The sequence below is a fragment of the Xenopus laevis genome, chromosome 8S (assembly GCF_017654675.1).
Source record: "Xenopus laevis strain J_2021 chromosome 8S, Xenopus_laevis_v10.1, whole genome shotgun sequence".
Lineage (NCBI taxonomy): Eukaryota > Metazoa > Chordata > Amphibia > Anura > Pipidae > Xenopus > Xenopus laevis.
The window spans coordinates 26263770-26389445 of NC_054386.1; the positions used below are offsets into that span (position 1 = coordinate 26263770).

At 45.0% G+C, this 125676-nt stretch overlaps 8 protein-coding genes and 3 pseudogenes across 14 annotated transcripts; 6 read left to right on the forward strand and 5 right to left on the reverse strand.

Moving 5' to 3' along the window:
• Positions 1-2537: 2537 nt before the first annotated feature.
• On the forward strand, positions 2538-3764 carry LOC121397768 (annotated as a pseudogene).
• Positions 3765-38431: 34667 nt separating this feature from the next.
• LOC108700493 (extracellular calcium-sensing receptor) lies at positions 38432-45730 on the reverse strand. Its single transcript, XM_041575215.1, has 7 exons — positions 45682-45730; positions 42418-42637; positions 42073-42229; positions 40455-41285; positions 40065-40310; positions 39587-39710; positions 38432-39330 (listed from the first exon to the last, which is right to left on the reverse strand). Exons 1-7 carry the CDS (start codon positions 45728-45730, stop codon positions 38432-38434), a joined length of 2526 nt encoding a protein of 841 aa, XP_041431149.1.
• A 169-nt stretch (positions 45731-45899) lies between these two features.
• Positions 45900-46880, forward strand: LOC108700494 (olfactory receptor-like protein DTMT). Its single transcript, XM_018233702.2, has one exon. It carries the CDS (start codon positions 45900-45902, stop codon positions 46878-46880), a length of 981 nt encoding a protein of 326 aa, XP_018089191.1.
• Positions 46881-47231: 351 nt separating this feature from the next.
• Positions 47232-50823, reverse strand: LOC121397781 (annotated as a pseudogene).
• A 16385-nt stretch (positions 50824-67208) lies between these two features.
• On the forward strand, positions 67209-69170 carry LOC108700636 (endonuclease domain-containing 1 protein). Its single transcript, XM_041575216.1, has 2 exons — positions 67209-67366; positions 68624-69170. The coding sequence occupies exons 1-2, from the start codon at positions 67209-67211 to the stop codon at positions 69168-69170; spliced, it is 705 nt and encodes a 234-aa protein (XP_041431150.1).
• Positions 69171-70401: 1231 nt separating this feature from the next.
• Positions 70402-79547, forward strand: cdk16.S (cyclin-dependent kinase 16 S homeolog). Of its 4 annotated transcripts, none has more exons than XM_018232471.2 (17): positions 70402-70558; positions 71144-71279; positions 73487-73645; positions 74147-74277; positions 74516-74641; positions 74735-74791; positions 74997-75111; positions 75264-75358; positions 75658-75720; positions 76045-76168; positions 76263-76383; positions 76584-76681; positions 77012-77117; positions 77200-77242; positions 77367-77457; positions 77574-77645; positions 78624-79547. In XM_018232471.2, the coding sequence occupies exons 2-17, from the start codon at positions 71153-71155 to the stop codon at positions 78662-78664; spliced, it is 1569 nt and encodes a 522-aa protein (XP_018087960.1). In that variant the 5' UTR covers positions 70402-70558; positions 71144-71152; the 3' UTR covers positions 78665-79547. The 4 variants fall into 4 exon arrangements, with proteins under 4 accessions (XP_018087960.1, XP_018087962.1, XP_018087961.1 ...); XM_018232472.2 differs by having other exon boundaries at positions 70414-70558; positions 71147-71279; XM_018232473.2 differs by lacking the exon at positions 73487-73645.
• A 189-nt stretch (positions 79548-79736) lies between these two features.
• tmem111.S (transmembrane protein 111 S homeolog) lies at positions 79737-81590 on the reverse strand. The gene is made up of 8 exons (NM_001086769.1): positions 81429-81590; positions 80996-81053; positions 80626-80719; positions 80444-80548; positions 80286-80367; positions 80137-80216; positions 79960-80042; positions 79737-79889 (listed from the first exon to the last, which is right to left on the reverse strand). The coding sequence occupies exons 1-8, from the start codon at positions 81581-81583 to the stop codon at positions 79788-79790; spliced, it is 759 nt and encodes a 252-aa protein (NP_001080238.1). The 5' UTR covers positions 81584-81590; the 3' UTR covers positions 79737-79787.
• Positions 81591-81685: 95 nt separating this feature from the next.
• LOC108699851 (protein UXT-like) lies at positions 81686-84791 on the forward strand. Its single transcript, XM_018232474.2, has 6 exons — positions 81686-81824; positions 82268-82349; positions 83478-83545; positions 83630-83737; positions 83952-84015; positions 84598-84791. The coding sequence occupies exons 1-6, from the start codon at positions 81754-81756 to the stop codon at positions 84646-84648; spliced, it is 444 nt and encodes a 147-aa protein (XP_018087963.1). The 5' UTR covers positions 81686-81753; the 3' UTR covers positions 84649-84791.
• Positions 84792-86350: 1559 nt separating this feature from the next.
• On the forward strand, positions 86351-92442 carry elk1.S (ELK1, member of ETS oncogene family S homeolog). 4 transcript variants are annotated; one of them, XM_018231801.2, is made up of 6 exons: positions 86351-87103; positions 87253-87461; positions 87629-88060; positions 88599-88994; positions 89586-89687; positions 89775-92442. In XM_018231801.2, the coding sequence occupies exons 2-6, from the start codon at positions 87255-87257 to the stop codon at positions 89871-89873; spliced, it is 1236 nt and encodes a 411-aa protein (XP_018087290.1). In that variant the 5' UTR covers positions 86351-87103; positions 87253-87254; the 3' UTR covers positions 89874-92442.
• A 9730-nt stretch (positions 92443-102172) lies between these two features.
• On the reverse strand, positions 102173-104982 carry LOC108700495 (annotated as a pseudogene).
• Positions 104983-119530: 14548 nt separating this feature from the next.
• Positions 119531-122100, reverse strand: vgll4l.S (vestigial like family member 4 likeS homeolog). The gene is made up of 5 exons (XM_018232475.2): positions 121947-122100; positions 121224-121362; positions 120840-121074; positions 120276-120372; positions 119531-120058 (listed from the first exon to the last, which is right to left on the reverse strand). The coding sequence occupies exons 1-5, from the start codon at positions 122011-122013 to the stop codon at positions 119841-119843; spliced, it is 756 nt and encodes a 251-aa protein (XP_018087964.1). The 5' UTR covers positions 122014-122100; the 3' UTR covers positions 119531-119840.
• Positions 122101-125676: the final 3576 nt, after the last annotated feature.

Here is a 125676-nt window from a genome sequence, read left to right on the forward strand (position 1 = left end):
TGTGATGCTGTGGTGCAGAAATAGTGCCACCTAGTGGGGATATGATATATTTTGTAAGGGAGTAGAATGCTCAGCAGGAGGAGTCCATAAATGAAAGGGTTACTTATTATAACTGCTCCAAAACTCTGGGGGGGGGGGGCAATGCCATGGTCACAAGCAGAACATGTCATGTAACACTGGAGCCAGAGGAGCTTGGGGCAGAAGTTATCCCGAGCATACCTCTTAACATTTTGGAAGTAAAAAGAAGGACAAAATGTTTTGGACCACGCCCCTTTCTGTGGCCACACCCTCTAATTACCATGTTCATTTTACAAAATTTGGCAGGTTATGAAAGTTTGAAAATATTTCTCCTTATCTAAACTGTTTTTTTTTCAAAATTGTTACAAAGTATCTTATTTGCACCTATTCACTGTTCTGTGCTCTCTGCTAAAAGCCAATTAAGTGAGAAACTTTGTTTCTTTTTCTGGCTGTTTAGTGCAGAGAAAATAGGGACTTTCCAGTACAAATGAGGGACTGCAGGTTGAGCTGTCAAAAGAGGGCCTGTCCCTCTGAAAAAGGGACAGTTGGGAGGTATGCCCCGAGTAGTTGCACATTTTTTCTGAGCCTGATAGGCTGAAGGTGGCAGGAAGCCTATAAAAAGAGATGGAGATGGCAAGGCTGCAGGATCGAATGCATGCTTGCAATTAAATCCAAGATGTTGGAGGCTGGTGCTTAGAGGCGCAGTCTCTGGGCAGGTAAATTACTGGGAGGCATGTCTGGCTCTGTGGGTTTGGCTGGGGTGCAGCCTGGGTACGGGACAAAGGGCACTAGAAATGTGTGGCACTTTGCTTATCAAAAACCAGGCCATTGTCTCTAACAGCAGCGCTCTGCTTCATTCAGAACTACAAGTCCCACAATCTCTGCAGGCAAAGGATGTTGGAAGCTGTAGTCCAAAAGTACCAAAGCTGCACAGCTCCTGGCCTCAGGGACAGGTTACAGCCCTAGACTATATTTTCTATATAAATATATATATTATAATCCTCTGTGATTAGACTTGCCCGCCCCCCCTTTAATCCCATGTCCTGCAAGTCTAATTGTAAATCAGGGTAGATGCACGCTGCAGTGCATTGTGTGCCGCCATGAAGCACGCATTTGGGTGAAGCCAACAAACACCCTGGCACTGATGTGTAACTAGTGTGTGTGTGTGGGGGGGGGGGGGGGGTAAGTGGCACAAACTGCATTTGATGAGCACTCAGGATATGTGATCACTTATCTGGACACCCATTATCCAGAAAGATCAAATTACAGGAAGACTTTTCCCACAGAATTCTTATCTAAGAAATCTCATTTTAAGCAATGATTTCCTTTTTCCATGTGATAATAATACAGAACTGTTTGTGCTTGATCCCAGCTGAACTGCACAAATCCATGCTGGGGGCTAAATCATCCCATCAGTTTTATTTTGTTATGTATTGACTGTTAATATAAGGCCAGTAGATGGCGCTGTTACAAGCATCTGCCTCTATCTGTTCTTTCTCCCAATTCAGCCATGCTTTCCTCCTTAGTAAAGTTTGTTTTACTCCCAGCTGCTGTGAACATTTTCTGTACTACTACAGGGTCCAGAATATAATACTGGTGAAGAGGATGGGATGTACCGCATAAAAATGTCTACAACAACAAGATCCCAGTGAGTAAAAGGGAACTTAAGACACTTTATTATTCCCATAATGGTATTCCTGGGCCACATAGAGGAGTTTGACATTGCCAGGCCATCCTCCTAGGATTCCTATGCAGAGAGACTGCAATTCTTTCTAGAAGTAAATTAAGTGACAGACCCTTCACAGAAACAGTTCTGCTGAGTGTCATAGGCTCAAAGACTTACGAGATTGTTCGAATCTCTGGTATCCCCCACTAAACCCGGTGACTGCTCATTTGAGGAAATTATTAAGCAGCTTAAAAATCATTTTGCACCCACAACATCTGAAACTGTTAAGAGGTTCCACTTTAACAGACTCAGCCAGCAGCCAGATGAGAGTATTGCTGCTTGTATAGCACAGCTGTGCAGCTCTGCAGAAAACTGCAATTTTGGCAACAGCTTGGAATCCTTGCTAAGGGAGCGTCTTGTGTGTGGGGTCAGGGATGCAGCACTGCAAAGAAAGCTTCTAGCAAAGCACAACCTTTGCTTTGGCCCACGAGGAAGCACTTACTTATGAGGCTGCCTCTGCACATTCCAAGGAGATACAGGCCTCTTCCAGTTCAGTTATTGCACCAGAGCTGCAAGAAGTGTATAAAATGCCTGATGTTAAACTACAACCGGCATCAGCACAGGTATGAGATCCAGTAAAAGTAAAGTGCCACAGTTGTGGGGGAGGTCACCTGCGTGGAAACTGTCATTTCCAAAATGCTGTTTGTTATAAATGCAAGCGCCGCAGCCACATACAGAAAGTCTGCCGCCAAGTTGATAATTCACAGAGACACAAGCAAGCCAGAGCAACTCCATCTGGGGATGCAACCCATCTAGTAAAAATCCAAAATGACACTACTGAGAAGGAAGCAGAAGCAGATATTTATGTCTCAGAAATTATAAATAGTGTTGAAAATGAGCCAATACACAAAAAGCAATTCACTGATGTAATACTGCAAGGATCTAAATGTAGAATGTAGGTAGATACAGGCTGCGTCTATTGCTTCATTTCAGAGGAAACCTTCCATGCATTATGGCCCACCTATTTTACCATGTGAAGTTAGACTTGTGGATTACAATAAAAAGCCTGTGGATGTTGTGGGCGCCTGCTTTGTTAAAGTCCACTATAGAAAAGACAGAGGAAAACTATGCCTCATTATTACAAAAGGACACAGAGCAAGCTTATTAGGAGTAGAATGGTTTGAGCCCCTAGGAATTCAATTAACTGGAGTAAATTATGCAACAACAGACTCTTTGCAAAGTGTCCTCAAAGACTTTAGCAGTGTATTTGAAGAAGGGCTTGGCAAATTTAAGGGATCACCAATATCATTCCTGCTGGATCCCAAAGTTGTCCCAATACACATGAAGCCACAACTTGTACCATTTGCTCTCCGTCCAAAAATAGATGCAGAAATAGCTTGGTGCAACAACAGCGTTAATTACAGTAACCCGCCCAACTTGGGCCACCCCAATAGTGCCTGTACTGAAGCCAAATGGAGGATATGTGCTGACTATAAATGTACAATCAACAAGGCATTACAGGAACATCCATATCAAAATTCCTGCTGTCAATCAGATTCTCAGCACAGGAGCATTTAAAGCTACACGGTTGCAATTTGGAGTTTGCATTGCACCAGGTGTGTTCCAGAAATTGACGGTTGACCAATTTTCCAGCCTTCCAGGGGTGGTGCCATATTTTGATGATGTCCTCATTGGAGCAGACTCTATGGAATCATTAACTGAAAGGGTAAGAGCAGTATTACAGCGATTTGCAGATGCTGGGTTAAAACTTAACAAAGAAAAATGTGTTTTAGGAGTACCAAGTATTGATTTCCTAGGATACAAAGTTGATGCAAATGGGATACATCCGACAGATGCAAAAGTAAAAGCCATTCATGAAGCTCCAGTTCCCAAAAATAAACAGGAGCTGCAAGCATTTCTTGGCCTATTACATTTCTACCATTCCTTCTTGAAGGCAAAGCTGCTGTGGTTGAGACACTGCACAGACTACTGGACAAAAATGCTACCTGGAAGTGGTCAGCCCTGCATGAGCAGTCGTTCAAGGATGCCAAGAGACTCTTATCATCAGACAGTGTGCTAGTACATTATGATTTACATAAACCTCTTAACCTCACATGTGATGCTTCTCCTTATGGAATAGGGGCTGTTTTAAGTCATTCTGTAAGTGGTGGATGTGAGGCTTCCATTGCATTCTATCCACGGACCATGAGTACCACAGAGAGGAATCATGCTTAGATTGATAAGGAAGCTTTAGCCATTGTGGCAGGGGTAAAGTAATTCCACGAGTGTTTGTATAGCAGAAGTTTTGCTATTATTACTGATCACAAGCCATTATTGGGTCTTAAAAATAATGGGCCTTCTGCACAGATACTTTCTCCACTCATGCTGAGATGGTGTTTATTGCTAAATTCATATGACTATGAGTTGCAGTACCGCCCAGGAAAAGAAATAAGTAATGCAGATGCTTTAAGACATTTACCTGTATACACTCCTGATTTTCAAGTACCGTCCTTGTCTGAGGTCCTCATGCTAGAGTCATTACCTAGTCCCCCTCTACAGGCATCAGATATTGCCTGCATGACAGCTAACGACCCAGTATTGTCTCAAGTGTTGAACTGGATATGGAGGTGGCCAAAAATAAGTTTAAAGGAAAAGTTCTCACCTTTTGAGAAATGCCAACACGAACTCTCTGCATACAAAGGTTGCCTTTTGTGAGGAAATAGAGTGGTAATTTCCAAAGCAGGGCAAAACCATGTTCTGAAAGCCCTACACGAGAGTCGCCCAGGCATTGTAAATATGAAAGCCCTTGCTAGAAGTTATGTCTGGTGGCCTAAAAGGGATGAATGTGTCGAAAAATAGGTAAAAAGTTGTATTCCTTGCCAGACCAACCGCCATGCCCCTGCTAAGGCCTGGGTACATCCATGGGAGACGACGCAGAGCCCATGGTCTCAGCTTCATATTGATTTTGCAGGGACTTATGAAGGTCAGACATTCTTCCTTGTGGTTGATTCCTTTTCCAAATGGCTGGAAGTTGTTCGAGTGGCATCTGCAACCACCCATGCAGTCATTCAAGTGTTGCGGAAGTTGTTTGCCACACATGGACTCCCAGACACTATTGTATCTTATAACGGAGCACAGTTTACATCATCAGACTTCAGAGCATTTATGGAAAGTAACCTTATTCGTCATGTTACAACAGCACCATTCCATCCATCCTCAAATGGACAAGCTGAGCAAATGGTCCAGACTACAAAGGATGCATTAAAAAGGATAATTGATGGTGACTGGAATTATAGACTGGCAAAATTTTTGTTGCAGTAGCACATAACCCCTTCTGCTAGCACTGCAGAACTTTTGATGAACCGCCGGCTTAAAACCTGTTTAGACAGACTGTATCCTGACTTGGCTTCTGATGTACAAAATAAACCGGAAGATAAATTCCATAAAAATGCACAGGCCTCCACAGTGAGGATGTTTGAAGCAGGCAATAGTGTGTATGCCAGAAATTATGCACTTGGACCAAAATGGATACCAGCAGTCATCGTTGAAGCCACAGGCCCTGTCTCTTACAAGGTTAAGAATGCGGATACCTGTGTTATTCAAAGACATGTTGATCAGCTGCAGAGCAGACTAGGGGACAATGCTTGTCCTAACACAGAGGGTAACCATGGCCAGTTTGGATTGCATGGTGACTTAACTCCTCTAGCTTTTCCAGAGGAAGAAATTCCTGCAGCTGAACAGACAGTAGATGTACCTGAGGGGGTACCCACAGATACTAAGATCAATCCACAAGAAGAGGTTATCAGTGTCCCAATGGAGCTGCCCAAAAGGGTTGTTCAAAGGCCCCACCACCTAGAGGATTATGTTATCTAGGAGGGGTGTTATGTATTGACTGTTAATGTAAGGCCAGTAGATGGCGCTATTACATGTTAAACAGAGATGTGTCAGTCTGCTCTGCTGATAATTGTTTCCCAAACATCTGCCTCTCTATCTGTTTTTTCTCCCAACTTGTTGGCAGTTCAGCCATGCTTTCCTCCTTAGTAAAGTTTGTTCTACTCCCAGCTGCTGTGAACGTTTTCTGTACTACTACAGGGTCCAGAATATAATATATTTCATGTTTAAATTGCTTTTAGCTGACTGAAAAAGAAAAGGTCATTTTTTTCCTATTCATAAAGAGGTTCAATACCTAGTCCAAGTAGAGAGGACTAAGTTATTTAGGAGAATTCCAGTGGAAAAAAGATTGGAGAAATCCTATCCTTTCGCAAGTGACATAACAGCTTTTTTATATCATTTATAAGAGAACACAGAGATCTATCATTACTTAGACGACCTACTCCTTGTGGCAAGAGATGCGTATACTCTACAAACCAATCTCAGAAAGAAGTTTTGGCTAAGAAATGTGCAAAAGAGTCAGATGTTCCTTCTCAGAGGATGATATATTTGGGAGCCCAAATAGATACTCTTTTTGGCATGATTTCTCTTCCAGTTCAGAAGATACATAATTTTGTCTACCAGGTGACTCAGAGAAGCCGGCTTGTTCACGTCAGCCAGGAAGTTCATGAGCCTCCTGGGTCTCTTGACCTCAACTAAAGGTCTAGTCAAATGGGCCAAATTGAGGATGAGACCTATCCAGCTGTCTTTTCTGAGCCAATGGAACGCAGTGACTCAGAACTGGTCAGAAAAAAATTCAGATTACCCGGGACTGCAGGAAACATTAAGACTTTATTCAGGGAAACAACCCCAATTATGGAATGGGTTCAAAGGCACCTTCAGAATTTGACTGCTCAATATGTTCAGTGAGCCCAAAAAGAGGATGCGGATTTCCTCAGTTGGCATCTCCTACTCTTAGGAGAGTGGCAGTTGAACCAGAGGATCTTTGTGTGCATAATTTCCGTTTGGAATCGTCCACAGGTGGATTTGATGGTGACAGAATTGAACTCCAAACTACCAAAACACTTCTCCAGAGCTCCTTGTGAGGGCACGGCAGCTGTGGATGCCTTATCTCAGAGTTGGGAGGGCCTATTTGCATATGTTTTCCCTCTGGCCCCAATAATCCTGAAAGTCTTGAGCAAAATCCAAATAACCAAGATGGAAGTCATCGCTATCTGCCAGATTGGTGAGGAGACCCTGGTATCCACTTCTAAAGAGCCTTCTGGTGGCAGACCCATTGCCACTTCCACTATCCAAGAATCTTCTTCTTCAGGCAGATGGAAGCATCTGAAGCCAGATAGCCTTAAACTAATGTCCTAGATGTTGAGAGGAGGATCCTGAAGGAATATGAGTGCTCAGATTCAGTTATTAATACACTCATCAGAGCCAGAAAAATTAATACAGTGGAACCACAGACACCATCTTGAAAAGTGTTTGTGACACTCTGAGCAGCTGTTGAGAAGCTAAGCATCACAAATTATCAAGCAGAAAAATTAGCTTGGCCTGTAATGTAAACTCATGCTACAGGGCTGATTATTACATTCTGATGTTAGTTGCACTGGCTTCTGTGCTGCCATGTATTAATTATCTGTATTAATTACTAATCAGCCTTATATTGTGACATTTATATTCTATGTGTACTGTATATTGTGAGTGGGTCCCTAAGATCAGTAAGTGACAGCAGCACAGAGCATGTGCAGTTACTGGGGCATCTTTGTAGACCTTTGGATCTTTACTGCTAAAAGGTAGTGATGGGCGAATTTGCGTCTCGTTTTTGACGCCGGCGCCCGTTTTTTTCGGAAATTTTTTTTTTGATGCCGGCGAATTTTTGTCGCGAATTTTCGCGGGCGTTTCGCTAATTTATTCGCTGGCAGCGAATCGCGCAAATTCACCGCGAATTTGCGCCTGACGAATAAATTCGCCCATCACTACTAAAAGGCTGTGGTTGCCTTCGCTGGTACAGAAACCTAATGTACAACATGCCTACCCTACTTCTTTAGTTAGGCTTTAGTTCTCCTTTAAGTACACTTGTCAGCCATTTTAGAAAGGAGATGGTTCAATCACCCACTAAGATCTGAGAGATTCTTCAAAACAGTTCTCAGAATTAGACCTCCTGTCAAGGCTGTTCATCCAACCTGGGATCTCCCATTAGTTTTAAAATCTCTTGTGGCTCCACCTTTTGAGGTGTCTCTGTGGGCTGTCAACGTTAAAAACCTTTTTTTCTGGTAGCTCTCACATCAGCTCGGCGGATTAGTGAACTCAAGGCTCTCTCTGTGGAACCTCCCTATATTGTCTTTCATGATAAGAAAGTCTTTTAGACCGATTCTCAGTTTCCTTCCAAAATTTCATATAAACGAGCCCATTGATTTACCTGTATTTGAGCCGCCTCCATTTTCTCATGAAGATTTATCTGCATTACATGTTAAAATGTTTAGAGTTTTACAATAAAAGAACAGAGGATATCAGAAAATCCAGAATGCTATTCATTATTCCAGAAGGAAGAAGAAAGGGAATTGTGGTGGTTCCTGAGCACAACAAAGTCATAGCGGAGTTCGTGGTTTCAGAGATGGACAATGCCACTGCCCCCTTCATCACTTTCATCTGCAATTTTTTTTAGATTCAGCGGATTTTTCGCCCGGCGAATTGATGACGTAGTTTTGCAAATTAATTCACTTGCGAATTCGTATCTGCGGAATTTATTAGCCCATCACTAATCATGGGGCTTATTGGATAAATGTGTAGAGATGAAGGGGGAGCAAAGTGTCCATTTAATCATATACAATAGCCAGGTGATCTCTATGGTGGTTCAAGGTTCCCTAAGGCTTCCACAGCCATTTTATTGGTTAGTTACTTCATCTCCCTCATCCTACTGCCACAAGGCTTCCCTGTATGTGGGCCCTCATGATGAATTAGTTGCCAACATTTTGGTCCCCTGCAGAAAGCACAGTGGAACAGTGCTAGAAGCAGCGCAATAGTTTGGGGTCAGCATGCTAAATTCCAATGATAGTGACAGACTGTCCAGTAGGGGGCGCCACTGAATGCAAAGCAAATCCTGCAGAGACGCTCTGGCTCCATGTGACTCCAAACAAGGGCACAAGAATAGCAACTGTTGCTTCTGTGTAATTGTATGGACAGCAGCAAGAAAATCCACACCCAGGCACTCTAATTGTGCTGTGTCCTCCTGCACATGGAAGTGAGTAGAGTGTGCAGAGTTCAGTTTAGAGAACCCCCTCGACTTTATATCCGCCCCTCCATTGGCTGGGGTAGACACGGGAGAGGGAACCCTATGTCTATCAAGTAGCAGCCTTGGCATTGGGCACATGGCTGAGCTCTAATAGGCAATGGATACATAAATGTGGAGGTCCCATGTGGGTCTTGTTTCCCAGCCTGTTATAAGCGGAACATGATTAAACGTTACAGTAACTGATAATGAGGCCCAGGGGGAGAATCCGCTGCCTCTCACTGTAAACATGTTCATCAAGAAATTCCTCTAGCGTGACTAGGGTCCCCTGGGGCCCCCCCATTGTTATAAGGGCCTGATCTGTGTCAGGGGACTGATTCATTTATAATGATAACAATCTATGGCACCGAGGCCTGCCAAGCTTTAACCTTCTACTCTCGCTGCACCCAGTCTGTGTCCCCTCATCACACACAGAGCACAGGCAGCACAGAACAGGCAGAGTAACATCCAGTCTGTCCCTGGTACTGAATAAGCACAGGTTGTGGGTGGGGTACCAGTGATTAGTAGTAGGGCTCTCATGAAAAGAACCAAAAGCACATGAGCACAAAAGAAGGAGTTTAATTTCAAACAAACAACGAGATGTTCTGAAGTTCTTGCTGAAATGGGAAAAAGTACCAGGTCGTTGCCCAGGAGAGAAAAGATCTGACCAGCAAGTTCCACATCTCCCTGCTGCACAATGGGCGAATCCTGCTGCAAGATTTCCGGGATATGAGCTGCACAGAGAGCACTGGGGTCACCTATTTGGAGACAGACAAGTGTACCCCAGACCTCCTCTGTGAGTTTGAGGTGTTTCATGATGGTGAGAAAGTGATCCTCAAAGTTTACAATGGGCTCTTTGTGTGCCGACACTTCCATCATCATGGCGACTACATTGAGCCCAGCCGCCATAGTATAGAGGAATGCTGCCAGTTCCGCACATGGATGGGGGTTTCATACCCCCCCGCTGTCATTTGATATCTCGCTGGTAGCGCCAGGGTCTCCAAACTGAGCTACCGCCCACAGGACCACAGAGACAACTCATTGGGAAAGAACTTGCGGTCTGAACTACACATCTTACACCACCTTTTCTCTCCAGGCTTTCCAAGTCACCTTCACTTACAATGGCCCTTTCCAGAAGATGGCCTCCATCCAGCGGTCGATAGTGGAGTTAATGGAGCACCACCGTGGTGGTTCCTGAGCACAACAAAGTCACAGCGTAGTTGGTGATTTCAAAGATGGACAACGCCACTGCCCCCTTCACCACTTTCATTCCGCATGACCATATTGATGGGCCAACCTTAGAACTGACAGAGAAAGGCGTGTGGAAGGGGCTTGTGTACAGGGCCGCCATCAGGGGGTACAAGTGTACCGGGCCAGGGCCTGAAGGGGGTCCCGGCAGTGCTGCACTTTTCAAAAGAGTCGGGCCCCTTAAAGGAGAGTGATAATCCCGGGCCCCGGAGCGCTCTGGCCTGTCCCCAATGGCGCGAAAAAAATTTAGCTGGCGCACTGCGCCGTCTGCAAGGAAGCTCGCGGCGTGGGCACCGCAACAAGGGGGGGGGTCGAGGGAGGCCCTGGACGGCAGGCCTTGTGGGCCCCCCGTGCCCTCCAGTATGTCCCTGTCCACCTGATATTCTCCTGCTCTTCTGCCTGTTCTTCCGCCTGCTATTCCTTCTGCTCTTCCTCCTGTTCTTCCTCTTCCACCTGCTCTTCCTCCTGTTCTTCCTCCTGCTCTTCCGCCTGCTCTTCCTCCTCTTCTTCCTCCTGCTCTTCCTCCTGTTCTTCCTCCTGCACTTCTGCCTGCTCTTCCTCCTGCTCTTCCTGTCAGGGGGCCTAGTGGCTCCCAAAGGGAGTAGTCCGGACCAAGGAGGAAGCCAGGAACAAGAGTCCAAGATCGTGGTATCCGAGGGGTTAAACAAGAGAATAGTCAAAGTCCAGGCAAAGTTTCTGGAGGCAGGCAGATCAGGTTCAAAGTCAGAGTTTCAGGCAGGGATCAGGATAACAATAGCAAAAACACACCCAGGTTCTACAGCACAAGAAACCTAAAATTGGGCAGGGTTTCAGTGTCCAGGGCGCACTTTTATGACAAAATCCCGGCACCTGTGATGACATCATCATGCAGCGATGCTGCACCCATGTGTTCAATATGGGCGCCGCCATCTTGGATTTTTATTGCGACTGCCGGGAAGGTGAGTGGCAGTCCTGACAGTACCACCTTCCCCACGGGGGGCCACTGGACCACAAAGTCTTGGCTTCTGGGGAAACTGTTTGTAGAACTCCCTTACCAAACGAGGGGCATGAACATCAGAGTGTTTCTCCCAAGAGCATTCTTCTGGACCGAAGCCCTTTCCAACTAATGAGGAATTGAAGAGAACCTCTGGAGATTCTGGAGTCTATGATCTTTTCCACCTCGTACTCTTGTTGACCATCCACAGAGATAGCAGAAGGGGGAGACTGATCAGCAGAGAAGCAATTGGAAATTGCTGGCTTCACCAGAGAAACATGAAACACGTTGGGAATTTGCATCTCAGGGGGAAGCTGAAGTCTAACGGCCACAGGATTGATGATTTCCATGATGGAGAATGGACCAACACATTTTGGACCCAAAGGGAGAAGGTGCTTTCAAACTAATGTTTCTCGTGGATAACCTCACCTTGTCACCAACTTTGTATGGAGGAGAGGGCTTGCGTCTCCAATCAGCAGAAGTCTTGTGCACAAGAGCACTCTTCTCTAAACTCAATTTGGTTGCAGCCCAGATAGCAGACATATGGGCTGCGTGGTCATCTGCAGCAGGGACATCAGACAATACAAAGTATGTTGACGATACACAGTCATAAAAGAAGACCTTCCAGTGGAAGTGTGGGATGCATTGTTATGAGCAAATTCCGCCCATGTAGGAGATCTCAGGAATTGCTCTAATGCTTGGTTAACACGTTCGGCAGCTCCATTCGTCTGTGGATGGTAAGCCGAGGAAAACTGGAAAGCGATACCCAAGTCTTTACATAAGGAACGCCAAAACTTAGCTGTGAACTGAGACCCCCTGTCAGAAACTATCTCAGCCGGGAAGCCATGCAAACGAAAAATAAATTGGATGAGCTGGGATAATTCCACTGCTGAGGGGAGTTTTCGTAAAGGGATGAAATGTGCCATCTTGCTAAAGCGGTCAATCACAACCCAGATCACAGTGTTCCCTCTTGCAGGTGAAAGTTCGACAATGAAGTCCATTGCTAAGTGTGTCCATGGACGAGAGGGTATAGGTAAAGGTTGTAATAACCCACTAGGATGAGTATGGCTAGCCTTGGAAGTGGCACATATTGTACAGGCAGCAACAAAGTCTTTAACGTCTTTACGGATAGTTGGCCACCAAACTAGACGTTGTAGCAACTCAAGAGTCTTTTCAGAACCAGGATGTCCAGGTTGTCTGGAACAATGAGTCTGTTGTAGGATGGGCAGACGAAGCTCAGAGGGTACAAATGCCATCCCAATGGGAGTATCAGCAGGAGCAGAAGACTGGCCAGCCAAGATTTGTTCAGTAAATTGAGGAAACAGAGATGCAATAATCTTGACAAGAGGAACAATTGGTTCTTGCCTTTCAGAACAATGATCAGCCGGGGAGAAGCTTCGGGAAAGAGCATCAGCTTTTCGATTCTTGGAGCCAGGGTGATCAGTCAGGTTAAAGTTGAAGCGAGAAAAGAAGAGAGCCCATCTTGCCTGTCAAGGATTCAGTCTCTTGAGAGATTGTATGAACTCTAAATTCTTATGGTCAGTATAGATCATGACTGGGAACGAAGATCCTTCAAGGAGGTGACACCACTCCTCGAGAGCAAGCTTGAATGCCAAGAGTTCACGATTCCCCACATCGTAATTCTGCGTAAACTTTTTGGAGAAATAGGCACAAGGGTGTAGTTTCCCATCGGCAGAATGTCTTTGAGACAGGATAGCGCCAGCTCCAACCTCAGAGGCATCCACCTTAATGAAAAAGGATTACAGAGGACCGAGGCAGAAGTAAAGGCATCCTTCAGGGACTGAAATGCTTCTATAGCTGATGGGGGCCATGAGTTGGGTTTACCCCCTTTTCGGATAAGGGAAAGGATAGGTGCAATGCGAGAGGAGAACCCCTTAATAAACTGTCAATAATAATTGGCAAATCCAATGAATCTCTGAATCGCCTTGGTACTCAGCGGAAGGGGCCACTGCTGAATTGCGGACACTTTGGCGGGATCCATCTCGAAACCCTCTGGGGAGATGATGTAACCTAGGAAAGGGATCTTGGATACCTCAAAGACACATTTCTAGCTTGGCAAAGAGAGAGTTCTTCTTCAGACGAGAGAGTACCTCCTTTACCTGGGAGTGATGGCCTACTAGGTCCTTGGAGAAGATCAGGATGTCATCTAGGTACACGACCACAGATTTACCCAAGAGATCCCGGAAGATGTCGTTCACGAGTTCCTGGAAGACAGCGGGGGCATTACAGAGGCCAAAGGGCATCACGAGATATTCATAGTGCCCATCTCGAGTGTTGAATGCCGTCTTCCATTCATCTCCTTCTCAAATGCGAATGAGGTTATATGTCTTGCGTGGATCCAACTTAGTGAAGACCTTTGCCCCTTTTAATTGGTCAAATAGTTCTGCAATCAGAGGCAAAGGGTACCGATTCTTGACAGTAATTTTATTATGTCCACGGTAATGTATACAAGGACACAGACAACCATCCTTCTTCTCCACGAAGAAGAAACCAGCCCCTGCAGGAGAGGTAGAGGGACGAATAAACCCCCGCTGGAGATTTTCTTGCATATAGTCTTTCATGGCGGTAGTCTCCGCTGGAGAGAGAGGATAGGTGCGACCTCTAGGGGGCATGGTTCCAGGAAGAAGGTCAACTGGACAGTCGTAATGTCGATGAGGAGGGAGGAATTCTGAAGACTTTTTTCAGAAGACATCAGAGAACTCCTTGTAGAAGGAGGGCAGCGTTTTCAAAACTGTCGTAGCGATATTCACCCTCTGGAGGGGTTTAGCAGGAAGACAGTGCTGTGGACAGAATGGACTCCAACGACAGATCTGCCCAGAGGACCAATCAATGATGGGGTTATGCAAACGCAGCCTCGGAGGACCCAAGACAACTGGAACAGAAGGGCAGGAAATAATCAGGAATAACTTTTCTTTATGTAAAGTCCCAACCTGCACAGGTAATTCCCCAGTCGTCATGGAGATAAACTCGGATGCTAGAGGCCTGTCATCAATAGCAGCAACTCAAAGGGGAGTAGACAATGGATACAGGGGAACATCCATATATTTAGCAAAGAGAGCATCCATGAAATTCCCGGCAGCCCCAGAATCAATGAAAGCAGAGCCGACAATAGTCTTAGTGGTCAGACAAATCTGTGAAGGCAGAAGGAACCGGTGAGAATTCTCTTGGGAACTTGGGGTAACACCTCCCACATAAGTCTTTCCAAGATTACCTTGAAGGAGAGGGCCCTTAGGCTTTACAGGACAACAGTTGGCAAAGTGAGACTGACCACCACAAAACGCCAAACGCCTCCATAACTTCTCCTGCTCTTCCGATCTGCATAGGTTCCTCTGGGGGAATCACAGAAGGCTGCTGGGTAGAAGGAGGCAGCAGAGGTCTTTGTAAGTGGGGAGCCAATGTAGGTTGGAATCTCTTGACTCTATCAGCTTGATGCTCTCTTTGATGAGTGTCCACCTTGACAGCCAAAGCAATAAGGTCTTCTACTTGTGTGGGAAATTCACGGGAGACCAGGTCGTCTTTTAGGCAGATAGAGAGGCCATTGTAGAATGCAGCATGATAGGCATCATTGTTCCAACTAGTCTCGGCAGCAAGCGTACAGAATTCGATAGCATATTCCGCCACGCTGCGATTCCCCTGGCGAATCTGGAACAAGCGGGAATATGCGGTCGCAACTCGACCGGGAGCATCAAACACCATCCGGAATTCTTAGAGGAAAGCCTTGGCATCATCAATTAAAGGAGACTCTTTCTCCCAGTGCGGAGATGCCCATTGAAGCGCTTTTCCAGCCAGATGAGTGATTACAAATCTCCCTTTAGCTCGCTTGGAGTCGAATTCAAAGGGTTGCAGGGCAAACCGGATCTGGCACTGGTTCAAAAAACCACGACACAGGCTTGGGGATCTCCACTGTAGAGAGGCGGTGCCGGAATACGTGGACCAGTAGTGGAAGACTGCAGCAACTGGAACTGGCGCTGATGTTGTTGGCGTTAGAATGGATAATTTTTCCGAAATCACCTCCGTGCTTCATACGCCTCCATGCGAGTGTGCAGACCACGAAAGGCCCTACTATCAGGCTGAGCTTCCTCAGTGGGATCCATGGCCCAATTATAATGTCAGGGGGCCTAGCGGCTCCCAAAGGGAGTAGTCCGGACCAAGGAGGAAGTCAGGAACAAGAGTCCAAGATCGTGGTATCCAAGGGGTTAAACAAGAGAATAGTCAAAGTCCAGGCAAAGTTTCAGGAGGCAGGCAGATCAAGGTTCAAAGTCAAAGTTTCAGGCAGGAATCAGGAAAGCAATAGCAGAAACACACCCAAGTTCTATAGCACAAGAAACCTATAATTGGGCAGGGTTTCAGTGTCCAGGGCACCCTTTTATGACAAAATCCAGGCACCAGTGATGACGTCATCATGCAGCGACGCTGCACCCCTGTGTTTAACATGGGCGCCGCCATCTTGGACTTTTATTGCGACCGCCGGGAAGGTGACGTCGGGTGCTTCTGGCAGTCCTGACACTTCCTCCTGCTCTTCCGTCTGTTCTTCCACCTGCTATTCCTTTTGCTCTTCCCCCTGCTCTTCCTCCTGTTCTTCCACCTGCTCTTCCCCCTGCTCTTCCACCTGCTCTTCCTCCTGTTCTTCCTCCTGCTCTTCCACCTGCTCTTCCTCCTGTTCTTCCTCCTGCTCTTCTGCCTGTTCTTCTGCCTGCTATTCCTCTTGCTCTTCCACCTGTTCTTCCTCCTGTTCTTCCTCCTGCTCTTCCGTCCTACTCTTCCTCCTGTTCTTCCTCCTGCTCTGTCGCCTGCTCTTCCTCCTGCTCTTCCGCCTGCTCTTCCTCCGGCTCTTCTGTCTGTTGTTCTGCCTGCTATTCCTCTTGCTCTTCCGCCTGTTCTACCTCCTGCTCTTCCGCCTGCTCCTCCTCTGGCTCTTCCGCCTGCTCTTCTACCTGCTCTTCTTCCTGTTCTTCCTCCTGTTCTTTCTCCTGCTCTTCTGCCTGTTCTTCCGCCTGCTATTCCTCTTGCTCTTCCACCTGCTCTTCCGCCTGTTCTTCCTCATTCATTGGGCACTGCCACTGTTATATCCTTGTGCCCAAAATGAAGTGGCAAACTTGTAGCTTATTGCTGCATAAGTTTAACACTTACAACAGGCCTGGTGCAGGTTCTGCATTCTGGGCAAGGGTTTTGACAAATTTGGCAGGGGTGTGGCTAGGGGAGTGGGCGGGATCTGTGGTGGGGCTTGGGGGCTGGGGTGGGGCTTGGGGCCCAGGGGTCCCTGGTTGTGTATGACGATATCACTCTGGAAACCAAGCAGGAGCCAGAGGGGCATGATGGAATTCCTGCAAGATCTTGTAGTCATGGGCTATTGGATAAATGTCTAGAGACCAGGGGGGGCAAAGTATCCATTTAATATATACCTCATCCTACCAGGGCCGGGCCAAGGTAGTTTGGCACCCTAGACAAGGGCTTCAAACAGCGCCCCCCCATTCAGCATTACCATTTCCCACCTTACCAATACGTTTTTTTTAATACAGAAAGCTTACAACACATTAAATCACATTTTAACATAACCTCAACAAGCCATAAATATTGCCCCCATCTGTACCTGTGCCAGCAGCCATTGCCCATGAGCCATCAATATTGCCCCCAAGATTGCCCCAAGGCCCAAGCCCTCCATCTGTACCTGTGCCAGCAGAAGCTGTGCATTGAGTCCTGCAGAAAGCCCAGTTCTAGTAGCGGCGCAATAGTTTGGGGTCAGCATGAGAAATTCCAATGATGGTTATAGACTGTCCAGTTGTGGGCGCCACTAAATGCCCAGCAGAGACGCTCTGGCTCCATGTGACACCAAGCAAGGGCACAAGAATAGCAACTGTTACTTCTGGGTAATTGTATGGACATCAGCAAGAAAAGCCACACCCAGACAGGGGTACTCTAATGGCGCCCCCTGCACTGACATGGAAGTGAGCAGAGGCAAATGGGAATGTGCCTTGTGTGTAATTGTGGGTGTCACATGTCACAGAAAGGAAATGACTGAATAAACAGGAAATGTGCATTTAATTCTGTACTAAATGTGTATTTGTGCCATTCAGCCCAGAGAACCCCCTCGGCTTTACATCTGCCCCCCCATTGGCTGGGGTTGACACCCTATGCCCATCAAGTAGCAGCCTTGGCATTGGGCATATGGCTGAGCTCTAATAGGCAATGGATACATTAATATGTCGGTCCCATGTGGGTCTTGTTTCTCAGCCTGTTATTAGCGGAACATGATGAAATGTTACAGTAACTGATAATGAGGCTCAGGGGGAGAATCCGCTGCCTCTCACTGTAAATATGTTTCATCAAGAACTTCCTCTAGCGTGACCAGGGTCCCCGGGGCCTCCCAGTGTTATTAGAGTTTATTATTCATTTATAATGATAACAATCTATGGCACCCAGGCCTGCCAAGCTTTAACCTTCTACTCTTGCTGCACCCAGTCTTTGCCCCCTCATCACACACAGAGCACAGGCAGCACAGAACAGGCAGAGGAACATCCAGTCTGTCCCTGGTACTGAATATGCACAGGGTGGGTCTCCCTAAACACTGACTCTCATGAACAGAACCGAAATCACATTCTTTCCCAAATAATTGGCCAGATATTGGCCAGGCTGGGACATCCCATTGCATGAAGAAACAATATGTTGTTCATATTGTTGCCACCTTTTCTGGACAAAAATACCGGCCTTCCTATATTCTTGCCATTTTTTCCTATTAATAACATTGGCATCAAGCATCATTCATACCAGCCAGGGCTGGTAAAATACCGGCCAGATGGCAACCCTAGTTGTACAAGAAGCTAAAACTCAGTGGGGCAATTCCAATAACATGCTCTTGCGGTGGCCTTGCTGCATTGCATAGGATGGGATTTGGGGGTAGGGCACTTGCATTTGAGATATGGGTGCTAATCCCCCCATTGGAATATCACTTACTGGGATGAACCATTTACACCCCCCCAAACACACAGGAACTTTTCCTGTGAAATCCACTGCTTAGAAGTCAGTCCCTTAGGCAGAGCCCCCCATAGCTCATATGTACCCAACTCTCATACATATCTAGAAGGGCGAATGGACTTTCTACCCAAATATATAAGCCTTACACTGGGTGTAGGGTTGCTACCTTTTCTGGAAAGAAATACCGGTCTTCCTATATATTTAGCTTTTTTCCCTATTAATAACATTGGGATCAACCATCATTTTTACCGGCCAGGCCAGTAAAATACCGGCCAGGTGGCAACCCTAACTCGGTGCCCCCCTAACCCAACAAAAAACAAGTAAGCATGAACTTGTCACAAAACCGCAACCCCCTTAAAAACCCAGCCCTCTTCCTTTGTTCCTACCTGGGGGCTAGCTGGGAAGGGGTGGGGGAGGTTAAAAAATGCTGCACCTTAAGGGGGGAAGGGGGCCTTGCCTAACCTCATTCAGTCCTAAACAGGCTTCATTCCCCCTATGTACCCAATTCTCATACATATCTGGAAGGGCGAATGGACTTTCTACCCAAATATATTAGCCTTACACTGGGTGCCCCCCTAACCCAGCTGCTATTCCAAGCACCCCATGTGAACATGCCCACAATTTGTAACTTGTATCTGTATATAAAATGTAAATAATGAGTGCAAGAAATAAAAAGGGGTTAACAATATATATATATAAGGGCAGCCAAGTTTGGGAGTTTTACTTTGAAAGCAGCTAGTAAGTTGCAGGTAAAACGTATTCGTCCCTTTTATAAAAATGTATAATTAAACCATAGAATTCTTAATGAATCAGATGAAAATTGAGCGTAGGACTGGCCAGATATGGGATGACTTTGACGTAGTTGGCCAGCTTAAATATATTGCAATATATGGACAAACAATCCCTGTTTTGTTTAAAGGGTAAGGCATTTTTCAGTAGCAGTATGCACAAAATGTCTCTGTCTTAAATATATTGATAATGGGTTGAGTGCAGAGGAATCTTGTATTTGTCTATATGTATTTTGTGGTCACACCCTCATTGCACCCCCGCCTAATGTTTTTAAAAACTAGTGGTGAGCACAACTTTCCCTTGTTTGTTATAGTTCTACAAGAGCAGTGACCAGCTCCATGTTGTAGCTCCCACCCCCTCCAACTATAGTCAGGTGATCCCACTGGTGTCTAATAAAAGGGCAGCCAAGTTTGGGAGTTTTACTTTGAAAGCAGCTAGTAAGTTGCAGGTAAAACGTATTCGTCCCTTTTATAAAATGTATAATTAAACCATAGAATTCTTAATGAATCAGATGAAAATTGAGCGTAGGACTGGCCAGATATGGGATGACTTTGACGTAGTTGGCCAGCTTAAATATATTGCAATATATGGACAAACAATCCCTGTTTTGTTTAAAGGGTAAGGCATTTTTCAGTAGCAGTATGCACAAAATGTCTCTGTCTTAAATATATTGATAATGGGTTGAGTGCAGAGGAATCTTGTATTTGTCTATATGTATTTTGTGGTCACACCCTCATTGCACCCCCGCCTAATGTTTTTAAAAACTAGTGGTGATATTACTGCTGCAGGAACATTGTGGGGGATACACCAACCAACCCTGTTTGTTATTGTCTACGTTTCCTGACTTTATTCAGCACATTTTGGCACTACTGTACGTGTCTTGGCCTTACTCCACACTCTGAGTACTTTGCTCTGTGCCCCTACGCCTACCATCTGTTTTGTAAATATTTAAAAGGTGACCGACCTTCTTGTTCTACCCCTCCCCTTTTTCTACAATATGTGACAAACTAGATGGACTCTGTTTTACCCACCGCCTAACAGCTATGTCTACATGATGTGATATTTTTGTACGTCTTTTCAGTGGGGGTTGCCGATCTCACTGCTATTGTGGGCTTTTCCTGTGTTACGTCACGGCTTTCACTCCCTGTTAACCATACTATGGAAAAATTCTTGGGTACAACTCCCACCATGCCGCCAAAAACAGCTAAAGCCAAGCCAAAAGAGAACAAAAAAGATGCTCCTTCCATCTCTACTGATGTGGACCCCTCCACTCCCCCCTCCACTTTACAGAACCAAACTCAAGAACTTCTCTCCGCTTTGGGACCTTTACTAGACCAAAAACTTGAGGGTCTTAAAGAATCGGTGTCGGAGGTCCTACACCAGCTTACGTCCCATTCTCAACGGATGACAGAAGTTGAACAACGGGTCTCTGACTTGGAGGATAGCCTAGAAAAGGCCCAGACAACCCTGGACACGCAACAACGTGAAATTGTGATACTGGCGGAGAAAGTTGACGACTTGGAGAACAGGAGTCGGAGGAACAACTTGCGACTGGTGGGAGTCCCGGAAACTGTAAAGGGCTCCGACTTGGAACTTTTACTGACTGTCAAGTTGCCAGAATTGCTACATATGGAACAGTCACTTCTTCCCTACCAGATTGAACGTTTTCATCGGATCGGGCCTCCCCCCACGAAAGATGTTACTAGACCTAGACAGGTCATATTTAAGCTTCTAAACTACGCAGACAAAATGAACATCCTTGCTGCCTATAGAAAGATGAAGATCCTTTCTTATGATAGCCACAAACTGCTCTTATTTCAAGATTTTTCCGCCTCAGTGGCAGCTAAACGTAAAGAATTTAGCCCTCTCTGCAGACTACTTTTCTCGTCAGGACACAAATAATTAACAAGGCTGATGGTCGGCCAACCTTTTTTGAGGACCCTGTCCAAGCCATGTCCTACTACAAGCAGCTTTCCCCAGTAGCTGGACCGCAAACTCAAGACACTTGACCGCTTTTTCAACGACTGCTTCGGTCCTACTGGAACTGTTGGGTTTGATCTCTTTCTGGTATTTGTGGTATCCCTGCTTATAGCAGTTTTTCTGATAAGATATATCTTGTTTTTTCAATTTTTGAATTGTGAAAGACATTATTACGTAGTTTTCTTTTTCAGTCTTTTCAATGGGTATTTGATATGTTGACTGTATGTTACGGTTATCACGTACTTTAGTTTTTATTTGTATATTGTTATTTTGGTTTTGCTTACTGACTTCACATTATGCTCTGACTTCTGATAGCAGATCTTGTTATTTTTGGGATCTTTTTTTCTTTAAGCCCCATATTTTTGGGATGTGGTCTGCTCGCTGGGACAGACTCTTCCCTACCCACAACTGCCGCTCTTTCATACTTCACCATAAGGCTGGTATAGGATAAATTATTATGGCTGACACACCTATGCCCTCGCCAGACCTTCTGCAAACGATTTCACACTTAAAAGTGGTTTCGTGGAATGTAGACGGGCTTAATACTACTATGAAAAGACGTAAGGTGCTAGACCGATTACGCAGAGAAAAAGCTGATATTATGTTACTACAAGAGACTCATTGGAAGTCTCAAGATAAAATACCTCTTCGGGCACACTGGCTCCAACCAGTTTTGGCAGCATCCTATAGAACTAAATCTAGGGGGGTTGCGATTTTGCTGAACAAATCTACACACTGTTCAGTTCTGAGAACCTATGGTGACAAGAGGGGTCGATACTTGATAGCCGATATTGAGATTCACAATGTACAATATACTATTGTTAACATTTACGCTCCTAACACCGATAATAAATTTTTTTTTACAGATGTTCTACAGAAGCTTGACTCCTGGGGGGCGACCAACCTTATCCTGGGCGGCGATGCCAATGTACTTTGGGACTCCTACATGGATAAATCCGGTAAACCTACCCCACACAACGACATGAAGGCCAAACCTTTACACACTCTATGTGAACTCTTACACCTCTATGACTCTTATCGCCATTTGCACCCCACCACCAAAGACTACACCTTTTACTCAGGTGTCCATGGAACTCATTCTAGGATAGATTACATCTTTGTCTCACAGACGCTGCTGCCTCTCCTAAATACAGCTGCAATATCCCCCATAGATATCTCCGATCATGCTCTGATTTCGATACACCTTAAATTGTCACAACCACTGCTGCGCTCCTCTAATTGGAGATTTCCGGCATATTTAAAATCTAATGAAGACTTTGCCCTCTTTTTAAAATCTTGCTGGGCTAATTATATCGATGATAATATTGAACATTGGGATGATTCTTCTCTGCTTTGGGCTGCATCGAAACCTGTCTTGAGGGGGCATATTATTTCTTACTTGATTAGGAAAAGAAAGCTTTATTCTGATAAATACGCCCTTTTACAGAGACAATTAACCCAACATTATAGCGCCTTTAAGTTGTCTAATCTCCCCGAGGACAAAAACAAATACAAAGAAACCAGGCAATTGTTTGATACTTTATTGACAGAAAACGCACATAATTCAATGTCCCACACAGCCAATCTCTTTTATAGATGGGGTAACAAATCTGGGAGTCTTTTGGCGAAAATAGCGAGAAAGCCGAAGGCAAACTACTTTATCCCAAAACTGAAATCCCCACAAGGCTGGACTACAGACCCCACCAAAATTAAAGACATTATGACGTCTTACTTTAAGGACTTTTATAAGGCCCCTTCCGATGACCCCTCTGATGGTCTCAGGTTTCTGCAAGAAGCTGACCTCCAGAAATTGTCAGTCCATCACAGGGAAATCCTTGATGCCCCTATTACACAGGAGGAAATTGTGGAAACAATTAAACACCTAAACACTAATAAAACACCGGGCCCAGATGGTCTCTCAGCGGAATATTACAAATTATTAGTGAATGAAGTTTCCCCTATCCTGACAAAACTATATAATGCTACTTTGCGGGGCTCGCCATTGTGGAGTGAAGCTAATATAGCTCGAATCATTCTGATCCCAAAAGAAGGGAAGGACCCAACTAACTGTACTTCCTATAGGCCGATCTCTCTGCTTAACCAGGATCTGAAAATACTAACTAAAATCATGGCTGACAGGTTACAACTGATCCTACCCATCATACTTACCAAAAACCAAGTAGGCTTCCTTAAACATAGACAACCAGTAAAGTCCATTCGACAAATTCTTTCGGTTGTATATCATTGTAACCTAGATAAAAGGAAACAAGGTATGTTATTAAATTTGGATGCAGACAAAGCCTTCGATAGGATCTCACATGCCCATATTAAACGGTTGTTAAAATTCCAACACTTCGGCATACATATGCTTAACCTTTTTAATAATTTATATTCAGACCCCCGTACCTTTGTTACAGTTAACAATTCCAACTCAGATAGATTTACAGTTTGTAGGGGGACAAGACAGGGATGCCCACTTTCTCCTCTCCTTTTCAATTTGGCATTGGACCCTCTCTTACATCATTTTTTGAAAGATCCGCGATTACCCGGGATATTGATTAACCACACCCAGTTAAAAGTCATCGCTTTTGCGGATGATATAATGCTTTTCATACTGACTCCGGCCTTGGAGATTCCGCATCTGCTTTCTATTATTCACAGATTTGGTCAAATAGCGGGCTTTCAAATTAACGTAGACAAATCTGAAGCATTAATGCTTCATGACTCGCCGAAACAAAATTGGCTCTCAGATTTCCCCTTTAAAAAGGCCGCTCATTACATAACATACTTGGGTATTAAAATACCAAAACATCATAATGCCACTTACCAATTGAATATTCGAGCTATTATTGATAAGATACACCAAGAAATTGTCCAATGGAAACATATAAGTCTAACCTTTCTAGGTAGAATTCATTTTATTAAAATGATTCTTTTTCCACAACTTTTGTATCCTATACAAATGCTGCCGTATAGCATCAAGAATTCTGACTTGATACGCTTACAGAAAATGCTTCGGGCATTTATTTGGCAGAACAAACGATCTCGCATTAGTCTGTACAAATTATATTTACCCAAAGAGCTAGGGGGGGTCAACTTGCCAAATATTAAAGAATATAATGACGCTGCATTGCTAAGATTTGCCGGGGACTGGCTCACTACGATAGATCTAGACGGCTCCCACTCTGGCGGACTGACTTTAAATTTTCTCCTACATTCCCCGCCCTCGGCCATCCCGCAATCTTTAAAGGATAATCCGCTTTTTGCGGACACCCATAAAACGTGGCGTTCTCTTAGACTTAAATACGAACTTTCTCAAAGACACTCGCCATATCTTACTTGGCTGGGCAACACGGATTTTCCTATAGGCATTTCGAACCCGATCTTACAGGCCTGGAAAAGGGAAGGTTTATATATGATTCGTGACTTAGTCAAAAACAATTTGGACTTGTTATCCCTGTCAGATTTCGCTGAAAAATTTCCGTTTACCAAATCCTTTCCCTTTCTCAGTATACAGCTGTTACATTTTGCTAAAACTGCTATTCATGATATAAGGCATAGGGGCTTTAATAACGCACTAGACACTCTTTGGAAAGACCAAAGTACATATCGTTCTACCTCTCAAATCTATAGTGTCACTCGCACTAATATAGATATAGATAAGGAAGGGGGCTCTTTGCTTAAATGGACACTCTCCATACCGCAACTTAACCCCTCAGACGTTTTGAAGCTCCATGTCCGAATGATGAAACAGCTTCCATCCAGCCGATATCAAGAAATGGCAATACAAATCCTCCACAACTCCTATCTAACCCCCGAAAGGCGCTATAAAATGGGTAGTCTCCCCTCAGACAGTTGTATTCGATGTCAAGGCCCCAAAGCGGATCTCTTACACATGTTTTGGTCTTGCCCTAAAATTTCTGACTTTTGGACGCAAATGACTAATACATTGATTCACCCTACTTTAGAATGGGCACTATTTAGCTCGGTGAAATCTTTCAATACCTTCACTAAAGAGGAGAACCATTTGGCGACCCGATTGGCAGCGGCGTCTCGAAAGGCAATCTTACATCAATGGCTCTCTGCGGACAGCCCGTCCCTTTTATTGACCAAACAAAAACTACATTACATTTTTCACATGGACTGGCTCGAGGCCATGACCAAGAAAGAACGACAGGTAGACAAATTCTTCTCTATTTGGGGCGCATATATCAATAGCCTTCCATCTCCACTAAAATATTTGACTACGTATACCTTTCAACACACTACTTGGTACGATTTAGAAACGCTTAGGGATAATCCACTATTACGTGACACTTTTCAGTACATTCAGACCACTCTCTGTGGTAATACGGCTGTTCCAACTTCGCCCCCCAGGACTCGGCAAACCAACCGGCTTTTAGCCTCTTATCTGCGGTAATTGACCTTGACCTAAGGAAATGTTTGGATTTTGTTTCTATTTTCTTATCTTTTATTTACCTTTCTCTATCAGAGCATATATTCCCTGCATGTTAGTTTGTTTTTTCTTTTCTTTTGGTTTGTCACTGATTCTTCGTTGATGTTTATGATATGCATACATGTATCTATTTGTTACTCTGCTCATTAACATGGGCCTCTGGTAGGCCCGAATGTTTTCATGCTTATACATGTTTAACTTGCAATAAAAACAATTTGAAAAAAAAAAAAACTAGTGGTGAGCACAACTTTCCCTTGTTTGTTATAGTTCTACAAGAGCAGTGACCAGCTCCATGTTGTAGCTCCCACCCCCTCCAACTATAGTCAGGTGATCCCACTGGTGTCTAATAAAAGGGCAGCCAAGTTTGGGAGTTTTACTTTGAAAGCAGCTAGTAAGTTGCAGGTAAAACGTATTCGTCCCTTTTATAAAATGTATAATTAAACCATAGAATTCTTAATGAATCAGATGAAAATTGAGCGTAGGACTGGCCAGATATGGGATGACTTTGACGTAGTTGGCCAGCTTAAATATATTGCAATATATGGACAAACAATCCCTGTTTTGTTTAAAGGGTAAGGCATTTTTCAGTAGCAGTATGCACAAATGTCTCTGTCTTAAATATATTGATAATGGGTTGAGTGCAGAGGAATCTTGTATTTGTCTATATATATATATATATATATATATATATATATATATATATATATATATATATATATATATATATATATATATATATATATATATATATATATATATATATATATATATCATACCTCCCAACTGTCCCTTTTTCAGAAGGATAGCCCCTTTTTTGACAGCTCAACCTGCAGTCCCTCATTTGTACTGGAAAGTCCCTATTTTCTCTGCACTGAACAGCCAGAAAAAGAAACAACGTTTCTCCCTTAATTGGCTTTTAGCAGAGAGCTCAGAACAGCTAACAGGTGCAAATAAGATACTTTGTAACATATTTGAGACACAAAAAAAAAGTTTAGATAAGGAGAAATATTTTCAAACTTTCATAACCTGCCAAATTTTGTAAAATTAACATGGTAATTAGGGAGTGTGGCCACAGAAAGTGGCGTGGTCCAAAAGATTTGCTGTTCTACATGCAAAAAATTTTTTGTCCCTCCTTTTTACTTCCAAAATGTTGAGAGGTATGTATATTTATATATATATATATATATATACACACAGTATGTATCTGTTGGCCTGTCCCTGTTATAGCCTTCCCCGGCCCCATTATCTGCCCATCTCCATGTCACCCCCCCACGCTGCTCTCACATACAGACAGGACCGCCATCAGAAATCGCAGGGCCCCATACAACAAAATTTCATGGGCCCCCTGGGCTGCACCCACTGTAAGCCCCACCTACAGGTCCGCCCCCCACCCCACAGGTCCGCCCCCCACCACACAGTAAAAAAAATATTGGTGGCTAGGGTTCCCACATGTTAATAAAAAAATAAAAAGATATTGGTGGTCAGGGCCCCCCATAAAAAAACATTTGTGGCCAGGGCCCCCTCATTAAAAAATATGAGAAAAAAAAATTGGTGGCCAGGGCCCCCTACCCCACATTATGAGAAAATTGGTGGCCAGGGCCCCTTAATCGTCCATGCCTTCCCGAAGTCAGCAGCTCTCAGAAAGATGGGGGCCGGCTAATCAAGTAAGTGTGGCATGGCTGGGCCCCCCTTACCCTAGGGGCCCCCTACAACTCTCCCCCATGTCCCCCCCTGATAGCTGCCCTGCATACAGACACAAAGGCTCAGGCCTAATTGTATTCATGAGTCGGGCAGGACATTCCTCTGAAGCAGAGCCTGGGAGTCACAATCCAATGGCAAATCTACCCTCCCTCCAATTCATCCTGCAAGCAGGGAATTCCTTGCCATTGTCACGCAAATAAGAGACTCTTCCTGAGTGTGGTGCTAGTTTTGCAGGTAAAGGGGTGCCAGCCCTCACATGAACAAGTTCTGTGCCGACATCACACTAGCATGATGGTTCTGTGCCTTCTTATTTCTGCATGGCACCCCTTTTCTCAGATCTATTGCCCTTCAAGTTTATTGCCTGGGAACACAAGGGCATTTTATCTGTGGTGGGGCTTGGGGGCTGGGGTGGGGCTTGGGCCCAGGGGTCCCCGAAACATTTTATGGGAATCTGCCTGAATGGAAGCAATTGCACATGATTTGCAACCAGTACGTCCCTTGGAACAAACTACTTCAGGATGTGCTTGTGCCATTAGGCTGGGCACTGGGTTACCCTGTATTGGCAGTGACAGAGCCAGAGCAACTGTTTCATATTGGGGATCATGCTCTGGGCAGTTTCTTCATACAAGAACCCACTGAGAAGCACCAGTACCACAGCCCACCCATATGATACTCTGACTGATCCGCAGGGGCCAATAGAATGGAATAAAAACGTAATCAGTTGTGACCCCCTCCCAGCCCAAGCTGCGCTCATGTCTTTGCACAGAAAGGTGCCTGAGCCTTGGACACCTGAATTCTCTATACTCTATAGCAATCTATAAACCAAGCAGATAGGAGGATGCTTTGCCCATTTGTTCCAGGCACAGGGGATCCAGGAGACCAATGTGCACCCAAATGGTACAGTCCAATGAGGAAGGGAGATGTGCCAAATCTTGGGGTCTTGTCTTGTTCCTAACACACAGGCCACACAGACAGATACAAACCAATTTTGCAGGTCCGGGTTGAGATTCTGGCATATCAAGCAAACAGAGGCCCAGCCAGTGGGATGGTTTCACAGTCCAAACAATGGGCCGGGCCACATTCACCGCAAGGTATGGTGCCCAGAAAGGTCACACGTGCCCAAAGCATGGTTTTGAGTTTGTGACTCTCCCATAGACTGTAGCAATACATAGGCACATGTGGGATGTAGAGTGAACAATGCACCCAGTATTGTAAGAGAGAACCCCCCCCAATACTGGGACACCTCAGGCCTCTCACATAACAAATAAGAGACCACTCAGCTCCCAGGGTGTAAATATCCCCATTGTTTGGAGGAGGCTCTTGGAATGGAAGTTTCCTCCATTGAAATCTCCATTTTAATGGGACATTTGGTTCCAAGGGGTCTCTTTAATCACCCCCATCCACAGTGAAACAAAAGACATGACACTTACATCTTAATTATTCAGCCTTTGGCCCATGACCTTGATTGGCTCCTCGTTTTCTGAGGTGGAGTTTTGAAATTATAAGAAATTGGAGGGCTAAGATAGTCACATTCAGGTCAGAATCAATTCAGGTAAGAATGGGGGGGGGTAGTAGTCTTGTGTCTGCTAACGCTCTTCTTCCTAATGCTTCATTCTACAGCAGGGCCGTCCAACTGCCCCCCATCTGTGGCCCCCACATGCTTTGTCTGCTTACCATATGTAAGATTTAATAGGTATCACTACATAGAGTAACTGGCCCCTGCATTGTTCACACTTGTGACACCTCTATTGTTTATATCCTAAAGCCCTGTACTGTTCACATCTGAGACACAGACTGAAACTGCCCACATTGTTCACCTGTTCACACCTTATTCAAAATGCTAATGGGGCAACAGCACTGTGTCACTATGTAGTACATATTAGAATAATAGCTTTCCCTGTCTCCTGCTCTGCTCTGCCTTCCCTCCCTGTGTGTGCCATTCTTTGCTTGTCCAGTGCTGCTTGTGTGTGCCATTCTCTGCTTGCCCAGTGCTGCTTGTGTGTGCCATTCTCTGCTTGCCCAGTGCTGCTTGTGTGTGCCATTCTCTGCTTGCCCAGTGCTGCTTGTGTATGCCATTCTCTGCTTGCCCCAGTGCTGCTTGTGTGTGCAATTCTCTGCTTGCCCAGTGCTGCTTGTGTGTGCCATTCTTTGCTTGCCCAGTGCTGCTTGTGTGTGCCCTTCTATGCTTGCCCAGTGCTGCTTGTGTGTGCCATTCTCTGCTTGCCCAGTGCTGCTTGTGTGTGTCATTCTCTGCTTACTCAGTGCTGCTTGTGTGTGCCATTCTCTGCTTGCCCAGTGCTGTTTGTGTGTGTCATTCTCTGCTTGCTCAGTGCTGCTTGTGTGTGCCATTCTCTGTTTGCCCAGTGCTTGCCCTACACTACCTGTGGGATGTAAGCCTGTTAGGGGTTTGTTCTTGGGGTTTGTTAGCATTTGGAAATTGTTGTTCAGGGCCCCTAAGGTGTTTAATCATGTGTTGCAAATTCCCTCTCATTCCCCCCATTCCCTTTCGTTCTCCCCATTCCCTCTCGTTCTCCTCATTCCCTCTCATTCCCCCATTCCCTCTCATTCCCCCCATTCTCTTTCATTCCCCCCATTCTCTCTAATTCCCCCCCCATTCTCTCTAATTCCCTCCATTCCCTCTCATTCCCCCCATTCCCTCTTATTGTCTCATTCCCATTGGCTCCTTCCCTCCCTGTTCATTTCCTCTTGTTTTCAGCCTTCGGATGTCATTTCCACTGCTTATTGTGTCAGTAGAGGGAGATGGGGGAGCAAGTCTCCTTGTCAGCCCACTAGCCAGACTGAGGCCCTCTCTTGTTACCAAGTGGGAGTAAGTGCTTTCTAGTTTGGTTATTGGGCTGACAAACTATCTACTGGCTGGTTAACTAGTGCCCTGTGTGATAGCCCGCACAATTGCCCCCTGTGAGACCCTGTCCAAGTGTCCTGTCCTGTGTTCACATATCGGCCAAACTGGGGCGCTGCCACTGTAGCTTGGGGTAAGTGCTCTCTAGTTCGGTTGCTGTGTGTGCAGGAATAGCATGTGAGGGGCATCAGGGCATAGGTAGTATGGGTGGTACAGGGATGGGTATAGAGGCATCAGGGCATGGGTGTTAAGAGTGGCACAGGGATTGTGCTGGGAATATCTGTAGACCTCCCTCTGATGAGCCAAACTAGAGCGCTGCCTTGTTCCATGCCAAGAAAGTGTTTTTTGTTTGGCTGATTGGGGCACCAGGGTCAATGCACCCCCCACATGGCACCAGTCTCACCCCCATGGCACTTTTGCTGCCAGTCTGTGGGTGCGGTACTTTAAGCAAAGCACATTCCTGGGATACAAATATGGGGAAAGGTGGTTGGTGGATGTCCCAAGCACACGACCCTTGCTGGGCTCACAGCAGCCAAACAGAAGCTCTGTCTTGTCGTCTCTATGAGAAAGTGCTTCTTGTTCGGCTGTTTTGGGAACCGGGAAATCGTCTGGATCCCCCAAGAATCGTCAAATTGATGCACAATATGGACCTCACATTCTCCTCCTGTTAGCAGAACCAACAATGTTCCAACAGCACAGGGAAAGGGGTGTTCCCCTCACTTTACTTGTCCTTTGTTTCACAGAGAATGAGAAGTCACTGGGGCTCATTTATAAACACTGGGCAAATTTGCACCTGGGCAGTAACCCATAGCAACCAATCAGTGATTAGCTTTTTTCAGCCAGCTGCAGGTTGAACAGTGAAATCAATCATCTGATTGGTTGCCATGGGTTACTGCCCATGTGCAAATTTGCCCAGTGTTTATAAATGACCCCCACTGTGTCTCCGACTGGTTGGTCGCTTTATTTCTTTCTTCCCACCCAATATCATGTGTCCAGAACATTCCCACCCAATCACATGTCCGGAACATTCCCACCTAATCACGTGTCTGTAAAATCCCCACCCAATCACATGTGTCCAGAACAACCACTCCCAATCACATGTGTCCGGAAAATCCCCACCCAATCACGTGTCCCAAACATTCCCACCCAATCAAGTGTCCAGAACATCCACACCCAATCACATGTGTCCGGAAAATTCCCACCCAGTAATAAAGCATGGAATAAATATCTGTCGTCTTTATGTCGTCTGGCGTTTTCTATTGCCCAGAGGGGGCAAGTGTGGGGAACAGTGGCATATATCAGAGTGCCCACCAGCTTTAGGGCAAATACACCTGTTATTCCCTTTATCCAATATTTCCATATATTTCCAGTGTGTGTGGGGGTCGGTTAGGGATTTCTGGCACACAGGGGCCCTAAGATCAGTCAATACAGAAGAAGAAATGTATCTTTACAGAAGACAAACAATCCCATGTACAGGGGACGAGGGATACAGCTGGGAGGGGTTAGTTTGGGGAATGTGGGGGGTGGAGGGAGTTTGGGGTACAGAAAGGAGGGGATGATTGGGGATAAAGGTGGATGGAGAGGCAAGGGGTATAAGTAGCTGGAGGGGGTGACACATATAGGTGTGGGACTGTTTAGATCTCTGTACACTTGAAATGCCAGAGCCCATTGGATCTCAGTCCAAACATGGGTGGGTGGAGGGGTTGGAAATAGACAGGACAGGGCTGGATTATTCCAGGTAGGAATTGCTGGGATACAAGTGCTTGGCTGAGTGGTGCTGGGATGCAAGTGATTGGCAGCGAGTTGCTGAGATGCAAGTGATTGGCTGTGCATTGCAGGGATGCAAGTGATTGGCTGCCAGTTGCTAGGATGCATTTGATTGACTGCGCATAGGGTTGCCACCTGGCCGGTAAAAATGATGGTTGATCCCGATGTTATTAATAGGGATTATATATAGGAAGGCCGGTATTTTTTTCCGGAAAAGGTGGCAACCCTAACTGCGCAGTTGCTATCATGCAAGTGATTGACTGAGTGTTGCTGGGGTGCAAGTGATTCTCTGTAATATGAGACTACGTCTCTGGCACCTGGCCTTGTAGTCTAGGCTCCAGAGAAGCCACACAACTGATAGATCTGCCCCTCCGATGTTGTGTTTTCAGGAATATTCTCCCTCAGTATAGGAATCCATCTAAATAAGTGCATAGTGAATGATGCACCCACTGTTGTAAAATATAAGGATATTGAGAAGTGACCCCAGGAAAGGGACGAGGGCTTTTGTACAGCTCATGGAACTCCCACAACATTTGTTCTTGATATACACAAGTCTTAGTGAGTCATGTGACAGGAGAGACATCACTAAGTGCCAATCGTAGTGGTGACATCACTAAGTACTGGTTATGGACCACCCATAACACCCCACGGCTATTGTAATTATCAAATGGCTTCAGTGGCCACTGTGATCATTCTCAGCACTGTCGGGCCAGGTCCCATCTCCACATTTTTCTTTTTTTCCCATCTCCACATTCCCATGTAGATTCCTCCAGGTGATCCTGTTTTAGGAACCATCACTAATGAAATAACATTAGGTGAATGCTCCCCAAAAGGAGCAGGAGGAGAAGTGGCTTCCGTTGTTCCCGAGCGATTCTATGTAGAAAGAAGGTGAAAGCTCCATGTGTGTTGGGAATAGATACAGATAAACCTTGATGAACATCTGTCTGTGCCGGCGGGAGACTATTTCTTGTGTAATTAGCTAATTGTCTTCTTCTGCTAATAACCATAATCCTATAAAGAGAATTAGGCACATGGCTGCACAGGGCCCTGTTGTCACCAGATGTGAATTCATTGGGTATGTTCATGAACTGCTTTATTCAACATGAGAGTGGGAATGATTCAGACCAGGGGAGGAGGGGATATTTCTGGGTAGGTACAAGTAGAAAACACAGGCACTCAAGGCAAAGAAATAGCAGGGTTCCCCCTTGCTGTTTACTAGTGCGAACGTGCAACGTTTCAGGGCAAGCCCCTTTTCTCAATGCTTGAGAAAGGGGCTTGCCCCGAAACATTGCACATTTGTCTGCCCTAGGAAATTTGAAGAAAGAAGAAGAGGATCGCTCCATGGTGCTTGCTAGAATAACCCCGGGCTGGAGTGTCAGGTAAGTAGATACAATCCCTTGGGGGGCCTAACTTTTGGCACCCGCTATTAAAAATGCCTTTCCTTCTCCTTTAATGAATGGAATTTTAGTACAAATGACTGTGGGTAACTTAGATCAAGTGCAGCTATGGTCGGAAATGACACCTTTAGACTTTCCAACCCAGGGAAACTGTGAGTGTTCTACTATAGATGATAGGAAAATACTACAACTAGATAGAAAATGAGAAATGGAGGTAAAGAAAGGCACCTTTGCAGGTGGGGTGGGGGTGGGGTGGAACTTTTAGACAAAACCCTGTTTCAGGCCCATGTAATGCACCATGTATGTATGTAAATTTTTTATTTGTAAAGCGCTCCTTGAGGGCAAAGCACTGTACAGCAAAACAATAAATTAGTAGTAACAAACGAGGGGTCATTGGAATAAAAAGTAACAATAAGTGCATAATTAGAAATACAATTCACATAAATATAAAAAATATAATTACAATACAGATTAAGTGCTTAGTGTCAAGGAAACAAAAGGCTAGCGGACCCTACTCCATAGGGCTTGCAGTCTTACAGGTCATCCCCAAATCCCTTCAACAAATTCATGAGTCAGTTGCTTCTTTTCAGATTGTAAATTCTTGTGACCAGAGCCCACTGTTTCCTTCTCTAACCCAGTGGTCCCCAACCAGTGGCTCTGGTACAATGGTACAACATGTTGCTCCCCAACCCCTTGGATGTTTCTCCAAGATCAAAACATAGTTAGTTACATAGTTAAATTGGGTTAAAAAAAGACAAAGTCCATCAAGTTCAACCCCTCCAAATGAAAACCCAGTATCCATACACACACCCCTCCCTACTTTCACATAAATTTATATATACCCATATCTATGATAACTATAGAGTTTAGTATCACAATAGCCTTTGATAATATGTCTGTCCAAAAAATCATCCAAGTCATTCTTAAAGGCAGTGAATCAGCCATCACAACATCCCCCGGGAGTGCATTCCACATCCTCACTGTCCTGACTGTGAAGAACCCCCTACGTTGCTTCAAATGAAAGTTCTTTTCTTCTAGTCTAAAGGGGTGGCCTCTGGTACGGTGATCCACTTTATGGGAAAAAAAGGTCCCCTGCTATTTGTCTATAATGTCCTCTAATGTACTTGTAAAGTGTAATCATGTCCCCTCGCAAGCGCCTTTTTTCAAGAGAAAACAACCCCAACTTTGACAGTCTACCATCATAATTTAATCTTCCATCCCTCTAACCAGTTTAGTTGCACTTAGTCTCTGCACTCTCTCCAGCTCATTTATATCCCTCTTAAGGACTGGAGTCCAAAACTGCACTGCATACTCCAGATGAGGCCTTACCAGGTACCTATAAAGAGGCATAATTATGTTTTCATCCATTGATGCCCTTTTTTATGCAAGATAGAACTTTATTTGCTTTAGTAGCCGCAGAATGACACTGCCCAGAATTAGATGGGTTTATGTTTCAATTCTTGGCTTGGAAGCATATTCTGATGCATAAAAAACAGGTTTATGGTCAAACAGAACCTCTTGTAGCTGCCAACCCTCATAGGACAACTGAATAGCCAATCACAGGCCTTATTTGGCACCCCCAGGAACTTTTTGAATGCTTTTGTTGCTCCCCAAATCTTTTTACATTTGAATGAGGCTCACACGTAAAATAGGTTGGGAACCCCTGCTCTAACCCCTTTCATTGTCAAAGCTTTCTTTTTTGCAGCACTTTTTTCACTTTTTCAGTTTTTTTAAAATGACTGGGTGTAGGATGGTGCGTCTGTTCATTCAACCTAGAGAACCCAGGTGCTACTGGCAGTTGTGGGGTGGCATTTGCTTTCGGGTTCCCCAGCGACGGTAGATCCGCTATTCTTGAGTAGAGGCAGGCGTGTGTATTGACTTTATGCACATTGTGTCCATTCTAGATTGATATCACCTGCTGTTCCCCCTTCCAACCGTAGCAGTTTCCTGGGCTGGCCCCCCTAGATAAGCCTGATGCCAAATAGCTGTGACTGGCTGGATTGCAAGCAGCAGAGTGTAAAAGGGGTAAATATCAGCGATGCACAAGGGATTCCTGGTTCCTACAAGAGTTCCGTGCCTTGTGACTCCATGGGGATTAGTCACACGTATTTCCTAACCTTCTCTACCTGATATGAAGGAGAATATTAACATATTCCATCTCCTGACACAGTAGCTGCGGCCTAGATACCCAACATATTCAAAATGTAAAAATAGCTGAGGAGCAACACAAGCATGAAAAATGTCCCTGGGGTGCCAATTGTAAGCTGTGATTGGCTATTGGTAGCCCCTATGCAAACTTGCAGCCTTTAGGAGGTTCTGTCTGGCAGAACACTGGCCCAGGTCACTGGGAGCAACATCTAAGGGGTTGGTGAGCAACATGTTGTACCAGAGCCACTAGTTGGGAATCACTTAAATAGAGTATGGGAAAATCTAAGAGGTGCAGGGTAAATGGACCATCTTGAAGTTAAGTGTATCTTGTCCCAATCTTGGCTGATCATTATTACCGAAGTCTTCACCCAACCACCCGGCTCTACAACTCATTGCCATTTTCATAGCCTCTTCAAATATGTTCTTTCAAGGCTTCTCTAGAGCTGCTCCACTTCTCAGTAATCCTCTTTCATGCTCTGATCAGATCCCATACTATTTTTGAAACCATAGGATCTTATTTTGTGTTTGTGTGTGCTCTGAATATTCCAGTTAGTGTATAGTCTTCTTCTGTTGTAGAGCCCAATGGAAATTTTATACTATATTATGTTAATACTAATTAACACATCCAGATCTTCAGTAAGGCTATTCCTTATGTACTCACTCTTCCTTATGTTGTACTTGTGTTTAGTGGCCTGAATGAAGCCTTTTTTTAAAAGTCAGCTACTTTCTTCATTGTCTCCAACAGTTAAGCCACTTTCTCTTACTAAACTGCACTGGTAACTGACAAAATAACTGAAGCCCTTGAGTAAATGAGAAATGCAAGATATAATGAAAACACACCTATCATTATCCCTATGGTTCTAGGCAGGTCCCATCTTTCAATAGTTATTTACCAGTGTTTGAGTAAGACACTTCAATGTCTCATTATTGGGGCCCATAGATTGTGAGATTGTGAGGAAGGTTGTGTTGGTAATACTACAAAGGCTAGAGGTAGACACCTATGTGACATGAGACAGGGGGTTGTTGGGAGGTTTTGGCAGGACAGAGTCCAACAGAAAGCTTAGTCAATGCCATAGGCGGAGGGTGATTTTATCGTTTGGGTAGGCTAAAGATGGACATAAGAGTTAGATATTGGGGAGCACCAACCATCAAACACAGGAGATGGTGTGCAGGATCAAATAGTTAAACATATGTCAGAAAAAAAGAAGAGAAAGAGCTGACCCATGTAACTGCAACCTCCCATCCACAACAAGCTTTTCTCACGGATCGGGAGGGAACTCGCTGTGGGTGAAGGGGTTGGAGGCTCTTTTGGATCCGAGTGCCAGCTTTAATAGCAAATCTAGGCTTTGATGTGCCTAAGGCACACTGTACTCTACTGAACATTGTGTTACGATAATGGCCTTGGATCACCAGCCTAAACGACACAAGTACGCCTATCTAACCACTCTATGGGAGGGATCTCGAAGTACGTGAAGGGGTTGGCACTGTAAGTGGTATCCTCTGGGTGAACTTGCCAGCGACTACACTCTATCACTGGGGCATATTAAATATGCTAAATGATCATTTTGGCTATCAGTCGATTATTAGTATGTTATATAGGTGCAACAGCATATAACCAATTGAAACCACCTATTTGCCTACTCGATCAGCCTCCTGCTGCTAACTGATATTTTAAAGTTGCACACTGGACATTAGTTTTAACGTTGTATTAAAAGTTATGTTTTAATTTAACCATTTCGGATGTCGTGGATGGGAGGGTGCAGTTACATGGGTCAGCTCTTTCTCTTTTTTTTCTGATATAAAGATGGACATACACTGGCTTACTTAAAGCTAATATTAGATTCTCTGCTTATGTACAAATATCCTACCCCAACTACTTCCTCCCATGTATTTAATGGGAACTGTGCAGAAATGAAGTTGGGACTATTGTTCAGGTTGGGAAATGCCAAAATCTACACATTATATGAAAAGAAAGACAGACACGTTCTATGACAGACACACTAGGCACATTTACACATCAGTTACTGGCACCCCAGGCACAACATAGACAGTGTATAGATAGAGTATACAACATATACAATAGAAGACAGCGGGTACAGACACAGGCACATTAACTGACACAGAACACATATGACATGAAAGGAAGTGAATCACTAGGGTTAGGATGCATCCAGGCTAAATGAATTGTTAATTTCAATTATAATAAATCCTTAATAAACAGGCAGGCCCGGATTTGTGGCGAGGCCACAAAGGCCTGGGTCTAGGGCAGCGAAATTCTAGGGGCGGCATGCCACATAGGGAACACCGCGTCCCCCAGCGCCCATCGCTACGGGGGGTGCGCACAATCGGCAGGCACTAGGACCAGGAGGCCTCAGGGCGCCACAACTATAAAACAGGTCAGGATAAATGCCAAGTACCAATTTCATCAGTTATACCATCAGAACCTATATGAGGAAAAATGAAGTGCTAATTTTATATATAATACCGTCAGGAAAAACAGTAAACATGACATATTTTATGTACATGATCCTCAGGACGTATCATGATAATATATTTGTATGGGGGCTCCACATGAACTCATATATAATGAACAATACAATAGAACTGTAAGAAAAATTAAAAAGAAAACCATAAAAAAGGAACGGTTTAATCCATCACTAGCACAAGGGTGACAGGGACTGGAACAGCAGCTGCTGTAGGTGACCTCAGAATGTATATTGTACCTGTCAGTGTTCTGGAAATCACTATAAATATTCTCTTAGTATGTAGCAAACTGTGCAGGTCCCTCTCATCTGTCTTTACATTGGATGGTGCCTCCTGTGTGTAAAGTTTCCTGAGCCCCGCCTACTTCTGTAGCTGATAATTTTAATGTCTGTAAAGACAGATGTGCTCTGATTGGGCAATCTGCAAGCAGTAAGAGCCAATCAGTGTGCAGCTGGTTACTACAGCATCGGTCCAGATGCAGGACAGGAGCTTTCTAGTGCTGTTTAAAGGGCCAGTGGCAGTCAGCAACAGAGCAGGTTTTCTTTAGTTTTACATGTCAAATAGGTTTGGGAGGCTTAGCCTTCCCTAGCCTTAATGAAAATCCGCCCATGGTCAATGCATGGAAGCCTTATTAGATCCACCAGCCTCCATATCACACCAATGTAACCAAAAACACCTGCTCCTCCTCCCCAGTTATTTGTATTATATAATGGACAAAACCTCAGGCTCTGCATTCTATGACTTTAACAACATCAATTTATTATTCATTTGTACATATCTGTTATACATTCAATCAAAATTTCACCTCGATGAGACTAAAAACTCCTTGGTGTTCATTGATGGCCTAAATAGAATTATAAAACATTTTGGGCAAAATATACAGCACAGGAGCCCAGAGCCAGACATTATTATAGCAAAAATCTCCACTGCAACAACATATTTGCCCTTGGTGCTGAGATAGGCTGGAATAAAAGACACCCAGGCACTCAGGAAGATCAGCATGCTGAAGGTGATATGCTTGGCTTCATTGAAATTATCTGGTAAAGATCTAGCAAGGAAGGCAACAATAAAACTTAGCAAGGCCAGAAAGCCAAGATACCCCAACACAGAGTAAAACATGAGGACGGAACCCTCATTACATTCCAGTACAACCTTCCCGACGATGCTGTGAATGTTGTGTTCCAGGAAAGGTGGGGCCACAGACAACCACACAGCTATGAGAACTGCTTGCACCGTGGTAGAAAGACTAACCACAAATACAGTTGTCTTGGAACTTACCCACTGCCTCAGTCGGCTGTCTGGTTTGGTGGCTTTAAAAGCCATGACTACAATGATGGTTTTGGCCAAGATGCAGGAGACACAAAGGGAAAAGGTGACTCCAAATATGCTTTGTCTGATTAAACAGGTCACATTGGTTGGGAAACTGATAAAAGTCATGGATGAGAGGAAGCAGAATGTCAGAGAGAGGAGGAGGAGGTAACCGAGACAACGGTTGTTTGCTTTCACTATTACAGTGTCTCGGAACCTGAAGAACACACAAAGTATCGCTACAGTAAAGAGGGAGAAGATCATGGAGAAAAAGGCCAAAAGCAGCCCCAGTGGCTCCTGGTAGGAGAGATACTCAATCACTTTAGGGATGCATTGGTTTCTCTGGCTGTTTGGCCACTTATCCGGGGGGCAGGTTAGGCAATCAACAGAGTCTGTAAGACAAATGGAGAAAATTAAATCCATTAATAATTACCACTTGTAACGAGACTGTAACATGGTCCTTGTGTGATGTTAAACAGTAGTGCCATCATGCCCATGACCTTCCCCAGAACTGGATCATGCCATCTCTACATAAAGGGGGTTTCTTAAATGCTTGGTATTATCCATGATAAGAAAAGCCATTTTGTTTTAATAAGATAATGTTTCCCATCATCTGATAAATAATATATAACTAAGGAATTAACTTACTTATTTGGCTGGAAATCATTCCATCTGCGCAGAAAACACAGTCGAAGCAGCAAAGCGGTTGACCAATGAGCAGGGCCTTCCTGTAACCAGGGGGGCAACTTTCGGCACAGACTGAGCTTGGGACCTTGTTGTGGAACCAAAGGAAGGAGAAAGGAGATATACATGCATGTGTATTGTACTTCAGCATTTGGGCTCTCATGGTAACCTTCACATCCAGTTGGCTCTCAATACACAACAAAGGGAAAGGGCAGGGGCCTCATCTGTACAAAGTTCAGTGACCTGCTTGCATTCACGCTTTTAAAATAACAAAATGAATATATGGTGCTTACCACTCATCTTTTATGCTACATGTTTTGGTGAAAGTAGGGTTGCAGTAATTTGGGGAATGAGGTGTCTTTGTAGGACCCTATGTCAGCATGAAATAGACATCAAATAGAGAGGAGGGGATTTCTGGTGGAGTCAGGATAAAACAAATTACATTGTGTCTTGTGCTGACCTTGTTCTGTCCATCTGCCCATTGGATGATGCTAGTATTGATGGAAAGCCTCTGCTCACTATTGATGTAGTTATTGAATGTCCCAACTTTTACATAGCGACCAGTGAGATTCCCTACCAAACGCCAGTTGAGAATATCAAAGTTCCCATAGCTGTCCCCATTGCCATCAAACTCCACCAGTTCCCCGGCAGTGTTCACAAACCGGACTTTCTTCAGGTAGTACAGGAGCTGTTTGGGAGAGAACATGACATTGGGTGTTAGAGAAGGTAGCATAACATGGACCATTATTTGCCCTATAGCTTTAAAATAAGATCTGTGTATGTAAGAAGCCAAGGGTAGACCTCTAAAAAAGGGGAAAATAATAATTTTTACCTGCCACTGCTGGAAATCTTGCTTATGGGCACAGGATCCTCCAGAGAATGGCCCCTCCCCAGGTGTGCAGGACATCAGATCATGAAGAGCATGAGCCAGGGCATAGAGGGCATTATGAGCCATATATACGAACTGTGAGATGGGATCATTATATTCTGTAATATCATCTGTTATGACTCTCTCAGAGCCTGTGCAAGTCTTACTGTTTGTCTGAGAGGAGCTGGATGTGCTGTTCAGTGCTGTCCATTTGCAGTTGAAGGTCCTCTCCCAGAACTGGTAGATGTTCAGCATTCTTGGGTATCTGGAAGGATAGAAGTCTTGGAGAAACTTTGTGAAATATGGGAGGATCCTTCTGCTTCTTGAGATCCCTATTGTACCATTAAGAAGGTTCCAGTACTCTGTTTTGAGAAAGACTGGAGAAGTAAACCAAGCTTCCACCCCTATCCATATTTTCCCGGTGACGTTTTGCTGAAGGGCCTCTGTTAAAATTGCGCTGACCTCGGCAGGGGAGCAAAAGAGGACAATGACAGTGGCTGTTATACTCTGGACATTCTTTATAATAGAAGGAATACTCTGGCTGATTGACTCTAGAGCTATAGTTTCATAGTAGGCAATACAAATTCCGTTCTTGGCAGCCTCTCTCTTGAAAACCACTCCACCTTGAATGGCATAATCTGTTGATGAGATTAATACTCCAATCCAGTACCATCCAAATGTTTTACACAGCTCGACCAGGGCATACGGCTGCCCCTCAGTGCTCACTATGGTTCTAAGAAATGATGGGAATTCCACTTTATTACTCAAAGATGGGAAAGATGCGGCATAGCTGACCTAGAATGGATCAACATTACAAAAACCATGATACTTGTCTACTTGTCTACTCAGAGACTATCAACAACAGTAGTACTGTTCTAATAATGTTGACATAAAGACCTTGCTTTGTATGAAGCCCTGCTAAAGATATAGATATCATCATTCCAACCTCATTGGGCATTACTTACCTGCCCACAAACAGTTTTATCTCTAGTAGCTTCAGCCTTCAGACTTGTCCCAACACCTTTCCACATATAAATGCCCATTGATAATCATTGTAATGCAGTAGGGTGTAGTAATATCACCTTCTGCTCATCACAAACATCATAGACACAACCAAGGATAAGCCAGTGAGGGCTGGGACACACTGGGCGATTTGGGGAGATTTAGTCGCCTGGCGACTAATCGCCGCGACTTTCCACAACCAATCTTCCCCGAATGCCTCCCCTCGCTCTGAGCCTGGCTAAAATGAAAAATCGCCTGCGCTAATCACACGCGGCGATTCGTTTTACGAAGTCGTGGAAAGTCGCGGCGATTAGTTGCCAGGCGACTAAATCTCCCCAAATCGCCCAGTGTGTCCCAGCCCTTAAGGTTATTAAACAACCCATAGTGCTACTAATGAATGAAGATGAGGTCTCTATCAGTCAGTGGTGAAGAATTGTTTACTCACTTGTGGTACTCTCCAAAGCCCAAGGACTCTTGCCATTGCCACAGAGGAGGTTGATAAGGGATCCCCAAGAATACCTGGTACTTTTGTCCGGGGGGTGCATTTATAGTTGGGGGCATTTTGGTTGTTCCCTGTTACGGCCTGCAATGTTGCTCGGAGGGAAGAATCCTCAGAAAAGCAGGAGTCCAACATTTGGAATCCAAGGGTGATATTTGGTAGAAGATGGGGGTTTTTGTTGACTTCTTCAGTGGCAAAGAGCAGAGCAATGATGGACTTGTACTGATCTCTCCTATATCTGCAATACAATGAAGATTCCTACAGTAACGGGTCGGGCAGAGGGATCTCACTCTTAGTGCTATTTTCCCCAACTTGATTATCCCTGTCTCACCTCCCTAATCTACTAATGTGTGCAAAGGGCGTTAGTCTCTCTCCTACCCATAGCAAAGCTCTGTGGCATCTTATAGTGGTGGTGGAGGTACTTACAGATCACAAAGATGAGGAACTGGTCGCTCTTTAAACAAAAGGACTTTGGGAGATGAAATGGTGTTAATGGGAACTATCAGGCCCAAAGTGATGGCTCCCTCCTGGTTGTAACCAGTGAGAGTGGAGGCAGAGAGGACACAGCCGGCAGTCTGGCCCAACACATAGGCAAATGGGAGTGGGATAATCAATAGCAGCAAGCAGCCAACCATCGCTCCAACACCTGCGGAGACACAGCAACGACATTATTCTCTATAATAAGAAGCAAGGAAGGGAGACTCATAACCAATAACCTCTATGTTTTGTCATTTGTCTGAATCTTACAAAAATAATGTCAATTTGCATGAAAGTCCTTAACAGCATGAAGGTTTGTAGGCCCCACTACTGCTTTGCTCCATTCCTTTCTGAGCCTTAACTCTGCAAAGCAAACATGTGCCTTAAACCTAAAACTGAAAATACTTTGGTTTGTGCTACTGCCACATAAAAAAAAACAAAAAAACCTAAACCTTAAACCTAAAAGGCAATATGGCAGATGCAGCCCCAAAAGTGCCAATATTATACACTGAAACCAGCTGGAACTCCACCCAAACTATAATGTCTAACACAGAACTTGCCTTGATCTTCAGCAGATGAAGCAAATTGTGCCCCGTGGGATGGGGGGAGCACTAAGGCAAGTGCTTGCTGTCGGGGTCTTTGTCCTGGCACAGTGTTTCCTCAGGTTTATATGGGCTTTGCTATGTGTTGTTTGGCCAACTGGGATATCCTAATCCTCTGCGGTTCCTGACAAATTATCCTTATTATCCACCATATATTTAACTGTAATCATTTTGATTCATAGTTCATTCACTCCTGGCCCCACAATTGCTCTGATAATTATTGTGATTGGCTCTATAATAACTGAGCAATTTGGCATGCAAGCTGCAAGGACTCTAGTGTTTATCCCAAAGAAGGTCTCAGCTGGAAGGCTGCTTCTCCTGTGTGATATCCGCTGTTGTCAACACAAGTCACTGTGCCAAGGAAATCATATCGGGATGATAATATTCTACCAGGGAAACATTCAATGTTGGGATGCCAGTACCTATCTGGATATATGTATTACTTAAATAGAAGCTGCCATATAAACCAATTTCAGCACTTGTTGCTTGGGTCACTGACCCCCAGTTTGGGGTAAGGAAGAAAACGGAACCCACGTTCCACTAGATCAGTGCTGTCCAACTTCTATGGTACCGAGGGCCGGAATTTTTCCAATCTACATGGTGGGGGGCCGATAACGGAAGCCAGTGTTAGCCACTCCCTGTTTTTAGACCACACCCACTTTAAACCACACCCATGTTACCGCAAGACCATGTCCACATTAATAGCACACCAAAAAACCAAATGGTTGGTGCTCACTGCAGGGATCAGGGCTGGAAGTAGGGGTAGGCAGAGTAGGCGGCTGTCTAGGGTGCCATCATTTAGGGGCACACTTTTTTCCAGCGTTTATTTAATAATTTGTTTCAGTAATCACGGTCACCCAGTTGGGTGGAATCGATCTCCTTCCCCTTCTCCCTCTTGCTGTAAGTAATAGTAATCACTCCTTCTGTGCGGTGCACCGCGACGTGCGTACACGCGTCAATGACGTCACTGATATGTTGGGTGACAGAGAGAGGCAGTGAGCTGGCGGCCTGCTTGGTGTGGCTCTCGCTGCTCTCAGCCTTGCACAGTTGTACTGAACTGAAGACATTCTTTCTATTACTGTAGTAATAGTGTAAAGCTTCCTGCTGGCACAGCCAGGTACAGATTTGGGGCGCATATGTTTGCTGTTGCTGCTTGGCTGGGCGCTGGCACGGGTACATAAATACTTGGGGGCAATATTATGTGATCAGATTTATTTTTGGCTGCTGCTGACACAGGTAAAGATTGGGGGCAATATGATGGCTGCAGGAGGGCTGTATGATGCTGTATGGCTGCTGAGCTTGCTGGTACAGATACAGGGGCAGTATTTTCTTGCTCTCTTTATTTAAAAACCATCATGGTAAGGAGGGAAATGGTAATGCAGGACAGGGGGGCACTGAGTGAAGCTCTTGCCTAGGGGGCCAAACTACCTTGTGCCTGCCCTGGCAAGGATGTCACTCATATGTGAAAAAAGCTAAATCATACCCATAAATCCATATGCCTCCTCCTCCCCTGTGTATAATACAGTACCCCAGCATATGATTAAACACGTTAGGGGCCACTAACAATAATTTTCAAATGCTAACAAACCCCCAGAACAAATACCAAAGTATGTCACACACAGGGAGCATAGGAAAGACAGACCAGAGCAGGAGACAGGAATCAGGACCAGTCTAATATGTACTACATACAGTGACACAGTGCTGGTGCCCCATTAGCATTTTGAATAAGGTGTAAACAGGTGAACAATGTGGGCAGTTTCAGTCTGGGTCTCAGGTGTGAACAGTACAGGCTTTAGGGGAGTGAACAATAGAGGTGTCACAAGTGTGAACAATACAAGGGGATCACAGGTGTGAACAATGCAGGGGGATTATCCTGAATTTGAGGTTGAGACAATGCAGGGGCCAGTTAATCTCTGTAGTGATACCTTTTAAATTTTACATATGGTAAACAGACACAGCAGGCAGACTTTGATGTGGAGGGCCACATGAGGGGGGTCGCGGGCCACCAGTTGGACAGCCCTGCACTAGATCTATACACACACTATTGGTTAAGGTAATGATAGCGGTTTTCTGTTGAGCTAGAGGGGCACGTGTTACGTCTCAGATCTGATACTCAACAGGGACCACAGGGCTCTTGAGAGCAGAAGTGCAACCTATAAAACCACTGTGCATTTCTTCTTCATTTTACACAAATACAGGTGATACTAAACCTACTGAAACAGAACCAGTTGAGGTTCTTCCTACAAATCTACCAAATACCCAAACATAAGATTATTTAGCCACAACAAGTAGATATTGTAGATATTTTTGAGATATTTAAAGAGCATTGAAGTTCCTGAGCCCCAGAACCAGTGCACTTTCTGTACTGAATGCCATTCTCTGGCTTCTTGTTAGCTCTTTGGTCTATTCATTGTGCCAGTTTTTCTATTGGCTTCTCTGAGCTTTCAGAACAAATGCCGGTAAGTAGCCCAGTAAGTTCCTACAACGCTACACAATCTGCACAATTGCATTTATCAGTCTCCCAAGGTGTTTCACGGTCATTTGCCAATCCCTTTCAAGCTAAAGTCCTTTAAATGCTCAGTGTATCCATCATGGCTCAAATCCTTCCAACAGGATGTCGGCACCACAAATGCCTGTGCCCAGTGTTCATGGCTCGCCATGTTGGATATTAGTTTGTGTAACCCCAATTATTTCCTCAAACTGATACATGTTGTATTATAGTAGGAGGGTTGTGCCTGTTAGCTGGTGGTTCTATTTGTCTGGTGGGGGGAAGTCGACTCCTGTTTATGTTGTGCAGCTGTCGCAGGGAGCACAGAGGAGACGACAGAAATGGCAGCTGTTCATGGTGAGACCATGGAACAGAGAAACCAGACTATCTCAATGGAATTCACCCTTCTGGGTCTGTCCCACCTCTCTGGTTTCAGGGGGTTCATATTTCTAGTGTATGTGACTGTGTTTTTCATGACAGTGCTGGGGAACTGCCTCATTATTGTAGCCATTACAGTGGATGCCCACCTTCACACTCCAATGTATTTTTTCTTGGTGAACTTGTCTCTCCTGGACATGTGCTATACGTCCATTACTGTCCCCAACATACTGTGTGACATTGCTCTGCAGAGCAGCACCATCTCCTTTGCAGGCTGCATGAGCCAGGCCTACCTGTTCACCCTGTGTGCCACAGTCGAATGCATGCTGTTGGCAGCCATGGCTTGTGATCGTTATGTGGCAATATGCCGGCCTCTGCACTATACGCTCATCATTAATCGTAGTGCGTGTGTGCTGTTGGCCGTGTTTGCCTGGCTGTGTGGGCTTCTCAACGCAACCATCAATACCCTCCTCACATTGGGCCTTGTGTTCTGTGGGGCAAATTCTATAAAGCACATGTACTGTGAGGTTCAACCTCTTATAAGGCTCTCCTGCTCTGACACCAGGATCAATGATATCTGTGCCACCTTATCTGCAGCCATGTTTGGGGTGGGGTGCCTGATCCTTATTCTCACATCCTATTTCTTCATTGGCATGGCCATTGTGAGGATCCCTGGCCAGGATGGCAAAATTAAAGCTTTCTCCACCTGTACGTCTCATATTATAGTGGTGTTGCTGTATTATGGGGCATTGATCTTCATGTACCTGCTGCCCAGTGCTAGCTCATCCCAGGCACTAAACATGGCAGTTTCCATGGTATATTCTACTGGGACCCCCATGCTGAATCCCATCATATATAGTCTGAGGAACCAGCAGGTCAAGGGGGCTCTAATGAAGGCAATGAGCAGAAAGAACCCAGTCTTGAGCTTGACTTTTTCTCTATAGATAAGTTATTAATGTCCCAGCCGTGTTCATATCTGCTCCACCATTCCAAGGGCAGGACTGATATTATATATCAGTTTTGGGAATGACTAGGAGTCCTGATGGTTTTTGATTTAAGGTATGTCCAAACTATCTTAAGCATGGCAAAACCAGAATATCAGCCCAATGTCCCCACGTTTATACTCTCAAAGCCCAAACTGCAACAATCTGGACTCTGATGGCACCTTCAGCTTTTGTGCCCTGTTCTCCCTTTCCTTCCTCTGAATGCTCTCCCAAAAAGTAAGGTATAGGGTTAGAGCTATTGGGTGCTTAGAATGATACAGGCACACAGTACAGAGCCCAGACAGCTCCTCCTCACAGAACACACTCACTTACAAAGCTGCTCACGTCCTTGTTCTTGCAGTAGGTGTTCCATACAACTCTGCCAGAAATAAATTAATTTTATTAGTAACTGGGAATCTTCTGCTTCTCAGTGCAGTTCCAAAGTCTGGCCAAGTCTGCCTCACATTAACAGGGGGTACAGGGTTACAACCTCAGCCCCCTAGTGGGTTAAGGAGCTTCAGGGAGCTTGTCTGTAGCCATTTACTGAGGACACTTCCCCTATTTAGGACTCACGAGGCTCCCATGCCATTGGGGTCTCACATCACTCTATTGGCACAGGTGATGTCATCATTCATTAAATCTGAAAATGACAGAATTCAGTTAATATATATAGTTCTAACTAATAGTATTTCGCAGCCGCGATGACCCTAACCCTACCATTACCTTCTCAAGAGTTGGTGGAGCCAACTAAACAGGGAAAACCAGGAGATGCTAGCTGCATCAATAAAAACAGAGGAAATAGAAACAGAGATCAAAAATGCTAAGCCAAGCAAAGCCCCTGGCCCAGATGGCTTTACAGTAAAATATTACAAACACTTTGACAAACAACTAATATCACATCTAAAAGACCTTTATCAATCGCTCCTGGAGGGATCACCATTAACACAACACATGCAAACAGCATCCATAAGAATGACATCAAAGCTAGGGAAAGACCCCCACAACTGCTATAGCTACAGGCCGATCTCATTAATCAACACAGCCAGTAAGATGTTTGCAAAAATACTGGCCAATCGACTCTCTACGCTACATCCCGAGATCATCCACAAAGATCAGCTGGGATTTGTACCAGGGCGTCAAGAGGTGGATAGCATCCGTAAGGCAATTGATCTAAAATGTCTGGCACCAAACTACCAGTCTCCTCCCTCCTCCTGTCCCTAGATGTGCAAAAAGCGTTTGATAGGTTAAACTGGAACAACATGTTTACGTTCTGGAAAACTGAGCTAAAATTGAAACTACTTCAACTAAATTTTGACTATATATGGGAAAAAAAGCCTTAGCATATCTGGGAATTAACCTCACTCTATCCTTTGACACTCTATATAAAGCTAACTATCCAAAATTGATTGATAAACTCAAAAAAGACTTAGTCACGTGGCATACTTACCACTTCTCTTGGTTTTGGCAGAATAGCAGCTGTCAAGGTGACACCAGTGCCAAGACTCATATCTATTTAGGACACTGCCTATACACTACGCCGAAAAAACAGCTTCCTCGCTACAAAAGGCGACATCAGACTTTGTAGGGGGGGAAAGAGACCCGGAATTAAAGCTACAATTATGACCAAGACTAAGTAACTGGGAGGGTTAGGAGTCCCACTATCTATGTATATAGATATTATTTGGCCAGCAGACTAGAAGCTATGGTCCATATACATGCCCCGACAGACAAGCCATGGAAAGACATTGAGAATCACTATGCAACCCCTTTACAATTATCTCACCTATTTTGGATACCCAAGATGACCCCTACGTGTATCAGCAGACTTAGTGGTAATCCAGACCACTCCATCTTCTTTAGAGGATGTGGAAAACAAGGGTCCTTTTTACATACATGATGGACTTGCATAGTAGCTCAGAAATTCTGGAATATGGTAGCGACTCTGCTCTCCGAGATTCTTCATTGCACCATTCAGGCGACCCCCTACACATTTCTCTTAAGTATTAAAATCAGAGCCATTGGTTCCAAACAATCTCATAAACTAGCCACTCACCTATTTTGGATACCCAAGATGTCCAGAGTCACCCTTAAGAACCTCTTACCACCATTGCAAGAAGCCCTAGATCTGTGGGACTCAATAGCTATCGAGATGAAACTAGTTACACCCAACAGTAAATACAAAACCATTTTCTTTAACAAAGGCTTCCTACCAGGTTTTAACCCAGCAGATTTTAAACCCTGGATAGGAGGAAGATCTAGACCTCATGATATCCAAAAAGTCCTGGTCATATGTGTGGGAGACAGCCAACAACACGTCTGTATGTGCAGTTTCCAGCGAAAGAGCATAAAATGACATTTTGATGGTACTGCAGCCCTACATGTACAGTATTAGCAGACTTAGCTTTAATCCAGACCACTCCATCTGCTTTAGAGGATGTGGAAAACAAGGGTGCTTTTTACATACATGATGGACTTGCATAGTAGCTCAGGAATTCTGGAATATGGTAGCAACTCTGCTCTCCGAGATTCTTCATTGCACTATTCAGGCGGCCCCCTACACATTTCTATTAAGTATTAAAATCAGAGCCATTTGTTCCAAACAATCTCATAAACTAGCCACACACACCCTAACAGCAGCAAGATCACTATTAGCAGCTAACAGGAAATGACCAGAAATACCAGGTCTGCAAACATTGGATTCCAAGGTGAATTAGATCAGGACAATGAAATCTATTAGAGACAGACTCCTAGACAGAAGCTAAGAGGGGGGAACTGGAGTGGCATCCGTGGGCCCAGTATTTGGAGAGTCGCCAACCCAAGACTAACGCCATTACATAAGGTACTATTTAGGGATTATGAAAGAGACTTTGAGAGATACACTGAGACATGTACTGAGAAGCTGGAATATTTTGTAACCCCCCTTCCCTTTTACTGTCTCCGACTCTTTTCCCTTCCTGCTGTCCCCCCATTTTCCCACCCCATGCAACTATTAGATAACAGAATAGATACAGAATAACTCAAAAAGCCTTAAATGGAGAGTTGATACAACTCAAAGATACACTGGAAGAGACACATACTGTAGAGTTATACACTAATGAATCAATAGCCACTGTTTATATGTTGTATTTTTACAATTTTATTTTGGTTTATGAAAACCAATAAAACAATAAATAATGAATAAAAAAAAACAACCTTTACATATATATAGATATTATACTGATGTACTGGATCTATACAATACTGTTTCATAATGTCATTTTGTAAAATGTGATTTTTCTAGATTTTCAAAAAGCTAAAAGGGCTCATTTGCTTATTGTAGTGCAGTGCGCAAATTGGACATGTTTTTTACCTACAATCCACAATTTTTCCCCCATAATTCCAGATCCATTGTGTCCATGATATTCTACTTTATAAATTGGATGCAATTGTGGAGTCATGAGCGTCTAGCTATTTGTGCGAATGGCATCAGTGGATGGTGCCAAGGCTGTGGGATATTGATCAATAGTGGTTACTAAGTGTCACTCTCTCGTGTGTAGTGTGTGTGTGGGCACATACTGCTACAGCTAACGCCACAGGCTGCCACGGCTCCAGAGTTCTTGCCATTGTTGCACAACCAGTAACTAATCTGGAAGGAGCTGTAATCCTGGCTCCAGCCACTGTTGTACATGGCGTTAGTGGTGTAGTGGCTCGTAGTAAGACAAACACATACCTGCAAGGAGGAGGATGAGTGGGACATAGGGGTCCTATGAATATTAAACACTAATACATACAGTTAGCCAAGTAGTATCCATAGTAGCCAACCAGTCCCCCAGCTTTCAGCACCTTGGCCAGCTCACATTTGGTGAAGACTTTGGCCTTGCTGCCCACAAGGAGGCAAAATTATGGCACAGAGGAGACCCTTCATGGCACTGTGCTTGGGGAATGTGCTAAAATGTATTGCAAGTGGCACCCACAGACACAAATCACTGTGCCCAATGCTGAAGTTGTGCAGCAAAGGGTCACTAGGACAACTGGACTAACTCATTGGAGTTCTGGCAGAAGTTGCTATTGTGCCAGGGACGTTATTCTGGGATAAAAAACACCTTGTTTTGCTGACAATAGGGAGGGCAATAAAACAAGCAACTGCCAGACTGGTGCAGCTGCACTCAAAACCCTCCCTGCCAACTGCACCCCAGGGCCCAAGGACAGAGCCTTGGCTGCTTCTATTCCTGATCAAAGGCACCCATCATACCATTGCTCCAGTCGGTAAGTGCTATCACTTCCAATGATTTCTCATTGTCCTTCTGTGTGTTCCCATAGAGCAGCTATTCTATCAGCTCCTAGAAATATAAGAACTATTTCCTTAGCACGGAGGTGTTGGGTCAGGTGGGTCGGTACCAGGTGATACTTTGCCCATATTATCAGTGATTAGTGCACCAGTGAAATCTGCTTTGGGTCATTGTCATCTTCGTAAAGAAAAGTCTTTATTCCCAAGTGATTTGGGAGGGGGGGAATGGATTCCTGTCACTGCTCTCGGAACTAGTTGCACCCCAACCCAACCTCCAACTGGGCCATTTTCATACAAAGTAAGGAGAACCTTTAGCAGGGGCATCAACTGGCACATGGCAAATGTAATTTTTCAGCAAGTACAGTTCCTTTTCATTTCTAAACTTGCCTTGCTTTGCTGATTGGTCCCACCCATAGAAGCTAATTCAGAACAAAGAGAGGCAGGTTACAGAGAGAATCATTCTGTATATATGATAAAAGGCTGTCGGTGCAGATATAACTGATGGAAATATATGTGGGGGCCAAGCAACTCATGTTCCCACTGACCTCTGCTTGCCCAATGCTACAGATTCATTTGCTGGTTCCCAGTGGGGATCCCATGCCATAGTTGGGGTTGCAGGCTGAAGGCCAGTAGAGATGAGACTGGGAGAGAATGGAAAGTTGATTTCATATGCTATCTGTAACCTCATCATACACTTCATGGGGGGTCTCAACCTTCTAAAATCTTTAATCGTCATGGAGTGCACACACATGTACAAAAGGTCCCCTGGCACAACAGCGTCTTTAGTTGGACAAAGAACAACAGTAACATTGCTGTGGTGCATGTAACTGGCTCCTTGATGGTAGTAATTGTGAAGAGTCCATGGGGTACTGCCTTTGTATTGTGTTTGAAATTCACTTAGATTGTAATTCTGTGCCTTTTTTCTGAAGGCTGCACTCAGTTTGATGTCAAAGAGAATGGTGGCACCACAGGGAAGCACTGTCAGGCTGTAACAATAAGTTTCCCTGGTGGTCTAGTGACTTACCCTGTGAGCGGTGGGGACGCCCGCCGTGCCTCCGGTGGGGATCAAGACCAGACTGAGACTCAAGACCAGGGTGATCATAATGCCCCAAAACTGATCTAATTCCCACATTTTGCAGGCAAGGATGTGCTGACACCTTCCGTAACTCTTCTGGGCAGTGAAGAATCTCTGTCCAGAGCCTTCATATTCCACATGGAATATTATCCTTATTACCAGATGAAGATGGTTCCTATAATATGACCAGCATGCTTGAAGTTCCTTCCTACCAATGGACTAATTTGTCTTCTGCATTATGTGAAGTGCGTCATGACTCCTCACTAATTGTCATCTCAAGGCATGTGTCTGTCTGTTCCAAATGAGCACTGAAGACTCAAACTTGGTGGGTGGTTGTCTTTTTTCAGTCCAAAATAACTATTGTAATAAAATGGACAGGAACCAATTGAGCAGCTTACCAAATAATATGTTATCTGGTGATTTATATGAGCTTGTTTATTGCTGATGTTACCAGTATCAGACTGACCCACCGGGACACCAGGAAAACTCCCGGTGGCCCAGGTGTCAATGGGCCCTCATGCTGCTAAACATTTGGCCTATTTCATGGCCATTCACTTTTTCTATGAGAACAAAGAGGCCAAATAGAGGGAATAATAGATCATAGTATGTAAAGAAAAGAGCCTAGCAGAATAGAGGTTGAGTGAGGAGAGGAAGAATAATAGTTCTGAGAGTGGACCCCTGGTCTAAGGTTTTTGGGTGGGCCCCTGGTGTCCCAGTCCGACACTGGATGTTACTGAGATATAAGATAGAGAAGATGATATTGCAGCTGTCCATGATAGTTGGCTGCCATAGGATGCTGGAGGCACTGGATGGAGATATTTGTCCAATAGTGTATGAGATGCAAAAAAATCCTATATCAAAAGATAACTGTCCCAAGGCTTTTTTTCTTCAGTTAAAAAAATATTTTATTTAAATTCGCATTATAACTCAGATACATACTGACCCCACAAGGCCCACCTTAAGCGTTTCGCAATCTCAGGCGCTTAATCATAGGTGTCTCTGTAAACAGCATGTCCTATGCAGCATTTAAACCCTATTAATCCCTCCCATTTTCTTTAAAACCAATCAAACGTTAAGAGGGATTAACCCTACTTTTTTAGTGTGATCCCAAAATTACCTCTGTGGGATGTTCGTATCCTATTCTCTGTATCACAGATTGTTAATTCAAATAGTATTTCAAATTTAACAATATTCATAAAGTCAGTATATAGCTTATCACATTAAAACAATATAATTCCAAAATAATTCTCATCCACTTCTTTGCACATATTATTAATTATAAAAGCCGTCACTAGTTCTCTCTATTAAAGATAGTGTATGAGAGACAGTAGCTCTTTGGGGATATAAAGGTACATGGTGCTACACAAAGAAATAGTTTGGAGGAAAGGTCTAAGCTTGGAGCTCATACATTTACATGCCAGATGTCTGAGACATACAACAATCCTTTCTTTGCTTCCTTGTATCACAAGGTGAACCATTACCCTTTATACTCATTTTATATCCTGGACACCAGACATGGGGACACTACTGGGAGTGGCCAGACTTTCCGTTTAGAGCCACAGGTGAACTATTGTGATAATTTCCTTGGTTTGTCTATAATGGCTTTTCCACCTTCAGGAAAAGACTGATTTCTTGACTGATCAAACTTCTTTTAATCTTTCTTCCTACTGTGTCTCTATTTTTTTTGCTGCCATACCCGATTCCTTTCTGGTCTGCTCTCCTTCCCAATGGCCAATAAGAAATATGCCCCACATAAGTGATTCACTCCAAGCTTGGTACCAAGATCTTCTTCTCTGCTCCTAGGCTGCCCTCTGTCAGGGGCCTATCCGATGTATATGAGACAGGCTTACTGAACACAAATCGGCAATCAGAAATAGATTAAACCAGCCAGTAGCCAAACACTTTAATGAGAGTGGCCACACTATAAGTCAACTAGAAGAAAAGAACTTTCATTTGAAGCAACGTAGGTGGTTCTTCACAGTCAGGACAGTGAGGTTGTGGAATGCACACCCGGGTGATGTTGTGATGGCTGGTTCAGTTAATGCCTATAAGAATGGATTGGATGATTTTTTGGACAGACATAATATCAAAGGCTATTGTGATACTAAGCTCTATAGTTAGTATAGATATGGGTATATAGAATTTATTTAAAAGTAGGGAGGGGTGTGTGTATGGATGCTGGGTTTTCATTTGGAGGGGTTGAACTTGATGGACTTTGTCTTTTTTCAACCACTGACACCTGGTCCCACCGGAACTTTTCCTGGTATCCCGGTGGGCCAGTCCGACACTGGAAGTTGGGTACCTTGGCCCCTCATGGTCTAAACCATGACTATGATTTGAATCCATTTGTTGTAAAATAAGTTTTAATTGTGAGTTGATTTTATTTTTAATAGGTGGTTGCATGGATATTTTAAATTTCTTTTCGGGATCTGGTTACAGCTTGTTTCGGACACATTTCAGATACGTTGTTATATGGATATAGTTAAATTTGAGTATTGCAGGAAGGCATGTGAATACAAATTGATACTTATGTAACAATAATTGGACACTTATGCATGTTGTTTCCATGTACCTTGTAAAAATGTGTAATGACACCAGGGGGCCCTGTGCCTCATGGTATTAAAGATCAGATGATTATGGGGTATTTTATGCTTGACAAAGAGTGGAGTGCCACTCGAAATGTTGCATTATGCTGCTGTCCTAAAAAGCAACAAAGACGGTTTTAACCAAACGGGAGTGCTGTCTACTGGATGAAAATTTGTATATCTTGATGTGGCCCTTGTGAACAGGCTACAACCATAACCCAATCCAACCATAAATGTGGGCAGAAAACATAAGTGCGGTCTAACCTGTGCTGTCTCTGTCAGGGGCCTTGCAGCTCCAATTTCAGAGAAGTCCGGACCAAGGAGGAAGCTTTAGGGTTAAATCCAAGTTCACGGTAGTAAAAGGTTCAGTTGTTACAGTAAACGAAATTCAGGCAAAAGTTCAACAGGCAGGCAGCAAAGGATCAGAATTACCGTATCAATCGAGGAACATGGACATCAGCATGTTTTACCCAGGAGCACTCCTCTGGAGCGAAACCCTTCCAATGGATCAGGAATTGTAGAGACCCTCTAGAGATTCTTGAGTCCAAAATCTTTTCTACCTCGTATTCCTGTTGACAAAAGAAGGAGGAGATTGTTCTGAAGCGATTAGCGATTGCTGATTTAACCAGAGACACATGCAGTGTTGGACTGGCCCACCGGTATACCAGGAAAACTCCCGGTGGGCCCAGGTGTTAGTGGGCCCTCTTGCTTCTAAACATTTGGCTTATTTCATGGTCATTCCCTATTTCTTTTTGGGGGGAAATGCTTACAAATACTTAATAATACTTACATAATATTGTAAGTATGTATAAAAAACTAGGAGCATAAAGAGGTTGAGTGAGGAGGAATAATAGTTTGGAAAGGTCCACTGTCTTAGGTTTTCTGGTGGGCTCACAGTTTTAGGTTTTCTGGTGGGCCCAAGGTCTAAGGCTTTCTGGTGGGCCAGTCTGACACTGGAGACTGGGAACTCTTATTATTATTAGTAAGTCTGATGAGCATTCATTAAATCAATGAGTAAAGTATATGAATTGATTGACTATTTGATTTATACTAAGATTAATACTGAAGATTTTCATTTTGTGACTATATAATTGGAATTATAGATAACTTGTTATTTAATCTATGAATGTATTATATGTCGTAATGTTGTAACCAAGAGTAATTGTTTCCAATTAACGTGCATGCGTTACAGAATGTAACAAAGGATCCAGTCAGTGGTGATGTGCAATGGTTAATGTTTTTGTGGGTGGGGTAAATAGGTATTTAAATGCGAGGTGTGCACTGAGATCATCTGATCGCTTCTGAAGAAGTTGTGAGACACCACGAAACATGTAAAGCACATGATCCGTGAATATGTATGCTGACATGCTGAAAAAACCTTTTAAAATGGACTATTAAAGTTTATACATTTTTTGAACACTACTCTGGTGCTCCGTAAATTGCTCTTTGTTCAAAAGTCTGTGTCTGCTCTCTCATCTGCCCCAAACAAGACTTGTTAATATACAGCAGAAGGATGGAAATATATACTGTAAAAGGGCTGGTGAAATGAATTGTACATAGAAAAAAAAACAATAAAATCCTCTTTATATACCATTTGTCCCCTTGTAACATTTAACTATAGCCATAGAATATTAAGCACCTTCTAGAAACAGTTGTTTGAAAAACAAAAAACACTTGGGTTATTTATCAAAGGTCAAATTTTATAATGTGAAAATATAATGTGAAAATTTTATAATGTGAATTTTTTTAAACTCTGATAAATTTGAATGGTATGTTATTTATGAAAAAATTCAAACTTCTAAAATTCTATTGAATAGTCCCGACCCAAAAACTCAATTTGAATCAAGTTTTCCTCTGAAAAAAAACCCTCAAATAGTTCAAGGGTCCTCTGACATTGACTTCTACTCGGCAGGTTTTAGGTGGACAAAAGTCCAATTTGAACTGTTTCCAATATAAGGTTTGATAAATCTCGAGTTGGTGGTTTTAAATTCGAATTTATGATTTTTGACCAAAAAAAAATTGAATTTGAATTTACCATTCTGCCCCTTCATGTTGAAGATTTAACCTAGGAAAAAGTTAGAATAAGAACAATGATTGTGCTTAATGTGTATCATTCTTGTAATTTTATTCTCTTTAAATACTGCTTCTTGATGGTAACTGCAGTGGAACCCTGCTTTCACTGTTTCCTAGGGACCGCACAAAATCTAGGAAGGAAAGACCGTGACCATGAAGAAAACAACATACAGTATCTGGGAAACAGTCAATTCTGGAAACTTGCCTATTGCTCTGTAATGTAGCCCCTATTATTAAAAGGCATGCTTTAAATCCAGGATTGGGAGGAGTTGCCTGATGCCTAGCACTTTTTCCAGGTTTACAATATTTTTTATTTATTTTTTCAGTGTCCTATCATTTTTAGCAACTGGGTTGTATTTTTCCCATGTTCTTGGTATATACACCTCTATAATTATAGTCCTGTGTGGCAGATTAAGGCTGGCCATCTTGTTTTTTTAGTATGCCCGTTACTTCAGCTATGTGGGTCAGTTTGGTGAGCGAAAAATGAAGGAAAAATGCTCTCTGCCGCTGCAAGGGGCAGAAGAAGCACCGAGGAATTGAGTAGAAAAATCATTTAGGTTGCAATGAGTACAGGGATTGACCCTAACATTTATATTTGTTTTAATTGTGGTCCAGAAGGGACCCAGTATAGTGTGGTAGTTTCCAGAGGGCAGGAGTTAATTTTATGATGTATGTGCTAAGTGGACACTCCAGTGTTTAAACTGCCTTAAAACTAATTAAATATGCTACTGTGGATCCCACACGTTTACTAAAAAAAATCACAAGACATTTATACAGAAATAACAATACCTTGATTTACTATGTGTATATGTAAATGCAATACACAAAATGTTAAATGCTGTGACATGTAAACTGAATAAACACAGTTAAAAAAAAACTAGAAATGAGAAATATTTGTTTTTTATAAACTACCTTTGTAATTACTATTAAAACCATTTATAGCCGTCCATAACCATTTGCTTTTACTTATATGTCTCTAGTACTGAGGACTGGTCCTCAATCAGAGATTGAGATGTGCACCAATGGGGAAGTGACTTGTCATGGTGGGCATCACCTAATTTTGGCAATTTTGAGTGGTTTAAATCACTGTGGGGTCTGTAACACTTCTCGCAAGAAGGGTTAAAACATTGGTTCATATGCACTAAATTATAAACTGTGTTCTTTAGCTAAATCCTGTGTTGTGCAAAACTTTTTTGTGCATTCAGGCACTGAGTGTGCACTACTTATTTGTGTGTGTGTGTATATATATCCAAGTAATTGAGGGCACATTAAAAAAAAATCCACCAACTGGGTTGCTGGGTAGTAGTTCAGCAAGCACATCCACAATGGCAGCACTTACAGGAATTTGTGCAAAATTTATTTTATTTGCACAATTAAATGTTTTTTTCTTACAGCTGCAAAGTTAGTACTGCCCTTTCCACTTTAGAAGGGAAGTAGACTGTTCCTTTCCAAAACAGTTATACATTTGAGAGTTAACATTTTATTAAAGACTAATTAAAGCTGTATTTTACAAAGGCAAAGTGTAAAAAAGCACATCAGAGAATTGCTTTAGATACTTTATTTGAAGGGATATGGAATTACAAGGAAGCCATTTCCAGATAAAATAACACCACTTGCTTTTTTCATGAAAGATAAGCAAGGCTTTTGTTTTGAAATTAAAACCAGGAAATCCACCTTGATTCTGAACCCCTACATCATCTAACATTTATTTTCCATGTTATGAAGATTCTAAGTCAAGATGTAAACAGGGTTTACAGCTTTTCCAGTGCTTTGAAAAAAAAGCTGTATTGCACATAAGATGACATTTAAAAGTATATAGAATAAACATGAATACAGCAATAGCTGTACGTCATGCAAAAAAGATGCCTTTTGAATGGCAAAAGATAAATATTAAAATCCTTAACATGGGGAAGCACATTTTTCAAAGGTCAAATTTCAAATTCATGGGAGTTTTTTTAAAACTCTCATAAACTCCCAAGAACTTGAAATTCGACCAATCAAAATGTATTATAAAAATCAAATTTTTTCAACTTTTCAAATAGGATCAAATAGGATCGACCTGAAAACTCGAATCACATTCGATTCGAATTTTAAAAACTCGATTCGAGTTTTTTTCTCCAAAAAAAACTCGAATGTCAGAAAGGCTGTGAACAACTCAGATAATGTGATGCAGGTCAGCACCCCTGTTACAACAGTAAGGGAGAAAGGCAACATTAACCCTGTCTGCTACAACTGTGACCAAAAGGGCCACAAAGCTAACGCATATCCAAGCAAACAAAATAAAAGAAAGTCACAGTGGTGCAACTATTGCAGGCTAGATGCTTGCATGTGCCGGTTGTGCGCATGCGCGAAAAGACGCTCGTGTGCATGTGCGGAGCAACGCACTATTGCACATAGATGACATCGAGTGGGCGGTCGGCAGAGAATGGACCGGTTACGTGTCTGGCGCCCCTCCGCCTTTGCACCCTAGGCATGTGCCTACTCTGCCTACCCCTAGTTCCGGCCCTGTTACAAACATTAAAAAGTTTAAAAGATTTGATGAGACATTCAAGCCAGAGAACCACTACATGGAGTTGGCAGATAGTAAAAAGACTTCTGCTAGATGGGAGTGAACTGATTCATAAGAACGGTACCAAATTCACCATCAAGAAATATAATAGACTTTATTATCTGAATAATTTTAAAGAGACTGGTGGCAGTTGTCATGGTTGTTATGATATTCAAACCTGGTATGAAATCCTTGGTCACTGTAATTGTGATAATCTTTTAAAACTACAAAGAGTAGTTGATGGAATGAAGATTAAGGGTAAGTTTGATAAGTGTAACCTAAATTGTGAAATTTGTACCCAGGAAAAATTTGTTCAGAACAGAAACAGAGAGTGCTGAACAATCACTAGAACTAGTACACATTGATTTAGCAGGCCCCATAGAGCCAATAGCAAAAGATGGTTTTAGATATACCATAACATTTACTGATGATTACTCTGGTGCAGTATTTGTGTACTTTCTGAAAAATAAGAGTGATACAGTATTAGCCCCAGTATCTGAAGTTGAGAGGGCAATGGTAATGGCCAAATACAGGACAGCCATTGTACAAGATACTCCTAAAGGGACAGAAAAAACCCTCAATACTTAGATGACTGTACATTGGCTACTGTTACAGAGCACATGATGTACCCCAAACTTTTAGAGAAGCCATAGATTCATCCCAGTCACAGATATGGCTTAATGCAATGAAAGATAAAATAGATTCACTAAAAGAGAATGATACTTCACACTGACCACTCTACCAGAAGGTAAAAATGCAGTGGGGGGTTGATGGGTCTGTGCAATAAAAAGCAATGCAGATGGATCTGAAACATACAAAGCAAACCATGTGATGAGATACTTGAAAAGTACTATTGCTTTTGTGTTAAGCTACAGAAAATGTAAGGAGAACTTAAATCTTGATCATATAGTGATGCTAGTTGGGCCTCAGACCTAAATGACAGAGAAAGCACAAACGGATATTGTTTCAGTCTATCCACGAATGGTGCCCTGATTTCTTTGAAGTCAAAGAAACAACCCACGGTTGCACTGTCTTCCTGTGAGGCTGAATATATAGCACTGGCTGCTACCACACAGGAGAGTTTAAACCTTGTGCACTTACTCAAAGAAATAGATAGTGAATGTAAATATGAACCACTAAAAAATTTTGAAGACAATCAAGGTGCAATAGCTCTTGCAAAGAACCCGGTTTGCCGTCAAAGGTGCAAACATGTTGATATTGAATACCATTTTCTTAGATCTGTACTAAGCGAGGGAAAGATACTGGCGGCAGGATAGTATTCGCTTCTTTTTCCGAAGTTGCCTCACTAGGAAAACCAAAGTGATCCGAGTGCCATCCTGCTGGTGATTCACATTCTTGCCGGCATTTCAGGGAGATTAGTCGCCTGAAAAGTGTGAAATTTGTCTTTGGGTGATTTATCTCCCTGGAATTGCCACGTGTGCCACCACCCTTAAGGTCCCCATAGACGCTAACGATTCTTCTTTGGTGAACGACCGATTTCAGTGCAGTCCGACCAATCCATCAAATTATTGTGCGGTTAGTGGGATTCGAATGATTGTACCTCTTACGATTTTTCAGCCGACATCTGTCAGAAAATTGATCGGCCAGGTTTAAAAATCTTTATCGGTCCCAGTGAATCTATCTATGTTTGCAGGGCCAAGCAGGCAGCTACTCTTCAGTTTTGCTGGCAATATCGCCTGAAATGGTCTTTTTAGTTGATGGACTCATAGTACACTTAAACGATCATTTAGAGATAATCGATTGGATCTTTCAAAAATCTTTACATCTATGGCCAGCTTTAAGCAATATGGCAACAGACGTATTAGAGCTCACTCTATTAAAATCACCAGAAATCCTGTCTGTTATTTTGATAGATTTTGTTAGTACTGGAATCAGTTATTTGAGCTCTAATACATCTGTTAGGAAAGGAAGCCCCCCTATAAAATATATTGGATCATTCATCTGACACCCAACTGCTGCATGAAGACAGAATTAAGAGAAACAGATGCTGAGAGAGGGATAGTGAATATAAACTTGATTATTTCAGTATTTAGAAAGTTTCTTACTTCAGTATGAGGAAGCTTATATTTCATTTTTATTTTTGCGCTAGTTCCCCTTTAAGGTGCACAATTCTCTGGGAGGTCCTAAGGCAGATGAGGTGAGGCGCCTCCTGCTGGCTGTGCAGAGGAAGGAACAAGAGCTTATGCTGAAGGAAAAGAGGAATATAGCTTTGGCCGAGAGGGTGAAGTCTGTGGAGGTGGGAATCAGGCCCGTACTGGCAATCTGTTGGTTCTGGCAAATGCCAGAGGGGCTGCCATAAGATGCCATAGAAAGTCACTATTTAGTGGGCTGGTGGGGAGCCGATTGGGCCTCTCTGTACTCGGAATGCCAGGGCCTATTTTGACTCCCAGTCCATACCTGGTGGGAATGTGCCCGCTTGGGACCATAACCAATAATATTTTGCTTTCATTGATCCAGCTGCACAAGAACAGTTAAAGTGAATTGCTCCTTGTTTGCTATGGGTTACAGGGCTAAAGCAAATGTTTTGCCCAAACCCCTATTTAGATTTTTGTATTTTCAAGTCAGAATTGCTGCCAATTTTTCCCTTTAACGGAATATAGAAATTATGGATTCACCCGATTTTTCTCCCGTGAGGAAGCTTCGCTTCTGTCCCAGGGCAAACAGCTCCCACCAGAACGCCGGCACCTGGAAGCCAGGTCCCCTCTAGGAAAGGACTATGAAACTGGAGACCAGTGAGTATTGTGAAAGGGGCTGCTCAAGGGTCGGAGAGTGGGGGTTTGACAATTTATCTCTAATTCCAAAAGCCTTATAATTTTTATTTTTTTATATTTTGGGGGGTTTACTCCCTTTAGTGCAGATTTAATTATATTAGCACTGTCTGATTTGTTAGTATTCCTCGTTTGATAATTTTTTCCATCTGTTGTTCAGATTTGACTTTGAGCTGGATGATCATCACACATCAATGGATAAAGGGGAGGCTCCCATATTATTCCATGTGCTGTTGCTTTCTGTTCTGTGCTTTATTTTAAGGATTCTGGAGTAAAGACACAATACAAATCCACTTGCCCTCTATCTAGAAACCACATTTACAACACTGCTGCCTGGAGAGACCTGTGATAAGATGTAGCATAGAAACAGCCAATGAAATCACTGCTCTTTTCACTTATTTTATGCCCTTTAAATCTAAACCACCCTAAATATTCCACCAATAGTTAAAATCTGACTCTGTAGTGCCCCCTGTTGTCTGCTCTGTTCTGTTTCTGAATATTACCTGTTCCCCCCTACACAAGGATTGATGGGCATTCTTGGAACCAGTCGATGGATCCTATGCTCCAAAGTACTACAACATCATTACGGTAACGTTTATAACAATTAGATTAGAAATATAGTGCTGAGCACTTCCCAATGTCTAGGTTTATAATGGCCAAGCTGCAACCTTTTGTAAGGCATAGCAACCAATGTCCAATCAGGGCCTGATTTACATAGCAGGCACTCCTAGGCCCACTGCCGTTCTTCACCCCTGCCCCCCCCTTTATTTAAGCAAATTTTCATCATCGGGACTGGTGCAATGGGGATTGGCGCACAGGAAATTAAATAAAATATTGTATCTCCTGTGCAACCCCAATGTTTCTGAACCAGTGTGGGTGTTATTGGGCTTCATGCTGCCCCCAAAAATCCTGCCGCCCCAGGCATGGGCCTTGGTGGCCTTTCCACAAATCAGGGCCTGCATCCAATTTGTATATTTAATGCAAACCTTTGCTTTTCCTCCCAATGCAGTGCCCAACGGATCTGACTAGGGTGGAGCAGACTGCAGAGGCTGTGTTCCGGGTATTAACTCACCAAGGAGCAGTTTGTCAATGACATGAAAACCATATTCAGGAACTGTGCCAAGTACAACTGCCAGGACAGTGGTAAGTATTGCTAGGAATAGCTTATTGTGTGCCCAGAACATTCCTTCTCTGGGAACTGCCATATTGTTTCCCTTAGACACAGTACACATTGAGGTTCCCTATATACATGACTCATTACAGAATACACAGAGATGGCGGAAAAATGGGAGCTCTGCTTTAAGAAGGACATGCTCAAGCACCTTCCCGAGGATGAACAAATAAACCAGTATTCACGTAAAAGAGGAAAGGGCTGTAAAGTGGAAGAGTCTTGGGAGGTGCTCAAAGGTGCTGGCAGAAAAACAGTGAGGATAGTGGGAGGAAAAGGCAATCAAGCAAAAGCAGCAGGGCCAATCCTTACACACCGAGACCAGAAAAGAGTGAGAGGCATTATGATCCTTCTGCTATGGCATCATACCCTGACCAGATGCACTATGGGGTCATGCCCCGACAATTAGTGATGGGCGAATTTATTCGCCAGGCGCGAATTTGCTGCAAATTTGTGAGATTCGCTGCCGGCGAATAAATTTGCGAAACGGCAGTGAAGTTTTTTGCCATTCGGGCTAATTTTTCAGCGAAACGGGGCAAATTCGCCCATCACAGCCGACAATATCTACAGCCAAGGGCCACGGTAAGCAATGTCTCGCAGGCTAACTGTCAACTCTCAGTGATGTTTAAGGGCTACCATCTTTACTTGCGAAAAGGCTTAGGGACAGTCCATTTACTGGAAAATAAAAATCTTTAAATAACAGCATATCAGTGTTCTAACCCTGCCTGCATATCTGGGCAGGCTCACAAGTTTCCTTTTTCTCACTAACATCACTTCTACCTAACAAACAGCAGGTGGCACTGTTTCAGCTTCACTGTATTAGCAGTGCGAATACTGCTCATGTCTTGAAAACACAGAAGGGAATAACTTTTCCCGTAGAAGGGGTAATTCTTCAATATTGTGCAGTCTCCCATTTTCAGCACTGCTGTAATTTAAAGTGTCTAATTTTGGAGCTGGAGCAGCCAGCCAAGTGATTATTTTGCTGTGCCGTGTGAGTGCAAAACTAGGGTGTAGGACGCATGGAGCCACGTGCATTGTTGTCCTGTAGATTTTATTATGCTGTTACATCCTGCTGCATTTGTAAGGTTTGATATATACATTAAAGTTTCTTAGAGGGGTTGAGCACCTTTAAATTAACATTTAGTATAATGTAGAGAGGGATATTCTGAGACAATTTGCAATTGGTTTTCATTTTTTATTATTTGTGGTTTTTGAGTTATTTAGCTTTTTATTCAGCAACTCTCCAGTTTGCAATTTCAGCAACCTGGTTGCTAGGGTTCAAATTACCCTAGCAACCTTGCACTGATTTAAATAAAACACTGGAATATGAATAGGAGAGGCCTGAATAGAAAGAGGAGTAATAAAAATGAGTTTTAACAATACATGTGTAACCTTATGGAGCATTTCTTTTTTAGATGGGGTCAGTGACCCCAATTTGAAAGCTGGAAAGAGAACATTTTAAAAGCTATAAAAAAAAGAAATAATGACAACCAATTGAAAAGTTGGCTTAGAATTAAAGCATTCTATAACATACTTAAAGGTGACCCACCCTTTTGCAAGGACACTGACACTGACACTGTTAGTATCTATAAAAACAGCCCATAATCTGTTTGTCTGTTGTGTACCCTCCAGAATTCATAATATAATGGCACAGTGGCAATTCCATGTATAATACCCTCCAGAATTCATAGTAGGATCATGGCACATAGGCAATAACATGTATAGTAACCCAGAATTCGTAGTAGAATGGCACAGAGGCAATACCATGTATAATACATGTGTAACCTTATGGAGCATAATTCTTTCCAAGTCTTTGGACAAGATGTCATCTAAATACACGACTACGGATTGTCCCAGACGATCTCTGAAAATGTAGTTTACAAATTCTTGGAAGACGGCAGGGGCATTGCAGAGGCCAAAGGGCATTACCAGGTATTCATAATGCCCATCCCTGGTGTTGAACACCGTCTTCCATTCATCCCCCTCTCGGATGCGGATTAAATTGTATGCTCCTCAAAGATCCAATTTAGTGCCCCTCTGAATTGACTGAAGAGCTCAGAGATGGGAGGCAGAGGATATCGGTTTTTAACCGTGATCTTGTAATCCGCCATCCTACTTCTCCACAAAGAAGAATCCTGCTCTAGCAGGAGAAGATGAAGGTCGAATAAATCCCAGCTGGAGGTTATCTCGTATATATCCCTTCATCGCAGAAGTCTCGACAGGAGACAGCGGGTAGGTACAACCTCTGGGTGGCATGGTACCTGGAAGAAGTTCAATGGGACAGTCATAAGAGCGGTGAGGAGGGAGAATTTCTGCAGACTTCTTGCAAAAGACATCTGAAAAGACTTTGTAAATTGCTGGCAAAGATTGAAGATCCGCAGCAGAGAGAGACACCCAGTGAATGGGATTAGCAGGCAAGCAGTTTGAATCTCAGAAAAATCTGATTGACTGGCATAACAGAAGGGTTATGCAGATGGAGCCAGGGTAATTCAGCACCACAGGAGCCGATGGACAGTTTATTATGAGAAAAGATGACTTCTATCGATGTAGTGATCCGACCATCATTGGGAGTTCTCCCATTGTTTCAGAGATTATCTCAGATGTTAATGGTCTATCATCATTTGCCAAAACCCTCAGGGGAAAAGATAGAGGGAATAGGAGAATCTCCAGAAGCTTGGTGAAGGCAGCATCCATGAAATTTCCTGCCACCTCAGAATCAAGAAAAGCCGAGATGTTGATAGTCTTAGAAAGTAGCTAAATCTGTAATGGTAAAAGAAATCAATGAGAGTTCTTTTGGGGCGCAGGATCGATACCACCCAGGTAAAATTCCCCAGTTCTACCTGGGGAGATCTCCCCAATTTAGACGGACAGTTGTTGGCAAAATGGTTTCTACCGCCACAGTATAGGCATAGTACAGCCAAACGTCAAGAGTTTCTCTTGTTCAGAGAGGTGCATCCGACCAATCTGCATGGGTTCCTCCGGAGGAACGACAGGAGGAGATGAAACAGGAGCAGGAAGGAGTGGCCTTTGAAGCTGAGGTGCCAGAACAGGCTGGAATCTTCTGCTACGCTCCTAATCAGATTGATGCTCCCTGAGTCGGGTGTCTACCTTGATGGCGAGAGCAATCAGGTCTTCCAATTGTTCAGGAAGATCCCTGGAGACTATGTCTTTGAGTCTGCTTTATAAGCCCTTATAGAAAATGGTTCCATAAACCTTGTTGTTCCAGTTGGTTTCGGCCATTACGGTTCTAAAGTCAATAGCGTACTCACTGGTGCTGCGATTTCCCTGCCTGATCTGTAGGAGTCAGGAAGAAGCATTAGCATCACGACCTGGGGTGTCAAACACAGTTCGGAAGGCTTGGAGGAAAGCTTTGGCATCGAAAGTGAGAGGAGAATTCTTCTGTCAAAGAGGAGTTTCCCATTCTAGCAGTTTACCCTCCAATCACATATCCCACCTTGGCTCATTCACTGGTGTATTGCAAAGGATGAAACTCAAACTGGATAAGGCATTGGGTCACGAAACCTTTGCAAGTTTGAGGATCCCCATTATAGTGAGGCGGTGGAGGAATGCGGGGGTCACCAGCCGATGAGGCCGCTGAAGGAGGAGCAACTGCAGCTGGAGGATTTCCTGTGCCCAGAGGAACCAATGGCATCCAAGAGAGAAGGGCCTCTAGCACTTGCCCTATGAGATTCTGCTGGGCTTCATAAGCTTCCATGGGAGTTGCCAACCCCCGGAGCGTTCTTCCCACATCAGGCGGATCTTCCTCAGTAGGGTCCATGGCCCGATGATACTATCAGGGGCCTTGTGGCTCCAATCGCAGAGAAGTCCAGACCAAGGAGGAAGCTTTAGGGTTAAATCCAAGTTCACAGTAGTAAAAGGGTCAGATGCTAGCGAAAAAGAGATTCAGGCAAAAGTTCAACAGCCAGGCAGCAAAGGATCAATGTCAGACGTACATGCAAGGTCAAAAGTCCAGGAATCTAAATCAATACACAAAACATCGAGAGCATCTAATACAAGAGAAGCGGTTTACAAATTGATCACACGGTGGCACTATACACCTATGAGACTGAAAAGATTGTACCCCACTAGCACAGGAAAATGTTGGAGATGTGACAACCTCTGGGGAAAATAACACTCATATTTGGCTAACATGCCCCAAAATGAATCAGTATTGATGTGACATAATAGGAGTCATTAATAAAGTGACACAGAACAATATAAGGATTGATAATCACTCAACAATAATGCTTAATGTGAAGATGGACACACATGAAATAATAATAGACCCCCTTACCTTACATATGCTGCAAGCGGCTAAAGCTCTAATCCCAAGGTACTGGAAATCAGTAGAAATCCCAAATTTTAGAGAATGGATGTCAAAAATAGAAGAAATTAGACAATTAGAAGAAATCACACATTTAATACACAACGAGAGTGCTAAGTACTGGAAAATATGGGCCCCATGGCTAAATTATCTAAAAGGGTAATTTAAGAGGGCTACAACACAAATTAACCAAAACAACTACTAATAAATTGTAAGGTAACACAAAACTAATTTTTCTCCATTACTAGTAAAGAAAGAAAGAAAAAATGTATATATTACTTTCAAAGAAATTTCTCAGTGCGGTATGACTTGTTGTTTAACTTGCTTGAATAATGTAAACTGAACTTAAATGATGTGTGGAAAACCCTATACCCCCTTCCCTCCCCGCCCCTCTTGCCTTCTATACCCCTCTTGCCTTCTATACCCCTTCCCTGTTAAACTTTAAAATAAAATAAAGAATTGATAAAAAAAAAAAAATCAGGAATCAATAATATATAAATTTAGGAACACCCAGGACACAAGCAAGTATCAGCTATCATCGAGCATCAACCCCGGACTCACTTTTAATTACAATTTTTGTGCCGCTCCCGGCGTGCTGACATCATGTGCATGGCGTGATTACATCAGTATGTGTCGCTGGGCGCCGGGATCTTGGATGTGGAGCTCCTGACATACTGGTATGTGTATAAAAATGGGACTTCAGCTGAAGAAGCCACTCAGATGATTAGGAAAAAGTCCAGTTCCTAGAGTAACCCTTACTAGATCTCGTATCTCATGACATGATGATAAAAACCTTCATGTGCATTGTGGTGGCTCCCCAATTACCCCTTTGTGATTATTCGCAATCCCTCTCTGTTGCAATTGGTGGACACAAGGCTCCCCACACAGATCATGCTTCAGCCTGATACAGAGTACGCAATTTGTTCCTTGGATCTTTCTGGCGTTGCCTCAGACCTTATCGAAAACGTTCAGGCAATAAATTCTGATTATACCGGCAGCAACTACCACAAAGGGCACCTGAACCCATATGCTGACCATCCCTCTGGGCCAGGACAGCTGGCCACGTACACCCTGAGCAATGTTGCAACCATGCATTGTCCCCTGAACAGCAGAGCCTGGAGGAACAATAAGTTGAGAGCGAGGAACATTGCTGCCGGCTGTGGCAAGTATGTCATCACCGTGGTCGTTCCTGGAAATAACTGGATCTCAGTCAATGGGGTGAAGAGAGTCAGCATTCCCAGCCATGTGTGGAGTGCCTTCTGCTGCTTGGACTACAATGGGAGGCCAATGAAAGCCAAGGGCTCTCTTCCTAGAAACAACACCAACAGTGTCCATGCTGGTCTGACCATCTCATCCCTGCAGAGCCAACTAAAGTCTCTCCTGGGGGTCAATGTCAGATTGTTTCAGAACAACTGCACCTAAACTTGTAATATAATGTGGCGCACACTAGGTGTCGCTCTAACATGTTGTCAATAAATGGGGAGAGGACCACCCCTCCTTCCTCAAATTCCTCTGACTGATGACTTATTATTGCCACTGACCACTAAGCTGATTCCTCTGCCACCCCCAGCCATTCCCACATAAAGGTACACTGGCATTTTATCCCTCTAGGGAAAGACCTGCTCCTGCTCAGGTGACCAAATGGCTGGGGGTCCATAATGTGAGAGGCCTCCATGAACCAGGAGCAGGATGTGGCCCGGCAAGTAGGGTTGCCACCTTTTCTGGAAAAAATACCAGCCTGCCTATATTTTTATGGGTTTTCCCTATAAATAACATTGGCATCAAGCAACATTTTTACCGGCCAAGCCGGTAAAATACCAGCCAGGTGGCAACCCTACCGGCAAGTAGCAGCTTTACATGTGAGACCAGGAAAGGGCAAAAGGAAGAGGCCAGAACAGGCTACTCCTTCTCTGCCTGACAGGGTTGCCAGTTTCCCAGCCAAATTGGTCTACTAATTTATAGCCCAGACAGGTTTTAAAAGTACAAACTAGCCAAGGTACAGATTTGGGCTACTTTTGGGGCCTTTAACTGGTTTGTACTTTGGAAACCAGCCAAAGTTTTTTCTTGCCCTAATGGGCCAAGCCTGCATCTCCCAATGTATGTTGTTTGTACACAAGCTGTGCCAGGGGGGCACAGGGAAAGAGAAGTCAATAGTCTGGCACACTGGCACCGGCCATAACTACTGGTAAGACTGACAGGTCCTGAGAGCAGTGCAGGCTGCGGCAGCAGAGTGGGGTGTACATGGCAAGACAGTGGCATGACTAGGAACATAGTGGCCCAAAAGCACAATCATGTTTCCCCTCCCTAGACCCTAGCCCTCATTATCAGCCAGGCATTACTGCATCCCCAATGCCTCCTGGGCTCTCAGCTATTCTCCCTCATATGTTAACTGGGGCAGGAGAGAGGAGCCCGACAGCAGTAGGATGATTGGGAGTTGGCAGGGGGAATAAGGCCAGGGAGTGGGCCCACAGTAACAAGCACTGCTAGTGAGTAGCTGCTGAATGGAGGGTGCCAGCTGCCAGTGTGTATTGCCAAGCTATGGATGTTGGTAGGTAAGAACAGCATATATCTATGTGGGTAGGTAGGTAAAGTGTGGGTAGGTAGGTGTTGAGAGGCGGGGCGGGCGCATAGGAGGCGGAGTTGAGAGCATGGGCGGGGCATAGTAGGAGGAGTTGCGAGGTGGGGGCGAGGAGGAGGGAGGAGACGGAGAGAGTCGGACAATGGCAGGAGATTACAGGGAAGCGGCCGGGCCTCTATCGTCTAACTGACTCCCCAGCTCGGGACATCGGCCCCAGCAAAACGCGAACGTGGTGAGATTCCCCGACAGTCACAATGGCCCGGGCTCATTAGGCCCCATCGGGGGAAACAGCACGAAGCGGTGCATTGTGGGCAGGGAAATAGCAGCTCAATAATGTGCAGAGAAACCTCCACCGGGGAGCACGGACTTGACTCTGTCGATATGGGCGGGACAGGCCGGGGGAAGTGACAAGACTGGGGGGCAGTGACAGGACATGGGGGGGGGACAGCAGTGGCAAACCTGGGGGGGAGTCAGTGACAGGACTGAGGGCAGTAATAGAACAGGGGCAGTGACAGGACATGGGGGGCTGTGACTAGACGGGGGAAGGGATAATAGGACTGGGGGACAGAAAGAAGGGGCAAGCAATTAGCATATATTTGCATATTGTTGCACATGCAGGGTATTGGCAGGGCAGTGCCAGTTTGTGAGGCGGGGACGACAGTGTGAGGCAGTCAGTTGCACCTGGGAAGCACCAAACAGTTCACTGGGGAATGTGGGTGCAAATGTATTACCCGCCGCTCCCCTGGACCCCATATTTCCTGCTCCCCTTGGGCCCCTTCTCTCCAACCCAGAACCTCACAGCCCAACCTCCCCCCAGCAGGGAACTATGGATCGGATGAAGAAGATCAAGCGCCAACTGTCTATGACCCTGCGGGGTGGGCGGGCCACGGAGAAAACATCCAATGAGCACTGTGAGCGAGTAACGGGGGAGGAGACTAGCAGCAGTGATAATGGTGAGTGCTTCTTGGGGGCACCAAGCCAACAGGTATGTGGGGAGAGTCTATTGGTACAAGCACAGTGTGTAATGCCCAGGTGAGTCTCCTCCTACTACAGACAGACTGCCTCTGACCAACCATCCTGCAACAGCTTTGCCTTTAGTTACCAGGTCAGCGGGCATTGCAGGGGCAGCATTTATATGGTTGTAAGAGTGGCGCTAAATCAGGTACTGGCATTGCAGCTTCAAGGGAGATATTGGGATAGTTGGGTGGCACTAAGAATAGTACTGGCAATCTAGCGTTGCACTGAGGTTTGTACAGGAGCAGTGGTGGCACTGAAGGGGTACTGGGCATTCAAGGTTTCACAGAGGTTTGTACTACAGTGGGGGTATTGGGAATCCAGGATGGTACAGTAATTGGTACTTAAGTGGTGATGGTACTGAGGGGGTACTGGGAATCCAGGGTGACAGGTGTGTTGGGGAGTGCTTGATAAAGAGTGGAGTGCCACTCGAAATGTTGCACAATGTTGCTGTACTGCCGTGCAAATATTTGCAAACATTAAAGGTGGTTTTATTGAAAAATCTTGGAGTGCTGTTAATGGATATATACTACTGTGAAAGGAGCCGTTGTGAACAGGCTTGTGAACGTGCATCCTCAAAGAAATTTGGGCCGAGAGAGTAAGTGCAGTTTAATTGGTTTGCTTGTGTTGGGGAGGGACACAGTTGAGCAGTGGGTGGCAGCTGACTGCAGGTGAGTGAGTGCTTCTCCCTTCTGGCTCCTGCCAAATAAAGCCCTGGGGTGGAGCCGGGTTAATAGCTGCTTTGGGTCTGTCAGGTAAGTGCCTGCTTTGCATGCTGCTGATTTTGGGGTGAAATCGGGGTATTTTTTTTTCTGTCTGGGTTTGGTTTGTTTTTGTTGTTTTTTTTTTCTTTTTCCTCTTTTTCTTTTTAAGTTAATTTTTCTCCCCCTGCTGTTTCCTTCCTCCCATCTGCACCTTTCCTTTCTTCTTATTGCCCCTGATCTCTGTCTCTCCACCACTTTCCTCTTATTCTGGTGGTGTCTCTCTCTTGCTGCTGTGTCTTGCCCCACTTATTCTTCTCTCTCGAAACCTTCTATTCCTGACATTGCACTCAACTTCCTGCTACCTCCCATCTCTTCTTGTCTTCTTATTGCTTGTCTGCTTACTTTACAACTGTACTTCCTGCACTTGCCCCACCTCTCCCTATCTCTTTCCTTCTTGTCTGCTTATCTTCCAACTGTACTTCCTGCACTTGCCCCACCTCTCCCTATCTCTTTCCTTCTTGTCTGCTTATCTTCCAACTGTACTTCCTGCACTTGCCCCACCTCTCCCTATCTCTTTCCTTCTTGTCTGCTTATCTTCAAACTGTACTTCCTGCACTTGCCCCACCTCTCCCTATCTCCTTCCTTCTTGTCTGCTTATCTTCCAACTGTACTTCCTACACTTGCCCCACCTCTCCCTATCTCTTTACTTCTTGTCTGAATACCTTGCAACTGTACTTCCTGGACTTCTACCACCTCTCCCTATCTCTTTACTTCTTGTCTGAAAACCTCCCAACTGTACTTCCTGTACTTGCCCCACCTCTTCCTATCACTTTCCTTCTTGTCTGCTTGCCTACCCATTGTACCTATTGTGTTTTTACCTTTCTTGTCTGCTTACTTTCTATTTCCTTTGCTTCTTCCACCACTTCCTAATCTTTACTTCTTGACTGCTTACCTTCCCTGCTTTACCTCCTGTGCTTGTCCCTCCTTTTCCTGTCTCTTCATCCCATCTGTTTATGTTTATTACTTATCCCAACGCTTCCTGTCTCTTTATCACACATTTATTTGCCTTCCCACTAAACTTCATGCTATTTCCTTGTTCCTCTTGCCTACCTTCTTACCTATCTGCCCCTGGCTGTAACTCTATGCTCCTATTCCTATTTTCCCCTATTCCCAAACTAACGCTTATTCCTCTTCCTGCTCCTGATTGACCTGCTTCCTGCCATTGTGCTGCCTCTTCATGCTGTGAATGTGCGGCTCTTGCCTCACCCTATTGCTTTTGGTCTGACCCGTCTCAATCTTATATATGGCTCCCATTTCCCTCAACTACCTGGGCCTTTCTTGTTGTGTTTGTTCCATCCATCCTTTCCATCCAACTCGTTTCCTGTTCCCCTCTCCTTCTGGCTCTTGTCCTGGCTCCTGCCCACTCTTGTACTGCCCCTCAGAGCCCATCGTCAGAAATGGGAGAAGCCTCTCGTCCCACAGCATGCAATCCTTCCTGCACCACTACACAGCCAGCTCCTTTCAAAAGCCGCCCATCCCGCGGCCTCACAGCGCCGTCTGCCGCAGCCTCAGCTCATACCTGAATCGGACCAGCAGACTAGGTATGTGTGTGTTGTGGCCCTGGCCACGCCCTTGTGGACAGCAACAAGGCCCAAGATGATTATGCTGACCATAGAGTTGTTCTTAGATATAAATGGTGGAAGGGCGCCTGCCTTGCATTGGCTTCAGAGCAATGGTTAATTTGTCCTGCATCTCACCTGATGGGAAATTGATGAGTGTCGGGTGTGCACCATCTGTTATTAACATATTAATGTTTGCTTGGGGTTTATAGCCAATAGGAGGCAATCATTCTATGCTTCTTCCTTGGTGTCCTTCCACTCCCCATGGATGAGATTAAGTCCCATAACTAGGACCATGGAGAACCAAGGGTGGCACCACCCGCCTGGACCTACTTTCCAAAATCAAAACCAAGATGTTGCGCGCCCTGTTTAAATGCAAATACAGCCAGCAGTCCCGTCTAGCTTTGGTCCCCAACCCTCAATCAGCCTGTTGGTTCCAACTCTCTAACCTTTCATGGGTGGATGTCCTCTTTCCATGTTTAGAGATTGTGCACGAAGATTTAAAGATGGGCTCTGACGGAGAGAGCGACCAAGCATCCGGCTCCTCGGACGAGGTTCAGTCCCCAGTGCGAGTACGAATGAGGAACAACGCTGCTCGAAAAATATCAACAGAGGTAAGAGTGGTGCCAATGAATATGGAAGCAGAGCTGACCGGCACTCAAAACGGATCCACAGGACCAAAGGAATTAATAATTTTATTTGTAGAAAAGTTAAAAATATATCAGAATCTCCATATACCCTACGCATTTCGCACCCCTAAGGGCACTTAGTGGTGCCACCCACCATATTGCTCTTTGTAATCTGTTGCCCTCATGGGGGGTAATAACTGATGCTTTCTTGCCTACTCGGCAGGACATCAACAAGCGTCTGTCCCTTCCCGCTGATATCCGTCTTCCTGAGGGTTACCTGGAGAAGCTGGCATTGAGTAGTCCTCCTTTCGACAAACCCCTGAGCAGGCGGCTGCGGCGAGTCTCCCTGGTGAGCGCCGTACACACACGAGGTGACACTCCCTTCTTTCTTGTCATCGGCTGAATTTCACTTGGTCCATTACTTTATGTGTTTCTCCTACAGTCAGAAATCGGGTTTGGGAAGCTGGAGACGTATATCAAGCTGGACAAACTGGGAGAGGTGGGTAGATCCATGTAGGTAGGGAGACTGCAGTGCTGTGGCTAAAGAAACAGTGATACAGGAGACTAGTGAGTCTCTCCTGAGCCATGAGCACCTACTGTAGTCACTTTTATTTCTGCAAGGCACACTTCTAGCCAATCAAAACAGACACAGAGCTTGAGCAATCAGCCTGATCGATTTGGCCTTGTTTGTTATTGTCTGTCAGGGCACCTATGCCACAGTGTACAAAGGACGCAGCAAGCTGACCGAGAACATGGTGGCCCTGAAGGAAATTCGATTGGAACATGAGGAGGGGGCACCGTGCACAGCTATTAGGGAAGGTGGGTATCACTATCAAACAAAGCTCCAAGGGGAGGAGAAACATATTGAAGCAGTAGCTCTTTCCCTAACTGGCCCCTGCACCCATTGGTATTCTTCACTGGTATCTACAGCCCTGGGCACAACTGATCTTCTCTTGGTTTGTCTGTCCTAGTTTCTCTTCTGAAGGACTTGAAACATGCAAACATTGTTACCCTGCACGATATCATACACACCGAAAGGACCCTGACGCTTGTCTTTGAGTATCTGGTGAGTTGCACACATACAGGGAACTGAGTGCCAACAGGGATCAACCAGACTTGGCAAAGGTTCTGGAGAGCAAGTGGGTCAATTTGATGTTCCATGTGCCACCTGAGAGGCATGGGATGGTTTAGCCAGAGATGTAGGGTTATTACCAGTCACATTCCCATTGCAGGATGTAATTAGGGCATGATGTGCAAGTCGGTGCCCTATGACATAACAGAAGGGCATGGTGCACCCAAGAACCAATTTAGCTTTAGTGATATTGTGGCTGAACCAGAAGCGAACATGTGTCTATTTCTTCTCAGGATAAAGATCTGAAGCAGTATTTGGATGACTGTGGGAACCTTATCAACCTCCATAATGTAAAGGTGAGAAGATAGGGGGCAAAGTGAGTAGATTGTAGACTGAGACATTTGTGGGGATATGACTTTGGGGTGGGTGGTGGTCCATAGGATCAAGGGTTTGGGAGGCTAAGGACCACAATATTAGTGTTTGTTTTTCAGAAGAGAGGGTGATTGAGTATAAAGACTGTTGGTTTAGTGGGTCATAGTAATGTCAGGCAGCATAAAGGTATGACCATAGGTCCACCGGACCACTGGTCGAAGCATTGAATACAGTAATGATCAAACACAGAAGACATGTTGCTTTCTGGATGCTTCGCTGTTTCTCATGTTCCAATTACACCCCCACAGCTGTTCCTCTACCAACTCCTTCGGGGTCTGTATTATTGCCATCGACGTAAGGTTCTGCACAGGGATCTAAAACCTCAGAACCTGCTGATCAATGAGAAAGGGGAACTCAAGCTGGCAGACTTTGGTGAGTCAGTGGGCCGGGTCGGGAGTGGTAGAAGAAAAGAAGCCACTGGTTAGCAATAACTTACCTACAGCATCGCCTTTCTCCTCTCCCCCAGGACTGGCTCGCGCAAAGTCCATTCCCACCAAGACATATTCTAATGAAGTGGTGACACTCTGGTACAGACCCCCAGATATACTGCTTGGATCCACGGAATACTCCACCCAGATTGATATGTGGTGAGCAGCAGTGGGTGCACGTGCAAGAAGTAATGGTGTCTGTGCAAGGGGTACAAAGCCAATTTAGCAAGGCAACCTTTCTGCCAATGGGAAGAGCAAGTGTCTCAGGGAAGAGAAACCATAGAGGCCCTTGTGTTTGCATGGGCATGCAGATAACCAGCTGCAGATGAGGTAATATTAACCACCTCTGCTTTCTCTAGGGGTGTTGGCTGCATCTTCTACGAGATGGTCACAGGGCGACCCCTTTTCCCTGGATCCACTGTGGAGGAACAACTACACTTTATATTCCGAATTCTAGGTAAAACTCGTAGCAGCTGGAGAGCAACAGCTTTGTGTAAAGTCCTCATGTGCAAACCTGAGGGTGCAAGGGTCCTTTTTGGGGTGAAGGGTGGTGCAGTAAGTGCCATTCATTGGATGGGCTCAGAGTCTGTGGCTGGAGACGCTTTGTGGAATAGTGCTTTGGCTAAAGGCCAGTTACTGGGAGTAGCGGCTTGGCCAGTGGATAGCTGAGGAGGGTCAGCTTTTGGGGAGAGTTACTGGGAGCATCCCTCTCGCTAGCTGGGGGAGTTTAGATAATAATTTGGGTAGAAAGTTGGTTGTGCCACTCATGAGTATGTCTCCTTGTTAGGAACTCCCACTGAGGAAACCTGGCCTGGCATTCTGTCTAATGAAGAATTTAAATCATATAATTATCCCAAATATTACCCGGATCCCATCCAAAAACACGCTGCAAGGTACTCTGCCCACATTACCCATCCCAAGCTAAATCTAAATGTGAGACCCTGTTCATAACTCTATGCCCTTCTGTCCTTGCAGGCTGGACTCTGATGGGGCTAATCTACTGTCAAAACTACTGCAGGTAAGTAGAACGATGGGGTGGGCGCGGCGGAGGACAGGGAATCATGCTGTTGTATAGGGTTGGCCATGCCTTGGAATAGTAGAATATACAAATCCACCAACAGCTTGTGTTTTTCTTCTGGCAGTTAGAAGGGAGGAAACGGATCTTGGCAGAAGAAGCAATGAGACACTTGTACTTCCAGGAACTGGGGGAGAGGATCCACAAACTACCGGACAGTAAGTGTGTCCTCCCCCCCAACATACATTAATTTCCTTTCCCTGTAGATTCTATTGCTCAGTGTTTGTAGGAAAACCTCCATCTTGGCCATTGATGCCGTTTGCCTTCTTTTCAGCCACTTCCATCTTTGCACTTAAGGAGATCAGCCTGGAGCCAGAGATGAAACACAGGCCGGTACCTGAGCCGGGTAAGAAGACCAGATCTCATGTATGGTCAGTGTGCCTCTCATACTGGGAGTGCAGGGGCAATTCCTCTTGGTAGATTATGACGGCCGTGAGACGTCAGACTGATATGTAATTGGCTGAATAGTCAACTCAAGCACCAAAGGGTGCTTTTTGGGTCTTGATTGCCCTAGAGCAGGGCTGTCCCAACTGGTGGCCAGCACCCCCCACATGAAAGTCGGCCTGCTGTGTCTGCTTACCATGTGTACATTTTAAAAGGTATAACTATGGTTTAAATTTCAAATTCAAACAGTAATCCCCTGTATTCTCACACATTTAATACCCCCTGCATTGTTCACTCTTATAACACCTCTATTGTTTAAGACCTGTACTGTTCACACCTGAGACCCAGACTGAAACTGCCACATTGTTCACCTGTTCTTGTGTGTATGCCATTCTCTGCTTGCCCAGTGCTGCTTGTGTGTGCCATTCTCTGCTTGTCCAGTGCTGCTTGTGTGTGCCATTCTCTGCTTGTCCAGTGCTGCTTGTGTGTGCCATTCTCTGCTTGTCCAGTGCTGCTTATGTTTGCCATTCTCTGCTTGTCCAGTGCTGCTTGTGTGTGCCATTCTCTGCTTGCCCTACGCTACCTGTGGAATGTAAGCCTGGTAGCGGGTTTGTTCTGGGGGTTTGTTAGCATTTGGAAATTGATGTTAGGGACCCCTAAGGTGTTTAATCATGTGTTGGGGGGGTTGTTGTGTTATCCACAGGGGAGGAGGAGGCATATGGATTTAAGGGTATGTTTTAACATGACTTTTTCACATGAGAGTGATGAGGAATATCCCTGCAGTGAGCACCAACCATTTGGATTTTTGGTGTGCTACCACATTAGTGGATATGATCTTAAAATTGGAAGTTGGACAGCACTGCCCTAGAGGAATGGGGTGCTGTGGGGAATCCACTTCTATTGCCGCACAATCACATTTCTTCCCTGCCTCATTTTACAGTTCACATCCAGTCACGTAGGCTCAGCCTTGTCCTCGGGTGAAGTCCTTGGGCTCGGTCTCCATTTAGAAGACTATAATCCAGATGGCTGGAAGAAGAGAAGTGATGCCAGGCAGAGCCTCACCAGACTGCTATGTGTGCCCACAGCTGATGGACAAGTGAATAAGGATATTAGGCAGTGCCAGCATGTGGCATCTACACTACCCATATTATCTCTCCCAATGCCATGTTATCACAGTGCGACACTATGCGCTGTACTGCTGCTGTCCCAAACCAGGGACTCCCGCCTCCTTTCCCAGCTCTCCATTGTGTGCTCGTCCTCTGCCTTTGCATTGAGGCCCAAGAGTCATTAATGGCTCAGTGTCCTTTATTACATCTGTGACCAGTCCCTTGTGTAGCCATGAGACATGGACACCCTTATCAGGGGAAAGCCAATAACCCAAACCCTCAGCATTACATTGGAAGCAGCTGGTTGTCAGCTTTCTGATAATGGTGGAAGTGTGGGGGCGAAGGATGTTATTTTCTGCCACTGGGTGACATGGGTGCAGGAGTTTTCTCCAAGCAAGTTATTTTCTCAGGACTAAAGAAGCCGGACTGTACCGGAGGCCGAGAGTGCAGTATTATAGGTGGGTGGGTGTCAGTTACCCTTATATACAGTATGGAGTTAGCTGCTGTGCGGGGCATTAGGGCACATGCATATGTACAAGAAAGACCAATGGGTCTATGGTAGAAGAACAATGCGGATTAATGGGGTGGGGTGATGTGAACTGTAGGTTTGCCGCAGTTGCTCCGGCCCATTGAGGCCACCCTTCTTCCCTGTAATTTATGATTCATTTAATATTATCACCCAGGAGAGGAGGCAAGAGGCCCAACATCCTCCTGCTGCTGCATATCAACTGTATGAACAAATAAAAACCTTGAAAAGCCACAGTTAACCGAGTGGGTTATTTATCAGTCAATATTCGTAGGCATCGCCAGCAACATCAATAGGTATTGGTACTAATGTTGGTAGAGCCTACACAAACATTGGCTCATTAGAGAATGGTACACAGAAGGCATTGTCCACCTCCCATTTATCCATGACCAGCAGACAAGCAAATGAATAGAATTGCATGTGTAGGAAAAATACTCTTTATTTGGCACATGAATGTAGATGTACACCGGATCTACTGCTCACTGGCAAGTGCCAGATCCTGACTGATCAGATCTTCCTCAATAGTCTCCAGAGCCCAGTGATGCTCCGTGATCTCCATAGCTTCCCACTCAGCCTGAGGGAGAGAAGTTGCAGTGAGTCTAGAATAGTTTGAGGGAACCAGAGGGACAGAGAAAGGAACTCACCTTAAAAGCCTTGTTAGTGTCCGGCGGCACAGATAGGGCAGCCCCCGTCATCTGATCCTGCATGATGCGGCTTTGGTCAGCGGCTGAGGAAAAAGCAATGTAGAAGGCGAGTCCTGCAACAACCAACCCCCCCCCCAAGGCCCTTCACTAACCAACCCCCCTAGGCCCCTCACTCACCGTTATCTTGTCCCAAGAGCAAAGTGTACATACTGCGCAGGCCAAAGACATTGAGGAAATACCAGGAGGCAGAGCTGACCCTACAAGCAGAGGGGGTTAGCAGCCTATTATCAACAATAGAGTACAGAGCCAAAAAGAGCAGACCTTACCATGATGCATCAAGTGATTCCAGCTCAATGCCACGTTGTAACATGGGTTTGAATCGCAGTGTTAATGGGAATGGAACCTTAGCTGGAAAGGAAAGGCTGTGTAATTAAGTGAGACTATGAGCCATGCCCAGTTCTGCCCCATATGAAGTGCAGCTTACTTGTCAGGAAGCCAGAGAAAGCCCAGTTTATCCAGCCCCCAATCAGAATCATGGGGAGAACATTGGTGAGGTTCCCTTTCATCATATCGGTCATCATAGTAGGGTCTAAAGAGAAGAGACATGTAAGTTGTATTTAGTTGTGGTGGTGCCAGACAGACGCGAGTGGGTCTCAGGACAGTTACCGGTCATCGGGTTTCGCTGGATCACTTTCCTCTTGGTTTTCTTGAAGAAGCCAGTCTCGTTATCATTGAAATAGGACTTCCTCATGAGGAAAGACTGGAGGGACAAGAAGAGATGGAAGTCATGACTGTGCCCAACATGAAGTCTGCACAAGAAATATCCAGTATCTGGAGCAAGTCAATCATCTGTTGGCATGGGCTTAGAGCTAGAACTAAGTGCTGTCTATCCCAGGTTGTTCTCCTTAAGGCAGGAGGTCTGGAATTGTGTTGGCTGTATATGACATGCTAGCCGTCTGTGTGTGGCCCCTCCTGAATGGTACAAAAGGGGCCACAAAGACACAAAAATAGTTGAGAAGTAGTCAGACCCACTCACCTGTCGGGGGATATATTTTCCATTTTCCCTTAGGATCCGACTCCGGATCAGCACCTGGCTGAGAAAAGGGAACAATGTGTTAACCTTGGGGGTCAATGCAGAGCCAGGAGAAACATCACAGCCATATAATAACTGAAGGGCAGAACCTGGCACGGGGGCACTAGTACTGGCACTACTCAGGTGCAAAATCTGTGGGATATTATGCACCACATGGGCAGATGAGGCAGAATCAGTGGCAATGTGGGTGTAATTACTGAGGGGTGGGGACCTGTACTTAGTATTCAGGAACTTGGTAATAAACAGGGGCTCGGACATGGGTTGTAAATAATAGGATCTCAGAGTTAGTACTAGTGTTACCTGGGAAGGAAGAGAGGCACCTGGTAAAGAATATGGGGGGGTGGCAATGTCTAGCCAGGAATATTGGGGCACAGACCTGTCACTCAGGGCCTCCAGTTCGGGGCGCTTTTCCCCCTGCAGCAGGCGGGTGACATGGTGGCGCAGGAGGCCAGTCAGGAAAGTGATGAAAACAATGGGCAGCACGACCCACAGGCGGATACTAGAGTCCAACAACAACTCTGGGCTCCCCATGTTCCTTAGTGGGGGTTATTAGCCGGAAGCGGAAATCACAGGGCCGAGCTTCCGGGTTATGAAAAAGTTTTTGCCCAACACAAGAATGGTTGAACCAGGAAAGCGCAAATGACGCTGCCGACGCGTGGGTGATGACGTAGGGAGCCGCAGGGGTTGCCGGGAAGCCTGGGATGGCGGAGCTGGAGCAGAAAGTGCAGCGCTATGAGTCGTTTGTCTGGGACACTCTCCATGTGGACCTGCGGTGCGTATTTGTCACGTGACGTGTTTGACCCTCCCACGTTCTATTCTAGCGCAAATTGCTGCATTTTTTCTTATTCTGCTAATCTCTTGCACCTGGTTACCAGCGGGTCGCTGACCCCAGCAACCACCATATCTGTCCTAATTCTGTTTCCTCTCATTCTGCGGCTGCGTTTACAAATTGCGGTCTGGCTGCTAGGGCAACGTCGCCTTAGCAACCAAATAGCAGTGACAACTCCCAAGAGTAGGGTTCCCACCTTTACTGGAAAATACTAGCCTTCCTATATATTTATCTTTTTCCCCTATTAATAACATTGGGATCAACCATCATTTACCTGCCAGGCCGACCCTATCCAAGAGGAACATGAAGAGAAATGATTAGGGGGGGAGGGCTGTATGTGGGCGGAGTTGGCTGATTGTAGCCAGTTTGTCTGTCACTCGCTGCAGGAAGGTGCTGGAGAGCCGGGACGCCGTGTACGAGAAGATCAGTCAGTACCTGCAAGTAAAGAACGTTATTGAGAGGCTCCAGGTAAGTACATACTCTGTACGAATTATCAATCCCCCATGGGGCTGAAGGCTTTGTCTTGCTTGTGGGCTAAGCCCCGTTCCACTGAGGGTGAGTGGCAGGTGGGATGTACAGGGCCCGGTGGGTCTGGCAGGTTTGGGCCAACTTCCACACAATGTTCATGGGTTTGGTCAGAACCTAAGCCTTGCACAGGTCTGGACTGAGATTCAAAATAGGCCCTGGCATTTCAGGTACACAGAGGCCCAAACAGGCCACACAGCAACCCAAACTTCCCCAACACTAGCCTAATATATAGTGACTATCTATGGCAACTTACAGCAGCCCTCTGGCATTTGCCAGTACCCACAGATTGCCAGGCCTGGCCTTGCACCCAACCCCCAGACCCTACCCCCCCATGCCCACCTTTTTCTACCCTCATGCTTGTATGCACCACCCCTGCCATGACATCAGGGCGGGTCTAGGGGAGCAGTTCAAATCTGGGGGGACAAGTAGGGTTGCCACCTTTTCCGGAAAAAATACCGGCCTTCCTATATACTTATTTATTTTCTCTATTAATAACATTGGGATCAACCACCATTTTTACTGGCCAAGCTGGTGAAATACCGGCCGGGTGGCAACCCTAGGGACAAGGGGAGCAGGGCAGGTCTAGGGTGGAAGTGGCATATCACTAGTGGGAGAATGTGGCTGCTCCTAGGGGAAAATACTGCAGCAATGATTATTGCAGTCTGGGGTAACAAGGGATCATGCATTTGACCCCATTTTCTCATACAGAAACAGTCCCGGATTTTTGGCAAGGCTCGGCCTAGGGCAGCAAAATTTTATGGGCGCCATGTGACCAGCCACATCCTAAAGTGTATGGGGAACGCATCGTTCCCCAGAGCTATGACACATGCGGACTCGTACGGGATGGGGGAATGGGCACGGCGATAGCGGGCAATAGGAGCTCGGGGCACCCAGGAGAGAAATCCGGCGCTGTACAGAAACCTAACATTGTGTTTCTAATGACCCCCAAGTCTCTTGTTTTTGCCCCATGCCAGTGCCAGGCTGTTGCCTAGGAAATGCTCATTATATTGGTCTGGGAATACGGGGGATTGTTGTTCTGCTGGATAAAAGGAGCCGTTGTTTCCCCAGGAGCTGCCCCCCGAGGCGCTGCACACGCAGGTGGACCTCGGCTGTAACTTCTTTGTCAATGCAGAAGTGTAAGTGTCTCTGGATCCCCTGCATGCCCCCCATGTACGTCACATTGTCGCTGCTTCTTTTATCGTTTTATTTTCCCCCTCCAGCCCCGACTTCTCTAAGATCTTCCTGGCGTTGGGCTTCGGATTCTACTTGGAGCTGACTCTGCCGGAGGCCCTGAAATTCATTGAGAGGAAAAACAAAATGCTGACTGAGTAAGGATGCCCCACCCCTGGGTGCAGAGGTCCTGCCCACACACCTGCATTTGCACTGCTGTTCAGCATTGAGATGATGCGTTCATTTTATTATGCAGATCACTAGCACTTATGTCACTGCTGGTTATCCCATATGAGCAGACCGACCTAATAGACAGGCAATACACAAGTTCTTTGCTCAGAGCTGTAACCTCTCCACACTTTTCTCTTGCAGCATAAGCAACACTTTGTCTAGAGACGCCGCAAGCATTAAAGCCCACATCAGGCTGGTCCTGGAGGTGAGACACCAGCAGGGGTCGCTGTGGGACTGTGTGTTGGGGCAGAGTGCTGTAGTTTGTGTTATATTTACAGATATTGTATGTGTGTGTGTGTATATATATATATATATATATATATCAGTCCATGTCCCAGTGACCTTACAGTCTAATGTCTCTCTCACATTCCCATCAGCCCCTGCCCCAGCCAGCTTACAATGTAAGGTGCCTATCACATTCCCATCAGCCCCTGACACAGCGAGTTTACAATATAATGTCCCTATCACATTCCTATCAGCCCCTGCCACAGCAAGCTTACAATCTAAGGTCCCTATCACTTTCCCATCAACTCCTGCCCCAGCAAGCTTACAATCTAAGGTCCCTATCACATTTCCACCAGCTCTTGCCCCAGTGAGCTTACAATCTAAGATCCCTATTACATTCCCATCAGCCCCTGCCCCAGTGAGCTTACACTGTAAGGTCCCTATCACAGTGTAGGGGCAGTTCTATCAAGAGTGCAGTTACCTTGCCTGTATATATTTGGAGGGTGGCAATAGGACTGAATTGGCTTTGACATTCTCTAACCATAGGGATGTTGTGTTTCAGGGTCTGCGGGAGTTACAGGAGCTGCCAGATGACGCAAAGGTGCCAAGTTAAAGGAGGGGTCACGTGCACACCACCATGTTGTGTTTGGCTTTGGTTCCTGTACAGATTGTGGCCCTGGCCAGGCTCCGGGGGCTGCCATGTTACTGTAAATAGTGAGTGTGACAATAAAAGGCACTTGTGTGACACACTGAAAATTGGCAGGAATTCTACTCTTGTAGGGGCTCGTTAACCCTGTGCAGAGATGTGACGGGGTTAAGTCAGACAGGATACAATGGTGGGACATATGCAACCCTCTTGCTCTGTGGCCCCCAGACAATTGTCTTACTCTCAGCTAAATGTGCCCCCAGACTCTTTTGTACCACCTGCTTTTATTGATGTTTAGGGGACATGAGGGGCACCCTAATATATAAATCCTCCTCTCAGGCCTGTGTTAGTGGAGCAGACTTTCCTCTCTTATATAGAACCCCCCGGCCTGTCACTTGTAGGGAATTTTGTCTGGATGTCAGGAATTGCAAATGTGTAAGGCCATGTTGCATGTGGCCCTTTGGATAGCTGTGGCCCTTGCTGCATGGGACCCTCTCTGTGTTATTTGGGTGCAGGACAGACTGACATTGGAATCTCCCCCTAGTGTCATAACTAATGGGCTGTTCCTCCCCAGACAGAAGCACCTGGAGCCCCGGTGTCTCCGACGTGTCTGTTCAGCAGGTGTCCATGGTTCCAGCAGAATGTTGGGTCAATAGGGGCAGCCACGGGTATAGTCATCTGGGCTCAGTGGCTCCCAAAAAGTATTCCTGCACCAGATCCTAATGCTCGGCTGATCTTAGAAGCCAAGTTGGTGGATGAGAGATATTTCCTTGTTTCCCAAAGCCAGTCCTTACTATAGATGCATTGGGGGTCTGGTCTGTCCAGTCTAAAAAGTGTCTTTCAAACAGCCCTGAGGAAGAGTCCACCTCCAGTCAAACCAAATCTCCCATGGGCCTCTGCTTGTTAGGGCCCCGCCTACTGTGTAGGAACCTCTGCAAGATATGGCTTCATGGTTTCTTCTTCTTGGGGTGCTTCTCCTTCAGCCCATGGCAATTGCTACAGGAATAGGAGAACTTTGAGCTCTGACTTTCAGCAGCATTTCCTCCTCTCCTCTTATTGCTGTTCCTTCTCTAGGGTGCTACCAATATTCAGCTATGGAATGAAATTGTTCTCTCAGAGCCACACACAACTGAATATCACCTGCTCAGTCAGGAAGCTCACATTTTGCTTTGGAGAAAGAGTGATTCATCGGTGGGGAGGAAAGAAGATTTCAACATCAGCATAGGGTTATGAGTGAGTGATTGGTTGGAGGGAAGGAGATGTGGCTATAAGCAGGGCTTGGGATGAGTATGTATAATATGAAGCTGTTGGAGGCTCAGGCACGAGAAGGTTTAAGACAGGGGTGACCAACCTGCGGCCCAGCTTAAAGGAGAGAGAAAACCAAGAGAAGGGGAAAAAAAAGAAAGAAATTAAGATATTATATATGGAAGTACAGAGAAAACTAACACTAACCACCTCAGTCTGTGGTGACAGACACATTAACCACCACAGTCTGTGGTGACCTATGGAGTAGGGAGGATGGGGGACTATGCCCATTGCCCAGTCAGTAATAATAATATAATAAGTCAGTCCCATATTCCAATGTATAGCTCCATCTGGCCATCTAACTGGTATTGTAGTTCTTTTCTGTGAATTTTCTTTAATTTTAGAAATCAAAAGTGTTTGTGTATTTTATGTGTGGCCCCAGACAATTTTTCTTTTTCCAATGTGGCCCAGACAAGCCAAAAGGTTGGACACCCCTGGTTTAAGAGAAGCTGTCAGGCTGCTGCTCCAGGCTGCTGATTGCTATGGAAACAGAGGCCCATGACAGCAGGTAACGCGGTACTAACCAATCCTTTGGCTAAATGTGGAGGCCCGCCCCTATTCCCCATGGGAGAGGCACGGGGTAAATAATGACACGTGGGGTTATTGCGGCGCCACACGGCAGGTTCCCCGAGCATGAGTCGCCAGTAATGCCCCGCCCCGTGGGGTGTCAGTGCAGAATTGCCCCGCTGCTCTACAAGTGTGACCCTCGCGCCCACTAGCCTCCGCCCCTTCTGCCTGTGACGTGCAACGCGGATTGATTGGATGAGGGGTAGACACGGAGGAGCGGGGCAGCAGGCCACAGAGCGGCGGTGACATATGGGGGCCCGGCCCTCCCCTCTGTGCTAGTGGCTCTTGTCTCCGTACCATGCTTAGCGCTGCCGTCTGTGCCCTGAGGGGGGCGGGAGGTGCGCTCGGCGGGGAGGAAAGCGGCGTCCCCTGAGAGAGGCGAGGGCGGCGCTGTTATCGCTTAGGTGAGAGACCGACGGGCTGTGACTTCATTTGTTGTCATGTGTCTCCCGCGCCCTGTCCGCTTATCATCATCATCAGCAACAACATGAGAGCGGGGGGCGAGACACAGCTGAGAGCTGACACAAATGGAACCCACTCACTCAGACAGGTCAGCAGTCCCGCCCCCGCAGACACAGCCACGCCCGATGCAGCCTCAGCCCCGCCCACTCACCTGTCTGTGCTTGTTGCCCCTCATGCTGTTCCCCCCGCCCCCATTTCCCCCTCTGGCCCTGACTCCCTGTCTCTTTGGTGTGACAGTCATGGACCCCGCTGGGACCCTGTGGCAGTTCCTCCTGCAGTTGCTGGAAGAGCAGACCCACCAGCACCTCATCTCCTGGACGTCCAACGACGGCGAGTTCAAGCTCCTGGACGCAGAAGAAGTGGCGCGACTGTGGGGTCTCCGCAAGAACAAGACCAACATGAACTACGACAAGCTCAGCCGAGCCCTCAGATATTATTATGACAAGGTAAGCCTCACTTACTGGCGTGACCAGGGTGACAAGCAGAGCTTTGGCATCAGGGCAGGGAGATCGTTGGCATCGGGGAAGGGAGAATGTTGGGTGCCGAGTATGTAGTAGCATCATACAAATGGGAGCAATGAGTGTGATTATAGCTGGTTCTCTTCTTCTTCCAGAACATTATCAAGAAGGTGAGTGGGCAGAAGTTTGTATACAAGTTTGTTTGTTACCCGGATCCCGGCAGCAGCGAGGTCCCTAAAGATGATGGAAAATACAAGGAGAATGTTAGCGAGGCCAACCAGTCCCCCAAATCAGCAGACAGCTCCTCCTTTGTCCCCAAGATGGTACGAAGTAGCTCTAAGACAAGTCGCAATGAGTACATGCGCTCCGGCCTCTACTCCACCTTCACCATCCAGTCGCTGCAAGTGCCACCTGCAGGCCAGCCCAAGAGTAGAAACCTGGAAGCCCCTCCTTTTACTGAAGAACCCCCCCGACTGCAGGTGAAAGGGCATAGTACAGATGTATCGGAGTATGAAGCTGTGGAGCAGAACAGCGAAGCTCTGTCTGTAGAAGTGAATATTCACAGCTCTAAGGAGCTCCAGTTACAAGTAATGATCCTTTTAATGGGCATTATATACACCCCCCCCTATAAGGAATGTCTATCCATTACTGGATTTGTATATAATGGGGCCCCCTATAATGTTTGTGGTCACATTACTGGCTCTATATAGAATGCCCCCCTATATAATGAATGTTGCCCCATTACTGGCTCTCTATACAATGCCCCCCTATAATGAATGTGCCCCCCATTACTGGCACTGTATAGAATGCCCCCCTATATAATGAATGTGGCCCCATTACTGGCTCTGTATATAATGTACCCCCTTACAATGAATGTGCCCCCATTACTGACTCTGTATATAATGTACACCCTTATAATGATTGTGCCCCCATTACTGGCTCTGTATAGAATGCACCCCCCTATAATGAGTTTACCCCTATTACTGGCTTCGTATAGAATGGGCCCCCGTTACTGGCTTTGTATAGAACGGGCCCCCATTAGTGGCTCTGATGGGTCCCCATGTAATGAATGTTCCCCCATTTGTGTAACAAAACCCCTCATTGCTGTTTGTGCCCATGTCTTAGGTGACGGTGGACCCCCCCACACCTGATATTAAGGTGGAGGTGGCAGTAGAGGACCCTATTGCTGGAGGCGAGAGCCTCTCAGAATCTTCCTTGTTCCCCACGGTTCTGTCAGAGCTGAAGGTTCCAAGTCAAGAGCCACTGGTGACCCAGGAGATTTTGGTTGTGATCGACTCACCAGAGGATGTTAAGATGAATAGTGAGCTGACTGGACGAGAGAAGGAGGACTCACCCTCCCCGCCGTCTTCTGTTGAGGGGCAGTTGGTGAAAGGGAAGAAGCCAAAAGACTTGGAGCTGCCATACTCTGCTGTGATTGGCCAGGAAAAGATGAACACTGCAATGAACTCCCTTCTGCCCCCAGGGAGCGCTTCTTCTTCTGTCATCACCTCCCATTCCCTGGTGAGTGCAGTTCTGCCCTGGAGAGAGGCCACTATGGATATTCTGTCCAGTGGGGACACAGACCTTTATATTGGGCCTGTGTTGGGTCTAAATGTGTTTGAAATGTCAGAATGTAGTGGGAATCTCAGTCCAGACAAGGTGGAGAGGTAGGTCCTTCCAAAAGTCACAGATTTCCAGTCTTTACATATAGAACGAGGAGCAGGGAGTCGGGGATTTAAGTAGTGGGTGGGACTAGTGTACTCTAACCTCTAAACTGGGTCTATAATTCAAGCAGTGGGTGGTACTAGAGTACTTTCACTTATAAGGAGGGCCTATAATCCACGCAATGGGTGGGACTAGAGTATTCTCACTTATAAGGAGGGTCTATAATCCAAGCAGTGGGTGATACTAGAGTACTCTCACTTATAAGGAGGGTCTATAATCCACGCAGTGGCCATGGCTAGAGTACTCTGATTTATAAGGAGGGTCTATAATCCACACAATGGGTGGGGCTTGAGTTCTGATGGTGGTAGTAGTATTTTTGAGAGTAGAACTACATCTGCATTATGTCCTGTGTCTGACATTTAATACTTCGCCTATTTGTGCTTGCAGACTCCCCTTCTGCTCACCCCAGGGTCTCTCCCACCTTCAATACATTTCTGGAGTACCCTCAGCCCTATAGCCCCCCGCAGTCCAGCCAAGCTCTCCTTCCAGGTAAGTGGCCTTTGGCCTATCAGGGACATGGATGCCATGCACAGTAGGTGGGACAAGCCACTCATTGGTTGTTCCCTCTCCTTTCAGTTCCCAACCAATGGCAACAACCAAATTCATGTCCCAACGCTGAGTGTTGATGGACTCTCGACTCCCGTCGTCCTCTCTCCTGGACTTCAAAAGCCATAATGAATCCTTGCAGCTGACACCCCTCACTTTTTCCCTCTCATTAAGGGATATTTGGCTGAAGATGCCATTTCTGCCATAGGAAGTTTTCTGGGATACAGAACCTTCTATAAACCTTTATTTGTTCAAGGAGAGTTTGAGTCTTGGGCTGCAGTAGCTGTTTGGACTCCTGCGCCATGTGCCAGCATCTATTATAGTCCTTAACCGTGGTTTTTGTGAATACAGAACACACGCCTCGAGCAGGTAGAGAAGCCACTCCTCCAGCAGATAGAAAAGCCACACCTTCAGCAAGAGTAACACATTGATACTCAGGACAAGAGTAACACACTGATACTCAGGATTGAGTTTTTCTGTAATGGCAGCTTTAAGTGTTGAAGGCCAATTGATGATGGGTCTGACAAATGATTATAGAAGGGGCATGAGAAAGATACGGGATTGGGGTCCTTTTATTCACACTATCCAAGAGGTGCGTCATTTTATCAGGAAATCTGCCAATGGCTGCTCTTGTACCAAGAAGGCACAGGACATACTTGAGTAGGGGGGTGTTATTCAATGGCGCACATGGACTGAGGCTCAGGCTTGGTGGAAGAATGAATTCCACTGCCCTTTCTATTTTTTTATCCCGTTGACCAGGTACTGGCAGCTAAAAATATTTTTCTACGTTGCTGAAGATATAATGAATTGGGTTATAGTCTATTGACTACTGAGTCATGCACAAGGGGTGCACCGTGGAAGTGTGTCAACACGTAGAATCTTTTACAATCAAAATGATGCAAAAAGAGCATTCTGAGGAACAGGAACGTCACGGGGCCCCGTAGCCAGGGTCATGCTGGGCAGATGGATTCTTGCACACCGGATACATTGGCTCCTGAACAAAGATGGCGGTCCCCCCCCCATACAATATTGCTGCTGCTCAAACACAAAAAGATGGCGTTGACAATTTGGTGGCCCGTTTGTCTAGTTACTGCCCGCTCTATCAGAATTCCCAGCTCAGGGGCCCATCAGTGATGGCACTTCTTAGCTGCTCTGTGATTCTAAAAAAGAAGGTCTATTTTTTGGGATATTTAGCTATTTTTCTGAAGTTTCTCTATTTTATGTCAGAGGTTCTATTTGTCCGGTCCGTATCTGTCACTAGGAGACCCAGATCTCTCCATAATGACTGTACGAATATGCAGATTTCTTGTCTACCAGGAGAGTAGCACAGGATTTGGCCCCAGGTGGAAAATGGGGGCCAATGTGGTTCTGTTTATTTATGGGCTCTCGGTTTTTGTCTGGGCCAGGGCCTTGGGTTCTTGCTCCTCGCTGCCTTGGGGGTTCATTTACTCACTGACAAATCACTGCAATTTACACAAAATGTATATTTTTCTATAACCCACAGAACTAATTGTATTTGTACATAACCCTAATGGGGCCCACTTGCTTTGTCTTGGTACAATGGGGAGCCGGTTCTGCCTCAACGTTCCTTTTTCCCTCCCCAAACTTGTATGTAATGAGTCTGTATCCCCCAGTTTAGATGCCCCATGAAACAGTCCACATGTCACATTCCCTTTGATTGCTTGTTTCCAAAGAGCTCCTCAGGAATGTTCCACTGATGCCCTACAGAAAGGGGGAGACACCTCCGGAACACAAGGTATTGCCAGGGTATTTATTGTTCACAGGAACGTGTGGTTTCTTGGGGCTTACTCTCTGTTGCCGAAAGCCTTTCTTCTTTATTCAGTAAGGCCGTCTTGTCCTTGAAAGGGCATTGGGGGGAAATAAGGGATTTTCCTGGGGTTTTTGGAGTCGCCAGTTGCCCTGCCTGGCATTTCACTGGCTTGCACTAATTATGAGTCAATAATATACGTTGTATCTGCGATGTCATTAGAAGCTGCCTGCCATTTTTCTATAGCGCAGTCTTGTGCTTTTCTTCCTGTTTCTGGGTTCAGCTCCTCCCACGTTAGGGAGGGATTTGGTCAGGGAGAGGAATATAGGAATGAGCTCCACCTTGTGGAGGAAAGAAGCCATTGCATAGTCAGGCTTCCACTAGGAAGAGCCCAAATTGGCGTGCAGGGTGTGACAGGGCAGATATTTCAGTGTGAATGAGAGCAAATCCTATTGGTTGCTCTAAATTCTAAAGGCCATGGCAACCTCTAGCGTTGTCACTAAATCAACGTGCTACTGCAGAAAGGGGGAGCGTTGGCGTTACCTCTACAATTTCTGCATAGGTTGCCCCTTCTATTTAAGGGGGTCCTGTTGAATGCCTATGGTTCCCACTTTTGGCTGATTATTGAGGACTCTTGTAGGAATATCGTGGTGATTTCAGTGGCATTGAAATGAATAAATCCCTTCCAGAAATGGGCCATTGTTAATGTGCTGCAATAAAAGGATGACCTTGCTTGTGTTCAGGGAGAATTGGGTGGGGGGTTATTTGGATTTTTTTAGCCTTAATGTTTATTGCAAGTGCTTTTGTTCTGTGCCAGGAGTGATTGTGGCAGCACTTTCTGTCTCGGCCCCTGCCAGCTGTTGTGCACTGTTCCTAGGCTTAGGGGGCACCAGAAACTTCTAGCAGTATCTTTGGCACAAGGGCCCCCCATGATGTGTGTATTGAGCTCATTCCCACACTGCTGCACACAAAACGCCTGGCAGCTCAAGGGTTTAAGCATAGAACCAGTAAGAAGCTGACCATGCCCAGTGCTCAGTGTGCTGTGGTGCTAGCCGTGCCAATTGTAGGGAAGTGAATATATGTGGAATGCTGGTACTTGGGTGCAGAGGTGCCATCTGTGTTTGTGCTGCCTTGGTGCCAGTCTCTCCTAGCTGTGCTTTATTCTGTGCCACTGCTGATGACTTGCTCACAGGTCTGACATCCCGCTCACATTTGCACAGTGCCAGTTTTTGTGCCAACCAGTAGAATGAGGAAGGAGATGAGAGTCTCTGAGAAATGGGGGTGGGGAGGCAACATAACTCAGAAATGCTCATATGGTTTATTTAATGTTGGCAGTGCCAGGAGGGTGTAGCTAGACTTCATTACATTCACTTATTAGGTGTTCAACGTGGGCCTTCCAGCAGCTTTGGCACTACAACTCCCAGCAGCCTTTGTTAGTGGATGTGGTGAATTTTAATTAGACAACCAGCGGGGGGGGCTTGCTTAGAGCAGCGGTTCATTTATATGGGCAAGGTTGGTTGCCTGTATCTTGGGCCAGTGCTGCGGGTAGGTGTGGGAGTCACTGCTGCTTTTGCTCTTTACTGTTTCTGCAGAATGTTTTATGCAATATTTTCTGTGATTCCCATATCTGCCTCGCCAGTGCCCCCCACATGGTACATAAAGGGTTACAGGGGTATTTCATGCTCACAGTGCTGAAACCTCAACCCTCCTCTGCTCCTGCCACTTTCTTATTTGATTAACTTGATTTATTAAAGAGAAGCTTTTTCTAATGCGCAGGCCATGTCCCCTCCAATCAACACACAGACCATGACCCCTCCAATCAACACACACACCTTGTCCCCTCCAATCAACATGCAATGTCCCCTCCAATCAACACGCAATGTCCCCTCCAATCAACACACACAATGTCCCCTCCAATCAACACACACACGCTGTGTCCCCTCCAATCAACATGAACACATGCAATGTCCCCTCCAATCAATATGCACACACGCAATGTCCCCTCCAATCAACACGCACACAATGTCCCCTCCAATTAACACACATGCACACTGTGTCCTGTCCAATCACAGCAGGTCTAACGTAGTTGTATGTGACTTGTTAATGTTTGGGGAGTCAGTTGGCTGAAAATGATTACAGGCACCTCCAAGGATGCTGTCGCTTGAAAGCTGCAACTTTATGGGTCTCGCAAAAGGCTCAACCATTGATCAAGGGGGGCCTGAGCTTACTGAGCCAAAAATGTCTGGAGCCGTCTCTGCCTTAAGGGCTAAACTATATCAGCAGTGTCGGACTGGCCCATCGGGATACCAGGAAAACTCCCGGTGGGCCAAAGTGTCAGTGGGCCCTCCTGCTTCTAAACATTTGACTTATTTCATGGCTATTTCCAATTTCTATGAGAATAAAGAGGCTAAATAGATGGAATAATAGGTTATAGTATGTAAAGAAAAGAGAATAGAAGAATAGAGGTTGACTAAGGAAAGGAAGAAAATAATACTTAGTGGGCCCCTGGTCTAAAGGTGTTTGGGTGGGCCCCTGGTCAAAGGGTTTTTGGTGGGCCCCTGGTGTCCCACTGTATATCAGTGACATAAAACAGGTCTCCTTGTTTCTTATAGGGCAGCGCACACATCCTGTCAGTTACAGCACAAACCAACCTTAGAAACAGCGACTCCTGTGTTTAGCCTTGTCTGTGACATTTAGTCCATATACAAAGGCCATCATCTACTCCTCAGCACAATGATACAGGTTCCTGGGGTCCACGTGTTCAATTTCTGAGCTATTTTCTGACTCGCCAAACGTAACACACACTTTTTGATGAAAATTCAAGGTTGTGCAGTCAGTGACCCCCCCCCCCCTCGCATATTGCACCCCTCTGCTTCACTTCGTTTCTTGGTCGACTCATTAAACAGTTGTATCAAGGTTTGACTCATTATACAAATTTTATCAAGGTCGACTCCCTCTACAATTGTATAAGGATCCGACTCATACAATTGTGTCAGGGTCCGACTCCTTGTACTCACTGAACGGTTGTATCGGGGTCTGACTCATTGTACGGTTGTATCGGGGTCTGACTCACTGTACGGTTGTATCGGGGTCCAACTCACTGTACGGTTGTATCGGGGTCTGACTCACTGTACGGTTGTATCGAGGTACGACTCACTGTACGGTTGTATCAGGGTCTGACTCACTATACAGTTGTATCAAGGCCTTTGGAAGAATATTGTAAAACCTTATATATTGTTACAGCTTGTAAATATATTTTTTGACAATGGAGCCTGCCTGCCTTGTGTCTGTATCTTCTGCATGAGTCGCAATTCTCTGTGTAATTTTCACCATTTATTTATAAAGCACATACTCTGAAACAATGCACAACGCCATAGCTCTGAGTTGCATATAGGCACCCCTTCTTTCTCATTGGCACACACACCCTCAGCCCCTGATGAATATGTCCCCCATTTGGTAGATCTCCCTCTCCCCTTTGGACCAAACTGTATTGGAACATGTCCATTTTCTCTAGACTGGCCCTCTCTGTCAGTGCAGAACGCCTGGGTTAAGTATCCACCTCCGGAGGCAGGGCAGAAGAATAGAGAAAAACTTCAGCTCTACCCTCTCTATATATAGTTATGCTCCTCCTGTATCCTTCAGTTTTTTCTTCTGTCCTGCTGGAGGTTAGGACAATCATTTTTTTTTTCTCTTGTTTTCTTTATTTAGCTCTTATGTTTATGAGTTACTATTCAGGCACAACAAGGTAAATCTGTCCATAGACAGTACTGTTCTGCCACATGCCACTTTCCACGGTTGGGGGCCGAGTGAGTGAGATCAGAGGCACAGTCATATCTTTTAAAGATGAATACTGTGCCTACATCAGAGGGGCTGCTGAACGGCTTGTAAGCAGGTACGCAGCAGTGTTTTACCGTCAGTCACAATCTCTCGCTAACGGAACGGCAGGCACTAATTTAGCAGCTGCAGTTCCGGGTTTGTAATTGGCGCCAAGACGTTACTCGTCATCAATGCGGTGCCATCTTTACTTCACTGGCGTGCTGATCGCGGCTACAAATGGAGCCCCCCTTTTACCCGATCCCGGATTCCAGGCTAAGATAAGGTCAAAAGTGCTGTTAACGCTTAGACATAAGGGTGATTAACCCGTTCTGTCACAAATCGCCACTATATTACCGTAGGGGTATTTAGATATATATATATATATATATATATATATATATATATATATGTGTGTGTGTGTGTGTATATAGTGGTATACAGGCCATTACTGCCTACAGGCATGGGCTGAGGAAGGATGAGAGCTCTTATAGGATAGCTACAGGACATACAGTCCTTTTTTTTGGTTATATAGACCTTGGGTATTACACTACTAAGTAGATTTATTTTACCCATACAGATCATCCTCCCTAACTCATTATGGATGTCGACACAGCTCTTGAGGACATTAGGAAGGACATGTCCAGTACAACACCCAAAACTAGAAAGGCAACAGAGAAGGCAACTCGCAACCAGCACAAGAAGTGCAAAGTCTGCAAACATACATTACGTAAAGGGGAACAAGGAACATGCTTAGATTGCTTACAACCAATTTCAGCACCATCCCCACAGATTATGTCCCAGTATATACAGGATAATTCTCATGTAGATCAAGCACAAGATCAAAATCTTTCCACATCAGCAAAATCTCCTCAGAGGAATTATTTGACTGGATTAAGTCTACTGTTCAATCTTCCATCAGTCAACCTCAGGTTCCATGTAAGTTTAGACACCGACTCTTCAGAGTCAAACAATAACAGTGAACAAGATAGTGAACTAGAACCAGGAGAGCTCTCAGTTAGTGAAAGATCTTCTGATGACTCAGACTCCGAACATCAGTTCCACTCCATTGCAGGTCCAGACATAGCAAAACGTCTTTTACGTGAATGTTAGCTACACTTGAAATAAAAGACGAGACAACTGCCACATCTAAAGCTGACAAGGTTTTGGGCGTGCAGCCTAGGAAGTCGAGAGCCTTCCCTGTATTTAAGTCTGTGTCTCAAATCATTGAGAATGAGTGGTCAAAACCAGATCAATTTGGTCAGTACTGATGTCAATGACAGAAAACTGTTACATGACAAAAATAGATCTTCAGGATGCCTACTCACGCATCCCCATCAGGGAGGAATCTCAAAAATACTTAAGATTCACAATCCTAGAAGGTCATTACCAGTTCAGAGCACTTCAATTCAGACTGTGCACAGCACACCAAAATCCTCAGCCCCCTCGTTGCATACCTCAGACACAAAGGGATTACATTTACCCCATATCTGGACGACCTGCTCATCAGATCCACATCATACGAGCAAAGTCAAAGGGACACACAACTATGTGTCAACATGCTCAAACAACACAGATGGCTCATAAATCACAAAAAGAGCCAACTCAATCAAACTCAATTCTTGGGAATGTGGCTGGACTCCTCTTTACAGACAATTTCTCTAACGGAGGAAAAGATTCAGACCATCTACACAACGCAACAAGTCTGCAATCAACAGACAATATCAACAAAGTGTTGCCTCACATTGTTGGGTTACATTGTAGCAGCTTTGGAGGCACTCCCTTTCGGCAGATTCCATACGAAAGAATTCCAAAACCATTTCCTCAGCTGTTGGAACAAGAACCACTTCGATCTCACACAACAAATACCTGTGACCAATCATGTCAGACAATCCATACAATGGTGGACATTGCCTCAAAACCTGAACTGGGGGAAATCATGGGTCCTACACCAGTGAACAGTAGTGACCACAGACGCCAGCCTCAGAGGCTGGAGAGCGACATTTCCACCCCACACGTGTCAAAGAGTCTGGTCCCCAAGGGAGTCCAGACTCCCAATCAATATTCTAGAAATCAGGACGATAATGAACGCTGTCAGACAATGGTCAAAGGAGCTGCACGGCCTACCTCTCAGAATCCAGTCAGACAATGCCACAGCCGTGGCATATCTGAACAAACAAGGGGGCACACGCAGCAACGGAGCGATGAGCGCGGTAACTCACATACTCGCATGGGCGGAAATGAATGTTCCAGCCATGTCAGCAGTATTCATACCAGGAGTACTCAACTGGGAGGCAAACTACCTCAGCCGACAACAGACCAAGGAGAGTGGGCTCTGCACTCCGAGGTGTTCGAAGAGCTCACGTCCAGATGGGGCATAGGATAGCTACAGGACATACAGTCCTTTTTTTTGGTTATATAGACCTTGGGTATTACACTACTAAGTAGATTTATTTTACCCATACAGATCATCCTCCCTAACTCATTATGGATGTCGACACAGCTCTTGAGGACATTAGGAAGGACATGTCCAGTACAACACCCAAAACTAGAAAGGCAACAGAGAAGGCAACTCGCAACCAGCACAAGAAGTGCAAAGTCTGCAAACATACATTACGTAAAGGGGAACAAGGAACATGCTTAGATTGCTTACAACCAATTTCAGCACCATCCCCACAGATTATGTCCCAGTATATACAGGATAATTCTCATGTAGATCAAGCACAAGATCAAAATCTTTCCACATCAGCAAAATCTCCTCAGAGGAATTATTTGACTGGATTAAGTCTACTGTTCAATCTTCCATCAGTCAACCTCAGGTTCCATGTAAGTTTAGACACCGACTCTTCAGAGTCAAACAATAACAGTGAACAAGATAGTGAACTAGAACCAGGAGAGCTCTCAGTTAGTGAAAGATCTTCTGATGACTCAGACTCCGAACATCAGTTCCACTCCATTGCAGGTCCAGACATAGCAAAACGTCTTTTACGTGAATGTTAGCTACACTTGAAATAAAAGACGAGACAACTGCCACATCTAAAGCTGACAAGGTTTTGGGCGTGCAGCCTAGGAAGTCGAGAGCCTTCCCTGTATTTAAGTCTGTGTCTCAAATCATTGAGAATGAGTGGTCAAAACCAGATCAATTTGGTCAGTACTGATGTCAATGACAGAAAACTGTTACATGACAAAAATAGATCTTCAGGATGCCTACTCACGCATCCCCATCAGGGAGGAATCTCAAAAATACTTAAGATTCACAATCCTAGAAGGTCATTACCAGTTCAGAGCACTTCAATTCAGACTGTGCACAGCACACCAAAATCCTCAGCCCCCTCGTTGCATACCTCAGACACAAAGGGATTACATTTACCCCATATCTGGACGACCTGCTCATCAGATCCACATCATACGAGCAAAAGTCAAAGGGACACACAACTATGTGTCAACATGCTCAAACAACACAGATGGCTCATAAATCACAAAAAGAGCCAACTCAATCAAACTCAATTCTTGGGAATGTGGCTGGACTCCTCTTTACAGACAATTTCTCTAACGGAGGAAAAGATTCAGACCATCTACACAACGCAACAAGTCTGCAATCAACAGACAATATCAACAAAGTGTTGCCTCACATTGTTGGGTTACATTGTAGCAGCTTTGGAGGCACTCCCTTTCGGCAGATTCCATACGAAAGAATTCCAAAACCATTTCCTCAGCTGTTGGAACAAGAACCACTTCGATCTCACACAACAAATACCTGTGACCAATCATGTCAGACAATCCATACAATGGTGGACATTGCCTCAAAACCTGAACTGGGGGAAATCATGGGTCCTACACCAGTGAACAGTAGTGACCACAGACGCCAGCCTCAGAGGCTGGAGAGCGACATTTCCACCCCACACGTGTCAAAGAGTCTGGTCCCCAAGGGAGTCCAGACTCCCAATCAATATTCTAGAAATCAGGACGATAATGAACGCTGTCAGACAATGGTCAAAGGAGCTGCACGGCCTACCTCTCAGAATCCAGTCAGACAATGCCACAGCCGTGGCATATCTGAACAAACAAGGGGGCACACGCAGCAACGGAGCGATGAGCGCGGTAACTCACATACTCGCATGGGCGGAAATGAATGTTCCAGCCATGTCAGCAGTATTCATACCAGGAGTACTCAACTGGGAGGCAAACTACCTCAGCCGACAACAGACCAAGGAGAGTGGGCTCTGCACTCCGAGGTGTTCGAAGAGCTCACGTCCAGATGGGGCATTCCAGACATAGACATATTGGCGTCAAGGCACAATTTCAAGGTACTTACTTACTGCGCCAGGTCTCAGGATCCGGGAGCAGCGTATGTTGACGCCTTAGTCATTCCTTGGAACTTCAACAAAGTATGCCTTTCCTCCACTGGTACTATTACCAATAATTATCCAGAAGATCACAAAAGAGGGAACATTGACAATACTCATTGCTCCAGATTGGCCGAGGAGAGAGTGGTATTCAGAGCTCGTCAAGATGTCAGTACCTCCTCCTTGGAGACTACTTCTTCGGCCAGACCTTCGCACTCAAGGCCCAGTCAAACACGACAACCTATCAATTTTGCATTTAACGGCATGGCTATTGAATCCGAGATATGGAGGTCCAAGAGTTTTTCAAAATAGGCTACAGATATTTTCATGAAGGCCAGAAAACCAGCCACCACAAAGGTCTATTATAAGACATGGAAAAAATCATGATGTGGTGTGATTCCAAGGACATACAGTGCCAGCATGCTTCCATACAAACTATAGTGGAATTTCTAACTCAGGGGTTCCATTTAGGGTTATCATTAGCAACTCTAAAAGGGCAGATTTCAGCCTTTTTCATCCTCCTACAACATCAGTGGGCAAGGGAACCAGACCTTGTCCAGTTCCTACAAGGGGTTTGTAAAGTCAGACCAGCATATAGGGACCCCATACCACCTTGGGATCTTACTACAGTACTCCGTGTACTACAGGGTCCTCCATTTGAGCCATTAGCATCATGCCCCTTAAAGTTCCTTACTTGGAAGATGACTTTCTTATTGGCTATTACATCCGCAAAAAGGGTGTCAGACACGGCTGCCCTTTCCCAGAAAGATGGCAAGGAGAAGGCCCTGCACAAGCTAGATGTAGTTAGGGCAATCCGCTATTACTTGGATAGATCAAAAACCTATAGATAGACAGTTTTCTAGTCACTCATGGGGTCAATAAAGGATCCCCGACCACAAAACGCACAATAGCTAGATGGCTAGTAGAGACCATAAATTGTGCATATGATCTTAGTAAAAAGCCCAGACCATTCAAGGTTAGAGTACATTCCACTAGAGCCATGAGTACATCATGGGCTCTATATAATTCAGCTACCCCAGAACAGATCTGTTAAAGGAATTGTTCAGTGGAAAAATAAAAACTGGGTAAATAGATCGGCTGTGCAAAATAAAAAATGTTTCTAATATAGTTAGTTAGCCAAAAATGTAATGTATAAAGGCTGGAGTCATTTGATGTATAACATGTCAGTCAGATCAGTACTTCCTGCTTTTCAGCTCTCTTGGTTTACACTGACTGGTTACCAGGCAGTAACCAATCAGAGACTTGAGGGGGGGCCACATGGGTCATATCTGTTGCTTTTGAATCTGAGCTGAATGCTGAGGATCAATTGCAAACTCACTGAACAGAAATGTACCATGTGGCCCCCCTTCAAGTCGCTGACTAACTCAGAGTTATAGAGCTGAAAAGCAGGAAGTTGGATTCTGGTTGTTTTATTAGACATCTGTTCACTCCAGCCTTTATATATCACATTTTTGCCTAACTAACTATATTACAAACATTTTTTTATTTTGCACAGCCTATCTATTTACACAGTTTTTTTTTCACACTGAACTATTCCTTTAAGCGGCCACTTGGGCCTCATTATCCACTTTTGCAAAATTTTACAGACTACGTCTTTCATTCTGCCCCTGCAGCTTTTGGTAGAAAAGTTTTACAGGCTGCAGTATGGCAGTAGTCATTATTACCTGCCCTAGTTATGGGACAGCTTCGGAACGTCCCCAGGCGTTCTGCACTGACAGAGAGGGCCAGTCTAGAGAAAGAGGTATTTTACTTACCGAAAAATCTTTTTCTAAATGGCCCGAACTGTCAGTGCAGTAAGCCCCACCCTTCTGATAAGATAGACAAGTTTATAGTTCAAGTGTAGTTTTACTAAAAGTTATTCACAATATTTTATATGTATATTCTTGTCTGTTTGCATGTATCTCCTCTGTTTATATTCCTAACTAAGTTTACAAACAAAACTGAAGGATACAGGAGGAGCATAACTATACAGAGGGTGGAGCTGAAGTTTTTTCTATTCTTCTGTCCTGCCTCCGGAGGTGGATACTTAACCCAGGTGTTCTGCACTGATAGATCGGGCCGTCTAGAAAAAGATTTTATTAAGTAAAATTCCTCTTTTAAACCCCAAAAAGTATATTTCTTTATCTCTTTAGGGTCTGCAAATGTCCTCATTGCCGGGGGCCCTCTAGGATCCAGGCAATGGAGTAGGAGTAGTTACATGATGGTTGCCAAACTCATTGTATCATGGACACCGCATTTAATTCCAACTGTATAAAGGCTCTCCAAACCCCCCATTATATACTCTGTTGTGTCATCCGTAAGGAGGAGACTCAGGAGCTGGCTGCCAGCCATGACTGTCATTGTGGTAGTCTCTTAAAAACCTACCCACAAAATACTGGGGGAGGTGGACACCTTGCTCATATCGGCTTGGGTGTAGGTTGCTCTAAGATTTCCACTTTAATATTATAGAGACAAAGGATTCTAGCACTGCGACTTTGTGTCTACACATCGACAACTGCTATTTGCCCCACACAATTCTGCCCCTTTTGTTGCTCAGGCTGCTAGATGAAAGTCTTTCAAGTGTCAATTTGGGCCACTGGGGTGTCTTCCTGGGGTGGGGTGAGAACTGATTGCTCTAGAGCTCTCTCCTTGTCCTTGTCTAGATCCCCTTCCCAAAGGCTGATCAGGGCTGGGTAGAACTCATTCAGGGGATTAAGGGGGCATTCTGCATATATTTCTTCGAGTGTCCACATCTGTTTTGTCGGCAGTGGCACCCTGCATATATAATCACCGCTGCCATGCATAAGGCAGCCACTAGGGAACCCAAGGCAGCTGCTAACTGGTTGACCTACCACAGCCATAAAGAAAGTAGCATCTCTGGATGTTATGTTGAGACAAGACTGTTGACTGGGTTGGGACACTGAGGCAGACCTCATATTTGGTGGATGGCAGAAGGTGGGCGAGGTTGTACTGCCAGGTGGACCTTGGCAGTGTAACTTATGTGAGGGTTGTGGATCCTCATTGTAGCTGAAGACCACTGGAAAGGCACCAGAACATATGGAGAAACTCCTGACCTACTCTGCATTTTCCATTCATTGGATGGACCTTCTTGGTGACCATTAGCAGACTGACTGCCTCTGGTTCCTGAGTTCTGTTGATGAAGACAAACACACTTTTGCTGTCTGTCCCGTCAGAGTTCCACATCTGGCATGTGTATGATCCCAAATCTTCCTCCACAGCGTCCATGATATCTAGCGAACCTCCAGCATTGATTCTCACGCTACCTTTGGTGGGTATATATTAATGGTGGGCATCTGTAAAGCCATGCCTGCCCCTGAATTTCTTGAAAAAGGTGTCCACTGACCAAAGGTGGCTTTGTGCATAATGTTGCCTGGGCCTCAATAAGTGTGAGCTTGGACAGGCCTTTCCAGCAGTTTTGGCAGTCACACCGAAGGGGGTTGCTGTAAAAGCTGGTAGGGTTTGGAAGATTTTCAGTGTTACCATTGCTAATCAGTTATTATTGAGCAGCAGTGTCTTTAGGTCACCTAGGTTACTGGAAAAGGCTTCTGGGTCTAAGTACGATAACCTTGGGTTATTGCACATCTCTAGCTTAATCAGCTCTGGGAGGTCCTGGAAGGCTGCAGCCTCTACTCATTCCAGTTCCTCCATGGAATTCAGGGTCAGCTCCTCAAAGTGCTCCATACCATTAAAGTCACCTGCCCATATTCCAATGATTGGATTCTTGTTGAGGTCCAAGAATTTTAGCAGTTTCAGGTTCTTAAGTGCTTACTTGGGCACCTGTTAGCTGGTTATCAAAGAAGGAAAGGCTTTCAAGATAGTCGAGTCCCTGAAAAGCATTTTCTGGAATATGTTCCAGTTCCATTCCTGCTAAAACAAGGCTGTGCAATTTGCCCAGTGGCTGGAAGTTCAGGCTCTGAAGGGCACTTACAGGATTTTCTCCTGCCATGAGTATCTCTAGATTGGGGAGGTCTTCACACCATCTGGGATCAATAATCTGTAAACGATTGGCATTTAGATTTAGTCTTAAGAGCTTTCCCAAACCTTTCCCAAACCTGTAACTCAAGGCTTCCAAGGTCCTTCAAGGAGTAGTCTGGTAACTCTCTGAGCTGGTTCTCTTCCAGATAGAGGGTGATGAGTTGGGAGAGGTTGGACACACCAAAGTCTTCAATGCTTTGAAAGTGATTCTGGGATAGGTCCAACTCTGTCAGGTTGCTCAGTTCTTGGAGTTCCCAAGCTAAGTGTGAGATCTTGTTGCTCTGGAAAAGTAGGACCTGGATGTCGGTGGACAGGTGAGTAAGCAGGAGGTCATTGCAGTCAACCGTCTTTGCTTCATGGTACACAGACTGTGGAGTGAACCACGGCTGGGTCTCACAGACACACTGAATCCAAAATGATGCAGTGTGTAAGCCCATGTGAGAGGGGGCAATGCCATTTCCTAAGGTCATGAATTAAAGGGAAGGACAGCCCCCACAGCAAATGGCTTGCCCTTTTAGCAGGCACATTATCCACAGGGTAAGTGCATTAATGTGCTTTGGCGTAGTGACTCACTCCTTTTCTTTCTAGGTTTTAATAAGTCTTTTGCAGGAACTTTAGCAAGGCTGAGGAATTTCTGTGTTTCTAAGCATTGTTCAGCTTCAGCTAGGAAGCGTTGTATTTCTCCATTGCTATTTGCAAAGGTCTTGCAGGTATCTGACGTTCTGGTTGTAGTCATAACGGAAAGTACCTCTTATAAGCTTCCCAGTGTTTAGGAAAGGTGAAAATGGTTCCAAAGTAGTAAGATGTCAAAAACGCACTGCCAACTCTATTCACGATAGGAGTGATACTTTCCCGGTCAGGTCACCAATATCCTGATACATGTACTTCAAAATATTGAGAAATGAGGAAAGCACTCAACAGGCATATTAATGCTGTGGTTGTTCTTTTATTTGCCAACTACCAGTACACAACATGTTTTGGGCCTGTGTGCCCAAGTGAGTGATTGGACCAAAACAAGGGAGGTATGTGCAGAGTCCATTTTTTTTGGCCCATATGCAAATGTACAATCGAAGTGTGTGGCTCTTTTAAATCTAGAGGGGGAACCCCTTATTTACACTGTCCTAACCTCTCACTGGCAGTGTAAAGAAAGTCACCACTAGATGTCGCTCGTTATTTCTTTATCTCAAACTGATGCAATTTGCTAAAGCGCCAACTATGTGGCACCGCTCATATGTATTAATGCAAATATAAAGAGAAGGAATGTTCTGGGCACATAATTAGCTAAACCCTCATACTGTACTGTCTAAGGGAATCAATATGGCACCTCCCTCCTCCCAGATGTATAAATACAAATATACAGAGAAGGAATGTTCTGGGCACACAATAAGCTATACCCTCATACTGTACTGTCTAAGGGAATCAGTATGGCACCTCCTCACATATGTATAAATACAATTATACAGAGAAGAAATGTTCTGGGCACACAATCAGAATCAGGGAATCAATATGGCACCTCCCTCCTCCAATATGTATAGATACAAATATACAGAGAATGAATGTTCTGGGCACGCAATAATCTATAAAGGAGAAAGCGGCAAAAATCAAGAATCTTTATTTGGTCCATGTTAAAACACGCTGCATGGCTAGCTTGACACTTTTCGGGCACAGCTGCCCTTAATCATAAGCATAATTAATGCCCAAAATGCATCAAGCTAGCCATGCAGCATGTGTTTTAACATGGACAAAATAAAGAGTCCAGCAGTCCGGTGTGTGGAACTTTGCCGTTTTCTCCTTTATACAAATATATAGAGAAGGAATGTTCCGGGCACACAATTAGCTATACCCTCATACTGTACTGTCTAAGGGAATCAATATGGCACCTCCTCCCATATGTATAAATACAAATATACAGAGAAGGAATGTTCTGGGCACACAATTATCTATTCCCTCATATTGTACTATCTAATAAGGGAATCAATATGGCACCTCCTTCCATATGTATAAATACAAATGTACAGAGAAGGAATGTTCTGGGCACACAATGAGCTATACCCTGCGCCAACTTCCCTCTTCAGTGCATTTGTGCTTTAGGGTAGATTCGGGGCATTGCTTTCTGTGCTATTGTGTTGCTGTGGGTGCCCCTGGCTGACATATAGATGAGCAGAGAACTCCCAGGAACACAATAAGTACAATATACAGTTAGGCAATCTACAGTTAGTTATTTGGACAGAGACAACTTTTTTCTAATTTTGGTTCTGTTCAATACCACAATAAATTTTAAATGAAACAACTCAGGTGCAGTTAAACTGCAAATTATCAGCTTTAATTCAGTAGGTTGAACAAAAAGATTGCATATAAATGTGAGGAACTAAAGCCTTTTTTTTTTTTACACAATCACTTCATTTCCGGGGCTCAAAAGTAATTGGACCAGGGGCTCAATAGTAATTGGACACTGACTCAAAGACTATTTCATGGGCAGGTGTGGGCAATTCCTTTGTTATTTCATTATCAATGAAGCAGATAAAAGCCCTGGAGTTCATTTGAGGGGGGGGGGGGTAGAAATCTACAGTTTGGTACATCCTGAGAAAGAAAGGAAGCACTGGTGAACTCAGCAACGCAAAAAGACCTGGACATCCACGGAAGACAACAGTGGTAGATGATTGCAGAATAATTTCCATGGTGAAGAGAAACCCCTTCACAACAGCCAAACAAGTGAACAACAGTCTCCAGGAGGTAGGTGTATCAATATTCAAGTCTACCATAAAGAGAAGACTGCATGAAAGTAAATACAGAGGGTGCACTGCAATGTGCAAGCCACTCATAAGCATCAAGAATAGAAAGGCTAGATTGGACTTTGCAGCAAAAAAAAAAACATCTAAAAAAGCCAACACAGTGCTGGAAAAACCATTCTTTGGACAGTTGAAACCAAGATTAACTTGTACCAGAATGATGGCAAGGAAAAAGTATGGAGAAGGCGTGGAACAGCTCATGATCCAAAGCATACCACATCATCTATAAAACATGGCGGAGGCAGTGTGATGGCTTGGGCGTGCATGGCTGCCAGTGGCACTGGGACACTAGTGTTTATCCATGATGTGACACGGGACAGAAGCAACCGAATGAATTCTGAGGTGTTCAGAGACACTGTCTGCTCAAATCTGCTAAATGCAGTCAAATTGATTGGGAGGCGTTTCATAATACAGATGGACAATGACCCAAAACATGCAGCCAAAGCAACCCAGGAGTTTAATAAAGCAAAGACGTGGAATATTCCTGAATGTCCAAGTCAGTCACCTGATCTGAACCCATTGAGCTGCATTTCACTTGTTGAAGACTAAACTTCGGACAGAAAGGCCCACAAACAAACAGCAACCGAAAGCCCCTGCAGTAAATGCCTGGTAGAGCATTAAAAAGGAGGAAACCCAGAATCTGGTGATGTCCATGAGTTCAAGACTTCAGGCTGTCATTGCCAGCAAAGGGGTTTCAACCAAGTATTAGAAATGTACATTTTATTTCAATTTTTCAATTTGTCCAATTACTTTTGAGCCCCTGAAATGAAGTGATTGTGTAAAAAAAGGCTTTAGTTCCTCACATTTTTATGCAATCTTTTTGTTCAACCCACTGAATTAAAGCTGAAAGTCTGCAGTTCAACTGCATCTGAGTTTTTTCATTTAAAATGTATTGTGGTAGGGGGGTGTGGCTAGCCAAGCAGCGGCGTGGATGCGTTTTGGGGAGCTCCTGGACTCCAGACAGAATTTCTCTGGTTCCCTCTTGCCCCACTCTAAATAAACACGGGGGTTGCCTAGGCAGCAGGGAGGCAGACCGCCGACAGATTTCGGCAGAATCCGGTCTCTTAGCACCGAACGGACCTGGAATGCAGTGCGGCCTAGCTATGCGACGGAAGCCGCGGCCTAAAGTGAGTGCGGTTCCCCGTACACAGCCGACCTGAAGCGTGCTCCCCACTGGAGGTAATCCCAGAGTTTAGTGACAGAAGGCTTTGAGCTGTATCCAAGGTGAGTGACTTTGGAGCTCTAGGGGCTCTTCATGTGGCGCATTGTCTGCACATACAACTCCCCAGCACTAGCACTTCCAGAGCACTAGATACAAACAGCGTCCAGCTCAGCTACTGCATCACCTTATGCAAGTGTTTGCCAATTTTGACCTAATTGGAGGAGGAGGCTCGTGTGAAGGGGGTACTTCTGCAATCAATAGATCCCTTTCCTAACCCTCAGTAGCAGTACTTTTGAATTATTACCTGGAGCCTGTACCTCCTATACTCGACTGCATGTACCATCAGATCTGCAGTTAAGGCGGTCTCTGGACTGTTAGGAGTTGAGCAGACAACTGCTAGCAAGAACATTGTTACGCTCCTTGTAACAGGCGACTGCTACATTGAACTCACAATTTCCTTTGCTGACCCAAGCAGAATATGGAGCACTGCTTGGTGCGCAGACCACAACACTTAACTTGGTAACATGATAATATGAACTCCACCTCTAGTGGTCGACCCATGCACCATCAGACATCCTTTCTGTAATCCTTCCTCTGACTTAGCCTTGCAGAAGTCTCATACAACTGCCGAGGAGCACCTTATTGTGTACAGTGTAATATAAAAATGGGAAAGCACTCTCAAAAACAAAAATCTGATACAGCTGCGAAGCTGGAACGCTTTGCAAGAACGGCGTCTCAGGGTCCTCCACAGGAATCAGACAGCATCTCACCTCCGTCATCACCAGCTTCTCCCCATATGGACCAAGAGGCGAGAGAACCTACCACATCAGAGCTGCTGGCTGCAATAATGGAAAGCCGAACAGCAACAACAACACAACTAGAAGAAATAAAGGTTGATCTCTCACATTTAAGGCATGACCTCCAAAATATTAGAGAACACACTACTGAACTAGAGACAAGAGTTTCTACTCTGGAAGACACAGTTACCCCTCTTCCAAATGACATCTCGGGGATCAAGCAGCAACTTAAGACAGCGCTCGACAAAACTGATGACTTAGAGAACCAACTGCGCAGGAATAATGTGCGCATTATAGGACTGCCGGAGAAGTCTGAGGGCCAACACCCAGAACTATTTGTCGAAAACTGGCTTAAGGAACTACTGGGTGAAGAAACTTTTTCCAGCATGTTTGTGGTCGAGCGGGCGCATAGAGTACCGACCAGACCGTTGCCACCGGCAGCTCCTCCTCGACCATTTCTTCTCTGTATGTTAAATACAGGGACCAAGATGCAGCGCTGCGGGCAGCCAGACTAAAAGGACCTCTCTCCTTTAATGGAACCGCTGTGTCACTATACCCGGACTACTCCCCGGTTATACAAAAACAAAGAGCCACTTATACTGCAGTGAAAAAGAGGCTCAGAGACGCCAAGATTCCATACAGTATGATCTATCCGGCGAAGTTAGGGGTTCAGGATCAGGACCGAGTCCAAAGCTTCAACTCCTCTGCAAAAGCCGATGAATGGCTCACCCGGAACCAACCCAGGTGATCACCACCATGCAACTAAGAGGAAGGAGAGTTTTACAGACCGGAATCTTTGCATTTATTAAATCCTATCTTTGTGACCTGAGCTCACTACAGTGTTGTAATGTTGGTGGGTTGCCGCTTTAATGATCCCCGCCAGTCAGCTATATTATTTTCCATACTCGCTTTGGTGGCTCATTCGAAGTTGCTGATAATGGACCAGCGAGGAGTTGCCTTTCAACTAATCACTTTAGTAATAGGCTGCAGCTCCCACCCCAGAACTACAGCCATGGTAAGGCTCATCCCCTATTACACGGCTCCTGATTAAGGGACCACTCATTTCTTAAGTTTATGTCTGGACTTAGCACTCGTCACAAACTATACCAGTCAACAATATGGGTGCATGGGAAACCACAGTTTACAAATGATTTGGATAATTTTTTGATTGTATTTCTTGTTGCCTTTTTCTTTTGTTGTATGCTACAAATGTGTAACAAGGTTATATGCTGACAAGGAGTGCTGCTTAGGCCGCCACAGTAACACTCTCCATGTCAAGTAATAGTTATGGGTACAGGCTCACCCAGGTTTGGGGGGTGGGCAGGGGGTTAGGGTGGGGTTTTTATTTCAGTTATCATACTGGTATTTGCTTAATCGTACTTCACTGAATTGTCTAGACTACTGGGGTGACTCCCTTGGAGTCGCATATTATGAATCTGCTGTGGTTGTCCTAATACTATACAATGTAATCACCAATGGGGATAGTTAAATTATTGTCCTGGAATGTAAGGGGACTTAACTCCAAGTTTAAGAGGGCTCTAATTCTCAACCATGTCCATAAATTTAAACCTAATATTGTACTGCTTCAGGAGACCCACTTAACGGGACAGAAGCTATTAGCCTTAAAGAAATTCTGGGTTGGTTATATCTATCATGCACCGTTTTCATGCTTCTCTAGAGGGGTGTCTGTCTTGGTTAGGAAATCATTGGTATTTGAATTGATACAGGTCCACATTGACTTTTATGGCCACTATGTTATAATGCATTGCCTCATCAATAATCAAGCAATAATTTTGGTCAATGTCTATATCCCACCTCCATTATCTATAGAAGTTTTACACGCCATATTTCAAAAGATAGCTGCACTCCCCCCTGATACATTGTGCATGATGGGGGACTTTAACGCCACTACCAATCCTACAATGGATAGAACCTCAACAGTAGATCCAGCAGCCCCTCAGCTTGTTAGATGGATGGAGGCAGTGGGCCTTTCTGACATGTGGAGAGAGAGGCACCCCCAGGAGAAGCAATTCTCTTGCTATTCTTCACTGTCAAGAATTGACCTAACATTAGGCTCAGCTGGCTCATTTGTTTCAAAATATTTCCTATCTCCCGAGGACGCACTCTGATCACTCCCCAATGAGGGTGGAACTTCAGTTAGGTTTACCCCCCTGGCCTGCCTTTCAACTAATCACTTTAGTAATAGGCTGCAGCTCCCACCCCAGAACTACAGCCATGGTAAGGCTCATCCCCTATTACACGGCTCCTGATTAAGGGACCACTCATTTCTTAAGTTTATGTCTGGACTTAGCACTCGTCACAAACTATACCAGTCAACAATATGGGTGCATGGGAAACCACAGTTTACAAATGATTTGGATAATTTTTTGATTGTATTTCTTGTTGCCTTTTTCTTTTGTTGTATGCTACAAATGTGTAACAAGGTTATATGCTGACAAGGAGTGCTGCTTAGGCCGCCACAGTAACACTCTCCATGTCAAGTAATAGTTATGGGTACAGGCTCACCCAGGTTTGGGGGGTGGGCAGGGGGGTTAGGGTGGGGTTTTTATTTCAGTTATCATACTGGTATTTGCTTAATCGTACTTCACTGAATTGTCTAGACTACTGGGGTGACTCCCTTGGAGTCGCATATTATGAATCTGCTGTGGTTGTCCTAATACTATACAATGTAATCACCAATGGGGATAGTTAAATTATTGTCCTGGAATGTAAGGGGACTTAACTCCAAGTTTAAGAGGGCTCTAATTCTCAACCATGTCCATAAATTTAAACCTAATATTGTACTGCTTCAGGAGACCCACTTAACGGGACAGAAGCTATTAGCCTTAAAGAAATTCTGGGTTGGTTATATCTATCATGCACCGTTTTCATGCTTCTCTAGAGGGGTGTCTGTCTTGGTTAGGAAATCAATGGTATTTGAATTGATACAGGTCCACATTGACTTTTATGGCCACTATGTTATAATGCATTGCCTCATCAATAATCAAGCAATAATTTTGGTCAATGTCTATATCCCACCTCCATTATCTATAGAAGTTTTACACGCCATATTTCAAAAGATAGCTGCACTCCCCCCTGATACATTGTGCATGATGGGGGACTTTAACGCCACTACCAATCCTACAATGGATAGAACCTCAACAGTAGATCCAGCAGCCCCTCAGCTTGTTAGATGGATGGAGGCAGTGGGCCTTTCTGACATGTGGAGAGAGAGGCACCCCCAGGAGAAGCAATTCTCTTGCTATTCTTCACTGTCAAGAATTGACCTAACATTAGGCTCAGCTGGCTCATTTGTTTCAAAATATTTCCTATCTCCCGAGGACGCACTCTGATCACTCCCCAATGAGGGTGGAACTTCAGTTAGGTTTACCCCCTGGCCGGAGGCTCTGGCGCCTTTCTCCGTTATGGCTTAAAGACCAAGCAGTAGCAGAGGCCTGTGTGCAGGAATTTGAGAATTACTGGGAAATTAATCAAAATACAGCCTCACCATTAGTAGTTTGGGATGCAGCCAAGGCAGTGTCTAGGGGTACATTAATTGTTACCATCCATACAACAAGGGAGGCAAAAAAGGCAGATATCAAAGCAGCAGAAAGAACACTACAGGAGGCAGAACAAACTTATTGTTATACCAAATCCAAAAAAAATCATGATACCCTCTCCAGGGCCCAAAGAGAATTAGACCTCCTGGTATCAGACAACACAAGGAAAAAATTGGCAACAGGGGTTTGACCTTGGGGACAAAAACAGTAAAACTCTGGCATATATGGCAAAACTAACAGACCAGATTACAGTTATACCTGGGATTAGGAACCATAGGGGGACCTAGTTACGGAACCGTTGGCTATGGCCAACATGTTTGTGGAATACTTTAAACAGATTTTTTCTCCCCAACCCAGTAACTTAGACATAAATGTTGAACAGTTCTGGGAGGGCATCGATCTACCGAAACTTTCACCAGATGAAAGACAATTTCTTGATAACCCACTAACAAAGACAGATATTGCCTCAGCGATCTCAGATCTCCCAGCGAATAAAACACCGGGCCCAGATGGCCTACCGGCTGCCTGGTATAGACTACTTCACAACCAAATATCCCCCCGGCTATTAGATACATTCACCCATGCAACTCTGAAAGGGGAAATTCCCTCCTCGTGTTACGGGGCAATAATAGCTCTGATACTTAAGGAGGGAAAGGACCCATATTCCTGCGAATCATACAGGCCAATATCAGGCAAAAATACTGGCTAACAGACTAGTAAAAGTCATTACGTCCCTTATACATCCAGACCAGACAGGCTTTATGCCCAATAAAACAACTTCCATTAACCTGAGACGCCTGCACACACACATTCAACTGGCTAGGCAGTATCAAAGCACTGGGATAGTGGCATCATTGGATATGACCAAAGCTTTTGATTCAGTCAACTGGTACTATCTGTGGCAGATCCTAGAGAAATTTGGTTGTGGTCCCAACTTCCTTGCCTGGATCAAACTTCTGTATAAAAAACCTACTGCTCAAGTCCAGGTTAATAATACTCTATCTGTAGCCTTGGGGACCAGACAGGGCTGCCCTTTATCACCCCTCCTATTTGCTTTGGCAATCGAGCCACTGGCAGCAAAGTTAAGACAGGCACCATTAGTCAAAGGAATCACACTGGGCAATATTGAAGAGAAGGTAGCATTGTATGCAGATGATGTTCTACTTTTCTTAGAAGATGCAGGTCCATCACTCCGTGCCGCATTAGATATACTGAAGAAATTCGGAAGGCATAGTGGTCTTATGATCAATAAAACTAAATCGGTATTATTTCCTTTAGGAATTACAAACCTAGCAGAAAGGGCCCTTACTCTTACTCCGGTGACCAGATTCCGCTACCTTGGCATAATAATTGGTACAGACCCAACAACATTTGTAGCTGAGAATCTAGACCCAATCCTCGTAAAGTTTAAAAACGCAACCTCACATTGGGTTAAACTCCCTCTGACACTATGGGGTAGAGTCAACCTCTTTAAAATCCTATATCTCCCGAAGTTTCTTTATCCGCTCTGGAATGCACCGGTTTACATAACCATCCATTCTTCAAGAAAGTAAACAGTGAGTTGCTTTCATTTGTCTGGGCCAACAAAGCACCTAGACTGTCATGGCTCACACTTACTGCATCTAGGGATAAGGGGGGCTTGCCCTCCCTCATCTGCAAAATTATTATTATGCTTCCCAGCTATCTTATATACATAATTGGTTTAAACCAGAGGATAGCAACTCATTAACAAATCTGCATGCAACAATCATGGGTTCTCTGGAAGATATACGCAACGCCCCTTTTCGAAGGGGGGGGACCTTCCTTCGTTGCCAGGGGTAATCACCACTCCCATTAAAGTGTGGGCAAAATTACAACCTAAAGGTGCCACCTCCTACCCTAAATTATCAGGGAAAACACCTCTGTGGAGAAATTCGAATCTGCCACACTTGGTACAACTTGCGGATTTTCATTATTGGCCACTTCTAGGGATCAGACACTTGGAAGACCTCTTAGTAGACGGATCCTTCCCCTCCCTGGAACAGCTAAATACCAAACTTAACCGGCAAGACATACAACTGTTTTGGTACTTTCAATTGAGACATGCATTCTATGCCCAATTCTAATCATACCAGCTTTCACCAACGCAGCAGGCATGGGAGGCCAGACTTTGGGATCCAGCCCCAGCTAAATTACTATCACAATTATATAGTATAATCCAGACCTCACAGTCTGTACTATTTGAAAAAGCCAAAAGGAAATGGTTGATAACCCTTCCCTCACTTGATGAGGAACATTGGGAGGAGGCTATAGATAACTTATATGTCTTTCTAATCTCCTTAAGGGATAAAATGATCCAATTTAAGATGATTCGCCAAATATACATCACACCCCAGAGGCTCAGGGTTATGGGTAGACTAGAACGAGCTAAATGTGCAAAATGTGGTACTGTAGCCAAGAAATTTCAGTTAACCGCACACCGACACCACCCTTCACGTATTTAACACCTGGTGCACAACGATAGAGGCTTCGGCCACCTCAAAATTCCATGGAAAAGATTTTCACTGGCACACAGGATTTTTAGCTGCAGGGCAAGCCCTTGCAATTTTTTAATGCAGTGCAGGTGCACTGCATTAAAAAATTGCAAGGGCTTGCCCTGCAGCTAAAAATCCTGTGTGCCAGTGAAAATCTTTTCCAAAATGTGGTACTGAAGAGGCGGGTTTTCTACACTTAATCTGGAACTGTCCCAAGGTAATATCATATTGGAGGGAGGGCACTCGATATAGCAATGAATATTTGTCTCTCCCTGGAATTCGTACACCTGAAGTCTGTTTATTAGGCATAATAGATGAAGTGGTGCCCTTACAAAAAACAAGAACATTATTACCCTCTATAGTGTTTTATGCAAAAAAACTAGTCATTATGAAATGGATGAGTCCTAATGCTCCCACACTCCAGCAGTGGATTGATCTAATAAATGCCACCCTTCCCCTAATCAAGATGACCTACAATGCCCGGGGAACTCCTGACAAGTTTGGGAATATGGACCCCATGGCTGGATGTTAACCCCCAAGTATTGTTATCAGACAGCTAAACTGTAACTGAAAGTTGTAATAAAACGAGTTTGTTTGAGACCCTGGGCCTTTTGATGTGACGCGACAATCACTGATTTTATGCAAACACTTGTACCCAGCTTATTCTGCAAATGTCAAGTACGATTGTGTGTTTATCAATTTTATTGCTTTTCTCATTTTTTTTTTAAATGCAAAATAAAAACCTTTAAAAAAAAATGTATTGTAATGTACAGAACCAAAATTAGAAAAAAAAGTTGTCTGTCTAAATATTTAGGACTTAACTGTATATGTGAGCCCATAGTGTTGCACACACGTATAACTAAGAATAGAAGTGCACCTGGGGTAAGTAGCACCTCCTGCGGTGCCCCTGGGGGTCTCAGAGTAAATGTGCAAGACAGAAAGGCCCATGTGTGTGATCTTCATTTCACGCGGGGGGGGGGGTTAACACTTTTGCTGCTGACGAGCTCATTGTTCTCTTTGCAGCCCCCGGGGGCACATCTATTCAGCGTGACACTCACAACATTCCTCACTCATGGCAATGAGTAGCCTCCAGGTCTGAATTCCCTGAGCCAGGACCGGTCCGACCAGTATTCCCACAGATCCGATTCCTGTTTGGATTGCGCCTCATAAGTCGTGGGGGGGGGGCAGTTGAATCACAAAGGCAACACCTGAGAGGAGCAGCTGGGCTCGCCTGGCATCTGGGCAGGAATGTGTTGCACTTATAATGCCAGCATGTCTGGGGGCTGTAACAACTTGCCCTGGGAAGGTGGGGTGTCACGCCATGCCTTCAATTCTTTACCTTTCATTCTATGGACATCCCATAATGACTCTCACGCTGCAAGATTCTTGGTCAGAGCAGTGACCTACACAGACCACAGACCGGAAACTGCCCCCAGCCTCTCCCATCTATAATACTGTAACATTATTATCCTCACTGCCCTCCCTGTCATATTGCCGCCATCCTCTCCCATCTATAATACTGTTACATTATTATCCTTACTGCCCTCCCTGTTATGTACCCCCAGCAAACTGTCCCAGCCTCTCCCATCTATAATATTGTAACATTATTCTCCTTACTGCCCTCCCTGCTATGTACCCCAGCAAACTGCCCCCAGCCTCTCCCATCTATAATATTGTAACATTATTCTCCTTACTGGCCTCCCTGTTATGTACCCCCAGCAAACTGCCCCTACCTTTGCACCCTACTTGATTACTGGAATATGCTGCTTTCTCCCCCTCCGCTCCTTTCTCTCTCTTGCACAGCACTGTGTTCTGTTCTCCTCTGTACTGGCTGCACTTTCCTTCCCTGCTGGAGTTTGTACTTATTGTTCTGTATATTCCTGTTGCTATGGGGGTTTCCTTCCCTTCTAGTTTATTGCAGTCTGTCTGTGCCATCTGAATCCTTTTTGGGAGGTAATGGCACTTCTAAAATTCGCTCATTGGCACCTGTACACAGCCCTCCCCCCAGCTGCGTTGCCATATACATATATATATATATATATATATATATATATATATATATACGTGGGTAAGTGCTGTATAACATGCGGTGTGGGTGCCTCGCAGGGAGAGCAAAGTGCTGGTGCTTTCTCATTGGCTCTTCCATTTGTTATGTATCATGTACATGAGGATGTGTGACATAGATCAGTAAGCTCCCCTTGGCACAGAAAGGGTTAAATTCCACTCTGTCACACACTCAACCCCCAGATATGGCATTCTTATCCACCTACTTTCATACAGAGCTGCCCCCACCCTGATGCACCCAGGACAAGTTGTGAATGCAGGAGCTGGATGAGACCCGGTACAGACTGGAGTGTGAAGCACCATATGTACAGCAGCCGCAACTGTTGCACACTGTCGGGCTGGACTGCTGGGGATTCTGGGAACCGCCACTGGTATGTTTGTAAGTCCTACCCACTTCTGGATATTGTCCAACCACTCACTCAGCCAGGCTCATCCAATCACTGTTCCCATAATGACTGGAGCATACAGTGAGTCTATAGCAAATCATCAGCCCTGCATCAATGTGCCAATCCGGTCCTTACCTGAGTGGATTTCAATCTGATTTTGTCACCGATGTCCTTCCACATGTCACAGATGCCCTGCTCCTCCCCTGTAACTTTCCATGAGAGTGTTCTACAGTAGTCCCACCCACAGATTCACTGCCCCTCCCCCTGTAACCTTCCATCAGAGTGTCCTAGTCCCACCCACAGACTCACTGCTCCTTTCTTGTAACCTTTCATCAGAGTGTCCTAGTTCCACCCACAGATTCACTGCTCCTCCCCCTGTAACCTTCCATCAGAGTTACATAGTTACATAGTTAAATTGGGTTGAAAAAAGACAAAGTCCATCAAGTTCAACCCCTCCAAATGAAAACCCAGCATCCATACATACACCCCTCCCTACTTTTAATTAAATTCTATATACCCATACCTATACTAACTATAGAGCTTAGTATCACAATAGCCTTTGATATTATGTCTGTCCATAAAATCATCCAAGCCATTCTTTAAGGCATTAACTGAATCAGCCATCACAACATCACCCAGCAGTGCATTCCACAACCTCACTGTCCTCACTGTGAAGAACCCCCTACGTTGCTTCAAATGAAAGTTCTTTTCTTCTAGTCTAAAGGGATGGCCTCTGGTACGGTGATCCTCTTTATGGGTAAAAAGGTCCCCTGCCATTTGTCTATAATGTCCTCTAATGTACTTGTACAGTGTAATCATGTCCCCTCGCAAGCGCCTTTTTTCCAGAGAAAACAACCCCAACCTTGACAGTCTACCCTCATAATTTAAGTCTTCCATCCCTCTAACCAATTTAGTTGCACGTCTCTGCACTCTCTCCAGCTCATTTATATCATTCTTAAAGGGATACTGTCATGGGAAAAAATTTTTTTTTCAAAATGAATCAGTTAATAGTGCTGCTCCAGCAGAATTCTGCACTGAAATCCATTTCTCAAAAGAGCAAACAGATTTTTTTATATTCAATTTTTAAATCTGACACGGGGCTAGACATTTTGTCAATTTCCCAGCTGCCCCATGTCATGTGACTTGTGCCTGCACTTCAGGAGAGTAATGCTTTTTGGCAGGCTGCTGTTTCTCCTTCTCAATGTAACTGAAGGAGTCTCAGTGGGACATGGGTTTTTACGATTGAGTGTTGTTCTTAGATCTACCAGGCAGCTGTTATCTTGTGTTAGGGAGCTGTTATCTGGTTACCTTCCCATTGTTCTTTTGTTTGGCTGCTGGGGGGAAAAGGGAGGGGGTGATAATCACTCCAACTTGCAGTACAGCAGTAAAGAGTGATTGAAGTTTATCAGAGCACAAGTCACATGACATGGGGCAGCTGGGAAATTGACAAAATGTCTAGCCCCATGTCAGATTTCAAAATTGAATATAAAAAAATCTGTTTGCTCTTTTGAGAAATGGATTTCAGTGCAGAATTCTGCTGGAGCAGCACTATTAACTGATTCATTTTGAAAAAAATTTTTTTTCCCATGACAGTATCCCTTTAAGGACTGGAGTCCAAAACTGCACTGCATACTCCAGATGAGGCCTTACCAGGGACCTATAAAGAGGCATAATTATGTTTTCATCCCTTGAGTTAATGCCCTTTTTTATGCACGACAGAACTTTATTTGCTTTAGTAGCCACAGAATGACACTGCCCAGAATTAGACAATGTGTTATCTACAAAGACCCCTAGATCCTTCTCATTTAAGGAAACTCCCAACACACTGCCATTTAGTTTATAAATTGCATTTATATTATTTTTGCTAACGTGCATAACCTTGCATTTATCAACATTGAACCTAATTTTCCAGTTTACTGCCCAGTTTTCCAGTTTAGACAAATCACTCTGCAAAGTGGCAGCATCCTGCATGGAACCTATATTTCTGCACAATTTAGTATCATCTGCAAAAATAGAAACAGTACTTTCAATGCCCACCTCCAGGTCATTAATAAACAAGTTGAAAAGCAAGGGACCTAGTACAGAGCCCTGCAGTACTCCACTAACAACACTGGTCCAATTAGAAAATGTTCCATTTACCACCACTCTTTGTAGTCTATCTTTTAGCCAGTTCTCGTCCTAGTCCCACCCACAGATTCACTGCTCCTCCCCCTATAACCATCCATCAGACTGTCCTAGTCCCACCCACAGACTCACTGCTCCTCTCTTGTAACCTTTTATCAGAGTGTCTAGGTTCCACCCACAGATTCACTGACCCTCCCCTGTAACATTCAATCAGTGTCCTAGTCCCACCCACAGACTCACTGCTTCTCCCTTGTAACCTTCCATGAGAGTGTCCTAGTCCCACCCACAGACTCACTGCTCCTCCCCTGTAACGGTCCATCAGAGTGTCTTAGTCCCATGCACAATGACGTTTTTAATGCTCTGCCTCCGCCTCCTCTCCAGCATCCAAAATCCCACCCATCTAGTGATAGAGCTCCGCCCCTATCTGAATGGCGCATTGATGTGGAATTGAGACACATAAACACGGAGTCACTTTCTTCCATTTATTGAAATGACTGAGGTATAGAATTTTCTTTTGTACAAACATTGGCCCCATCAAACACCACAAAACAGATGCCTCGACCCAACCAAATAAATATATTTACACTGTACAAGTTGATTTACAATCCTTCTGGCAGGTCCGGACTGAGAATTAAAATAGGCCCTGACATTTCATTTACACAGAGGCCCAATCAGCCCACACAGAGGCCCAAACAGCCCCCACCAGCCCACTAAATAGTGACTTTCTATGGCAGCCCACAGATTGCCAGTCCGGGCCTGCCTTCTGGACAGAGAAAGCCTAGACACGCCTTCGGCTCTGCCCTTCCGTGGAAGAGGGAGAGTCGGCAGCCGCTCGGATTAACGGCCACTTGGAGCCCAGAGTTTTGGAGAAATGGTCCTCGACGGAGATGCTGCTGAATGGGGATGTTGGAGTTGGACGGGAAACCATCGGGCACTTGTGGGCCAGGCTTCTCTGGAAGTGTTCTTCGACATCTAACAACGGGGTCTTGCATAGACCTGGCCAATGAGAGAAAAGTTTAGGGTCAGATACCAATAATGTTGCTAAATGAAAACTCAATAGGATGCGTCAAAGTTGGCTCATTATTAAATGCTCAGGGGCAGGGTCTCGGCTCATTATGAGATGCTCAGGGGCAGGGTCTCAGCTCATTATGAGATGCTCAGGGGCAGGTTTGCTCCACCAGGGAAGCTCCTGGATTATAGGGAAGGAAATTACCTTTAGTTGCACAGGCCCTTGAAAGATTTGCTGCTTCTGTAGGAAGTGGGACCAGTGGCTTTTGTCTGGAGACACAAGTGATGACAGATGGTCGCATCTGGAATGGGAGGAGCACCATTAAATTGCGTGGCACAGGCAATGCAGTTTTGCCAAGGTGAAAAAGTGGTAAGCGAGCGTAAAGAAAAGTAGGAACAGGAACAAAATGTACATAATGGAAGGTCCACAAATATAAAGCATTCTGGGTAAGAATTTTGGGTACATAAGGGCCTTCTTATGAGAACATAAGATGATTAAGAAAGTCATCTTCTGGGAAGAGAAGTATTGAGGCTACAGAGCAGACTTCCAGGAGAGAAGGACCATGACTACAGGGGAGGGTTTGGGGTGGAAGAGCAGGAGGACTGTGTCTATGGGGAGAATTGTGGGAGCTGGAGCTATACTCCAGGAGGCTCAGTTGATACAGAGGAAGGTTCAAGAGAAGGATAGCGGGTAGAAGGAGGGAGAGTGAAAGGGTTAGAATGCAGGAGGAGGGGCTTTGAGGAAGGTGTAGGACATTTGGTTGCTCACCTGCTGCAGGAGGGCTGGGGAGAGCTGTGCTGTCTCGCTGGGTTTCTCTACCCTTTTCACCAGTGCCAGTGGCTGTTCTTCTGGGCTGGTAGCAGGCTCAGACCTCTCCAAGTGTCTCTGTGCTGGCATTAGCCTTCTGAGGACATGCTCCAAGGTTAAATGGGGGCCGCAGTTCTTTAGTGGAGGGGCTCCAGCTTGGGCCTTTAGATTCATAGGAGGAAGGGTTACCTTTACCCTAGGGACAAAATGACAGACAGTGAGCCCCACACTACAGAAATGCCAGATCCATCTCTAACTGAACAAGCACTGTCCTTGCGGAGCATGCTGGGAATAGTAGTTAGCAAGTGCTATATACATAGGAGAAAAAAAGTCCCTGCTCCTTACCTGCTGGGTGGGCTGACAGGGCACATTCTCTTGGAAATCTGTGGTGGGTCCGGGCTGAGCTTGCGTTTGATTGGATAAACTGGGATCCCATGGTTATTCAGGGGACGGAGCCTTTCTGTATCCCGGGAATTGTGCTGCCCTGGAATAGAACAGGAATGTCGTGAGTGTCCAGCCTGGTACAGAATTCTGGCATGGGGTTCTGTTGCTCAGCCCCTTAGCAACATTGGCAGTATGGTAGCTCCAAGTTAGGTTAAATAATATGGAACATTCAGATAACAGCTGATTGGTTGGTGCCATTTTACTGAACTTCTATAGACGAAGCTCTCAAGTTAAACCTTTCCAAACATATTGCCCCAGGGGAGGGCAAACAAAGAAACTACCCCATATGCACCACTGAATTTACCCCTGAGTGGAGGGTAAGAGCAGGAAACTATTCCCCCATAACAGATACATTGATTAAAAGGATTATTTCATCCTCCACACTCCATTCCAGTGCTCTCCTCTTCATGGGGCCCTATATAAAGCTGCACCAGTGAGGGAGTGGCTGACATAGCAATGAAACAGAGCAAGTGAGGGGCTGCTTTATGCACCCCATGTGGGTATATGAGAACATGTACATTTTCCACTGCTAGAAATATGTGCCTAGAGGTGCAGTGCCGTGTACAGGTAAGTGCCCCCCAGCACAGAGGTAGGTGTAGATAGGAGTATATGGAGTGCACTTACCTTCCAGGATATAGACTTTAAATCCACTGGAGATTCCCATGGTGTATTGGAGGCTGGAGACTGCCATAGTGATTGCTCTATGTGTGACACAGAGAGGAGAGATATAAGTGGAAGTCTTACCTGAGCTGGGCTCTCACAACTTTATAGCTCCCCTGCACCCACAGCAGCCAATGGGGAGAGGCGCACACACCAGAAGCTCCACCCTTCCCCCCCCTCACATGCCAGTCAGGGCTTCAAAGGGGCTTTCCTGCTGCTTCTAACTGTCCCTCTGCTCCTGTTGTGCCTAGTTTAACCTCTTCATTCCCAAACCTGCTTCTTACTGTCCACTGTTCCTGTTGTGCCCAGTTGAACCTCTTCATCCCCAAATTGTTAGGGTAATTCATCAGTGGCTAAGCTAAAGCAGGATTCCATGTATATTTTCTGTTTGTGCATAAAGATGCAGCAATAAGGTATAAAGAGGTAGCATGGGATGGGCCAAGTGCCCTGATCCTCAGAGCTTGCAATCTACAGGATTATATCTCCTTATGATGTATGATGACCGTTTGCCACCTAGACACAATCCAGATACAAGTGTGGGCTCTTTCATTGTAGCTGCTGTTCCATAGGAAGAGTTTTGCCCCTGTGAATATCTGGGTATGTATCTGGTTATGTGGGTATGTTAGTATCTGCGTATGTGGGTTTCTGGGTATGTATCTGGTTATGTGCGTATGTGAGTATCTGGGTATGTGAGTATCTGGGTATGTGTCTGGGTATGTGAGTATCTGGGTATGTGAGTATCTGGGTATGTATCTGGGTATGTGACTATCTGGGTATGTATCTGGGTATGTGAGTATCTGGGTATGTGTCTGGTTATGTGTGAGTTTGTGGGTATGTGAGTATCTGGGTATGTATCTGGGTATGTGGGTAGATATCTGGGTATGTGAGTATGTGGGTAACTGAGTAACTGGGTATGTGGGTGTGTATTTGGGTATGTGAGTATCTGGGTATCTGCTTATGAAGCCCAGCTTGATTCTGACAATGGCACAGGGCTGCTGTACAGTATCTATAATAAAGCAGCTGCCATGTTTTATTTTGCTTTGGAAGGAGGTTTTGTTTTATGGTAAGGGCCATAGATTTTTTGCTATTTTTAGTTTTTTAAAGTGCTGAATGGATTTCTATTTTTACTCTATTGGCCTGGTCATTCCTTTCTGTAGTATCAAGCAGTTTTCCCTGCTATTTTCTACCCAGCACCTTCTCTGCACCTTCCTTTATTTCAGTTCACAAACATCTCCCCCCCCCCACCAGTACAATAAGGGATGGAGCTGACAGGCCTTGGGCGCAGTGGAACCATCAGATAGTCAGAATAAAGGGAAAATGAATAACAGGGAGAATGGGTTGTTTGGGCGCAGAGTGGTTAGTGCACGTTGTTACATGTATAAGAGACCTTCTCCCATGGGATCCAGTTGGGTGACATGCCGCTCATTCCTCTCTGCAATCATTTAGACTCTGCAGGGACACGTTCAGCTGCACAAATCTCACATGTACTTTATATTTATCCCATTCAGCTGCTTGCTCCCAGGCACGGGTTTGTTATACTGAGCACCCAGCCCTCCATATCAGTAATATGTTCCCTGCCCCAATGTACCCCGATATCACTCAGCCCTCCCTGTGTACCCTCATATCATCCAGCACCCAGCCCTCCCTATGTACCCTTATATCACCCAGCACCCAGCCCTCCCCATTTACCCTAAAATCACCCAGCCCTCCCCATGTACCCTGATATCACCCAGCTTTCCCCATGTACCCTAATATTACCCAGCACCCTGCCGTGGGGTGATCAACACACCCTGATATATTGTATTAGTACAATTGGGGATAAGCCCCCTGTAGTGAGACACTGAGTGGGATAGAAAACATGCTTCTGCCATGAAGACCCCCTGGGTACCCAGCAGTACCGGTTGGAGGTAAGTGGTTCGGGTGATGTTGTGTCTGGACCCAATAGTGACTCCTTCTTCATCACCCTAATGCTCTATTTATGTATCTTGGGGTAAAGGTGGATATTGGAACCTATTGTTGGTTGGTGGGCCCCAGAACACTATCATCTTGATAGGGCCATAGACACCCCAGGTATTTGCCTTGTGCCATTGGACTGAGTGGGTTATGATTAGAGTTGGTATTGTCCCACGGAGGAGCATTTGGAGCCCTCCCAGCTTTGAGTCTATGTTCACTATAGTGTCTGCCTGAGAGGCACCATTTTATTTGCATTCCTTCCTGCCTGTAATGTACAGGGAGTAGTGGTTTGGCCATTGCACCCCTAATGCAGTTCCCACGGTGGGGGGGCTATTGGGCTACAGAGCAGGGGGTGATTGAGGCATTGGAGATGCAAACGAGGCTGCTGAATTCTTGGGCCCCAGACCATTCATTCTCTGTAGCCCTGGGCTAGCCTTCCTTGTTCTCATTAGCTGGGATTTCCTTATCTGCCCCTCCCTGGAGGCACCAGGCATAGTGCTCCTCCCTCCCCCATTCCTTCCCCCTGCCCCCAGGCCAAGCTGCTACCCCATGTGCCCACCCCCCCCAAATATATATTCACCATATTGCATTATATGCTGGGGCACCTGGGACCTTTCTCCGGGCTCTTTATTTGCAGGGATGGGGGGGGGGGTCTCCTCATTTAAGAAAACCACATGTTCCTTCTAATGGAAAGTGTGGCCCCATGGTGAGGGTTCCGCCAGTTCATGCCAGTTATGGTTTATTAATTGATTCTACAATGGTGCAATGGTGTCTGGCAGGAGCACCTACTTCACTTGTGTCCCTGCCCCAGTGTACCCCAGTGTGAGCAGCTGGAAATGCACCTCCCTGTGTCACCCATTACCATCTGGCAGCCCTGTTGCACCTCCAGTTTCTCACTAGGAACCCCCTTTCCCTTACCTGGGATGGAAGGGAGTTGGAGAAAATGGATTGAGCAGCCAATACAGACCAAATGGTTAATAAAAAATGAAGGTACAATGGGTTATCATGTCTCACAGGGTTTGCTTCCTCTGCTCCTGCCGTGCTTTCTTATATATAAAGACAGAGTTTGTGCTGCTGCCACATTAAGAATAATGTAAATAGTACCACTCAAAAAGTAATAAATCAAAAATACTAAATTGTTATTAAATTAGTAACGGAGGATTCACTCACAGTTCACCTCAGTCCCAAGCTGAAAAGTCCAAAACACTGTATCCTGAAAGAATGTGAGGACCTCCAATAATGCTCTCATTATGTAACCGTTTCCCTGCCACGGAAGCGTTTTGTTTCATAGCCTATGAGTAAATGCCCCAATAGGCACGAAACGCGTTTGGTCTTATGTCCTAATGAATTTTTCTACTTTTTATATATTTGTTTCTTTATTATTGGAGGTCCGCACATTATTTCTGGATACAGTGTTTTGAGCTTTCTTATCTCCCCCCACAAATAAATGAGCCAGAGTCTTCACCAGCTGGCAGTGCTGTTTGTAAATGAGACTGTGCTGGAATGCCACTGTGATTATGGGCAGCACATACTAAGTGTTGGGGAGAGGGGGTTGCCGTACAGTCATGTCCAGTCTGTTCAATGGGTGAATGCATTTAGTCAAAGGTGCCCCTGTATATGAGGGAATTGGTTGGGGCAGGTGAGGTGCAGGGAGTTGTAGGGTTTAGTCTGGATTTGTTGTGACAAGTAAAGGCTCAGGCCCAAGCCGCACACACTCCTCCATTGTCTTCTCATTCACATA

Excerpts from the sequence above, each read along its gene's own strand:
- LOC108700493 (XM_041575215.1), bottom strand. The coding sequence starts at position 45,730 with ATGGCGAGCCATGAACACTGGGCACAGGCATTTGTGGTGCCGACATCC. Across the intron at positions 42,230-42,417 it reads GTTCCTCATCTTTGTGATCT|ATATAGGAGAGATCAGTACA; the intron begins GTAAGTACCTCC and ends ATTGTATTGCAG. Across the intron at positions 41,286-42,072 it reads TCCGAGCAACATTGCAGGCC|GTCAGCTATGCCGCATCTTT; the intron begins GTAACAGGGAAC and ends GATCCATTCTAG.
- LOC108700494 (XM_018233702.2), top strand. The coding sequence starts at position 45,900 with ATGGCAGCTGTTCATGGTGAGACCATGGAACAGAGAAACCAGACTATC.
- LOC108700636 (XM_041575216.1), top strand. The coding sequence starts at position 67,209 with ATGATACTATCAGGGGCCTTGTGGCTCCAATCGCAGAGAAGTCCAGAC. Across the intron at positions 67,367-68,623 it reads CCAGGCAGCAAAGGATCAAT|GCTCCCCACACAGATCATGC; the intron begins GTCAGACGTACA and ends GGTGGACACAAG.
- cdk16.S (XM_018232470.2), top strand. The coding sequence starts at position 73,348 with ATGGCTCCCATTTCCCTCAACTACCTGGGCCTTTCTTGTTGTGTTTGT. Across the intron at positions 76,682-77,011 it reads CTTTATATTCCGAATTCTAG|GAACTCCCACTGAGGAAACC; the intron begins GTAAAACTCGTA and ends TCTCCTTGTTAG. Across the intron at positions 77,458-77,573 it reads GATCCACAAACTACCGGACA|CCACTTCCATCTTTGCACTT; the intron begins GTAAGTGTGTCC and ends CCTTCTTTTCAG.
- tmem111.S (NM_001086769.1), bottom strand. The coding sequence starts at position 81,583 with ATGGGGAGCCCAGAGTTGTTGTTGGACTCTAGTATCCGCCTGTGGGTC. Across the intron at positions 80,549-80,625 it reads CCAGCGAAACCCGATGACCG|ACCCTACTATGATGACCGAT; the intron begins GTAACTGTCCTG and ends TCTTCTCTTTAG. Across the intron at positions 80,217-80,285 it reads GAATCACTTGATGCATCATG|GGTCAGCTCTGCCTCCTGGT; the intron begins GTAAGGTCTGCT and ends CTCTGCTTGTAG.
- LOC108699851 (XM_018232474.2), top strand. The coding sequence starts at position 81,754 with ATGGCGGAGCTGGAGCAGAAAGTGCAGCGCTATGAGTCGTTTGTCTGG. Across the intron at positions 83,546-83,629 it reads TTCTTTGTCAATGCAGAAGT|CCCCGACTTCTCTAAGATCT; the intron begins GTAAGTGTCTCT and ends TTCCCCCTCCAG. Across the intron at positions 84,016-84,597 it reads ACATCAGGCTGGTCCTGGAG|GGTCTGCGGGAGTTACAGGA; the intron begins GTGAGACACCAG and ends GTTGTGTTTCAG.
- elk1.S (XM_041574043.1), top strand. Across the intron at positions 88,061-88,598 it reads CTAAGGAGCTCCAGTTACAA|GTGACGGTGGACCCCCCCAC; the intron begins GTAATGATCCTT and ends CCCATGTCTTAG. Across the intron at positions 89,688-89,774 it reads CAGCCAAGCTCTCCTTCCAG|TTCCCAACCAATGGCAACAA; the intron begins GTAAGTGGCCTT and ends CTCTCCTTTCAG.
- vgll4l.S (XM_018232475.2), bottom strand. The coding sequence starts at position 122,013 with ATGGCAGTCTCCAGCCTCCAATACACCATGGGAATCTCCAGTGGATTT. Across the intron at positions 121,363-121,946 it reads TAAAGTCTATATCCTGGAAG|GGCAGCACAATTCCCGGGAT; the intron begins GTAAGTGCACTC and ends GTTCTATTCCAG. Across the intron at positions 120,373-120,839 it reads CCCCAGCCCTCCTGCAGCAG|ATGCGACCATCTGTCATCAC; the intron begins GTGAGCAACCAA and ends CTCCCATTCCAG.